The sequence below is a fragment of the Monodelphis domestica genome, chromosome 6, assembly GCF_027887165.1.
Source record: "Monodelphis domestica isolate mMonDom1 chromosome 6, mMonDom1.pri, whole genome shotgun sequence".
Classification (NCBI taxonomy): Eukaryota; Metazoa; Chordata; class Mammalia; order Didelphimorphia; family Didelphidae; genus Monodelphis; species Monodelphis domestica.
Window position 1 is genome coordinate 263,669,606 of NC_077232.1, and position 144,179 is coordinate 263,813,784.

General features: G+C 37.4%; 4 protein-coding genes across 11 annotated transcripts in view; 3 read left to right on the forward strand and 1 right to left on the reverse strand.

Annotated features, from left to right (window-relative positions):
- The first annotated feature begins 5,342 nt into the window (after positions 1 to 5,342).
- LOC100012785 (histone H2A.Z) lies at positions 5,343 to 8,617 on the forward strand. Of its 2 annotated transcripts, XM_056803155.1 has the most exons (6): positions 5,343 to 5,833; positions 6,116 to 6,413; positions 6,944 to 7,021; positions 7,265 to 7,378; positions 7,658 to 7,787; positions 8,173 to 8,617. In XM_056803155.1, the coding sequence occupies exons 2-6, from the start codon at positions 6,411 to 6,413 to the stop codon at positions 8,232 to 8,234; spliced, it is 387 nt and encodes a 128-aa protein (XP_056659133.1). In that variant the 5' UTR covers positions 5,343 to 5,833; positions 6,116 to 6,410; the 3' UTR covers positions 8,235 to 8,617. The 2 variants fall into 2 exon arrangements, with proteins under 2 accessions (XP_056659133.1, XP_001364046.2); XM_001364009.5 differs by lacking the exon at positions 5,343 to 5,833 and having other exon boundaries at positions 5,900 to 6,413.
- A 1,851-nt stretch (positions 8,618 to 10,468) lies between these two features.
- Positions 10,469 to 99,713, forward strand: DNAJB14 (DnaJ heat shock protein family (Hsp40) member B14). Of its 3 annotated transcripts, none has more exons than XM_001363932.5 (8): positions 10,469 to 11,469; positions 53,508 to 53,673; positions 69,767 to 69,912; positions 81,178 to 81,363; positions 83,846 to 83,940; positions 89,479 to 89,588; positions 90,348 to 90,520; positions 94,802 to 99,713. In XM_001363932.5, the coding sequence occupies exons 1-8, from the start codon at positions 11,337 to 11,339 to the stop codon at positions 94,924 to 94,926; spliced, it is 1,134 nt and encodes a 377-aa protein (XP_001363969.1). In that variant the 5' UTR covers positions 10,469 to 11,336; the 3' UTR covers positions 94,927 to 99,713. The 3 variants fall into 3 exon arrangements, with proteins under 3 accessions (XP_001363969.1, XP_007495949.1, XP_007495950.1); XM_007495887.3 differs by lacking the exon at positions 10,469 to 11,469 and adding an exon at positions 22,289 to 22,431; XM_007495888.3 differs by lacking the exon at positions 10,469 to 11,469 and adding an exon at positions 22,430 to 22,568.
- A 17,359-nt stretch (positions 99,714 to 117,072) lies between these two features.
- Positions 117,073 to 132,711, forward strand: LAMTOR3 (late endosomal/lysosomal adaptor, MAPK and MTOR activator 3). Of its 2 annotated transcripts, none has more exons than XM_056803159.1 (7): positions 117,073 to 117,235; positions 117,357 to 117,468; positions 119,721 to 119,755; positions 126,301 to 126,359; positions 127,101 to 127,234; positions 128,566 to 128,629; positions 130,426 to 132,711. In XM_056803159.1, the coding sequence occupies exons 2-7, from the start codon at positions 117,394 to 117,396 to the stop codon at positions 130,497 to 130,499; spliced, it is 441 nt and encodes a 146-aa protein (XP_056659137.1). In that variant the 5' UTR covers positions 117,073 to 117,235; positions 117,357 to 117,393; the 3' UTR covers positions 130,500 to 132,711. The 2 variants fall into 2 exon arrangements, with proteins under 2 accessions (XP_056659137.1, XP_001369466.2); XM_001369429.4 differs by having other exon boundaries at positions 117,076 to 117,235; positions 117,357 to 117,402.
- A 5,283-nt stretch (positions 132,712 to 137,994) lies between these two features.
- DAPP1 (dual adaptor of phosphotyrosine and 3-phosphoinositides 1) overlaps positions 137,995 to 144,179 on the reverse strand; it is a 111,159-nt gene continuing 104,974 nt past the window's right edge. For all 4 annotated transcript variants that reach the window (XM_056803158.1, XM_056803157.1, XM_056803156.1 and 1 more), the window contains 3 exons: positions 142,803 to 142,888; positions 141,380 to 141,467; positions 137,995 to 140,280 (listed from right to left, as the gene is read on the reverse strand). In XM_056803158.1, the coding sequence (XP_056659136.1) occupies positions 140,194 to 140,280; positions 141,380 to 141,467; positions 142,803 to 142,888 (261 nt within the window). In that variant the 3' untranslated portion in view covers positions 137,995 to 140,193. The remainder of the gene's footprint in view (positions 140,281 to 141,379; positions 141,468 to 142,802; positions 142,889 to 144,179) is intronic.

A 144,179-nucleotide genomic window follows, 5' to 3' on the forward strand; every position in this document is an offset into this window, starting at 1 on the left:
TGAGATAGCTGATGACAGATATCACCTCTGCTGCCCTGCTACCAAGACTTCTACAGTACAAACACTCTCCCTGACCTCAAGTTCCTTTGATTATTCATCATGTGGTCTGGTTTCCATATCCTTCATTATCTTGTTTTCTGTCTTCTAGTTTGCTGATGTTTCAAATGATTACTTTAAGTACATTAAGTATGTTAGGTTATAAAAAACTCAAGTATCCTAGTTACTATTTTCTCATGTAGGAATATGATTAGTTCAATTTAACCCCACTGATTCCATTCAGTTTTTCTTTTTATGCTTCTTTTGAGTGTTGAATTTGATTATTGGATTTTCTTTTTAGCCCTGGTTATTTTATCAGGGATGCTTGGAATTCCTCTATTTCATTAAATGTCTATTTCTTCCCCTGGAATATTAAACTCATTTTCACTGGGTAGGTGATTTTTGGTTGTAGGCCTAGATCCTTTGCCTGCCAGGATATCATATTCTATTGGATCCTTTAATATAGAAGCTGCAAGGTCCTATGTAATCCTGACCATGGTTCCACAATATTTGGATTGCATTTTTCTGACTATTTATAGTATTTTCTCCTTGGTTTGGGAGTTGGACCTTGGCTATAGTAGTCCTGGGATTTTGATATTTGGGATTTTTTTCAGGAGGTGATCATTTCATTGAATTCTTTCAATTCCTATTTTCCCTTTATGTTCAAGAATATCAGGGCAGTTTTCCCCAATAATTTCTCTCAATATAGTGTCCAGCTTCTTTTATTGATTATGGTTTTCAGGCAATCCAGTAATTCTTAGATGATCTCTCCTAGATCTCTTTTCCAAATCAATTGTTTTTCCAGTAAGAAATTTCAAAATTTCTTTTTTTTCTTCTTTTGAATTTGTTTTATCTTTTGTATTTGTTTTATTTATTTGTCTCATATAAAGTTGTTAGTTTTCATTCATTTCTCTAATTTTACTTTTTAGAAAGTCATTTTCTTCTTTAAGGTTGTGTACTTCCTTTCTTAGGAGTTATTTTCCTGTTTGAGATATTGTAATTTGTTTGTTAGGAAACTGTAAATTTTTCTTCTAAGCTCTTGATTTCTCCTGTCATTTTGTTTTCTAATTTTTCTTCTAAGTCTCCTATAATTTGTTTTTCTATCCTTTTTTGGAGCTCTTCCAGGGGTTCATTTTAGGCCAATAATATCCAACACAACGAAGAATTACTATGGATTGAGATGTCCAATAGCTAAAATTAAAAAAAAGAGAGTAACTTCAATTCAGGTTCTATGATTCCAAGTTGACATCTTTTTTAAAAAAGCACCCCCTTACCTCCTGAGATGCTTCAATAACCTAATTCACTTCATCCCTCTGCATATTCACTGATTTGATCTCTTTTGTAATTGTCTTTTTTTCTGATATTCTTTCAGAGTTCTCATCTAAAATTGTAGTTTCAGCCACTGTTTCCATATAGATGGCTCTCAAATATTTACCCCTAGCCCTGACCTGAGTCTGTAGTGACATGTCTCTACTTCATGAAAACGTCTGCTTTCCCTACTGTCACCTTAAATAGGCATATCTAAAATGGACTTTATCTCTTACTTGACCCTCAAATCACCTACTGAGAATGTATTTCTGTTGATAGCAGCACCATTTCCATCCTAGTCATTCCGCTTTGAGATCTGTGTCAACCTGGGGTCCCCTTCTATCCTTGCTTCCTTTCCTTTCCTATTATCTAATCAGATAATCTGATTATCTAATATAGATAATAATAAGATAAGATAATAATAATAAGATAACAATGATTATCTAATCAGTCCTATTGATTCTTCCTTTCACTTTCCTTATCTTCCCATTGTCACATAGTTCAGGATTATTGTTGAGACCTCAAATATTTTTGTACTTTTGTTTAGTCAGAAGTCTAAAATTGGATTAGACTTGAATAAACCATGTTTCGAATTCTTAACAATTTTCTTGATACTTGTATGAAGGCATAGATGTCATTCTTATCAAATATGTAGAGACTGTGCAACTGGGAGGAGAGATAGCACTCAATTGAGTTCTAAAAATAAAAGGAAAGCTTAGAATAATGAATCAAGGGGCATCTAGGTGGCTCAGTAGATAAAGAGTCAGGCCTGGAGATGGGAGGTCCTGGACTCAAATGTAACCTCAGATACTTCCCAACTGTGCGACCCTGGGCAAGTCACATGACTCTCATTGCCTAGTCCTTACCACTCTTCTGCCTTGGAACCAATACTCAGTATTGATCCTAAGATGTAAGGTAAGGGTTTTTTTAAAATTATGTTGCTTGGACTTTATAACAACTCTGGGAGGTAGATGATATTATTTCCATTTTATAGGTGAGGAAACTGAGGCAAACAACAATTAAGATTAGGTTACTGAATGCACTTTTCAAACCTTAAAACTCTTTAAAAACATTAGCTATACTTATAATAATTCATGTACTTAGCCCTGATCAGACTGAAGATTCTAGGCTACTAACTTATCTTTAGGAAGAATACAGAAAAGGTGGGGAATATCCAGATAAGATTTACTAAGGCAACAGTTGTTCAGTTGTTTCAGTAGTGTCGACTCTTCCTGACCCCCTTTGGGCTGTTTTTTGTTTGCTTGTTTTGTCTGGAGAAAAGAATGCTTTGGATGGAAAGGATAGCAGGATGAAAGTATTGAATTGCTGTTTAGAAGAGGGCTTAGATTTTTTACTACATCTTGGCTGAAAGAACCAGGAATCACAGAGAACATGAATTACTAAGCAGAACAAGCTTTGGAGACAGAGGAGCCTAGTTGAAATCCAAGTTCTACTACTTACTACCTAGGTAACTGAAATGGGGCTCCTCTATCGAATGAATGAGTTAAACAGCAAGCTGGGAACTGCCTTGGTTTTATATGGATAAAAGGGATGTTGGGGGAGAATGATTCTTCCCACCTCTAGTCTTCCCTTCTTTTTCCTTTTCTAAGGTCTCCTTCCAGAGCTATTACATACACAAACAACTCTAGCAGCTGGTAAAGTAGGTTGGCTCCTGAAGAAAGGGATGAGGAGGGTGGGGTTTCCGAACCTTGAAATATAAAGAAGCTTGGGTGAGCCCTCAATCCTGCAGTTGCTATGGGGAGGGGTAAATTGACACCTTCTTTTCTATGATTGTTTGTGGTAACTACCAAAGGTAACATTTTCTATCCCTTTTAACTTTGGAATTATGCCCTCTCTTAGTAAAGTTGGTTTTAATTTGTGTTTTAAATTCCACAGTTACAGTTTAAATCTTGACTCTGCTCAAGACTTGGCCTACAATAGACTAGATCATCTTTGAATTCTCTTTTAGCTTAAAATTATGTGATAATTTGTTTCAGAATGGTAAGCAGATTTCAGTTTGATGGAAGGAAAAGCTTTCTAACAATTAGAGCCATTCCAGAGTAGAATTGCCTGCTTGAGAAGTGGTGAGTTCTCAAAAAAAAAAAAAGCCAACATTTACTAAGTACTTAATATGTTCCCAAATACAAAAATCAAAACTGTTTCTGCCCTCAAAGAGTTTACATACTAATGGGAATAGACTTGCTTCAGGGGTGGCCTGGGAAGTCACAGGGATTGTGAGCCATCCTTTCCTGTTGATTTGATTACTGTTCCCAGAGCTGGAGATGGAAAGAGGAAGAGATTGAGGATGAGGTGGCTAGCAACCTGATGAGCTGTGAGAATATCAGGGGTGAGCTGGGCCTGAGTTTTGGGTTACAAACGGAGAGCTTTCAAAAATCAGGAGTCCAGAACTCCAGGGTACTAAGTTAGAGTGCCTGGTCCTAGTTATAGAGGCTGGAACCAAGATGCATTTAGATGTAAAGAGATATTCTTCAAGAAGAGGATGGGTAATCATATCAGGAATTCCCAGTCATTGACCTCTGTCGTCCTTTCCCATTCTGTATGATTGCAACTCAATAAATAGCTAAACAAATAACTCAATAAACAATAAATAACTCAATAAATAGCTAAACAAAATTAACAAGTCCCCCAACATTTCTTTAATGTATGCTACAGCATGCTATCTGCTCCCAGGGAAACAAAAGAAAAAAGAAGCCATGGTCCTTCAGGCAGTGTTTAATAATTTTTGACTGACAAGAGATTCAAAATATCAGTCTCATTGAGAGCAATAGATATAAAGAGAAGTGGAGGTTGGGGAGGATGAGATAGGTTTTTAATGGTTTTTAAATGCATGTCATGAACTTATTTCTGAGAAAGAAAAATTCTTCTAACTATGGATGAGGATTGGGCATGGGAAATATTCCAGTGTAGTACTTTTCATATATACAAAAATGATGCTAGTGACCTTGACAACTGAGCTCTGAGTTGTTTTTCCAGTAGTGATAATAGATTTGAGCTAAGCAAATTTTCTGATTTGATTTCCTTTGTAATTAAAGGCATGCATTTGTGAGCTATATGGTTGGCCAAGGTTGAATGAATTCTGTGCCCTTAAAATCGTGTTCTTCACTTTGTGCAAAGCTCACTGGCTTAATTCATTTAAACCTATGATCTTTCCTCAGCATCAGTGAAGCTCTTGCCTCTGAGCTAATTCATACTTTCTACTCTCTGCTCCCTACTTGGTGTTTTGGGTATAGGGAGGAGAAATTGACCCCTGCCAATCATTGCCAGTTTTCTCAATTCTGGATGATGGATGAGGTTGGAGATATGACCTGGGGAAAGTTGAGTGGGAAGATTTTCTGCAATATCTTCTTCAAAAATTGTTTTAGGCAAAATTACTTTATGTTTTAAATGCTACCTGTTCAAACTCATGTTTTTGTGTAAAAAGTCTCCTTTACTATCTTTCCTGGTTTGAATGTAGTAAAATTCTCTCCCTTTTTTTACTTTGGAAACGCAGTCATCAGGATATTTTTGGTACAAAATGATGCTCTTTGGCATCATCTTGGCCTTTACTTTCCCAAAGACCAGGATAGCTTTATATTAGCTACTATTGGTATCCTTGCTATGCCTTTGACTTTGTTTTGAAGTATTTGCAGGTGTGACGTCTGCCTGACAATGTATTGGATGGCAAAGAAGGTCAGGGGAAAAAAGTCCCTGTCCAGCACTTGAGGAAATGCCAGGTTTCCTATTCCGGGATTTTGCAAGCCCAGCAGCCATTGCTATAGAAACAAGAAGCTCATATTCCAAGTTTTGAGTCTTTAGGTTCAGCCGTGCCTTATTATAATTTACCCATCCCCAAGGATGAAAGGAATACGTTCTGTAACTTCTCAGACAAATCAGAAATGAACCCTAAAGGACTGGGCGTTGTGTTTGTTTTTGTTTTTTTATCTGGAGTCTTGTGTTTCTCAAATTTGCCCGGATGCTTAGTGAGAATAAATCCAGCTGCAACAGCACCTGGATAACGCAGAGGGTCACGCAGTGTAGTTGCTGAAACTAACCTGACTGATCGGTAATGGTCCAGGACCTACAGCACGCCTGCCAGAGAGAAACTCCGCGGGCAGCAGCTCCCACGGACCGTCGGGAACTGTCAGTGACTCACTGACATGCATTTGTCATGCAACCAAGCGTCGAGGGGAGAAAAGCCACACATTGACGGCTTGGCTCTATCCAGAGCCCCCAGAGTTTCGCCTCACACCACGCTTTGCTTTTTGTTTGAACTCCCTCCCCCTCCTTTGTGGCAGCTTCTACGGGGCTCAGTGGGGATCCCCTGCTGCGGCTCGTGCATGCCTACCCGCCTGCTATTGGCTGCAAATGAAGGGCAGTTTGCCGCGGAAACGCCAGCCTTGCCACGGTTAATCGGGACTTGGGGAGTCTCTTTTCCAGGCCTTGAACACAGAAAGGGTGAACCGGAGATGCTGGCCTGCGAGAGGCAAAGGTGAGGGAGCGGGAAGGCCACTAAAAAGAGGGCGGCGTCTGCGGGGCGGGAGCGTAGCATTACTACTCCGGGGTGGATCCCAGAGAGCAGGGCGCGCGGCGCCGCACGAGCGTCACGGCAGGGACCCTTCGCGCGCGCCCTTCCTCCGTGCCGCCCCAATCACGTGACGCCGGCTGGCTGGCTTCTACGCTTGAGCGCCTTAACTCGCTCCATTTCTCCTCCCCTCCCCTCCCCTTCCTTTTGCCTTCTCTTTCATTATCCCCACCCCCACCCTGACACCAGTTCTCGCTAGAGCGGCGAGAAGCCCGCCCCTACGTCCTCTTGCTTCTCACGCTCATTGGCTGAGGCGGCGAGGACGCGTCTCCAGGGCGAGTGGCAGCCATTGGTGCGGGAGGCGATCCGAGTTCCCGGATGAGGGAACATTCTGCAGTATAAAGGGAGCGGGGAAGGCGGGAGACAGCGCAGTTTGAATCGCGGTGCGCCAGAGCAGTAGCCGGCGGGATCTCTGCCCAGGTGTTTGCTTGGTCCATTCTCTGCCGTGAGCGTGTGTGCGAGAGGGCTTCACGCACAACTCAAAATGGTAAACTTTAGCAGAAGAGCTGAAGGATTCCGCGGGCTGGTTCCCGGCTGGGGAAGGGGGAGGGGAGAGGGGGAGGGTACCGTTACACACCGGGGATAAGGGGGAGAAGCGGCGGTTAAGGGCGCGCGCGCGCGCCTGGACAAGGCGAGGGAGGAGAAGGAAGCGGAGGCGAGGGGGACGGTTGGGGGAGGGATGGAGGGAGGGAGCCGCCTCCGGTCTCGTGGCGGCAGCGACGGTTGGTGTCGCGCGCGCGGCGCCGCGCGGGCCCGGGACAGGGCGCGCGCGCGCTCCTGGAGGCCTGCGCGCGGCTTGTCCAGCGCCACCGAAGCTGGCGGGCAGGGATCCACCGAGCCCCCGGGAGGCGGGGGCGACCTCCTTCCTTCCTCCCATCCCCCTCCCGCTCGCGCCTCGGGAAATGTTCCGCTGGGGCGTTGAAAGGCCCCTCGGAGGGGGAGGGGGCCAAGCGGCCGGACTAAGCTTCTCCACCCCCGTCCCCTTCTCCCGCCCGCATGGGTGTGTGTCCCCTCCAGGCTGGCGGGAAGGCTGGGAAGGACTCCGGAAAGGCGAAGACAAAGGCGGTTTCCCGCTCGCAGAGAGCTGGTTTGCAGGTCAGTGGGGCCCTCCGCCTCCCGCCTTGGTGGATCGCCCCTCCTGGAGGGCGGGCGGGTCCCCCCTTGCGCGTGGGCTGGAGCGGGAGGGGCGGTGGTAAAGTGGTCACGTGTGCCCGGAACTGGCAACACTCCCCCCCCCCCCCCCCCCGTGGAGATTTGGCGGGAGTGTTGATTGAGCCCGGTCTCTGGCTAGCCAGACCTTTTTTGTGCATTCTCGTTGGTCTGTGTTTTTGTTTTAAGTTCCCAGTGGGCCGTATTCATCGGCATCTGAAGTCCAGGACAACGAGCCATGGACGCGTGGGAGCCACTGCTGCTGTGTATAGTGCAGCCATCCTGGAATATCTAACTGCAGAGGTAAAGGGGCTCGTTCTGTCTCCATGGGGTGGGGAAGAGGGAGGAGAGGAGCCAAGCTGGAGAAAAGTGATGAAAAAAGCCCTGGGAACCCAAAGCTTCTGGACGCCAGAGGGAGCCCGAGGGTGCATTAGGGGTCACTGACACAGCCGCTTTCCAGCTGGCATAAACACCTAGCTTAAATGGGTAGTTTGTCTTGTCTGCCTTGTAAGACTTGCTTCCACATTCTCCTGGATCAGATAGTTATTGAAGGTCAGATTGATTTAAGGTTCTTCTCCCTAGGTTCTTGAGCTGGCAGGAAATGCATCAAAAGACTTGAAGGTGAAGCGCATCACTCCTCGCCACTTGCAGCTTGCCATTCGCGGGGATGAAGAATTGGACTCTCTTATTAAGGCAACAATTGCTGGTGGTGGTATGTAGCTGACATTACCTGCAGTTACTGGAGGGAAAACCATTATAAAGTTTTGTCAAGCTTGCCCTTGGTTTTTAAGAGTAGAGATAACTTAATGAAGTACAATTTGATAGATGAGTTTGTAGAAATACTATAATCCATATTTAAGCAATTTGTATTCTGTATGTAAACTTCCTGAAACATTAGATTAATGATAAGAAACAGCACCTAGTTTACTGTCACTGAAGTGGAAAGCTAATGTTCTTTATTTTTTAAGTTGGATAACAAATTACCTATAAAGTACTATAAGGAGGGGCAAATAATAGATAACATTTTAGTGCTTTTAAATAAATTAATTTGTTTCATGTTTTAAAATAAAGCTTCTAATCCCTTAATACTCTTATAGGTGTGATTCCACACATCCATAAATCTCTGATCGGAAAGAAAGGACAACAGAAGACTGTTTAAAGGATGCCTGGATTCCATGTTATCTCAGGACTCTAAATATTCTTAAACAACTGTCCAGTGTTGGTGATTTCCAGTGGACTGTATCTCTGTGAAAACCACAATTTTGCCTTTTTGTAATTCTATTTTGATTAAGTTGGAAGCTTACTTAAGCTTTCCAGCCAACCAAATTTCTGCATTGAAGTCTTAACCATATTTAAGTGTTACTGTGGCTTCAAAGAAGCTATTGATTCTGAAGTAGTGGGTTTTGATTGAGTTGACTGTTTTTAAAAATCTGTTTGGATTTTAATTGTGATGCAGAAGTTATAGTAACAAACATTTGGTTTTGTACAGACTTTTATTTCCACTCTGGTGGATAAGTTCAATAAAGGTCATATCCAAAACAAGTTTGCTTCTTGCATTTTCCTATTTTATAGCAGAGATTTGGGTACGTTTTGATCCTAATATTTAAACTCAAGTAGGGCATTTGAAAATTATATATATTTTCTGGTAATGGAAACTGGTTTCTTCTGATCAATTAGAATAGGAAATAACTCAAGGCCCAGGAGTAAACCAAATACATCTGTGACTAATAAAAATAATAGGTGATACATTAAATTATTAGAGGTTGTGACAGCTTTTCACAAAGGTTAAAGTTTAGAGGCTTCACAACAAGGTCTTTTCCTCAGTTTTTGTTACATACCTGCATGCCTCTCTAACCACCAATTAATATCAACTTTGCTGAAGATCAAATTGGGAAAAGATGTTACCTTTGGCCCACCACAAAAAAGATTGAGATATACAGGCAAGTCATTACTTTGAAATATACAATCTATATATCCAGAAAAAAATGGACTGAAACTATAAGTAGGGGCCTATGAATGAAAAAAGCATTTAAGCCTATGAAAGAAAGGTGATTTCTATGAATGGTGAATGGGTCTTTCATATCAGTATAGAATTTCCCCTCAAAAAAAATTTTAAACCTTTACTTTCCATCTTAGAATCAATACTGTGTATTGGTTCCAAGGCAGAAGAGTGGTAAGGGCTAGGCAATGGGGGTTAAAGTGACTTGCCCAGGGTCACACAGCTGGGCAGTGTCTGAGGCCAGATTTAAACCTAGGATTTCCCATCTCCATGCCTGGCTCTCAATTTACTGAGCTACCCAAATGCTCCCCTCAAGAATACCTTCTGAAAAGTAAAAACTTAGTTTTATTTTTGGTTATCAAAAAGTTAAATTCACCCCACCCCCCTTTTCCCCAGGTTCTTTAAACTTTGTGAATGTTTATTAGTCTTAGATTATTTAAATTTAGTCTTGAATTATTTAACTTTAGTCTTGGACTGGAGACATGCTAGTATACTTGTGTCTTTTAAGCCTTATTTCAACAGTTTTGTGAGTGCATATATGTAAATATATGTGTGTGAAATCAGGAAGTTAAGTGGTTCAGTGAATAGTGTCAACCTTGCAAGTCAGGAAAGATCTTCCTGAGTTTAAAGTTGAGACCCTGGCCAAATCACCAGTTTGCCTCAATTTCCTCATCTGTCAAATGAGCTAGAAAAGGAAATGGCAAGCCACTCCAGTACTTTTGCCAAAGAAATTCCAGGGCTGAACAACATTGGAAATAATGGATTTCACTGCAAAAACCAGCATTTTAATGGCCTGTGTTTCAATGGATCTCAAACTATAGTTGGTCATAATTCCAGGGGAGATCCGTTTCTTTACGAAATGGTCTTTGAAAATTGTCTTGAAGATTCACCCTGAAGCCAACTTAAATTTCCAAAATTTGATTAGTTTTATCAAGGCTTTTTAGGATCTGGCAGCTTTGTGCTTAATCAAACTTCAAAAAGTCAATGGACCTGGGATAAAGTTTGAGACTCACTAGTTTTTACTATTGACACCTCGGTAAAAAATGAGCATAAAAACGTGCTGAAATCTTTACTATGAAAACACTCCAATATGTGAATTTATGGACAGCGTCTCAATTTGCTACAGATGGCTAATAAAGCAATTTTTACCAAACATCTTGCTAATGAGTAATACATTTGCATTTTTAGGTTTGGGGGTTTACCAACTGTTAAAATTGAACAAATCGGTATATGTGGGGGTTAGGGTAGCCAAGTTGGAGAGCTGGAGGCTAGGAACCATGGTTAGCGGCTCACATACTTCGCACATGGGTAAGGATTTGTGCGCAGGGACTGCGGGCGGTCTAGCGGCGGAGGAGGCCGGCCTTGCATTGGCTCCGCCTCCTGCACGCCAGTCTTTGGTTACCATGGAGGCGGTAACTGGACTCCCTCCGCCGGGTGTTCGGCCTGCGAACTAGCGCCCCCTAAGGAAACTCCCGAACGCCCCGGCGAAGTGGCTTTCAGATGGGGAGTCGGGGAAACAGCTTACCCAAACCCCACTTCGTAGTCACCCCATCCCCGCCAGCTCCCCTAGGCCAGGGCCTTTTCGGCGTATGGGCGGGGCTGGACGTGGTATGGGGGACGGGCCTAGAGAGGGGCTGGGACTCCCACCCTGCCCCGGCACAGAATCGTCAGTGCCTTAGGCGCCGCAGTGGTAACGGTTCGCCTCCCCCTCTCCTGGGGTGCGGTGGTACCACCCGTCCCCCCTGCAGCCTGGCCCCGGTTGGTAGGCTCCTTGAGTCCTGCGCCCTCCCAGCCTCGCTCTGCGGATTCGGATCGGACGTTTTGACGCCCCGGCTGCGCTAGTCCCTGCACTACCAGACTGGGGCCCACCTGGGCGCTAGTCCCCATCTGGGATTGGGGTCCGGGATGCAGGTCGCTCTAGGCCTAGCCGCCGCAGCTGCCGGGTCGGGAGGCCGTCAGTGAGGAGGTGGACCTTCCCGCCCGCCGGCTCCGTAGCCCACCTGCCCCTCGGAGCCCTTACGGCCCGCCCGGCTTGCCCGGCCCAGCCCGCTTCAGCCCCTCCGCCGCCCGGTCCTGTCCCAGCCCCGGCCCCGGCCCCGGCCCCGGCCCGGCCCGGCCCAGCCTCCTCTTCCCCACCCCCGTGGGCGCTCCGCCCCGGCCCGCCCCCTCCTGCCGGCCCGCCCTCCTGCCTCCGCCTCCGCCGCTCTGGCTTCCGCCCCCTTTTCGCTGCGCTGCCGGAGGAAACGGAAGAAGGAGCGAGCCATGGAGGGGAACCGGGACGAGGCGGAGAAATGCATCGAGATCGCCAGGGAAGCGCTGGAGGCCGGCAATCGCGACCGGGCCCTGCGCTTCCTGCACAAAGCGGAGAAGCTCTATCCGTCCCCCACGGCCCGAGGTGAGTGATCTGCCGGGCTCCACCACCCGTCCCGGAGGGAAACCGAGGGGAGGCCCGGCCCAGGTCAGACACACCCCCACTGGGGCCTCTAACACCCCTACCCCCACCTCTCCCCGGGCGCAGCCAGAATGACCCAGGGTCTGGTTCGAAGTGAGCCAGGCCCCATCGGATTCCTGAGGCTCCTGGGCATGGCGGCCTCCTCCTGCTTCCCGGCATATTGATTACTGTCGAGTGCAGAGATGCCCCGGGAGGTCCCCGGTGAGGCGAGAGAACATGGAGGAGCCCTGTGAGATTCTCCACTGGGCTTTAGCCCATCGTCTCCTGGGGGGAATGAGCCTTTCCCAGAGCAAACAATCTCTGTACCATGGGGAAGGAGAGAGGAAGGGAGGGCAGTTCTTCTCCCCAGGAGGCGAGAATCCACAAATAACTGCCAAATTGGCAGAAGTGAGGAAGGGTCGGATTCGGATTGGTAAAACACTTGGGGGTAGCATGCGGCTATAGCAGGGAGAACCCAGGTTAGATTGTCTGAGTTAGATGTTTTTTTCTAAACCCCAGGACATAAATAGTTACTTCTTTGTGTAATCCAGTCACAGAAGTGATGCTACTTGTTTGTATCACTCTCTGAGTAGGCCTCAAAAGTGTAATGCTGTTTAACACGACACAGGAAACTTTAAGAATAGAAAGGAATATCAAGCCTGGTTAAATAAGTTCTACTGTATTAATGCCCTTTGCTTTCTCACCATTTGGTTGGTTGGGTTTTATGGCTACTTAATTGCAAGTTAATATTCTATACCAGGAAGATTAGGAAAGTTTATCTTATTTTAACTTTAGCTATTTACAGTCATATTATTATTGAGACATCTTCTAGCCCAAACCTCCTAATTTCATAGCTGAGGGCACTCAGGCCCAAGGAGCTTAAGCAATTTATAGTTTATATATATATATATATATAGTTACAAGGTTTGAAAAACTTTGTTTTATTTTCAGCAAATATTCAGTAAAGGTCTGTTTTGTAAGGGGCTGTAAGGTAATAGGAGAAAATCTAGAAAATTATCCCTGCCTAAATTCTAGTTAAGGAAAGAAAATATAAACAAATGAAAACAACTGTTATAGACTCACATAGTCATAGTTAGAGGGGGCCATCTAGATAACTCATACCTAGAAAAGAATTCCCTTTTACATCATTATGTATGAGTGACCATTCAGCCTTTGTTTAAAGGCTTCCTGTGAGAGGGTATCCACTACCTCCTGAAACCATTAGTTCCACTTTTAGGTAAATTCACCTCAGCAACTTTGACCTATTATTTTTAAATCTCTGTGGGGCCAAACAAAATTTATTCCTCTTTCATATTTTGAAATACTTGAAGAGAATAGTCATGTCACAGAGCTAAAAGGGACAAGTGGAAGCCATGTAGTCCAACCCTTTTCTTTTAGGAATGAGAAAACTGAGGCCTAAAAAGGGTGTCTTGCTCAAGAGATTGTCCTGGGATTCCAACTCAGGTTCACTGCCTTTCCTAAGACTTTTCTTCTACAGGCAAAAATCTTTCCATTTCCTTCAAGTCTTCTTAGGCCTTGCATTCAAGGTCTTTTACCAGCATTTAGCACAGCATTTGATGAATAATCTCTAAGAATACCTGTCCCTTGACTAGTTAGTTGCTTTCATCTGGACACTTTCTTGGTTATCAGTATTAATGCGCTTCCTAAGATATGGTATATAGAACTGAACAGTACCAAGATATTTCACAGTGGGATTGTCTCCCCTGTATTCTTGGAAGCTCAATATAGCCAAAGAATATTGTTTTTGGGGGCTGTCATAGCACACTATTAAGTCAAATCGAATTTACAGTTCACCAGAAAACCCAGGTGGTTTTCCCCCCTTCAAACTGTTGTCTAATTGTGCCTTCTCATAATTTGAACTCCCCTGTAAAACTATCTTAATGAGAAAGGCCTGTGATTGCAGAAGAAACCTATAAGTATACCCCCAGCAGATCTGACTTCTGGGTGATTTTAGTTGGAAGATTTAAGGAGTATTTTGAAACATCTAGAGCTTAAGTGGCTTAAGCTCTAGATGTGGTGGTGGGTCTCAACCCCAGAACTTTAATCCTCTGTTGTGCTGCCTCAGGAAGCCTTTATATTTTCCATGTCAGATTTCATCAGATTAGAGCCAGTCCAAAGTTGTAGTCTATCAAAGTCCCAGTTGTTCTCCTGACCTTGTGAGAGTGTTTCTATTTAACAACAAGCCATCAATACCTTTCTATATACCATTTATCGACATGTTAAAACAGCACAGAACCAAGTAAAGTTCCCTGTTGTATTCAAGGAGTTAGTCTTATTTCTATCTCTACATTTCTTAACATTTGTACTTTTCACTCACAACCTCCTCTTTGGTTCAGGCTCCCATCATCTCTAGTTTGGGCTATTATCTCTCCACACAGACACCAAAGTAATTTTCTTCAAATACATCAGTAAACTCTACTACCTGATCCCTTCTTGTCCTAGCATTCTTAGCCTTCACTCCCTTGTATACACTTGAAGGCCCAAATTACTGGTTAACTTGTTGTTCCTCATCTCCAAGTCTTTCTGCTGGGATCCCCCCTCTCCCCCCCAATCCCCATTGAAACATTCTCTCCTCACCTCTGCCTCATAGAGTCTTGAGTTTCCTTCAAGACTCAGCCCCAAGCACCACTTGCTTGCAGTAGGCCTTTCCTGGTTCTCTACCTGCTAGTGTTGCTCCTTCTACAATTACCTTATGTCTAAACTTGTATGTATCTATGTAAAGAAATCTGTATGTCTGCTGTTAGGATCTAAGTTCTTGAGAACAGTAACTTTAATTTTTTTTTTGGTCTTTTTATCTTCAGTGCTTAAAACAGTACCTCTGGTACTTAATAAATGCTTATTTATTGGTCCAAAATAACCCACTGACTTGTCATAAAGCAGTGATTGATCATTCAATATGATGAGTATAACAGGCAAGAAGGAGGAGAGAGCTCTTGGTGGGGTAGCTAAGGAAGACCAACTGACTTAACTGTTTTAATAAAAAATTGGGGAGCAGATAAATTTTCATTTTGTTTATTGAAATCAGAATTTTCTTTATCCAGGCAACATCTTGAACCCTTTGCAAAACCAGTTATATATATATTACTAAATACCTATTATTAAAGGACAGGCAGTGTGCTGTAGTGCAAATGTCAGTTCACCTGTGTGCCAGGAAGACCTGGGTTCTACACTTGCCCTGGTATTTGTCTTTGGGAAAGTTACTTAACCCCTCAGTGCCCTAGGCAGCTCTCCAAGACCAAGAAAGTGATGGATGATCTGCATGAATAGGAGGGAGGCATCTGGGAGCTACCTTTGCCAATGAAATTACAGGTCTAGCCCCTATACTTATTTCTGCTATTATGTAAAGCACTATGCTACATGGTGTAAATACAGAACTAGTACAATGAAAATTACTAGGACTAGACAGCTGATAAGGACCTTAGGTAATAGCTAAAGTCTCCAAACTTTCTTGATCATATACTCTTATCAGCAATTTTTTTTCTTGGTGGATATGTTAGGGATTTTCTTAGGTATTTGCACCTGTCCAAGTGTTGATATATGTGTTGGGGGCTAGTTAGGTTATTTGTGCTCTGAGGGAGGAGGGGCATGTGTGGAAAGTGTACCCTATGGGGAGAAGATGAAAGTGGGGCAAATGTATTGGACTATCCTGGTGTTGGAGACCATGTTTTTAGCCCATCTTTTTACCCTTGAATTGTTTGGTCACACATCCCTAATGCTCTCAGGATCATAGATTTAAAATGAGAAGGAACCTAGAATCCCAGCTTCTCATTTGATTGACTTTCTCAGAGTCACATAGCCAGACCCAAACAATCAGGATTAGTAGCCCCTTTGGAGACAAGTGATCCAGTTTTAAAAGCTTATAATGCTTAACCTCTCCCCCTGTCCCCCTCCCCCCCAATTTGTGATTTGTTTATATAGATAGCACTTGTCTGTTGAAGAACTTCTTTAATACATGTAAGCACTTTCCTTGCATCCTAGGCTTTAGGAAGTTGCCTAGGTTCACTGAAAGGTTTAGTGAATTGCCAGATCACATGACCAGGGATTGTAGTCCTGTATTCGAGTCTATTTTTTACATTGGACAGGACTTGAACTTTCCTTATCCACTACCCTAAATCTTTAAGAACCCTGTTCACATTTCTAATTAAATTATTCTAGCATCTTGGCATTAATTTAATTAGTACTGACCCATATCCAAATTAAGAATGTTCTTAAAAACTACATTTATTAGCATTATGGAATTAATAGATCACTGATAGCTAGAATCCTTGAGACATTCTTGTGTTAGTCTGGTGAGGTCTGTAGATCCCTTTTCAGAATTAGGTTTCAAATGCATAAAATAAAATACATAAGATTACAAAGGAAACCAATTACATTGAAATTAAATTATTAAAATACTTAAAAAAATAAGTTCATGGACTCCAGGTTCTAGATAGATAATGATTTAATTTAAAGCATTAGACCTTGTTTGACTTAAATTATTTTGGATGGAAATTTGTTTCTTAAGCTTAAAGTTATGTGGCCTTGGCAGAAATAAAGCTATAACATTATATTTGTTCACCATTATGACTGCTCTTTTATCAACACTTTGTATTTTTATTCCCTATATCTTCACATTCTTTTATAACCTATTAACAACTCAAGATTCCAACTTCCTTTCCTTCTACTTTTGTTTACCTTTTCTTATGGATCTTGCCTTTGCAACTAGTTTCTCCTCAAATTCTCAGCCTTTTTAATCTTTTTCTTCCTTTAAATTGATTCCTTCTTTCTTCTCCTTATTCATGAGTTGGACTCTCATTTTTTTCTCTCCGGTTTTTCCAAATTTCTCCTTTTCAAATTCTTTCTCTGGCCTTTTCCACTCCCAAACTCAGCATATTCTTCAGTTTCATGCTAAGGGGCATCATATTACAGAAGAAATACTGTCTCTGAAGTCTGAGGACCTCTCTGTTCAAATTCTGCCTCTGGAGCTTCCTACATAATGTGAACTTTGAATCTCTTTCTTAAATTATCTAGTTGAAGGTGTTGAACAAGATAACCACTGCAGTTGCTTCCTGCTCTACATTTTTTGACTTCACCTTCATTTCTAGTCCTGCTACCTAACCTCTTCTGGAAGTTGGGACTTGCTATTAGAAAATTTATAATATCTCAAATGATTTTGTTTTTCTCCAGATACCATAATGCCTAGGGGATAACATTTTTCAGTGTTGCTTACTAGTTTGGTTGAAATTCTTTTCAAAGAACCCTTAGTTTTCATAAATCCTAGGCGAAGTCAATATCATATTTGCTGGATAATTTGTCTCCATGTGTTTCCCATGCCTGAAATCAACCTCCTATCTCCTTTCCTACCCCTACTCACCTTATATCTGTCTAATAAGGCCCCTTCAAGTCCCAACTGAGATGCCTCCATAAAGCCTTTTCTCTTCAAGTAATATCTCTCTTCCCCTCAAATTTCCTAATCTTTACTTCAACATTTTCTTTCTATAATTTTTCCATTGTATCACAAGATTCTTCCACCCACTTCTACTGTGTACCCAGTCCCCATTAAATTAGAATTCCAATATAGAATTTGTGTGTTGTTTTGTTTTTAATCCTTACCTTCTGTCTTGGAATCTATACTAAGTATTGGTTCCAAGACAGAAGAACAATAAGAGCTAGGCACTGTTAAAAGACTTGCCCATGGTTACATAGCTAGGAAGTATCTGTCTGAAACCAGATTTGAACTAAGGACCTTCTGTCTCCATGCCTGTTTTTCTATCCACTGAGCTGCCTAGCCTGCCCTGTGTTTTTATTTTGATTATTGCATTTCTAGTTCCTTGCTGGCATTGATTATTGTTTTTGTTTTGCTCCCCCTGTCCTGTGATTTCATTGGTCTGAGGGCTTTTCAGTTTGGAAATTTCCTCGCTCATATCCACCAATAGATCAGTTAACTTGTAGTTTCAGACAAGGACCTTGGGCTGGTGGACACTGAGAAGGGGAGTAATTTGCCCATGATCATAAAGCTAACATAAGTCAGAAGGGGGGTTTGATTCCAAGTTATCCTGATTCCAGGACCAGTAGTTTGTCCACTATACTATCATTATGCCCAGTAGGATTTAATAACTGCTGTATCAGGATATAGTACAGAAACATTCTTTGAAAATACCTGAGTATTGAAAAAGAATCTTTGTGAGATGAGGTATAATTGTTATTTTTCAGTATTGGATCATAATAATGCTATGTATTATTCTAGAGAGAAAGTTTTTATTAAGTGGTGCTCTTTCATATTCATCTGAATTAAGGATAACATTTTTTTGGGGGGGGTCACCTTTAATTTGACTTGCATAAAGCCTGAGAGCAACCTGTAATCACTCTTAGTATCACAGATTCAACCTAACCTTTATAGTTCTTTCTTGCAGAAAAGCTATCAAAAGCTTCTCCATTAAATAAATGCTTTGCTGTTAGTACTAAAAAGTAAAGAAAGAAGAACCTATAAAATCTTGCATATATCTCCCAAATTCTTAAATTCTTAACTAGGCCCAGGACTTTTCCCTTTTCCCTGTTCTTCCTTCTTTTCCTATATCTGCATCCTCTCCTCTTTCCATGTGGGTGGGGCTAGTGGGCATATGCCCTAAGAATGTCAAAGGTGACGGTTCTCATATATAATAAAATATTTGTAGAAGTACTTCTTGTGGTAGCAAAAAATAGGAAACAAAGTAGTTGCCCCTTGAATGGGGAGAAGGCTGAACAAATTTTGGTATACAGATATAACATATTACTCACTATGAAGAATTCAGGGAAGCATGGCAAAATTTTATGAACTGATGCAAAATACAGAAAATAGAAACAGGTAAATTATAACTATAGCAGTGTAGTAAGTCTTTGTAATTACCAGTCTTGACTTGAGAGAATAAATGATGAAACATTCTTGGCAGAAGGAGGTTAAAGGGAGCAGATGGTTACATACAATAGCAGTTGTTTTACATGTTGCTTTTGCTTAACTGGTATTCTCTGATACACAGCAGTGTTCAGTTGAGGAATATGGGGACTGAGTATTTCTGGGGGAAAACTGGTTTAAAAAATGTAATAAACCTTTTTTAAGTAGATAGGAGGAGGAAGGCAGAGTTTGGAGATCTCTGTCCGTGGAGATGAATTGTCTGTAGGAAAGGTAAAAAAGTTAAGTGGTGACCTATCTTTGTTAGTCTTTGAAAAAGGAAAAAAAACAACAAAACAATAACTGTTGAATTTCTGATATTAGAATTTTTTTTTCTTTTTTAAAATAAGGTCGGGTTGTGAAAGGAATACCAGGCACATTTGACAAATATTTCCTTTAATCTGCACAGAAATCCTCTGAGATTAAAATCAACATTTTACAGATAAGTAAACTAAGGCCAATAGAAATAAGTGACTTACCCAGGGTCACACATCTAGGAAGTACTGAGGCTGAATTTGAGCTCAGCTCTTCTAAACCTAGCATCCTATCCCTCTGTAAAATGAATTTTCTTAACAAATAATTTTCTTTTCCACTACTTCTTTGTTTCCAATGACCAGATATATAAAGTGGTAATTCTGTTGTTACCTTCAATCAATTTCAGAGACATTTGGCAGGTAGTTTGCAGTTGCTGAAGTTCTGCTAGCCGAAGGTAGTTGGACAACTAATACAACTAGGTTTTTGTTTGATTTTCTTCCAACAGTAAGGTATTGTAACATTAGTTGGCCTCTTGTTTTCGTTAATTAAATTAAGCAGCTAAAAGGTACAGTGGCTGCTGTTGGGCTTCCTCTTAGGATGACCTGCTTTGGAATCCTTCATAAATTTACTAGTTGTGTGACACAGGGCAAGTCATCTCTCTCCATCTGCAAAATGGGAATAATAAATAGCACTTAACCCTACAGGGTTGTTGTGAGGATCAAATGAGAAAAGCATATATATTAAAATATATATGTGTGTGTGTGTCACATATATTTATGTATATATACTTACACATACATATATGTGTATCTAATACATATTATATATATAGTGTTTTGTAAACTTTAAAATATGAGCTATAAATACCTATCAATAGCTATTTGAAAATGGAGTTTGATGCTTTTAGAATCTAGAAGTAGTGAGTTTCACATCTCTGTTCTAAAGGGAGTGGCTGCTGACTGACTACTTGGAGTTGTTTTGTGCCTCAGGTTAGATTATATGACTTCTAAAATCCCTTCTTACTCTTAGCTGTGACCAGTTTCAATACAACACAAAAAAGATTTTCTTGAAAAATGAAATAGGCTTTGACTTGTCTTTATCCACTAATATATTTTGGCCTATTGTACTTGTTCAAAAGCAATAGTATAAATACTTGCCAGTTTGAATTCTAATTTTAGGATTTGGGGATGGTGAGTGTAAAGATTAAAATTTAGGGGGAAGCTGGGGCAAGTAGAAATTAGTTTCTCTCTGCAAGGAGTATTATATTTTAGAGGTTTATTTAAGATTAAGAACTTAAGAATATACAAGTGAGAAAAGCACGTGTCTAGGCCAGAGAGAGGCCTAGACAATCTCACCTACATCATGAAAGACCCGTCTGCTTGCAAGCGGAAACAGGAAAGAAAAGAGAGGCCCAGAAGCCTTTCCAATCAGGTTAAATACCCCATCTCAATCTCGATCTCAGCCCAGGTGAGAATTCAATGATATTACAAAGCATTCTGGGGAAGTGGAGCAAGGACTTCTGGGGATTGAAGTCCTGGATTCAAGTCTCCATTTTTACATGAGTGACTACTCCTAGTTTTCAGTTTTAGTCCATTTTCCTAGAGGCAACATCAGGTCATAAAAAGAGTAACAAAAACATTTATTCAGTGCATATTATGTGCCAGGCACTGTGCTGAGTGCTGGGGATACAAATATGGAAAAGAAAGATAATGCTTGCTCTCAAGGACCTAATAATCTAAAGGAAGTTGAGAGAATTGAGAAGGAACAAAAAGGTACTTAGCAAAGACTCAGAATATAGCTTATGTGGAAAATGAAGAGATGACTGGCCTGAGCCTCTACCTTACATGGCAGTTTTGGACAGGACCTCAGTGCTAATCTTTCAGGGCAGAGGTGGATGAGATTTGAGTACCTGGGCTGATTTGATCCTCCAGGTGATGCAATTTTCCTATGATAAGGTCCCTGGGGACATGACCTTCAAATCAGTCAGCATTTATTTAGTACCCAATGTGTTCTAAGCACTGTGCTAAGGTCTTGTTATGCAGAAAGAGGAAAAAGACAGTACCTGAACTCAAGTAAGGCATTACAATCTAATGAGGGAGACAACATCCAAACATATATTCAAAGTGAACAATATACAGAACAGATAAGAAATTATTAAAGAGAAGGGAGGTACTGGAATTCTAGGCCGGGGTGGGGGGGTGGGGGGAGGTGGAGGAGACAGTTGGAGACCATGACTGGAGCTGAGAGGTAGAGTTTTTTATATCATTATGGAGAAGTCAAAGGAAAATAGTGTACTTATGGGAAGTGAATAGGAAAGTGAATTATTAAAAGACTTGAATTCAAGTCCTGATTTCTGCCACTTATTAGTTTGTATAGCCATGAGTATGTCACACCTCTTAGTATATAGCTTCATCTATAAAATGGGGACATGTAATATTGCACTATGTAAATACACATGAAAATAGTTTCTATTTGAAACCATATATAAATGTAAACTAATAATACCCATATCAATTTTTTGATATTAAATAGACATGCTTCTCTGTTTTTGCCTTGCTGTGAATTCAGTAAAAGTACATGTTAACTTAAACAGAATAGTATTTGAGGGACAAACATGTGCATACATATAAAAAAATAGATGGTGTATTTCAGGAACCAGACAAAATTAATTTTGATTTGTACCTATCATTTCCTAGTTAGACTTTATAAAGTTAACAATGAAAAGTTTCTATTAGGATTTAGAATTTAGGATTTAGAGCAGTTAGGTGGTTCAATGGATAGACAGCTGGGCCTGGAGACAGGTCCTGGGTTCAGATGTGACCTCAGAAACTTCCTAGCTGTGTGACCCTGGGCAAGTCACTTAACCCCACTTGCCTAACTGGTCTTGCTTTTCTGCTTTGGAAACCAACTCTCAGTATAGATTCTAAGACAGAAGGTAAAGGAAAGAAAGAAGGGAGGGAGGAAGGAAGGAAGGAAAGAAGGAAGGAAGAAAGGAGGGAGGGAAGGAAGGAAGGAAGGAGGGAGGGAAGGAAGGAAGGAAGGAAGGAAGGAAGGAAGGAAGGAAGGAAGGAAGGAAGGAAGGAAGGAAGGAAGGAAGGACGGACGGACGGACTCGTAGGCAGGACAAGAATTTTTGTCTTGGAGAAATTAGCTCCTTTAATTTTGCCACTAAGCTAGTATAGTTGAGATTTCTCAGAAGTTGATTCATATTGCTTCTATGTTGTTATATAGTATTTAATTGTGGGAAGGTGAAGAAGGGAAAGACTACTATGTTTCTAGTATTTTAACAATTCTTCCCCTTCTTTTAGGTAAAATAGTACCCTTCTAATTAAGGTGGAGAAAAACCCTGGTTTAATAGTATTATTAAAACAAGGGAAATTGGGCACCCTTATAAGGCCTGGATTATATAATTAAATTATTCAGTGATCACGCTACATAGAAATATGCTATGTTTCTTAAACCTCTATCTCGGTAATAGGGAACCTTTTAGACCCCTTACTGTGCCTCGCCCTACTCCCCAGACTGTGTGACTGTGCCCCGCCCCCCCACTGTGTGCTGTGCTCCGCCCCCTGCGTTGGAGGGGGCGGGGCCAGGCTCCCAGCCCGCTGGAGTCTGGGGAAGCAGCCTCCTGTAGCCATGGGGACCCGCCCCTGCACCCAGCCACCCCCCTGGGGCTGGCCCTTCGAGGGGGCTGGGGCTGGTACCAGCTTCAATGGGCCAGCAAGGTGTGTCAAGGCTAGAGGGTAGGTGGCTCAGAGACCCGTCGCTCCCCACTCCATGTTTGAGGGCAGGGCCAACTCCTAACTGGCTGATGCCCCAGGAAACCACCTCTAGCAGCCAGTGGACCTGCCCCTCCATCCAGCCTGGCCTGTCTATTGAGGTGCGACTCACGTAGGGGTGGGAGCATGGGGCAGAGGGAGTGTAGTTAGCTTTTGGGAGATGGGGTCACCTCACTTCCAAACTGGGGACTAGCAGGGAAGGAAGGGAGAAAGCGGAGATCTTTTAGGGGGGGTGAACCTAACCCCAATGTTGGAAGGGGAGACTAGACCTCTTCCCCCATCCCCAGTCACCAGTCCCAAGTCCCAGGGACAGGAGAAAGGGAGGAGTATGGCCTGAGTGCTCTGCTCAGGGGAGGGAGTAAGTGCAGAGGGGTGGGGAAGTGAGGTAAAGAGGGGGAAGGAAGCAATTCCGCAGAGGACAGCCCAGTGCCCACAGAGAGGTTCTGTCTTTGGCACGCCTACCATAGGTTCTCACGACTCTTTTATCTCCTTACGATTTATAGTCATTTATCTTTCCTATTACTTAACACTTTGTATTTGTATTTGCCTTTTGAATAGGTGCTAAATTCTTTTTTCCAACTCGGGTTATTTTAAAATTATTAAAGTAATTTTGAGAGTCACTGTGACAGAATGGAGATCTGGGCTTCAGTAAGTTGGCCAATATCATGGGTTGTACACCCCAGGGGCATCACTTAGAATCTTAGACCCCAGCCACTGAAACTTAGATTCAAACAGTTGCTGACCTTTGTTAGTGAGGTAGTTTCCTCACTGGGTACCCCTATACCAATGAAATTACAGATCTTGGATAAAAAACAATTACCTTAGTAACCTCAAACAAAAACAATTAGACATCAAAAACAAGAGGCTAAAATCTTACCCAGATCCTGTAGCTTTTTAACACAACAGAACCAAAAGGATTAGGAAACAAGAACGAAACAAGTAAGATGCTTGTTTTTGTTTCTTGACCTTCTTGGTCTGTCTGAAGTGGTAATTGGCCCTGCTGTGCTTTTTTTTTTCTTTTTTAAATATAATTGGACTCAGTATTTATACCAGTCTGCTGATTATGTTCTGTATCAGCTCATAGAGGTCTTTTTGCATTTTCTTGTGTGCTTCATAGTTATTTTTTATAGCTCTGGAGTATTCTATCACATTAATATGACATTATTTATTCAGGTATTCTCTAATTGTTGGATATGTAGATTGTTTTCAGTTGTTTGTTGATAAGTTAGCTATGCATATTTTTGTATAGAGAGGATCCTTTTGATTTTTTTATATAATCAACAATAGAATTATGGAATCACATGGTAAAGGTTCTGTGATTCTTATTACATACTGTTTGTATCTGTATGCTGTCGTACCAATGATGAACTTGATGATTTTTTAGACATTTTCACATATTGATTCTCTTTTATACTTCAGTAAGGCCTCCTCTTAAGTGGCTTCTTACCTTATATTCTGCAACTCTTTCCCAAGGTCTTTCATAAAAACTTATGTATTGCTCCATCTAACATATTGGAGACTTTCCTCTAGGTATGAGTATGGTAGATGGGCTGTCATTCTTTTCTCCCTTTTCTTACCACATGAGTTGCCCTCTTCACTAATTAACATATCTCTTTGCTATAATGATGTTGAGTAGTTCCTGATTACTTATTTTAGGATTTCTCCACTGTCAACAAGTATTTCATTAAGGCACCTCCAGTGTGCTTAAACTGGAACTACAAAAACAAAAGAATGAAATAGGCTCTGACCTCTAGGAGCTTACATTCTGTCAGGAAAGCCAGCAGATACATATATAAACATATACAAAATAGAAGGTAACTCTTTGGGGTGGGTGGAGTCAAGGGGAGCACTAGCTGTGGGGAGGCAGGAGGGAGGGGGATCAGGGATAGCTTCACATAGAAAGGATGCTGGAGATGAGCCTTGAAGAAAACTAGACATATGGGCTTGGAACAGAACTCAACACTGCTGCCTTCTTCCCTGGGTCTTGGAGAACCAAAATGCAGAAACTTGCTCTGGTTGGAACAGTAGCATGACAGTGCTACTCAGGTATTCAAGTGAAAAGCAGAGCAAAGTGGGGCAGGATGTCAGTATCTGTGTGAATTCATGAGTTCTGACACAGAGGACTGGTATCCATCTGGAGTCAGTTGGGATAGAGATCAAGACCAGTGAAAAGTGAATTGCCCTTCTAGGAAGAGGTGAGGGTCCAGCCTTCCATAGGGAAACTGCCACTAAAGGGGGAGGAAGACAGAAGGTGAGTAGCATGAGAACATAAGGGAAAAGGAAAAATTGCTTCTAGTAATTACCAAAGATCTCAGGAAGAAGAAAACTCAGTTTCTTTTAGAAAAAGCAGATAAACTTTACAGGGAAGATATTATATTTGGCATCTAGACCATCTAAACAGATCCTGACAACTGTGAATTTCCTTTGTTAGATGAAGGAAAGTAAATCAACACTTGAGGAACCTGAGAATCCTGTGAATTCTCAAGAGAGCTTGGGACCAAAGCAGGGTATTCTTGGTTTAAGAAGGGTAAGTTCATGGCCTGCACAGTAGAAATAATGAACAGAATAGAAAACCTTGACTTCACAGTAGCAAACATTACCAAAAAAAAAAAACCCAAAAGGAGAGAACAACAGTCAAGAAATGGACAGGTGGAAGAAAGAGAAGCAAAAAGCTATAATGTTAAGAGAAAACATAAAACATGACTTCAGTTAAAGCCAAACATTGATCTGGAAAACAGGATCTCTAGACAACTTAAGGATTATGTATGTCCCAGAAGAACACAAGTCAAAAAACCTGACCACCATAAATAAAGAAAACTGCTTAGACCTCAACAAAAAAACAAAATAACAACAAAAGAATCCGTAGATCACTCTCAGAAGAAGAAAAAAAAATTATGCTGCAAACTTTCAACACACATCATAGCTAATAAATTTATTCATTTCTGTGACAACAAATTCTGTAAGCCAGTAGGAGAAAGGCCTTAAAATATAATGGAGAGGAAATTCAAATAACACAAGACTATTCTGGATCCACCATAACTGTAGGATAAAATGTAATGCCTTCTAAATAACAAAAAGTACTCATGATACAACCCAAAGTGACTTCAGCTGCTGATCTGAACCTAACCATTAACAAAAAATGATGACTGTTTAGGCAAAAGGAGGTATTTGATACATTCCTACAAATAAAACCATACTCAGACTAATTGTTTGATCTGCAAATATTCTAGACAACAGAAATACAAAAGAGCTAAGCAAAGATAGGAGCCAAGGAAGGCACATAATTATGATAATAAATATAATTAAATATAAAGTTATAAATTACCTTTATGGGGGCAGGAGAAACTATTATAGATTAAATTTCTGACTATTATAGTTTCAAAAAATATATTCCTCAAAGTTTTCATCAACCTACTAGCTTATTTTTTCCCCTTAAAACCGGAAGTTCTTTTATTGTACAGTGATACCTTGACACATGAGATTATTTTGTTCCAGGGCCAAGCTCGTAACTCAAATTTGCTCATGTGTCAAATAAAATTTCCCCATTTAAATGCATGGAAATGCAATTAATCTGTTCCGGCCCCCAAAAAACACATGAATTTTTTGTTTTATATGCTTTTAAATATGAAAACATACTTTATAAATAACAAATAAATATATTTATAGATAATAAGAAAGAATATAAAGAAACTTATGAAATATTTACCTTCAAGGTCAGGCAAAGATGCTGGCTGAGAAGGTTTTCATTTTGTGTGTTATCACTTAACATAACTTTTTCTCTACACATGGAATGCTACATTTAAGTGCAAAATTGACCTTACACGTTACTTATGATATATAGTTTTATTGCTGTTTTTTAATTTTACTTATCATTTTCTTCATTGCATTTTAGCTGTTTTGCCACACTTTCCTCAATTTCATTTAGCGACCATTTCAACAGAAAACTTTCTATGGAAGTTTGTTTCTTCCTCTCTTTCTGAACATTTTGGTAATGTGTGAAACAAGTGTCATCACACAATTCCAAAGCATAACTCGTAGCAACTTTTTCTGACTATGTCTTTTCAATAAACTGTTTAATTTTCCCCCAGATCCTCAACATTTCCTTAATCTTGTTCATACTGATTACCTCATTCACCTCGGGCTTCTTCCAAGTGCAGAGGCTCCTGATTCAAATACCTACTTGTTACTTAAAGCAAAAAAGCCCAACTCTGACTACTCATATTAAATTGTTTGTGTATCAAGGCACCACTGTAGTTATAACTTAATTATAATAACATAATGTAATATAATATAATATAACTTGAAACTTTAAAAAAATGTTTTATTGGTACCTTTTGTTTTTTAATATATTTTCCATGAACAAACATTTAGTTGCTCTCACACAGACACATTAAAAAGAAAAAGAAAAAAATTAGCAAATATGTATTTTTGTATGTATGTAGTATATGTATTTTATAAACAAAACAAATTACCACATGACCTATGTCCAAAAGTGTATATCTTATTTTTCATCTTCAGTTTATCATCTCTTTCAGGAGGTGAGTATCATTTTTATCAGTGATATTCTGGAATTGTGGTCTGTAGTTGTATCAATAAGAGAACTTACATCTTTCCAAATTGTTCCTTTTTATATTGTAGTTATTGTATAAATTGTTCTCCTGAGTATGCTTATTTTACTTCCAGTTCATATAGATCCTAAGTTTCTCAGAAACGATTCCATTATTTCTGTAGTATTCTATTCCATTCAGATACCATAACTTGTTCCTCTGCTAATTGATGAGCATTCTCTTAGTTTTCAATTCTTTGCCACCACAAAAAAGAGCTGCTATAATTATTTCTGTACATTTCCTCATTCTTTGAGCATTTGGAAACATATACCTAGTAGAGGTATTGTTGGGGAAAAGGGAATAAGTACTTATATAGTGATAATAATAGCTAACATTTATATAACATTATATGCCAAGCACTGTGCTAATATTTTTTGTAATTGTCCCATTTGATCCTTATAACAACCCTGTGGTATAGGTGCTGCTATTATCCCCATTTTACAGGTGAAGAAATTGAGGCAAACAAGCTAAGTGATTTGCCCAGGGTTGCACAACTAGTCAAGTGTTTGCTGGTGGGGTATGAATTCAGGTCTTCCTTGACTCTAGGCCTAGCACTATATCTATTGTACCACATCAGTGCATTAAGGCTCCTGTTTTTCCATAGCCCCTCCAACCTTTACCTTTTTCAGAAAACTTAACTTTTTTGTTATCTTTGCCAGTCTGGATACATATGAGGTAGAAGCTTAGACTTGCTCAAATTTGTATCTCTGATTATTAATAATGTGGAGGTTTTTTTTTTGATGTGGCTGTTGATAGCTAGGATTTCTTCTCTTGGGAACTAACTGCCTTTTGACCATGTAACCAATTGGGAAATGTGAACTTTTTTTTTTCTTTTTAACACTATGGTCATATTTGCTAATTGATATTTGATTATTGATCATTGATTATACCTGTGCCAGGCCACCTTTCTCCCACTCCCATCTGAGTCCTTGTAATAAAAAGTAAGTTAAGTAAAACTGGGATTCAAAGTGGCTGCATTTTGTTCCTCTTTGGAAAGGAGGAAGTATTTCATCCTCTGTTCCCTGTGTCTAAGATCTATCCTATTGCTTTTTTGGTTCATACTGCTATAGTCATTATGCCTACAATTCTTCAATTTTTTTTTCACTTTATTCATGTTTTCCCATATTTCTCTGAATTCCTTTTTTTTTTAACCTTACCTTCTGTCTTAGAATCAGTACTAAATTGATTCCAAGGCAGAAGAGTCCTAAGGGCTAGGCAAAGGGGGTTAAATGACTTTGCCCAGGATTACACAGCTAGGAAGTGTCTTGAGGCCAGATTTGAATCTAAGCCCTCTCATCTCCAGGCCTGACTCTTAATCCCCTGAGCCACCTCACTGCCCCCCCTATGAATTGCTTATGCCCAGTGTCCCAAAAGACTTAGTGCAGTTTAAACTATTAAAACTAAATACTGCCTTAAGAATTTTGGGATGCACCATATTGCCATTTCTCTTGCTATTATAATATTCCATTAAATACTAGTTTGCTAATAATTCTCCAATTATTATATATATATTATGTATATATATATAATAATTCTCCAATCCATTTTGATGGGGAGTTTTATAGTCCCACTAATTTGCCTTAGTTCTTTCATCTTTTCATACGATTTGGGGAACCTTTTGCATTTGACTCCATAATTATAACTTAATGAAATGGGATATCATTATATATACTTTCTTTTGTGATAAATAGCAAGTATATTAAACTAAATCTTTAGGATGATTGGCACCATTAGTTTTAGACAATTCTTGTTTGTGTAGACTTTCATCTTTGAATCTTGTTCTTTCTGTTTTTGGATAACTTTTTGCAAATTTTCTCCATGAATGAATGAAAAACATATATTAAAAGATTATTATATGCAAAAATGCATTGTGCCCTGAGGTACAATGGAGGGAACCACATTGTTGAGAGTTCAGCTGCAGGTCAGATGGTTATACCCATGCTCCTTAGGATCCAAAGGTAGTGGCAGATAAGTCATAATTTAGAAAGCTTATTAGACTTTGAAGTTATGACTTCTTGTGCTTTAACCTCACTTATAAGATGTGACCTGATACTTGTAGAGCAGACTACCAAAATGTCTGTGCCATACAAATGTTTTCATAGATAGTAGCTCAAGGAACCCTAAGATTTCCCAGAAAAACTTGGGGTAAAAAATGGCATTAGGTAATGTTTTGATAGATAACAGTCTTTACATCGTTTAGCCCAAACTTTGTCTTGCTCAGAGAAATTTTTTAGAGATATTTCACAAACTGTTTTCTGGGTCCTGGACCACCATCAGTATGATTGGACAATTTTATTTTGATAAGGGAGGGGGGGTGAGAGGGATGGGAAGAGAGAGTAGGGAAGAAGAGGAGTGTGATATTATTTTATCAATGTTTAGAATTCACAGTGAAGTGTACCAATACAGAAGGCAGAAGAGAGGTAAGGACTAGACAGTAGAGTTAAATGACTTGTGTAGGGTCACAGCTAGGAGGTGTTTGAGGCCAGATTTGAACCTAACACCTCCCATCTCCATGCCTGCCTCTCAATCCACTAAGCTACCTAGCTGCCCTTGCAGTTTATAATTTTGAAGAATTATAGGTACTATAACACTGAGAAATTTAGTGATGTAAAAGGGAGAAGAGTTTGGGGTTATAAAGGAATGTATTGTATTTGGCCAGTTTCAGAAGATTATCTATGGTTTGGGAAGGCCAACAAAACCCAGCCTTCTCAGTGAAATGGGAAAGTAGGTTTAATTAAAGAGAATACGGTATAAGGGTATGGGATAACCCTAAAGCTAAATTTCTAACTAATACCCAAAAGATCTAATGTCTCCAGAAGGAGAGTCATCATAGAGTGGTTTTCCCTCTCCAATCCTCTCCTAACTACCTTAAAACCTCAATCCCTGCTCTTGGCTAAGCTACAACTAAAACTCCCCTTAGATCAGCGGTTCTCAACCTCTCAATTTGTAGCAATGAGAATACATAATGCATATCAGGTATTTGCATTCCGAATCATAACTGTAGCAAAATTACAGTTTTGAAGTAGCCACCAAAATAATTTTTTGGTTTGGGGTCACTGCAACATGAGGAACTGTACTGCGGGGTGATGGCATTAGAAAGGTTGAGAACCACTGCAAGATGGTATAAGGAACTGGTCTGTATAAGTTAGTAGGGCTCCGGGAAGATCCTAGATCCAAAAGGACCTAGTTCTGGTCTCATAAGCTCTGCAGACAGATGATCAGGATCACCAGGTTCTGCTTCGATGAAGTACAATACACCAAACAGCAAGCAGGCAAGGATAGGATCAGCCACTAAGGAAAAGCAGCCACATACTCCCCAGATATCTCCAGAGAGACCACAAGAAGCAACTGTTTCTTAGTAACAGCTTAACCCTTCCTACAGAATTCCAGAATCTTTACTCTGCTGTCCCATGCCTCTGCCCTCTGCAAAACCTAACTCAACTTTTTCTTATAACAGTGACTTGCTCAGGGTTACCTTGTATGAGAGGCAGGACTTTGCAGATTGTGTATGCTAAGAACAGCCCTAAGTGGGTAATGCTATTCTCTGTTTCTGTATTTCTCTCTTTCTGTTTCATTTTTTTCTTAAAATTTTCTTTGCACAAGCTCACTTTATGCTTACTATGAATTAAGTTTTGAGGTCAAATGCTGTCATTGTTTTCCTAATTCTAGTCTTGGAATTGCTGCATCTTTCTAGATACAATCGATATAAATATCAATAACAATAATTTGGTATTTTATCTGTGGGAAGGAGGCAAGATATGAATTTCAAAGGTTCTATCCACCCTTATCCTTAACTATTACAATGGTTTTTTGCTACCTGTTTTGGTGTGTATGGAGCCTTTTGGTCAGTGATCTTCTTTGACTGTATCCATACAATTTTAACATATCTATTTAAGTCTAAGCCTATTGAGTAAACACCTTGTATAACTGGAGTATATGGATAAGAATCCTATAGGTCAAGAAATTATGGATTTATTACTATCTTTACCTTTGGTGGTAGCAACACACATTAGTGACATCATAGGATTAGGAAGTGTGATTCCTCAAAGTTCATGGGTTAGCCTTCATCGTCAAGACACCTTGTTCTATTAAAGTACCTTACTATTAGTTCTTACTAATAGTACTATAAAGGGACTAATTGTTCAATAAACTCAAAAATGATAGTAAAACATTTGTTTGTGTGTATATACGTTACACACACATAAGTATACATGCACACATTTGTATGTGTATATGCACATATGTATATATGAGTGTACATATAGCCTTTTTTTAAGGTAAAACAAAACTTTGTAATCAGTTGATCCAAGGGATAGATCACAGTGGATAAAATCAGGCATTTTAACCAGAGGGACAACCGTATTTATTTCTTAATTCAGAAGCAAAAAATAATTGAACTTAATGGAGACTATTTCTATTTCAGCAATTTGATGACTCCCTTATCTAATCAACGTAGAGATTTCCTCCAGTGATATAAATTATAGCCTGTGCATATCTTTGTCCATAAATGCTTCATAGAGGTTATAACCAGTACAAGATTTTACTTTAGTACTCTTAAAATTTCTCAAATACCAGTGCAATATGTAGATTGTCCATTTGTTGCTCTTTTTGCTACATTCTTAACCCATTTCTTTTTTTCACTTAAATATATGAATATACTTATTTTTTTATACATCATCATCATTGGTAATATACTTCAATATACTTAGATAGGTTACCTGTAATTTTGATTCTCTGGAAATTTTCTTAAAACTCTCACTATTTTCAACCAAATAGTGTTACAAAGAGAATCTGGATGATTAAAAAGATTAGGGTTTGTAGTATAAGCAGTTTAGTATAATTGAAAGTGTTATAGGGTGAGTTAAAAGAAGGGTTCAAACTAGCCATGTTTATAAAATAAAAGGTTCATTTAACTAAAGGGAAAAAGGAAGGGAAGGGATTCAGGGAATAACCCACACCAGAGATTAAAATCCTAAACTGTCTATAATTATTCTAAACTAACTAATTAATTAAAGTTAAGGAAGGATTGGTAGAGGCAAAGACAAAGGGCCCAAAGAAATCTCACAACACAGGAGTCCTTTCTTTGATCCAAACAACAATCCCAGTAAGATGTTACCAGCAACAGAACAAATCCACTTCTCTGTACCATCAACAGTAGAAACAGGCAGAATATCAAGACAGCCAAAGAAGGATGCAACCAATGGCTCTCTGGGTCCCCCCCCCCCCCCCCCCCCCCCGGAAAACCAGACAGCTTCCCTCTGGGTTATCCTGACAGCTAGAGGAAAAGTAGGCTCTCACTCCTCCAGAGTCCACTAACTGCCAGCAACTGCCTCTGTGTTCAGTTCCTTACCTCCTGAGAGCTTTGGACTGTTAGCCCTGTCATTGTCCTGTGGGATCTCTTTGCGTCTTGCTTTTTGAAAAGCTAATCCTTTAAAACAGTTACCCCCTTTGCACAAATGCCAAAATCGGGTTGAAAATATGATTTGGCATTTGTGCATTTAACATACTTAAATTTTCCTTGAACTAAAATTTCTACCCAAAATAATAAACAACCTACACTCAACTATCTTATCCTATCTAATACTATCCTATTCTAGGGATTTAATCAAGGAAAGGAAAAAGGGGAAATATACAATGAACAATTACAAAATTCTAAATACAGATCAAACACATACAAAAGCAAAGCAAGCAAATAACATCAAAATAAAAAAAATAAACACAAATACATTCAACACATTAAAATAAAAAAATACTCTGATCAACTAATACAGAAAATTCTTCTACTTTTGCAATGCATAAACAGACAACTTAGACAAAAACAATTTTGAAAATTAAAATAAACACAACATTGCATAAGTTAAAAAAATTAAACCAAGCCATCAAACTTGCTTATGCAAAATACATTTAACAATAGATAAAAATTAAACACAAGCGATCTAGTTATATAGCTCTTACATATGTGTAGAACACATGTATACAATACATACATGCATACCACACATATACTCCATATTTACACATGTTACATGTATACACATATACACTGTAATACAATTAATTTTATAATCCTAGCTATAATATACACTATTTACATACATTTACATATGTATTTACATGATATGTGATGTTATATCATGTGCTATGTAATGTATGTTGCAATGTATTTTGTAGTATAGTTCGGTATCTTACCTTATCTTATCAACCTTAAGCTAATCTAACTACAGCCCTATTTTAACAAAATCTCCTAAAACTAATCTTATCTACCTATATTATTCTAAACTAAGTAGCTTTTTTGTTAGTCAAACTTGAAGTGGGCTGGCATTACACCAAAGCAACTAGAACTCGCTTCCTCTGACAGAAGCAGCTGGCGAACCCACATTCACCAGGCCGCCACCACCTTTGAAGATGAACGACGTCGACGTCTTGCCGCTGCACGTGAACGCCAACACCAGGCCACAACTGCACCTCCCGTAACAACTGGCGTCCCAGGCCCCATGTGCCACAAACTGTGCGCCTCAGCCTTTGGACTCCAAAGCCACATGAGGGTACATCAATAGATGATAATGCACAAAGATAATTGTCATTCTCGGTCACTGAGAGACTACCACTATACTATACTTTATAACTAATTATAGCATTGTTAGCATCTAGCTATACATTGTTTCACTCATTCATCTAGTGATTGAATGTATCCTAAACATGTTTATGTTATTGTGTATATGTTTGTTATGTTGTTAAACATGCTATGCTAGTGTTGTGTCAGTATTACTGTTGTTTTAGTGTTGTGTTACTGTTGCATGCAATATACTTACCAAAACTTCAGATTATTCTTCTCATCTTGTTTGAAGAATTCTTCCTCTCCAAAATCCATGGTAGTAAAATGTATTTATGAATATGTTATGATATATTGTATTATATTACCCAAATTCCTTAGAACCATCAGTCCATTAATCGCTTGATCCTCTTCATTGAAAATTCCCTTCAAAGTCTTTATCTGCTTGATATTTATAATAAGTCTTTTAGTGTTTGTAAGATGTCCGTCAATTTTCTGAATCCTTCTCTTCACCTGCAATGTCCTCCACTGGAATGATCCTCTCCTTACTGATCTTTTTGACTGCAGACTCTATTTGACTGATGAATCTCAGTTTTCCATGCATTCTTCTTCATTTTCATCTCCAACAATTTGTACACTTTCATTATGTGAATTTTAGATTTATTCCACTCTGCTTAGTCTTTAGAATTCTAGCAACAAGGAATGTGTACACTCCCACTTAAGGATTAAGTGTGGGGGAAGAAGGTCTATGACCCACGTGTGCTAGCAAGTGACAGATCAGAAACAACTGACTGACCCCCTAGGCTGTCCAAAGCCAAATTTAAGCCACCATTGGTATATGTGAAACACAGGAAGTAACATAAAGAACTGCCTTTATATTTTGCATCACTTCCTGTGAGAGGGGCTTGGTGGTGGAACTTGACTGTGGAGGAGCTTGAGTGTGAGACCTCAGACTGTTTCCCTTAGATGATCATGTGGTGAGTGACAAGGCTGACTCCCCCTTCCTTGACTTTTCTGGAGGCAACAGCCTCTGGAAAGGCCCATCTCTTGGAACCCCCTTTCCTTGGCTTTTCTGGAGCAACAGTCTCTGGAAAGGCCTCTTGGTTGGGGCCTCTGAACTCCTGCTGGGTTCAGACCAGGCTGGGGCAGCTATCCTTCCCTTTTTCCTCTTTCTCTCTCTCATTCTTAATTTCTTCCTTCTATTGTAAATAAACCACCTTAAAATTCCATTCTGACTTGAGTATTTCATTGGGATTTAGAATTTAAATCCCTGGCGACCAACTAAAAATATATATTCAGTCCAACCATAAATTTACCCCTAACAATTATTAATTCCATGAGCTAATTTTATATGTGAGCAATGATACCATGAATCTCTTCCTAATACTTTCTCTGAAGATGGTAAAACTAATACAATTGTATAAGGGCCTACCCAACTCTGTTGAGTTGTTGATGTTTTTGTAAAATTTTTCACATATACTATATCACCTGGTTGAAAATTATTAAGAGAATAATCCAATGGACCAGATTGGATCAATACTCCCATATCATGCAGTTCTCTAAGCTATTGTTATAATGCACTTAAATATGAAGCAAGTTGACAATCTCTTCCTAAGAGAGATGTATAAAATGTCTTGCAAGTTTTTGCCTGCAATGGAGCATGTCCGAAGAGCATTTCATAATATGATATATGCAAATCTGCTCTTGATCTTGTACGTAGGTAAAACAAAGCTATGGGAAGAATATATGACCATTTTAAATGAGTTTCAGCACAAATTTTCCCCCCATAGTCTTGAGTTCCCTATTCACATGCTCCACATGGCCTGAATTTTGTGGATGATAAGGAACACAATATTTAGGCGTTATTCCTAGATTCTCATAGACTCTTTTCAGGATATCTTGTGTAAAATGAGATCCTTTATCAGAATCTATGGTAAGTGGTACACCAAACCTAGTGTTTAAATCTGGTGCTTTAGCTCCCTGACAGCAAGATTTTGGCAATTGTTAACATTATTTCTCCTTTGATAATAATAATTATTCCAATTATTATTATACTGTCTATTATATCCATTATTCTATTGAATTGTCTAGAAAATTGCCCTCTGAACCTACATTCTTATCAAAATGTCCAAGACGATTACATAAGAAACACCTCTCGGGTTCACATCTCCTTTCTCTTGGCTTGTATTGGTTGCTTGGTTGCAGAGATCTAAGTGCTGCCACTGCCTTTATTTCCTTTATTTTGCTGTCCCTTGCTTTATTTTCTGCATCCCTTAAATTCTTTATTAAATCCTCTATTATTGTATCCCTTTCTTCATTCTGTCCTCATTGTCCAATCACACATAAGTTACCTTTCTCCTTAATTCTTCCAATTCCATCTCTTCCCAATCAGGGCAATTATTTTTTTAAAATAGTTTTATCTTAGGCCATGCATTTTTTACAAATATCCTCTTAATGTGTTCAATTTTGTCATTTGCTAACACATCCAGGCCTAAGAATATTTCAGCTGCATCTGTTATTCTCTCAATAAAATTAGTTGGTGATTAATTTAATTTCTGTTTAATATTCTCAAATTTAGACCAAGCATTAGGGTGTTTAGTATGTCTCTTCATCACATCCATAATTGACCTTCTGGCTTGTTTTATCATTTCATAATCGGGATGAATTCATATTCAAACTTTCAAAATTATGTGGCCATGGGGTAAATAATGGATCATTCCTTGTTTCCTCTGTGAATTGGTTCCTTTTCCTCTCAGTTAATGACTCCTTCATTAATAAACATAAATATGCATAATCAGGGTCAAAAATCTCTATAGCCCTTTGAAATTCTTTTACTACCTTATTAGGTTTGTCTGAAAAGCAAGGAGTTCTATGTCTAATGGTTTCCAAATCCTCAGGTATAAATAATTTATGAGTTTTAACATTATGCATCTCATCTTGTGTAACCACAGCTATATCTCTTAGAGGGAACAGCAATGCTTGATTTTTATTGTATTCTGCATCTTTCCTTTCCATTTCCAATCTAGACAATTTCTTAATTTTTCAATCATTATTTTCCTTATTTATATCATTATATTTTAAATCATTCACAATATCATTGCTTAAAATTATCCTCTCTTTTTTACACAACTTCATTACCTCTATTTTATCTTTCATTATTATTATCATCTGTTTCATCTCAGAATCTTTTGTTATCCATAACACAGTTGCTCTTAAATCTATAGCCACAAAAAGAACTGCTAGAAATATTTTTGTATGTAAAGGTCCTTTTCCTTTGATCTGTTTGGGCTACATCAAATAGGCCCTTTGGCATAGTTCTAAATTGTTCACCAGACAACTCCATCAATAGTCCAATAGTGTTCCTATTTTTCCAAATCCCCTCTGACTTTTGTCATTTTACTTTTATGTCTTTAGCCAATCTGACAGGTATGAGGTGGTACACAGTTATTTTGATTTGCATTTCTAATCAATAATTATTTAGAACATTTTTAATATATTCAAAAATAGTTTTGATTTTTTCTTCTGAAAACTACCTGTTCATAGTCTGACCATTTATCAATTAGGGAATGATTCATATTCTTAAAAATTTGACTTAATTCTTTATGTATTTAAGAGATCTTTAATAGAGAAACTTCCTGTAAATTTTTTTTCCCAGTTTTTTTCTTCCCTTCTAATCTTGGCTATATTTGTTTTGGGTCATAAATTCTTCCCATATCTATAGATCTGACAGATAAAATATTCCATGCTTCCATAGTTTGATTATATTACCCTTTATGTCTAAATCATGTAACCATTTTGATCTGTATGCTCTGTGAGATTCAATAAGCATTTACTATATTACTGTCACAATGTCACTTTCAAATTAATGCATATAAGGAGATTATACATTAGATTTTTTTTTTTAAACCCTTACCTTCTGTCTTGGAGTCAATACTGTGTATTGGCTCCAAGGCAGAAGAGTGGTAAGGGCTAGGCAATGGGGGTCAAGTGACTTGCCCAGGGTCACACAGCTGGGAAGTGTCTGAGGTCAGATTTCAACCTAGGACCTCCACTCAATCCACTGAGCTACCCAGCTGCCCCCTATACATTAGATTTTATATGTAATTTGTATATAATTGCTGTCTTGTATATAAATCTGTATGTGTGTATAAATAATCTCTGGAGTGAGTTCCTAGATGAGCTGCCCATTTTAAATTCATGTAATACTTTAGGAAATTTGCTTAGAACATAAAATTCCCCCCTTTCCCCCCAAATCCTTACCTTCTGTCTTAACTTGGAAAAAACACAGAACCACTAAAGTAGTCATAAATCCAAATCTTTAATCAGGAAAAAAGACAAGTCCTTAATATTCAGCAACGACACAGAGTCAAAACACTGGGGCTCTGGGCACAAGGTCTCTGAATCACTGACAAAGAAGATTCTCCAAAGAATAATAGAACTTAGGGATCTTATATACCCTTTGGGGAACTAAGGATCAGGAAGTATGATTGATTGGCTTTACAATGGCTATGAGGAAATGAGGAGTTCTGGGCTGGATTACCCGGGAGAGACTGATGATGCTTTACAATGGATACAAAAGGAAGAGTCCAGCCAAGGACTGGGCTACCTGGGAGAGGACATTGATACAGGAAGAAACTTCTAAGACAAAAAGGGTACTTAAGATTTGATTATGTCTATTGGTTCCACCTAAACTGGGATCTTTAAGTACTTTAAGGTTTACTGTTGAGCTAAGGTCAGTCTGGGACATAGGAGCAAACCTGGGGTTTCCAGAAATCAAGTTGATACTACACATAACTTTTATATATAATGGGAAACAAAAAATTGTTTACACTCGCGTTGTTGTGATATTTGCCTTATTGTGGTGGTCTGGAACCAAACCCACAATATCTCAAAGAAATGCCTCTATATATAGGGAATTTTTATTGAACTTTAGCATAAGAATCTACCATGATTGCAGTGAACATTTTTCATGAGCATATGCCTTTCTGTTTTATGCTTTACTTGATATAAATGCTTGGAGAATTATTAAAATTATTTTTAGTTTTATCTTTTATGAATCTCGTGTGATTTTGACACGTCAGGTGTCAACATGGAATCTAGAAACCCCAAATTTGTAGCCTAGTGGGATCTGGAAAACCCCAGGTTTTGACTTTGTCACATGAGAGTTCCCTGAGGGAAAAGTCCTACTTCACTGCCTCTTAGACTAACAATTGACTTTAAGATGTCCAATGACTCTCCTGGTCTCCAGAAGCCTCAGTATATCACACCCTCCTTCTGAGGATCAAACTAGGGACCTTCAGCTTGCTGAAGGTGTGCTACCTACTGCGTCAATATATACCTACTGCGCAGTATATTGTTAGTTTAAGTGGCAGTGAAGTAGGACTTTCCCCCAGGGAGGAACTCTCATGTGACAGGGTCAAAACCTGGGGTTTTCAGATCCCTCTAGGCCACAAATTTGGGGTTTCTAGATTCCACGCTGACACAGGAAAAATTCCAATAGAAAAGATCCTGTAATTTGATTTATCATAATGTGCCTTTTGGTTTAGGGGAAGGAAAATCAGTAGTTAACAGAGAGGGATCTCTGTTACAAGGGAATCATTTATAAGTCTAAGGAATTTTAAGGTTTACATCTCATAATTTCTTACATCATATGTCAGTTGTGTGATTGTGAAGATATTGCCTGCTGTAGTGCAGTTTTTGAGAGTTTGCCTATTCCTTTTTATTATTGATCAAGGATGCCCTTGATACCTAATAACATTAATAATCGACATTTACATAATGTTTTAAAGAATACAAAGCGGTGTACATATAGGATCTCATTTAAGTCTCTTTTAAGTCTTCTAGCAACACTGTGAGTCAGGTGATGCAGAAGTTTTCCCCATTTACACACCATGAGTCAGGTGATGCAGAAATTTTCCCCATTTACATAAAGAAAATAAATTGGAGATTATGAGAGACTCATGGATGGTCATACTGTTGATCTGTGTCAGAGGTGTGTGAAGAGCCCAAGCTAAGTGACTCTTCTTGTTTCCAGAAGCCTCTCCCCCCTGTATCACACCCTCCTTTTGAGTATGGAACTCAGGACCTTCAGTTTACAAGACTGGCTGCTCAGCCTATTGCACTAAAGAGTCACTTGGCTTGGGCTTGGGCTTGGCCTTGGCCTTGGCCTTGGCCCCAGCCCCACCTGATGGTGATTTTCTTTTTCCTCAGGGTCCATTATTCTATCTGAAACTGTTAGCCTGAGATTCCCTTCAGGGTGAATTCTCAGGAGAACTGGGAACAAGTACCAGCTTTGGGGTCTTCAACTTACAAGCTAGTCCTAAAACTTGGGGTTCATCAGATCTTATGAGGCTACAAGTTTGGGGTTTTTAGATTCCATGTTGACAGGTAGAATTTGAACCCAAGTCTTCCTGGATCCACATTTTCTCTTCCTAATTCCTTCCATTCTAACACTTTTGTCCATCTTTAGATAATTTATGTAAGGACGTCAAAGAAATAGGAAAGTAAACATATGGGTTGCATTTTTTCCCCTGTTCAGTATCTTTCCCAGTTTTAGATAGCTTGAGAATTATTTTAAATGTTTTCAAAAATATGTCATTCCCAGAATGATTTTTTGGGGGTAGGGGTCAGTATATACTTCATCTGGTTCTGTTTCTCCTTGTTTTATTGATACTTTAAAAACAAATATATTGGAATTTCCTAATTGCAACCCCCCCATTTCCACAGCCCCTATAAATTTTCCCCCAGTTTTCTCCCTAATCTTGATTGTATTGGTTTTGTTTGTACAAAACCCTTTTAATTTAATATAATCAGAATATTCTATTTTACATCCTATAATGCCCTCTATCTCTTATTTGGTCATAAATTCTTCCCCTATCCATACCCACAAGTAAAACCTTCTGTGTTCCTCTTAATTTGATTTAGACCCTTTATATCTAAATTATGTCTATTTTGACTTTACCTTGGTTTTAAAATTTTGGTCTATACATAGTTTGTACCATACTGGTGTTCAGTTTTCCCAGCAGTTTTTGAAAAATACTGACTTTCTGTCCTAAAAAGCTTGGATCCTTGATTACTATGGTTATTTATATTTCCATGGTAATTGACTACTGGGTATTGTGTAACTAATCTATTCTATTCATCTACCCCTCTCTCTCTTAGCCACTACCAGATTGTTTGGTGATTATTCCTTTATAATGCAGTTTGAGATCTGGTACTGCCAGGCCACACAACTTCACTTTTTTTTTCATTCATTCCCTTGATATTCTTGATCTTTTTTGTTCTTCCAGATGAATTTTGTTATAAGTTAATTTAGGTACAATGATCATTTTTAATTATTTGGTTTGGCCTGCCTGTTTAGAACTGATTTTATTTGTGTGAAAAGTGTTTTATAATTGTATTCATGGAGTTTCTGGGTTTGTCTTGGCAGATAGACTCCCAAATATTTTATGTTGTCTGCAGTTATTTTAGATGTAATTTCTACTAGTTTTTTAGTTGATTCTCTAGGATTTTCTAAGTATATACCATCATATTATCAGCAAAGATTGGTAGTTAGCTTTCTCATTGCCTCCACTAATTTCTTTAATTTTTTTTCTTTTATTGCTATAACTAGCATTTCTAATAAAATATTGAATAATGGTGAGATAATTGAAATCCTTGCTTCACCCGGATCCTATTGGAAAGGCTTCTAGTTTGTCTCCATTATAGATAAATGCTTGCTGATTCTTTTAGATAGATACTACAGTAGAACCTTGTTTTAGAGACCAATATGCCTCCATAAAGTTGAATTATATGTCATAGTGAGCCCCATTATTTCGATAAGTATTTCTTATGCAAACATACGTAGGTACTTTAAAACTTTTCTTAGGCTTATCACAGCTACCAAAATCACTATTTTTGTACTTTGGAGGCATTATTAATAACTAAATAGCATTAGTGAAACAGAGAGAAGCTCTTCTCTAAAGGGACAACTCCAAATAAAGACTTATGGGTGACAGCTACTGTTTGATGTAAAACAATGTATTAACTCATACTAATGGGAATGAAAGAATGAATGTGACTGGGCAAACTGCAATACTTTACCTTACTTGGGGAAATGACACAGATTTAGAGAGTAACTAAAAATTTTAAAGTATTTTTCTGTTTTTATTTTTTCAAATGCCAATTGTGTATACCTGAATTTGCATGTGTTGAGTTCATGTAAAATGAGGTCCCACTGTATTTATCATTTTAAGGAAGGTTCCATTTATTCGTATGTTCTTTATTGTTTTTAAAAGGAATGGGGGAGCAGCTGGGTGGCTCAGTGGATTGAGAGACAGGCCTAGAGACAGGAGGTCCTGGGTTCAAATGTGACCTCAGACATTTCCCAGCTGTGTGACCCTGGGCGAGTCACTTAACCCCCATTGCCTAGCCCTTACTAATCTTCTGCCTTGGCGCCAATACTGTCTCCAAGACAGAAGATATGGTTTAAAAAAAAAAAAGGGGAATGGGAATTCTATTTTTTTCAAAAGCTTTTTCTACAGCTATCAGAATAATCAAAATGACTTTTCAGGTAGTCCATTTATTTATTTATTCAAACATGCATACATACATACCCTTTATCTTAGAAGCAATACTGTGTATTGGTGGTTCTAGGCAGAAGTGCAGTAAGGACCCCCGCCCCCAATATTCTTTGTTTCTTAACGGAAGAAATTTTTTTAATTACACACTGACATCACAACTTTTCAGCCAAATACCTGAAAATGAGTACCTACTTTGTTTTCATTTTTTTGTTACTATAAAGATTTCTAGCTCCTTTTTTTTGTTTTTAGTACTTTTCCCACTTCATTATTTAGCACTTTTTTGAAATGAGATGTTATACTATTGTTGATGAAAAAAAGTAATCATACAAATGCTAAAATATCTGTTTGTCTTTTATCCCTTTATATCTTCAGTATCATCTTTAAATGGTTAACCTTGGTTTCAGGCCACAGTCTTTACTAACTTATTTTTCTGTCTTCCTTTTTATGAAATGATAGTAACTATCTTATGCTACCTACATTACTTATGATCTAGCTAACATCTAGTTATGAAAAATTAAAAGTTAACTTTGTATTCTAAACTGTTACTGCCTTTTGCTACTTTGCTTCAACACCTGTGAAGAAGATTGATTGTCTATTGGGTGTAGTTTTTGAGCTTTTTGAAGGGGAGGGCTTTTTCCTTTTGGTATAATTGCTTTAAGCAGATTAATCTCTATTGGTATATTTTCTTTTCCTTTTCCATTTTTCAGCATTAGTAGCTTATTTGAGATGTCACATTGAAACTTTTGTCATTACATTCTGTCTTTTCATCTCTTTAGGATTAGATATGAATTTGATATCTGGCCCAACTGCATAGACAGCTGATTCAGAAATGATTCTTATCAGTTGTTTCCTGTCTCTCAAGTCAATTCCATTTATTGCTATTTAATTTCCTACTTATGTATCAAGACATTTCTTTATAGTCTACAAACTTTTTATGCTTTTCATTTCTTAATCATAAAACATATTTAAAATGTTATTTTTAATCTTTTCATTAGTCAGAGTATTGAATTATAGAAAACTAAGTTTGAAAGATCTTATGTTTTAGGTAGAATTTCTTTGCCTCATTTACCATTTAAATATTTGGCATATAAGTGGCCTTTCTTTTTATAGGTGGTTTTTTTGTTTTTGTTTTTGTTTTTTGCTTATGTTACTCAAACACTGCAAGGTAAAGAAGAAAGATCTTTCCATTTGGTTTCATTTTTAGGGAGAATAATATGGATATTGTTATGGTTCAGTTCTTCCTATAACATTCTGACTTGATCATTGGACAAAGATCTCACATTTAGAATGAATATTTCTAAGCTTTTTCAGTTATGTGTTAGGAGATCAAAGATCTGTGATTTGGGCTTATTTTGGAGAGGGAATATACTATAACAACCACAAAATCACAAATTCTTGAAAAAGCCCATGCTATGCCAATCTCATTTTGCACTGATTTTTTAGGAAGTTTTACTTGAAGCTTAAATCTATTTCTTTGTAATTACCTTATTTATTGCTGTAAGTCATCTCCCAGAGGTCAATGAGAGTAAGTCTGGTAGTTCTATTTCATCTTAAGGGTCATTCAGATACTTGATTATACCTAGGACAGCCTCCTTTAGTCTTGTCTTCTCCAAACTAAGCCTCCCTGGTTCCTTTAAGCAGAACCCGGATGGTGCACTCTCTAGTCTTCTCAATCTTATAGTTTACTTCTGAACATTTTAGGCAGTGCATGTCTGTGAATTCATCCTGGTGTTGTCAACTTGTTCGGTTGCTCATATTGAGCAGGCAGTCAGTCCCCTGAAACAGAATTCCTTTATAGCCTGAGCCCTCCTGTTCCGGTGAAGTGAACAAGTTAGCATAGGACTGAGGATAGATTCTAGAGGCATTCCATTAGAGACTTCCCCTCAAGTTGTGAATCTGTTAATGACTAAGTCTGATCATTCATAGGATAGCTAGAATAAGAGATTTTTATAGACCAGAAGCTCCATTTTCATTGTTGTCTTTGTATCCCTAGAACATTGCAAGTAACTGATACTTAGTAAATATTTATTCAGTACAATAAAATTTTACTCAGTTCTCTCTTTTGGCTAAAGGGATTGGGGGTGGACAGGTTGGATTACAAGATTTCATTTCAGGTTGGAAGAGGAAGCATTGGCAGTTGATGGGATCAGGCAAAAAGGTATAGGAGATGGCACCTGTGTTGAGCTTTGCAGGGAACCCGAAATTCCAAAAGTCCAAGTAGACTTATTTGGCTAGATTGAGTGCATAAGGAGTAATGTAATGGGTGTAAAAAGATATAGACTGGAGCGAGATTGTATTTTCCCTAGAGACTATAGGAAATCATTATCAAATATACATGGCCTATCAGATTTTCTTTGTGTCATTCTAGTTAGTGCCCCTGTAAACAAAGGAAATAATCTTAGTCTGTCATGGACTGTGTATCTTTAAAAGCCATACTGAGATCATTTTTGTTCTAACTGGTCATTAACAATCTTTTAATCTAATAATTTCCAGATAGTGCAGGCCAAACACCAACTAAATTCTTTATTTTAATTTTTGTTTTTTGGTTTTTTGGTGACAGCAATTTGAACAGCAATTGTTTTTTGATTTGTACTTTTTCTTTAATAAACACATTTTTGGGGGGAAATTTTATTTAATTAGTTATTTTAGAGTATTTTTCCATGGTTATAAGAATCATGTTCTTTCCCTTCCTTTCCCTCACCCCCCTCCTGTAGCCTACGCGCAATTCCACTGGGTTTTACATATGTCATTGATCAAGACCTATTTCTATATTATTGATATTTGCACTAGGGTGATCATTCTTATAAACATTTTAATAGCATTAATCTGCCAATCTTTTTCCCTTTTTTCTTTTCCCAACCTTTACCTCCTGACCCAAAACCTAGGTAATGGGGATTAAGTGACGTGCCCAGGGTCATATAGCTAGGAATTATCTGAGATCAGATTTGAACCCAGGACCTCTCATCTCCAGGCCTGGATCTCTAACCACTGAGCCATCTAGCTGCCCCATTTCCTTGCTATTTCAAGATACTTTCATTTGAAAAAAAATCTTTTTTAATTCTAAAATATTTTGTCTTCACATGTTCCAAGAAGGTTTTGTTGACTTGACACTTTTGTTAGTTTAAACAAAGCATCTTAACAAGCAACACTACAGTGAACTCTCTCCTCTGATACAGAACAAATAAGGGTCCTAATTCTAAAATTATCCAGAGGATGTCTTGAGACAAAACCCTATATTTCAGATGTACAAATCAAAGCCATCTTCACTTAAACAAATTTTATGTATTGTGTTTGCAGGGCTTTTTTCTAGCAAAATCAAGCAGTGCCTCTTGTTTATTCCTTCTTTTTATCTTTATTTATTTTAAAACCCTTACTTTCCGTTATGGAATCAATATGATTCCAAGGCAGAAGAGAGTAGTAAGAGCTAGGCAATGAGGGTTAAGTGACTTTCCCAGGGTCACACAGCTGGGAAGTGTTTGAGGTCAGATTTGAATTTAGGACCTCTTGTCTCTAGCCCTGGCTCTTAATCCACTGAGCTACCCAGTTGCCCCCTTTTCCTTCTTTTTAAGATACCTTATGTGTATAATATTTATATTGATAAAAAATATAGTGACTAAAACTTTAAACATAAGACTGAAATATTAAGATCACCATATGACATTATTAAAAGAATGAACATCTTTCACCACCTGTTGACTGATGACTCACTATAAGCCAATGTTAAGTGAGGACTTTGGTGCTTTGTGTAAATATGGCAAATGACTTTTTTCATCCCAGTTTGAAAAGTGGGGCCTTTAAAATTTTTTAAGGTTTACTGATCCTTTGTTATAAATGTGTTTTAAAAAATATCACTGATATTCTGGTATCCCATGAATAAATGAATGAAAAAAAGCACAAATCAAGCTCCTAGCACCAACTGGCACCTAGCCCTGTCCACAGGAAGTGAGCGAATTCCCGAGGCTGTTCCCTACTTCATTTTCTGTGCCTTACAAGTGCCAATGGTGGCTCAAGCTTGGCTTAGGACAGCCCAGGTGGGCAGTTAGTTATTTCTGATTTGTCATTGACTAGCACATGCCCGTGTAGTGTAGGTGTGCACAAATTTGGGTGCTGGACCAAGCAAGATGGAGATTTTAAAATTCGTACCTGGGCCCTACCCTTCAACCCCACACAGGGGAGGAAGAAAGTGCTCCCACTGGCCTGCTGGGTGGAGAGGGGCAGGTGAAGTGGGTATTGTCCTCAGCCTCTAATTGAAGCAAATGACAACTGAGAAGTACTGAAGTTTAACTCTTCCTAGGTAATATTTTTATACTCAGAGGAGATTCTAAGCCAGTAAGTAAATTATGGGTTTATAGTTTATGGGAAAATTATGATGGACTTATGACAAAGAATGCCATCCATCTCCAGAGAAAGAACTGTTGGACTTAGAATGTGGATCAAAGCATACTATTTTTCACTTTACTTTATTTCTCTGAGCATTTGTATATTAAAAGGTTGAACTCCTTTGTGGACAGGATCTAATAGGGCCATATTTTCTACATCAAGAGCAGAGTGCTGGCTCCAGGTAGAGAAGAAAGCAATCTCCCTCCCTTTCTTATAGAAAATGTTACTAAGTTGTAAAATAGATAACTGACTACATTAAATTCCGTGGGTTTTGCCCAAACAAAACCAATGCAGCCTAATTTCAAAGGGAAACAAAAAACCGGGGGAAAGAAGTTTATACAGCAAGAATCTCTGACACAGATCTCATTTCTCAAATATATAGAGAACTGAGTTAAATTTATAAGACTACAAGTCGTTCCCCAATTGATAATCTACATGAAATTATAAAGAGCAAAATGAATAGAACCAAGAGAACATTACATATAGCTACAGAATTAATGTTCACCTACAGAGAATGAACTCCTCAGAAGTGAAAACATGTTTGCCAGATTTTATTTGGGGGTTTAGGTTTTATGAGACTATTCTCTAACAACAGTGATTAGTATGGAAATATGTTTTGTATAATCATACATGTATAACCCAGATCAAATTGCCATCTCTAGAGTGAGGAGGGAAGAGAAGGAAGGTAGGGAGACAATTTGGATCTTATAATTTCAGAAAATGTATTTTCAAATTATTACATGTAATTGGGAAAATAAAATATCTTTTTAGAAAATAGCATATGGCAAAATACCCTTCCTTACATTTACATTTATCCTTGACTCTCCCAGGGAGGAATGTATTGGGCCAAAGGGGTTGTGTTTAGCACATATTTGAACCTCTATGTGAAATACCTGGTTGTTAAAGAATTTTCATCTAGTAAAACTTTCAGAACTTACTAGTTTACTACATTGTACTGTTTGGTCTATATCACACCTCAGTATGGACTGCATCTCTAAAATAAATCTTAAAAATTGTTGTTCATTCACTTTCAACTCTTCTTGATCCTATTTGGGGTTTTCTTGGTAAAGATACCAAAGTGGTTTTTGCCATTTCCTTCTCTAGCTCTTTTACAGACAAGGAAACTGAGACAAACAGGATTAAGTGATTTGCCAGGGTCACACAGCTGCCTGAAGGCAGATTTGAACATTACATTCTACCACTGTATCACCTAACTGCCCCAAAGTATGGGCTGTTATGCTAAAACAATACATTAAATTAATGTAAAATATGCTATTACCATGAAAGCTTTTAAAAAAATGCTGACCTCTTTTCTCTGTTTATTCTCTTGCTAAGTGTGGTTTTTTAAAAGTTTACATTTTTACTTTATGTGTGCAAAACAAGTTTGCTTAGCAAATCAAAGAAAAGCAGATTATAGTAGAAATTTAAAAATTACTTTAAACAGGAGCCCATTTATAGTTTAAAATTATATATTAACTATAGCTGATGTTTAACTTTGATTCATGTAATAGAACCATATTTTAATTTTTTTAAATTTATATTTTAGAGATTCTCTTAATTTGTAATAGTTTTATGATATTATAATGAGATAAGCATGAGTTCTAGGAACAAGGACCAAAATTAAGACCTTCTGGATCACTGTACTAGCCCCACAAATGAGCTTCTAGTCTTCCCCTCCATCAATTCATCTTCCATTCAGCTGCCAAAATCATAGTTACATAAGAGCCAGAGGTTGATCATGTCACACACCTGATTAAGAACTTTTACTGGCCTTAAGATAAAATTAATTCTTTAGCTTGACCCTTAAAGCCTGTCACAGTCTGATCCCATTCATTTACCTTACATGATATCTCTGTGTATCTTGTGTTCCATTCAAACATGCTTACTGGGTATTTCTCTGATTTGGTATTTCATCATCTACATTTGCCTTTTTGCACAGGTTGTCCCACATGTCTAGAATTTACTCTTTCTTTTTTTTTTTTATTTTTAAATATATTTTATTTGATCATTTCCAAGCATTATTCGTTAAAGACATAGATCATTTTCTTTTCCTCCCCCCACCCCCCATAGCCGACGCGTAAGTCCACTGGGCATTAGATGTTTTCTTGATTTGAACCCATTGCTTTGTTGTTAGTATTTGCATTAGAGTGTTCATTTAAAGTCTATCCTCTGTCATGTCCCCTCAACCTCTGTATTCAGGCAGTTGCTTTTTCTCGGTGTTTCCACTCCCATAGTTTATCCTTTGCTTATGAATGGTGTTTTTTTTTTCTCCTGGATCCCTGAAAGTTGTTCAGGGACATTACACCGCCCCTAATGTAGAAGTCCATTACGTTCGATTATACCACAGTGTATTAGTCTCTGTGTACAATGTTCTCCTGGTTCTGCTCCTCTCGCTCTGCATCACTTCCTGGAGGTTGTTCCAGTCTCCATGGAACTTCTCCACTTTATTATTCCTTTGAGCACAATAGTATTCCATCACCAACATATACCACAGTTTGTTCAGCCATTCCCCAATTGATGGGCATCCCCTCGTTTTCCAGTTTTGGGCCACCACAAAGAGCGCAGCTATGAATATTTTTGTACAAGTCTTTGTGTCCATTATCTCTTTGGGGTACAGACCCAGCAGTGCTATGGCTGGGTCAAAGGGTAGATATTCTTTTGTCGACCTTTGGGCATAGTTCCAAATTGCCCTCCAGAATGGTTGGATCAGTTCACAGCTCCACCAGCAATGAATTAATGTCCCTACTTTGCCACATCCCCTCCAGCATTCATTACTTTCCTTTGCTGTTATGTTAGCCAATCTGCTAGGTGTGAGGTGATACCTCAGAGTTGTTTTGATTTGCATCTCTCTGATTATAAGAGATGTAGAACACTTCTTCATGTGCTTGTTAATAGTTTTGATTTCTTTATCTGAGAACTGCCTATCCATTTCCCTTGCCCATTTATCAATTGGAGAATGGCTTGATTTTTTGTACAATTGATTTAGCTCATTATAAATATGAGTAATTAAACCTTTGTCAGAGGTTTCTATGAAGATTTTTTCCCAATTTGTTGTTTTCCTTCTGATTTTAGTTATATTGGTTTTGTTTGTACAAAAGCTTTTTAGTTTGATGTAGTCAAAATTATTTATTTTACATTTTGTGATTCTTTCTATATCTTGCTTGGTTTTAAAGCCTTTCCCCTCCCAAAGGTCTGACATGTATACTATTCTGTGTTTACCCAATTTACTTATGGTTTCCTTCTTTATGTTTAAGTCACTCACCCATTTTGAATTTATCTTGGTGTAGGGTGTGAGGTGTTGATCTATTCCTAGTCTCTCCCACACTGTCTTCCAATTTTCCCAGCAGTTTTTATCGAATAGTGGATTTTTGTCCCAAAAGCTGGGATCTTTGGGTTTATCGTATACTGTCTTGCTGAGGTCGTTTTCCCCCAGTCTATTCCACTGATCTTCCTTTCTGTTTCTTAGCCAGTACCAAATTGTTTTGATGACTGCTGCTTTGTAATATAGCTTGAGGTCTGGGACTGCAAGGCCCCCATCATATGTGTTTTTTTTTCATTATTTCCCTGGATATCCTTGATCTTTTGTTCTTCCAAATGAACTTTGTTATGGTTTTTTCTAAATCAGTGAAGAAGTATTTTGGTAGTTCAATGGGTATGGCACTAAATAGATAAATAAGTTTGGGTAGGATGGTCATTTTTATTATATTGGCTCGTCCTATCCATGAGCAGTTAATGTTTTTCCAATTGTTCAAGTCTAGTTTTAGTTGTGTGGCGAGTGTTTTGTAGTTGTGTTCATATAGTTCCTGTGTTTGTCTTGGGAGATAGATTCCTAGGTATTTTATTTTGTCTAAGGTGATTTTGAATGGGATTTCTCTTTCTAGTTCTTGCTGCTGAGCTGTGTTGGAGATATATAGAAAAGCTGATGATTTATGTGGGTTTATTTTGTATCCTGCAACTTTGCTAAAGTTGTTGATTATTTCAATTAGCTTTTTGGTTGAATCTCTAGGATTCTTTAAGTAGACCATCATGTCATCCGCAAAGAGTGATAACTTGGTCTCCTCCTTGCCTATTCTGATGCCTTCAATTTCTTTATCTTCTCTAATTGCTACTGCTAGTGTTTCTAGTACAATGTCAAATAGTAGAGGTGATAATGGGCATCCTTGTTTCACTCCTGATCTTATTGGGAATGCATCTAGTTTATCCCCATTGCAGATGATATTAGCTGTTGGTTTTAGATATATACTGTTTATTATTTTTAGGAATGACCCTTCTATTCCTATGCTTTCTAGTGTTTTTAATAGGAATGGGTGTTGTATTTTATCAAAGGCTTTTTCTGCATCTATTGAGATAATCATGTGGTTCTTAGAATTTACTCTTTCTTTATCTCTGTTTCTTATGTTCCTGTTCATCTGCTAAGTCTAAGTAAGACTTTTCTGGATTCCCCCTACCTGATAGTGTTCTTTCTTCCCTCAAATGAGCATGTATATCTTCTTTTCTGTTTAAATGTAGAATATAAACTCTCTAAGGGTAGGGACTCCATTTTTGTTTTGTCTTTATGTCCCCAGAGCCAATTACAGTGCTTGCACACAATGTCTTCCTCCTCCTATCCTGCCATCTGCTGCTTCTCCATTACTATCAGGGGCACTGTCCACCAGTAACCTATGCTCTTCTGGCTCGGTTTTATCTTTGATTCTTCTCATCTTTCCTCTTTGATCTATTTCTTCCTCAGCAACCTCAACAATTCCATCAAGTTGCCAATTCTTGTTCTTTCTCCCTTTCAGGCTCTTGCAGCTATCTATCCCCTTTTCTACTCACATGGCCACCACTCTTATTCAGGCCTGCCAGAACACCCACCTGGACTAATGCCTCCTAGCTGGTCTTCCTGCCTCATACAACTCCCCTCCTTATCCATCCTTTCTCTACATAACTCCCAAGGTGATTTCTTCCTCTTACAAATAAATGCCAGAGGATTAATTTTTTTACTCTAAGATCAAACATTATTCCATCTTTATACATATATATGTACAGTTATTAATACAATAATATACGTAGATATTTATAAGAACATGCTCAAAATGTTTTTGCTGATGGGGGTCACAGTCAAATTTGGAGACCAGTGACATAAACACTTAATAAGATACTTGTTTTTTGATGTGATACCATCTTTGGAAACCCTTAAGCAGCCAAGAATTCACTTGCCCCTTGAGGTACTTTTGTTTGTAGATTTGTGGTTATGTTGTTGCTGCTGCTGTTGCTGGTCATTGTCCTCATCATTTTTCAGCAACTTCAAAATTATCACTAAGAACAAGAAATTATGGGGAGGAAACTTGTTCATCAGTTAAATTAGATATTATGAAGTCAAATAATGCTTATGACCTTTACTTATAGGAGGATTTTTGAGGCCTTCACTTAGCCTATATTTATGTTTAATATACAATAATAATTATAATAAATTTGTATGGTTTTCAAGTCTCAGAACAAATTAAAAGTGTCACGTTAGAGTAGAAGGGGAGATCTTTTTTAGTGGTTAATAATCTAACTAGAAAGAATAACTGATGTTTTGTCTAAACAGTACTAAAGAAAACAGTAACACAAGATTTTTTCTAAAGTAACAACAATCTGGGATTACTTAATGTAGTTATAATATTCTTATGCTCCTCAATAGCCTGCCACAAAATATTCCCATAATGATATCTGTTATATTCTTTAGGCTTAAGATGATAGAGGGAGTATTAATGTTTTTTTAAATTTGCCTTAAAATTATTAAAAGTGAGTACTTATTGAGATGATAAGTTTAATTTGGAAGGCTCATTCGACATGGAACACCTACCATGTACTGAAAAACTGTAATTTGATTAGGTTTTTTTTTAAAACCCTTACCTTCCACCTTAGAATCAATATGTATTGGTTCTAAGGCAGAAGAGAGTGGTAAGAGTTAGGCAGTCGGGGTTAAGTGACTTGCCCAGGGTCACACAGCTGGGAAGTGTCTGAGGTCAGATTTGAACCTAGGACCTCCCATCTCTAGGTCTTGCTCTTGATCCACTGAGCCGCTCAGCTGCCCTTTTGATTAGTTTTACTAACAATCCTCCTCTACTTTTAGAAAGTTATCAGCAGTTAAGGTGAAAATTTTAAATTGGCAGGAATTATGAAATTTATGAAATTAGGAAAGGAGCCTCCAAGGGCATAAAAAGCTGAAGGGCTGGAGGGTATAGATAAGAGGACATTGTTGCTAAGTAGTTTCTAAGATTATCTTGGAGATGAGAATGGGGCTATATTGCTGATTACAGCAATTGTAGGATTGTCAGGCCTGTTCTAGCACCAGCACATAGCACATTACTTAACTTTACTGACAGCCATGATCCTGAATCATTTTTCATCTGTAGTCCCCTGGTACCTAGAAGATTTACATAACATTGGGGGAAAAATGATAAATTTCTGAAGTAATGGAAATAGCCATGGGGGAGATTGAAATTATAGGAGATTCTGTTGGGAATATAGCACAGAAATTTTCAAGATTGAAGAAAGGTAGAAATTATGGGAAAATATAACTTATTCTATTATAAATGCTATGTTTTACTGGCTTTACAAGTTCCTTTCAAATAGGTAAAATAAGATGAACTATTTCAGATACTGATTTATCTCCAATTGCCAGTAATTTTTAAATATTTTGATTTAAAATTTCTGGTCCCTGATATGATTGTGGGGAGGGGAAGGAGGGCCTGAATCACTTATAAATAAATTCGATTAATAGAAATAATGAAAAAAAATAAAATTTCTTCTTTCTTGAAACTAGGGAAGCTTACTTTAAGGAGGTTATGTGCTATCTTTTTATTTAAAAACAATGATATCTTAACTGATTAGGCTTACAGATTTCTTAAAAGTATATTGTATTATTTCTTTGATGAAATTACTGTATGCACTTTCTTTGTCATTGTACAGTACTTCTGGAAGCAATTATGAAAAATGGAAGCACAGCTGCGAATGGACCACATTGCCGGAAACCGTCAAGTGGTGGTGATCATAACAGACCCAATAATACAAAGGACAGTGCTGGTGGTGAAAGTGGAAAAGCCTATACCAAAGATCAAGTAGATGGAGTCCTCAGGTATAGATTCTAGAAAACATTTTTTATATTTTAATTGTGATAACCACTTAAAAAGTTTAATATTAGCCTTAAAAGATTCTTCAACCTCTTTGTAGTAAAGTGCACATATTGACAAAGCTGAACTGCTTACTTGTATGCTCTGTGATTGATACTCCTTATAAATGCAAATTGTGGGCATAACATTAGAATGTGGTAGCTGCCTTTGGTACTTACAGGGTGGTTAGAAAGTTCAAATAAGATAAAGTATGGAAAGCATTTTACAGACTTCAAGGACCTATGTTTAAATATCACTTACTTAAGGGAGCATGATGAATTATGTAAGTTGACTTTGGAGTTAAGAAGAAAGTCTTTAAGTTCAAGAGGGGTTCAAGTTACATCTCTGATGCGTGTTCTTTTTTTTCTTCTTCTTTTTCTGTTAACCCATACCTTCTATCTTAGAAACAATAGTAAATATGGGTTTTGAGGCAGTGAGGGTAAGTGATTTACCCAGAATCACACAGGTAGGAAGTGATTGATGCCAGATTTGAACCCATAATCTCCCAACTCCAGGCTTATGCTCTCTCCACTGAGCTACCTAGCTGCTCCTGTGACACATTCTTTATTTGACGCTAGGCACATCACCTAACCTGTTAGTGTCCCTACAGGCAATTCCTTAAGATTGTACACTGTGTAATAGTTACACTGATAGAGGACATTTTCTTCATTGGACATTCCTTCCATCATAGATCTCACAGGTCTAGACCCTCCCTGAAAAGATTAGTTCCCGTAGCATATATATAACAGGAAAAGTCAGATGTGTACCCATGCAATTATGTGATGAAAACCTCTGAGAACAAGGATTCAAAGATTGTACAATATTTAGAAAGCAACAGAGAGGGAGAAGTGTGTGTAGCAGAGCCATACCTGTTGGGAGAGGATGATCGTAGGTTCTGTTACATTTTCGTAGCAATGCAAACTTGACTTTTTTCTGTTAGGAGTTGTTTGTGCCTGATGTGACACTTTTTCCTACCTCATTCCTCCATGAGGGAATTGAGGAGGTTAGGAAAGCAAAGGGTTAATCGTGAGACAGGAGTGAACCACACTGACTATGTTGTGACTCAATTCTGGAGCTAGCTCAGTTCTCTTTCTTTTCAGTTATGGGTTTAATCCAAATTCTATCCTATGAGAAAAATGTATTCAATAGTAGCAACTCAGAGAAAACTTGATTTCATTGTTTGAACCTATCCTTACATGGCTGGAAAACTGAACCACCCGTACCTACTGTTTAGAGACCCTTAATCAAGGAGGTGTGTTATGTTGACCAGAAACACGATCAGATCCTAAGATTGACGTAAGGAGTTTTTTCATAATTGTATATGCCATATGACTTTTTTTTTTTACCCTTCTGTCTTAGTTGTAATTCTAAGACAGAAGAGTGGCAAGGACTAGAGATTCAGGGTTAAGTGACTTGTCCTGGGTCACACAGCTAGGAAGTTTCTGTGACTGGATTTGAACCCAGATCCTCTTCTGACTCCAGGCCTGGTATTCTATCTACACTGTTACCTACTTCATACAGACTATATATCTTATGTGAAAACTGGCCTCATACTGATCAAATAGTTATTGTTTCCATGTTCCTTGATTTATTATATAGACTCCAAGTTAATATCTTCATTCTTGACTTCTTTTGTGAACACATCCTCATATCTCCAAATGCCTGTAGGGATTTCTGCCCATATGTGTCCCACCAGCATCTCAGACTCAACTGATAAATTGAGAGCTCATTATCTTTTACCCTCAACTTGGGCTTCCTCCCAGAAGAGGACCTCATATTTCACATTCAGGGGATTTTCTGATGTTTTCTTTTCTGTCTTCTTTCATGTTTAGTCACTTACCAGTCCTGCCAACAGGCTTCCCTCCACTGTCTCCATGTGCTAGTCTACCCAGTGTATATTGCTGCCAAAAACATCTCCCTCACAGTAGGTCAGTGGCTCACACTGGTTGCTTCTTGCCTCCTGAACAAAACTCGGATTCCCTTACCTGGTATTCAATACTTTGTACCATATGTCTTCCACTCTGCTTTTCTAACTTTTTAAAAATCCTCACCTTCTGTCTCAGAATCAATACTGTGTATTAGTTCCAAGGCAGAAGAGTGGTACGGACTGGGTAGTGAGAATTAAGTGCCTTACCCAGGATCACACAACTTGGAAGTATCTGTGGTCAAATTCGAACCCAGGACCTCCCATCTCTAGGTCTGGCTACCCATTGAGCCACCCAGTTGCTCCCTTTTCTAGGTTTTCCACCCCCCCCCCCCCTCAATATTCTCCTTCCATATATTCTATGTTCACCCAATCAGGGCTACTTTTGCTCTCTCCTCAGGCCGCCATGCTTTTGAAACTACTGTTTCTCATGGTGTGAATGCCCTTTCTGCTTTTTGTTTTGCATCGGATTTCTACTTTTCTTCAAAGAAAAACTCAGCTGCTATTTCCTCCATGAACCTTTGATGATCCTTTTGCCTATAAGCTCCTGTTCCCTGATTTTCCAGGATCCCATTGCTTGTCTCATGTCATTAGCCATTTAGTAAGTTGATTCCCAGGGTTTCCTTGATTTTATTTTAAACTCTTTGTCGTATAGACTTAAATATATAAGATATATTATAAGATAATAAAAAATATAGAAAATTGTATAGACTTAAAATAAACAAACACTTTAGCGATGGGTTTTTTGGTGGTTGTTTTTCATTTCATATGTTCACAAGGGATTTTTCTGAAGAATTGTTGTCCTATTGGTTAGCATACTGTTGCATGATTATGCAAGCCAATTGCTCAGGGAACAGCAATGCAATACTTTTCCATTAGTTGCATAAGTAATACATCATAAACAGTACAGCTATAAGAAAACTCAGATTCTCTGAAGTGAAGTACTTTTCATTACCTTTGAGTTGAAATGCATCTGAAATGAAATTTCAAAACTTCTACAGAGAGTTTCCTTACTTTCCTAGTTAAAAACACACCACACAGGAACATAACTTAAGTGGCTAAAATAAAATCTTTTAACTAGGGCACCATCATATTTACCCATCATGTTCAGAAATGCTGATTGGTGTGTTATTTGATCAGTTAAGAATTTAGATTTAAAGTGTTATTTTAAGATTTTAAAGACACAATGAACTTTATCTTAGAATTGCACTAAGACTTTTGAGACACTTTGTTAACTATGCCATTATAATCAATCAGTTAATTCTTGCTCATTGTCCAGGTTTTTTCCTACATTTTTTCTTCTTTGTGCTAAGATTTTCTGTTTATAGCTAGCTATATAGCACTAAAGTTTTACAGAGTACAATTATTTTCCTTATTTTGCAAATAAGAACAGTGGGACTCTAAAATATGGTTATAAAGCTAGTATATATTTGGAATTAGAATCAAACAAAGGTCTCCTGGATCCAAATCTAGTATTGGAAAATAACATAATCTTTGTTATTATTAAATAGGAAAATTAGTATATTTGAATAAGATCCAGAATTTAGCATGAAATCTCTATTTTTTAATTTATGGAAAGTGAAAAATTTTTTATTGGCATATTTTGTTTTTACGTCTTCATCATCATCATTATAACTTGCATTTATTTCTTTTTAAAACCCATACCTTCTGTCTTGGAAATTGGTTCCAAGCAAAGGGGGTTAAGTGACTTGTCCACACAGTAGGCAGTGATTTGAATCCAGGACTATCAGACTCCAAGCCTGGCTCTCTATTCACTAAGTCTGCTAGGTGCTCTATAATTAGCTTTTATATAGCACTGAGCCATTTTATGTAGTGCCAGGCACTGTGCACTTTACAAAAAGTCTCATTTGATCCTCACAACAACCCCTGGAGGTAGATGGTTTATTAACGTTATTTTACACTGAGGCAGACAAAGGTTAATTAACTTGCTCAGGGTCACACAGCTAGTAAATGTTCCCAGGCATTCAGATCTTCCTGCTTTGAGACCTAGCACTCTATCCACTGCTCCACCTAGCTGCCAAATGTCTTACTTACAGTTCCCAAAGTATCCCCCAGAGGGGTCTTTGTAAGAAATAATAAAAAAAAGCCGGGGGGGGGGGGGGGAGGGGGAGAGTTTAGCTAAAATAACAAGCACATTTTTAAAAAGTGTATGATTAGTCTTAGGTTCTCCTCCCATTGCCCTCCAAAATTCCCAACCTCTGCAAAAGAGGGAGGGTAGCCCCTTCTCATATCTCTTCTTTACAGGTAAACTTGGTTATAATTTTAGAGCATTTAGTTTCATTTCTAGTTTGTTCTATATCATTGTAATTCTTGTCTATGTTGTTTTCCTGATTCTGTTTACTTCATGTTATATCCATTCATACTTTCTTCTCATGTTTCTCTGCATTGATGGATGTAGAGATCCATCCATCATATTCACTGTTTCTTATAGCATTGTAATATTCTGTTACATTCATATACCACAATTTGTTTAGCCATTGCCCAACTAGCAGGTATCTAAAAAGTGCCAATATAAATATTTGGCATATGGGAAGTCTCTTCATTGAGGTATATGCCTAGCATGGACTCTGGGTTAAAGGATATGACATCTTAGTCCACATAATTCCAAATTGCTTTTCCGGAATGATCAGACCAGTTCATAACTTCATTAGCAATGTGCTAGTATTTCTATATTTCTGCCATCCTAACAACATTGAATATTTCAAGTTTTTCAAATCTTTGCCAATTTTCTGACTTAGGACATCCTATGTTTTTAGTAGTTTGCAATACTTTTAAGAACTGTTTCTTTGCTTGTTTATCTATTGAGGAATGGCTTTTGATCCAGACATTTGATAAAAATATTCTCTCTCTCTCTCCTGAACTGTTTGTCCCTTCCCATGATGTATGAATTTTATTCAGCCTTTGTAACTCACTGTAGTCAATCAAAATTGTCAGTTTTTCTTTTTTTTTTATCCTTTCTATACTTTTTTCTTTTTCTTTCTTTGACTCAGAATTTTCCTTTAACCAGAGATGTGAAAGAAACCACCTTCATTCTTCTCTGGATTTTAAATTATATGACATTTTCTCTTTCTGCCAGGTATCCATTTGGAACTTTTTCTTGTTTCTGATATATGAAGCTCTTCCAAACTTGTTTTCTCCTGAAATGATTTCAGGTTTTCATAGCAATACTTTATCAAATAAGGAACTCTTTCTCCAGGAGTTATTATATTTTTCAAAATACTCAATTTTGGTTTTGATTTTTGCTTATTTTGTCTATTCCCCATGAACAACCTTCTTTTCCTCTACACTATATCTAAAATTCTTTGCCATAATTTTCCTTTCCCTTCTTTCTACCTCTTCTCCCCTCCAAATTACCTCACTCTCTGAGATAGAGATAATCCTTTTCTTTGCTAAATCCATCTCCTCTCCATGAACCCTTGCTTGATCTCATCCCTTCTTGTCTTGCCTCTCAAATTGTCCTTGTAGGGCAATCATCATCATCATCAGAAGAAGAAGAAGCTTATCTCTTGGCTTATTCCTTGTTGGCTACAAATTTAGTTTACCCATATGTTTAAAAAAAGTTCAACAAATTCTGCCATTGCTTATACCAAATTCCTAGAAAATGCTGTCCACCTGTGTGAGTTGAACTTATTCTCCTTTCCCACATTTCTAAGCCTACACAATCTGGTATCTGTCCATCATTCATTTGTAACAAATCTGTCCAAAATTATCATTGATCTTTTAACTGCTAGATCTTGGCCTTGCCTTTCAATCTTTATCTTTCATACCCTCTTGTCAGCCTTTGACCCTGCTGACCATCTTATCCCCCCCTAAATAGTTTCTTTTTTGGTTTTTATGGTGTGACTCTTTCTTGGTTCTTCTGCTTGATCTATTGCTACTTTTCGCTCTCCTTGAGGATCTTCCTTCATATCCTGTCCTCAAACTATGGTTGGACCCTCAACCCTCTGTCCTGAGCCTTCATGCAACAAGGTGGCACAGTGGATAGAGTTGTGTCAGAAGTCTGGAAGACCAATGTCCCTAAGTTCAAATGAGGCTTCAGACATTTACTAGCTGTGGACTCTGGGCACGCCACTTAGGCTATAATTTGGAGTAATCCTTGACTCCTCACATATTCCCTCAGGGGCCAGCTTTAGCAATTCTTCCTTTAAATCTCTTTCAACTGTTTCCTTTCCACTCTCATGGTCACTACCTCCTTCAGTCTTTCTTCACTTCCCTTCAGTGCAGTAGGTCCATAAATGCTCTCCCTGTCTCAAGTCTGGCCTCCCTTTCCAAACTCCTGTACTACTTACTGCTCAGTAAGCACAGATCAGACCACTTCACTTCTCGTGGCTCTCTACTATTTCTAGGATCAAATTGAACCTTTTAAGTTGGTATTTAGAACCCTTCACAGTGTGGCCTTGATCTTATAATTTTTTGTTTATATTTCACATTTTTATCTCGTTTGCTCCTGGTTTCTTTTGATGATTTTGTAGGATTTATTTTTGTCTTACCATTAACTGGAGCTATTAACCATTTTAGTTAAGTTCCTTTGAATTTTTTTCTATAAATAGGGATAATTTTGCCTGCTTTCTCCTTTTTTGTCTCCTTTCTTTTCTTTTTTTTTCCAAGCCTTGAAATCTGGTTTCTGACTCTACCATGACACTAAAAGTGCTCTTCTCAGAATATGAATAATTTCCTAATTGCTTGATCCACTGTTCTTTTCTTCTCTGATCTCTGTAGCATTTGATGTACTAGATCACTCTCTCCTGCATTCTCTCATTTATTGGTTTCTGTGATTCTCTGTCTTGGTCCTATCTATTACAGGATCATCATTTAGAGCAGGCATTTATCAAATTCTCTTTTGTGTGCCAGCAGAAGGGCAGTTTGATACAGTGAAGATAAGAACAGAAGAGCTAATATTAATCACTTCTCATGTGCAAAGCATTGCCCTGAGCATGGGGACACTTACAGAAATATGGAGATGGTACCAGGGTTTGAAGAGCCTGCATTCTAATGGCAGAGAGAACACAGCACTGTTTGGGAAAGTCCCATGGTTTTAGCATGTAGTACCAGAGTTCATGATCACATCTTTCCTTTTAGGTTATTTCCAAGAATCAAGCCATATTCTTGGGGCTTTGGCACCTGACTCTTGGGGGCATTTGGTCAGTAGTTGGAAGTTGGTGGTCAAGGTGGTACATACTTCTTCCTGCCTGTCCTTCAACATGTCTCCCTGATTTAGCTAAGTGGGCTTGCTGGACTTATGGATACAGTACAGGCAGCTAGCCCCTTCTCCACTGGGGTTGATTAGCCTTTTTGATGTTGTCTGCAGGAGCAGTGGTCTGGGATGCATAACTATAATGAATTGAGAGCTATCCTTGAAGCCACGAAGACCTGGACTCTGATTCAATCTCTGACACTTATTGGCCATGTAATCCTGGGCATATCCTTGGAGGATCCCTACAGAGATCAAATTCTCAAAAAACATATGCCAGGCACTGTGTTGTCTGGGCAAAACAAAAAAAAAATAATTCCTGCTCTCAAGGAGACTAATTTTCTGATAGGAAGCTTGTGTATTAACTACTGAGAGAGAATAGGGAAAGACCTATTACAAGAGATGGCACTTGAACCAAGCCTTGAAAGTTCAAGAGACAGGCAAGGAGACACAGAAGACGCCTTGTCCAAAGACACAAATGGGAAGTGTGAAATCAGGCCTCAGGATCAACAAGAAGGTCAGTCTGGCCTTATAGTAAATGTATAATCAATCTGGGTTTTAAAAATGCCCAAGAGAGGAGTTTGTATTCAGCTTTAGATTCCATGGAAATTTCTTAAGCAATGAATGGTGTGGCATGCATAAAACTGCTTTAGGAACACCTGTTTGGTGGATGTGTGGGAAATGGATTAGAGAGAGTAAAGATTAGATATAGGAAAACCAGGGAAGGCATTATTACAGTAATTCAAGTAAGATGATGCCAGGGCTTGAACTGAGGATGTAGCAGTAGAAGCCAAAAGAAGGGATAGATGCAAAAGTTATTGTTGGGGGAAAAGCAGCAAGACTTGGCAATCAGTTGTGCCTGTGGAATGAGAGCAAGGGAAGGAGGCATGAATAAAGTCACAGTTGTTTGAAAGAATCAGAGATGTTAGAAGGAGGGTGGAGTGTTGTTTTGGGCACGCTGATATTGAGAGGCCTGTGGGGCCTCTTGTTGAAGGCATCTAGCAGTCATTTAGAGGTGAAGCACTGAAGTCCAGAAGATCCTGGGCCGCATGAGAGTCCTCTAGGTAGGAGGTGGTAGATGGATATTGAGAGGTCAAGTAGGTCATTTAATAGTCCTCTGGACTGGACTAGGGGGATACCTTGCTGGATGACCCTTGCAAGTGTGTGCCATAGCTTCCCCTGTTAGCTCCAAATCTGTGATCCTGCGGTCCCTGGAATCCATGGGGAAGGAGAAGAGAAGGCTGACCCAGGAGCTTGAGGCACACCCACAGTGAATGGATGGGATTATGGGAGAGAAGTGACAGGACAGTTTGAGAAGGGTTGATCAGATGTGGGAAGAGAGCTGTGGCCAAGCATTGTCACAGGTTCAGGTCCTCAGTGAGTATAGCCTCCAGAAGGAAGGGCAACCAGAAAGAGCACTGGGAAAAGGCCTTTAGATTCAACAGTGAAGAGGAGTTGGGGGACCTTGGAGAGAACTGTTTCAGGCAGTAATGGGGTAATGAAGTCATGTGAAGGTTTTCAGTGGATCTTGTTTTCAGTTTGGTAATGATCTTATCTTCAGCCAGTTTTTCCAAAGGGATCCTCTTAAACACAGCTCTGCATGATGCTAAACAGTCCACTTTTGGAGCTTTCATTGGCTCACTGAAGGAGCTACAGGCCACTGGAGGGAATTCTTAGGAGCTAAAACAGAAGGAAGTGTTCAAGGCACATACTTATTTCCAGGCAGCATATTCAGAGATTCGGCCAGACCTTCAAGGCTGAAGGGGACAACTTTGGATCTTCTGGATGAAAACAATAAGCTGCTCCCCATAGCTAGACTAGTCTTCATTGTCTCAGTTGCTGCTCTTTTTGGAAGAAAGAGAAATCTGCTAGAGAACTGACAGTTTTAATGATTGCTTTTATTTATCCAACAATATTAAAGCAGTTGTTGGAAAAAGCTTATGGTTCATTTCCCTGAGCTTAAATTGTTGTGCTTTCTAGCAAATTCTTCTCCCCTCCCTCACAAAGTCTGCTTTAGCAAATGTAATGGCCATCTTACCCAAAATAATATTTTCTGAATGATTGTTTTAGTTTTGTGGACTTGGTGAAATATGGTTAAAGATTACTGTTTTCCAAAGTAGACTGGAAGCTAAGGTTGAGTGTGTTTCTAAATTGGCATTGGCAACATTATCATTTAAATTTTTAAGACTGGTGTTCATTTATTTTATTCTGTACTTGAGGTTTAAGTCCCAGAAAGGAAAAAAACTTCAGTGTTTATTAAAAATTGCTCTAAAAACTGATGTAATTTAGTAACTTGTTATGCTGATACATTTAAGAATGTAACAACCAAAAATCAGAAACAACATTTTAAAATACTATAGGACACACTTTAAATTAAGCTTTAGAGAAGGTACATGGAGAGTTCAATCAAAAATTAATTGGAAATTAAACAATACAATTCTCCAAAACCTGTTAAAGAACAAATCAGAAACAATTAATAACTTCATTAAAGGAAATTACAATGATGAGACATCCTTTCAAAACCTATGGGATGTAGCCAAAGCAGTACTCAGGGGGAAATTTATATCCTTGAGTTCATATATTAACAAATTAGGGAGGGCAAAGGTCAATGAATTAGGCATACAAATTAAACTAGAAAGTGAACAAATTAAAAATCCTCAGATGAAGACTAAATTAGAGATCCTAAAAATCAAAGGAGAAATTAATAAAATTGAAAGTCAAAGAACTATTGATTTAATAAATAAGACTAGAAGCTGGTACTTTGAAAAAACAAATAAAATGGACAAAGTACTGGTCAGTCTAATTAAAAAAAGGAAAGAAGAAAACCAAATTGACAGTATCCAAGATAAAAAGGGAGACCTCACCTCTAGTGAAGAGGAAATTAAGGCAATCATTAAAAACTATTATCCTCAATTATATGGCAACAAATATGGCAATCTAGGTCATATGGACGAATACTTACAAAAATATAAATTGCCTAGACTAACAGAGGAAGAAATAGATTACCTAAACAACTCCACATCAGAAAAAGAAATTGAACAAGCCATCAAAGAACTCCCTAAGAAAAAATCCCCAGGTCCTGATGGATTCACAAATGAATTCTATCAAACATTCAAAGAACAACTAATCCCAATATTATGCAAACTATTTGACAGAATAAGCAAAGAAGGAGTTCTACCAAATTCATTTCATGACACAAATATGGTCCTGATCCCAAAGCCAGACAGGTCAAAAACAGAAAGAAAACTACCGACCAATCTCCTTAATGAATATAGATGCAAAAATCTTAAATAGGATACTAGCAAAAAGACTCCAGCAAGTCATCACAAGGGTTATTCTCTATGACCATGTAGGATTCATACCAGGAATGCAAGGATGGTTCAATATTAGGAAAATCATCCACATAATTGACCATATTAACAAGAAAACCAACAAAAATGACATGATTATTTCAATAGATACAGAAAAAGCCTTTGATAAAATATAACACCCATTCCTATTGAAAACACTACAAAGTATATGAATATAGAAGGGCCTTTCCTAAAAATAATAAACAGTATATATCTAAAACCATCAGCAAACATCCTCTTCAATGGTGATAAACTAGAAGCCTTCCCAATAAGTTCAGGAGTGAAATAAGGATGCCCATTATCACCTCTATTATTTAACATTGAATTAGAAACACTAGCAGTAGCAATTGGAGAAGAAAAAGAAATTGGAGTATTAAAATTGACAATGAGGAGACCAAGCTATCACTCTTGGTGGATGCTATGATGGTCTACTTAAAGAATCCTAGAGAATCAACCAAAAAGCTAGTTGAAATAATCAACAACTTTAGCAAAGTTGCAGGATACAAAATAAACCCACATAAGTCATCAACATTTCTATATATCTCCAACCCATTTCAGCAGCAAGAATTAGAAAGAGAAATTCCATTTAAAATCACCCTAGACAATATAAAATACTTGGGAATCTATCTGCCGAGACAAACACAGCAACTATATGAACACAACTACAAAACACTCTCCACACAATTAAAACTAGATCTAAAAAATTGGTAAAACATTGATTGCTCATGGGTGGGATGAGCTAACAATAAAAATGACAATCCTACCCAAATTAATTTACTTATTTAGTGCCATACCCATTGAACTACCAAGAAACTTTTTTACTGAATTGGATAAAACCATAACCAAGTTCATTTGGAAGAACAAAAGATCAAGGATATCTAGGGAAATCATGAAAAAAAAATGCAAAGAAAGGACTTGCAGACACAGATCTCAAACTATACTATAAAGCAGTGGTCATCAAAACAATTTGGTACTGGCTAAGAGACAGAAAGGAGGATCAATGGAATAGACTTGGGGTGAATGACCTCAGCAAGACAGTTTATGATTAGCCCAAAGATCCCAGTTTTGGTGACCAAAACCCACTTTTTAATAAAAAAAAAAACTGCTGGGAAAATTGGAAGACAGTCTGGGAGAGATTAGGTTTGGATCAATATCTCACACCCTACACCAAGATAAACTCCGAATGGGTAAATGACCTGAATATAAAGAAGGAAACTATAAGCAAATTAGGTGAACACAGAATAGTATACATGTCAGATCTATGGAAAAGAAAAGACTTTAAGACCAAGCAGGAGCTAGAAAAAAATCACAAAATGTAAAAATCAATAATTTGGATTACATCAAATTAAAAAGGTTTTGTACAAACAAAACTAATGCATCCAAAATTAGAAGGGATGCAACAAATTGGGAAACAATCTTCATTACAAAAACCTCTGACAAAGGTCTAATTGCTCAGATTTATAAAGAGCTAAACCAGTTATACCAAAAAATCAAGCTATTTTCCAATCGAAAAATGGGCAAGGGACATGAATAGGCAATTTTCAGTTAAAGAAATCAAAACTATTAACAAGCACATGAAGAAGTGTTCTAAATCTCTTATAATCAGAGAGATGCAAATCAAAACAACTCTGAGGTATCACCTCACACCTAGCAGATTGGCTAACATGACAGCAAAGGAAAGTAATGAATGCTGGAGGGGATGTGGCAAAGTCGGGACATTAATGCACTGCTGGTGGAGTTGTGAATTGATCCAACCATTCTGGAGAGCAATTTGGAACTATGCCCAAAGGGCGCTAAAGGACTGTCTGCCCTTTGATCCAGCCATAGTACTGCTGGGTTTGTACCCCCAAAGAGATAATAAGGAAAACGACCTGTACAAGAATATTCATAGCTGTGCTCTTTGTGGTGGCAAAAATTGGAAAACGAGGGGATGCCCTTCAATTGGGGAATGGCTGAACAAACTGTGGTATATGTTGGTGATGGAATACTATTGTGCTCAAAGGAATAATAAAGTGGAGGAATTCCATGGGGACTGGAACAACCTCCAAGATTTGATGCAGAGTGAGAGGAGCAGAACCAGGAAAACATTGTACACAGAGACTGACACACTGTGGTACAATCAAATGTAATGGACTTCTCCATTAGTGGCAATGCAGTGATCCTGAACAACTCGGAGGGATTTGCAATAAAAACCACTATCCACATTCAGAGGAAACACTGTGGGAGTAAAAACACTGAAGGCAAACTACTGCTTGAATACATGGATCCAAAGGATATGGTTGGAGATGTAGACTAAATGAACATCCTAGTTCTAACATCAACAACATGGAAATAGGTTCTGATGAAGGTCACAAGTAATACCCAATGAAATTGTGTGTTGGCTGCGGGAAGAGTGGGTGAAGGGGAGGGAGGGAAATAATATGATTATTGAAACTAAGAAATAATGTTCTAAATTGATTAAATAAACTAATTCAAATGGGAAAAAATGAGAAAATGCCTGGTTTATGCAGAGAGTGAACAATGCAGTATTCAGACCTCATAGAAATTTAGCTGAACAAAATATTTCTTTGGTATTTTTAATGCTTTGCCACTTAAAGAAATGGCATTCTTCACTCAGAATTCTTTAGTAGCTCCCTGTTGCCTCAAGGGGCAAATATAATCTCTTCAGACTTGTATTTGAAATCCTCTTCAGTCTTGTTTCTGGCCTCTCCAGATGCATTACATAATATGCCTCCTCTAAGACTCTTCCATACAGCCAAGCTGTTCTCACAAAGTTCTATGGCCTTGTCTCTGTACATTTGCACAGCCTATCCCCACAGCACAGAAATCCATTCTTTTCTCGTTGCCACTGCTTAGTTGAATTGCCACCTCATATATCTAGCCTTCTGAGCTTCCCCTTGTCTCCCAGTTTTCAATTCCTTCTTCTGTGATTTATGTTTACTTGTGGACATGTATTCCCCTCTGGCAAAATATATAGTTCCTCGAAGGCAATAGAAGGGCCATTTTTTTTTGCCTTTTTTATCCTCACTGTTTGACATAGTTGTATTTAATAAATGTTTGGTGGATTGAAATAATTTGTTTTCATTTCCATGTATTATATAATGCAAATGTAGCTTTGGCTATATGCTTGTCAGAAAAGCAAATTGGTATGACTGATTGAAACCATGCAGGTTCTGCTTCTTACTTCATAAACTGAGCCTTTGATGATTTTCCTAGAAATTTTACATTAGACTCTTGAATCTACAGTTTGAAGTACTTTAATAATTTAAAGGATTGATGTCATCAGTCCTCTTTTCCCAAATTTAGAACACAGCCTATCAGTGCCTTTTCACCCTGAGTGATTCTTTGCCCTTATTCTTCCCATAAAGGCAATGGTTAGAATGTTGGCCATGGAGTCAAGAATACCCAAATTCAAATCCAGCCTTAGACACTTATTTTGTGACTGTAGGAAAGTTACTTAACCCTGTTTGCTTCAGTTTCCTCATCTGTAAAATGAACCAGACAAGAAAATGGCAAACCACTCCAGTCTCTTTGCCATGAAAACCCCCAGAAAGGGATCATGAAGAGTCAGACGTGACTAAAAGAACTAAACATCTTCCCATAAATTCTCAATAAAACATCCACTCAGCACATTGGACATTCTACTCTAGCACTTTATTTGGACTATTTTTGCTCCTACTATAAGAACAGTCTTCCTCCTGAACATACTGAACCTCCTAAAAGGATTTATTGTGTTGGTTACTTAGTCATCTGTATATTTTTTTTAACCTTTACCTTCTTTACCTGTCTTAGAATCACTACTGTGTATATGTTCTAAGGCAGAAGAGAGGTAAGGGCTAGGCAATGGGAGTAAAGTGACTTGCCCAGGGTCACACAGTTGGGAAGTGTCTGGGACCAGATTTGAACCTAGGACTTTCTGTCACTAGGCCTACCTCTCAGTTCACTGAGCCATCCTGCCCTCCCATCTATAATTTTTGAAGAGATTTAATGATGATTAAAAGATAGGAAATACCCATTTTGCAGAAAGGAGAGAGGGGGGAAGGGAATCTTTTAGCCAACCTTTTCTCTTATCCTTTTCTGATTTCATTTGAATCATCCATCATTCTTCCTTTCTGAACATACATTTCTTTGAACATTTGAACATTTTACATTTCTTTTTCTCCAGTCCCTTAAAGTGCCTCTCACCTCTCGTGTTCTTCCAGAGATCATCAATAGCAATTGAGAAATCAAATCTGCAACTTTTAAAATTGTGTTTGTCCATGACAAATGACTTGAATTACCGTTACCATATCCTAACCTAAGTTTTCATTCTTATTTAACCATTCTTACCACCTTTTCCAGGCAGAAGATTCCATTTATTTCAGTGGATCTCTGCTTTTCTTGGTATAAGCAGTCTCTCTAACATTGTATCAGTTCTGTGCCACTCATTCCACTGCCAATTTATAAATCTTCAGTAGAAAATTTACCTCGTTGGGGGACAGCGAAGGTTTGAGAGATTCCTCCAGGTCTTTTAATGTTTTTGTTTTCTTTTGTTCTTTTTTTGGTAGTACTAAGGATGTTCTTTCATCACATACTTTCACCATAAAGTTGAGACCTTTTTAAAGTTGAGACCACCTCTTTTTTTTAAAAAAATCTGCCATAACAAATCTGGAAATACTCTAATTTCATTATAATTCTTTCTGTCATATCTTCTCCCTTGACTTGGTGTTAAGCCAAATGAAGATTTACATTTCTTATATTTATCTATTTATGTCAAATCTTGAATTTTTGTTATATTGATCATTCTTAGCTAAAAATCTTAAGTGAACAAAAGTTGCAAAGTGGTTTGGAAATTTTCCTCATGTAATTTATTCTAGTTTCAAATGACAGGTATCCCTTCCACATCATGACTTTCCCCATCACGTTTTTGCTATATTGTGGGTCTGTATATCATGAATATTACATAACATTAACATATTTTATCTTTTAATGCCATAAAAATACACAATTTTTCTCTTTTTAAAGTTAAAATAAGTAAAAAGTTAGTTCACAGAAATAACCCAAAAGCCAGCAAGTGATGGACACATAAAGGTTACAAATATAGTGATATCTCAATATTGACCTACATATTGCTGATGATGAAATACATAACTCAAGTTTTACAATAAGGTATTATAGACATCCCATATTCAGATAACTTCTTTGGTACAATGGGAAGGCCAACATTTTCTTCAGATTATGGGGGCACTGTGCTCTGTATTCTTATTCCCTAGTATATGCTATCTTTCATGTACAAATGTGATAAGCTTTGAGTTGTTTTTCTTAAAAGTTCCCCTAGTACTGTATGTTTTATTCTTGCTTAGTTGTCCTGACTACATTTCCAAAATAAGTGACCAGAATTTCGTGTATATTGTGTAATCCTGGTACACGGTAGATAGAACAAACTGAAAAGTATGGTCATCTAATTCATAACCTAAGTCTCAATGTATATGGTAAGCAAATGAACAGAAATAAAATGCTATTTTATACTTTTCTAATGAATTAAATGCATATAGTTTTCTTAAATGTTTTATTTAACATTCTCTTATCCACAGCATAAACAAGTGTAAAAATTACTATGAAGTACTGGGAGTCACAAAAGATGCCAGTGATGAGGATTTGAAGAAAGCTTACAGAAAGCTTGCTTTGAAGTTTCATCCAGATAAAAACCATGCACCTGGAGCAACAGATGCTTTTAAAAGTAAAGTAAACCTTTTAAAGTATTATACATAGTTTATAAGTATACTGATAATAGTGAGTAAGTAGCTGGTTCAGTTAATTCATTTCTTAAGGCTTCTGAATATCAGAATTGTTTTTAGAAAAATTCATTAAAGTGTATCAAGTTCTTTAGAGAAGCATAGACACCAAACAGAAACATAACTTGGGGTTTCACAAAGGCATTGTGTTCGTTTTGACATAGATCAAAGTGAATTGGCTAGGATAAACACATAAGTATATTTTCTAGGTCAATCAAGCCTACTACACTAAATAATTAAATAAATGATTCTATACAAACTGCTGGCAGGCTGCCATCTGGGTCTGTGTTACTAAAAAGCAAGACAAGCAATTTGACATGTAAAAATAATGTAATGATTTATGTATTATGGCATTGAATCACCTATTTACATTCACTTGTCTTTTTCCCCCAAATAATTTTTTACTTGACATGTAAAAATTTTAGTTTTAACTAAACTTTTTTTTTTAACTTTTGTTGGCTGCCTTTTTTCATTCATGTTTCACACAGTTTCCTTTTCCTTTTTTTTTCTTACTACTTTGGTCTTTCAGTTAGTAATGAATTAAGGTGTTATAAGACTTCATTTGCAGTTTCATACTTCTTTGTAACACAGTTTAGTTCTGATAGGTTCCACTTTACAAGATAGTAGTTGGGTTATGATTGGGGACTAGACAAGTTCTAAGCATTATTTGGTATTTACTATTACATTTTGGTTTCTTAGAGCCACCTTGAATTGGCCTACAATACTGTAAAATGTTCTAAAGATGCTCAAGGAGTTAGTCCTACAGAATGACTCTATCTGATTTTGAAAATATTCTCCCCAAAGAGTTTTATTTTGCAAAAATGCTATATTAAAGGTTTTGGGGGGATACAAATACACATAGATAATATTTGGTTCTTTAAGCAGTGTTAGTGACATAAATATATATCAACATAAGCTTTTTGGTTCCAATTTCTTTTCTCAAGTTAAAAAAAATGATAATTAATTTTAAGGAGAAAAACTTTGGTTTAACAGCAACCAAATTTTAGCTGACATTTCAGTTGGTTAGTTGCCAGGCTACCAATAACTGCCTTGAATCACACACACACAAAAAGCAGAAAGCAGATCAATTAAGTTTATTTATTAATAATTACTAATAACATTCAGCTATTGAAACATTTTAAAAGTGTGATTTCTGATTCAATATAGTCATAACGTTTTTAAAAGTTTGTTTACTTCTTGAAGGACACCCAGCTCACATGAGAAAATTGCCTTTTATTTTCCCATAAGTATAAAATATTTTCAAATAATTGGTTGTTCATAATGGTACTTCAAGTTAGGTCTTAAAATTTTTTAGAATTTTTATTCTTTTTTCTATTTGAGAATTTCCCAAATGTGAGAATGTTATCTAAAGCATTTAACTTTCTAGTTTTTCAATAACTGTCTTTTTTAATTGTTTGAAAATAAGTATTGTTGTTAGCAGGTTTTTTTCTCATATATATATATATGGAAAGTTAATGTTAAAATAAGCTGCTTTTTTCCGTCAGCTTTTTCATTGAAGTAATACTAGCAAAGCATTGGCTAGTTCTTTCTAAATAACTAATGTAAATGTCCGTGTAACTATTATAGTTTATTGTCATCTAAAATTTTAATACAGTATTAGGCTTCTCTATTATGGATGTAATTTTTGTTCTAAAGGTTCATTTTCCCTAATCATGAGTGTTTTCCCTATATGAAGTGACTTCTTGATGTTTTATTAAACCTATTTACTTTCAATGAATCAAATTTAATAAATATCTTCATAGAGGTGGATGAGACCATATAGATAATCTAATCCAGCCCTCTCATATGATAGATAAAGAAACCATAACTAGACAAAATAAGACCAAAGTCACTTAAACCTGGTCTTTTGACCAGCAGTCCAGGGCTTGTTTACACTCTACTGAGAAAATATGAACTAAATAACTTCTCTAGGTTTTTGGTAACTTTGATTGTGAATATAAGTGTACCTTGCTTTAGGCAATACATATGTTCCTTAAGAGTTATGTATAAATAATTTTTTATAAACCAAATAATTTAAAATCATGAGTTTTCCTTCTGCATTTAGAGGAATTAAATGGTGAATTCTTTTGTAAAGAAAATGATCACCCTCCCCCTAATTTCTTTCTTTTTGAAAATCCAGATTTTCTTATAATGGGTTTGCCTAAATCGAGTTGCACCTATAAACAGGGATGTTGTTCTACACAAGGCATTGGCAGCCTACGACAGGTGACAGAGGAGATGATTTTCAGTGGCATCTGAGGCAATTGTTGCCATCAGGGGCCTAGGCAAAATTACAAAGTAGGTGAAGTTTCTTTTCCCTGCCCTCCCTTCTCCCTTTCCACAACCTTTTCTCACCACCTTTTTTCATCCTGTCTCCCTCCCTCCCCAAGCTGCTTAGAGTTCTCTTCTTGTTAATTTTTTTATCTATATTTTCACTTTTATATCCAACCTAGGCCCACATCCCTCCAGAGTTCCCTGTGCTCCAGAATGATTAACTTTCTTGAATCTTCCTCCCCTTCCCTAAACAAATTGAAATTTCCTTAAAGTAGCTGATCTCAGCTCTGTATTGGGAGGAAGACACTTTGATTATATACTTGAAATGATTTTCAAGGAGTAAATGGTTAATAGATTTAATTCTTCATAAAATATATTCTGATACATATGTGAATTTTTTTAAGCTTAAGACAAATTTGGGACCAAATTAATGTCCATTTGGCGGAATTTGGAGGAATGAGGGAATGGGAAATGTGTTTCCCAAGGAGGCTTTGCTCTGGTGCTCTTTACCTACTCTGGGCCATTTTCACAGAATGGTTAGTGTAAAGAGTCCTAGTTTTAGAATAAGAGGATATAGGTTCAAATCCTTGCTCTATGTTTACTGTCTGTGTGACCTTGGAGAAGTAATTTTGCCCTGTTGGACCTCTGTATCCTTAGCTGAAAAATGAGATGGTTGGACAAAATGATCTCTAAAGTCCTTTCTAGCTCTAAATCTAGTGACATTCAAGGCTTTTCATGATTTAACTCTAAACTGATACTTGCAAAAGCTAATTATTACTTATTTTACTTTAGTGGTTTCCCCCCCCCCCCCAGGAATGAAAAATTATTAAGATGAAATGTAGGCAAATGTGATGTAATGGATAACAAGCCTTGGAACCAGGAAGAGCTAGTGTCAAATAACACTTCTGATGCATACTAGTTTTTCTTTGCCTTTTTTTTTTTAAACTCTTACCTTCTGTCTTAGAGTCAGTACTAGGTATCAGTTCCAAGGCAGAAGAGTGGTAAGGGCTAGGGAATTGAGGTTAAGTAACTTGCCCAGGATCACACAGAAAGGAAGTGTCTGAGGCTAGATTTGAACCAGGGCCTCCTCTCTCCAGGTTTGGCTCTCTATCCACTGAGCTCTGACTATAGAGTCTCAGGCAAATCATTTACCTTCTCAGTGCTTTAGATGGCTTTAGATCTAGATCAGAGAGGCTCTAATCTTCACTGGTAGAATTCCTCAGTGAGTTTCTAATAACAGTGAAATCCTAGGGCCAGACCAAATTTAAAAAAAAAAATTAAAAAACTTTTCCCATGCAGAAGAAAAAGATTTCTCTCTCGATCTCTTGTTTCTGACTAAATTACTTTTTAATTTTCTTACATCATAAATGGAAAAAACTTCACACGACTCCATTCACAAGTAAGGATTAGCTTCCCAAGCCTTGTTATTTTTTTCAGTCTACCACAGTATTTTTTTTTTGTTAACCCAGGATTTATAACTAATTAGCTACAGTTGGGGAAATTAGGGGAAAAAGCAATTGTTTACAGTGGAAAGAACACACTGGCTCTAGAGCCAGAGAAGAACTTGGTTCCAGATTCTACTTGGGATGTTTACTGCATGTACAACTCTGGGAAGGCCACTTAACTTCTCTGGGCTTGTTTTCTCCTCCATAGATAGCCTTGGATATCCCTTCTAACTCTAGATCTGTGATCTGGTGATGAATACTTACTTGTTTGTTCCCTGATCCCATGTTCAGGCTGGAAGTAATCTTTCCTTAGTTGAGCCCTTACATAGTTCTGTGCACATAGCAGGCGCTCATTAAGTGATTGATTATTTGATGAATGAATCGAGTATTCCAGTTTTACCATGCCTGTATGTAAAATCTCTACTGCCTTATTTTTTATTCTTATTTTCCAGTGGGTCAGACACATTCCTCTTTCCAAGCCAAGTCCTCTCTTTAATTGCCCTCCCTTTGTTGTTCTCTCTTTCCAAAAACTGCTCACCCTCATGACCCAAATTGGGTCTTCCTTCATGAAGCAGTTCCTGATTATTCAGGCCTAAACATGTCTGTCTCCTTTGTTTGACTTCTTAAAACACTTATAATCGTCAGGGGGAACTTAATTGTGTACTTTTTCTATACCACCTTTTATATTATCTTAAATAGTTATCCAGATCTTTGGTTATTTCACTTTTCATCTCTTTATGCCATGTCTCTCCAGTTAACGAGGAATGCACTGAAATTCTATGCCCAGAATAGTTATTCAGATGTTTATTTAATGATACAGATTCTTCTGTCTCCTGGTCTTTGGTTATTGTCCTCAGAAATGCACCTGGACTGGCCTCAGACACTTCCCAGTTGTGTGACCCTGGGCAAGTCACTTGACCCCCATTGCCTAGCCCTTACCACTCTTCTGCCTTGGAGCCAATACACAGTATTGACTCCAAGACGGAAGGTAAGGGTTAAAAAAAAAAAGAAATGCACTTGGAATAGAGGAAATTTTCATTGTAAAGGCCTCTAAAGCACTTTTTAGTGCTGCTTGAAAAATAACTGGACTTGGTGGGAGTGCAGAAATATAATGACAATACAGTGTCAATGAATTCTTTGATTGTTTACTGTGACTGTTGACTAGAGCAGAGGCTTGCTAATGAGAGTACTCTAGCATCTGAAGATAGCTTCCAGTTAGTGTATCTTTAGGGTGCCGTTGTGTACTCATATGCTGGGTGCCTTTGGGGAAGAAAAGAGAAATGGGAGATTTGTCCTTGCCCTCCAGGAGTTTTTGGCCTACTTGGAGAAATGAGCATGATTTACATGAAATAGAGAATAATTTAAGAATACATTTACTAAAATGTGTTCCACAGACAAGCCTGGTGGGAAATTAAGAAGAGGAAATCATTGTTTTCAAAGTACTTGAGGAAGATTCCATAGAGTTGGGGAAAATTCACATTATCTTGTAAGGGTAACTGGGTAGAAAGGAGTCAGAGAGAGTGGGTAGTCAGAGGAAGACAGCATGAGAGAAGACTTGGAGAGGTGATGTAAAGATTGAATAAGTAAAGGGAAGCAGTATCAAAGTATTGACTCTAGACAGTAGGTAAGGAGAGTAAGAGAGATGCATGGGAACTTTAATGTAACAAATAATTTAAGAATCCCAACAACAATTAAAGAAGAAAATAGCACCTATGATTCAGTGATTTAAATGCATAAGAATCAAGTTACATTGAAGTCTTAATTTGGAGTTTAGTTTTACCTAAAATGAATACATTTCCATCATAGGAGATCTCAAAATAGATTTTGGTTCTTGGAAAAGATAGCATAGTCTGGAACATACCAAAAATTCATTTGGAAGTTTAGAAAGTAGTGATGCTTAGTAGTATAAAGTAGAACAGTGATTTGACAAGTCAATTCAAAAATGCTTATTTGACTCGTATCCAGAGAAACCATTATTTTCTTGGAAAAACTAATTTTGTCACTTATGCCAGAGCTTTGCTACTGCATTGCTCCAAATATAGTAGATTTGCATGAGGAATATCATCTTCCTAGGCCAGTTATTTTAACAGTTATCCTGAATTGGAAGTGGGAGAGAGAAGTCAGTTGCCAGATGATTCCATGGAGAGGGTACAGGGGAAGGCAGCCCTGTTACCACTGCCAGTCAGGGATTGTCTTTATTTCATGAAATATTTAAAATGCAAATTTCATAATGCTTATAGATATAACCTCTTTTTTTATCTGGAAAACTCTGCTACCTAGAATATGACTAGTAATTGACCCTGAAGTTTTTACTGTAATTTATCTTCCATTCACCCATACAGACATTAAATAAGACAAAATAGTGCCACTTAAAGAACTGAAACTAAAATTGAACTTCATCTTAAGATGATTCTACTAAGAACACATGCTAAAAGGAGAGTTGGCTGCCCAGGGTTAGAATGCTGCTAATAAATCTAAACCCAGGGTTTATCTTAATGCTGTTTGAAATCTTGAGTAAAAGACTTTCTCAATAGCTGGAAAATGTTAACATTCTAATCATTAATGATGAAAATATCAATCCCCTAAAATTTATTTATTTATGTATTGAGTCAATTCAGAACATTATTCCTTGGTTACAAGAATCATATTCTATCCCTCCCTCCCCTCCCCCCCTACACTTCCCATATTTAGTGGGTACTACATGTGTCCTTGATCAAAACCTATTTCCATGCTGTTGGTGTTTGCATTAGGATGTTCATTTAGAGTCTACATCTCCAGCCATGTCCCCTTGACCCATGTAATTAAGCAGTTTTTTTTTTCTTCTGTGTTTCTGCTCCCATAGTTTTTCCTCTGAATATGGATAGTGTTCTTTCTTGTAGATCCCTCCAAGTTGTTCAGGATCACTGCATTACCACTAATGAGAGAAGTCCATTACTTACATTCAATTGTACCACAGTGTAATCAGTCTCTGTGTACAGTGTTCACCTGGTTCTGCTCCTTTCGCTCTGCATCAATTCCTGGAGGTCATTCCAGTTCCCATGGAATTCTTCCACTTTATTATTCCTTTGAGCACAATAGTATTTAATGAAAATATTTCTAAAATATTTTACATTCTTTCTAGTCTCTTTCTGGAAGAAATGCTGAATACAGTATAGCCTTTTCTCTGACTCGGGTTTATCAGTTGAAATACTGTGGTGCCCTCAGGGAGAAGGTTTATTGAGATGTATAATTATTTCACTTTTTTTTAACCCTTTCCTTTTGTCTAGTATCAATTCTAAGATGAAAGAGCTACAGGGGCAAGGCAATCAGGGTTGTTATTTGTCCAGGGTCACACATCAGGGAAGTGTCTGAGGTCACATTTGAACCCAGGTCCCTGTCCCACCTACTTCCTCACTCTTAAAAGAAATGCCCAGGTGCTCCTTTTTGAATTCTTGATCCTCTTTTTCCTAACCTTTTTATGTTTACTTCTTTGCCGTTCACTTTCATTTCTTGTTAGTTGTATCTGTCTGGTGGGCCTATTATGCCCTTTTAATTTGTTGTTCTTCCTAAAAAGAGACATAATGTAATGCTTAGAATTGCATTTAAATAAGACCTTTCATTAGAGCATGAGTAGCACATCTGTGAATAAAGTATATATTTTGTAGCATGAACTGTTTGCTCAGATTCCTTTTTTTCCTCCCCTTCCTATTTCTTGACTGTTTAAGATAGGAAGAATTTTGGAAAATGAGTTCTAGATAGTGAGATTATATATTTTAAGAATAAAAATGAGGCAGGTAGGTACTGTAAAGGATAGAGTACAGGACTTGGAGTCAGTAGGACTGTTCAGATCTTGCCTAGATGCTTCCTAGTTGTGTGCCCCTTGGAAAATCACTTAACTTCTCATCCTATTTCCTCCTCTATAAAATGGCAATACTTTTTGCACCTCCTACCTCACAGGGTTGTTACGTAATCAAAAGAGATTACATATTTAAAGATTTTTATGACTACTAAAAATGCTGAGGAAATTTAAAAAAGAATAAGAGCAAATTTCTAGATATTTTTTAACTTTGACATTTTTGGGGTTAGGGGGTTTCACAAAATAAATATATTAGAGAGTATGTTCACTAGAAAGTATCTTAGAGAATTCTATACCACAAATTTTTTCACCTAAATTTTTATTCTCACCCTCTCTTTATTCCTTCAGAAGAGGAGGAAGAATTTTAGTAGCTAAGTATTGTGTCCTGAAGGATGATACGCCCCTCCCCCCATTCCCCTAACAATTGTCCATTTTCCTAATTAGATAACTCAGCCATAAGATGAGTTGTATAAATCCAGTTAAAAACTGTTTTCCAATGGTGAAATTGCAATGTGAGAATAGAGTTCACACCTTTAATTGTGAATTTTATAGTCATGCATTTGTAGATGGGAATGTTGTATAGACAAAGTCTAAAGATTGGAGAGTTCACAAAGTTGAATTTGTCAAAGCAAATTAATTGTGTTCTTTAAGAATTTTCTTGGTTGAGTTAGTTAGGTGGCTCATTGGACCGAACGGTCATGGGTTCAAATATGGTCTTAGAAACTTCCTAGCTGTGTGACCCTGGGCAAGTCACTTAAACCCAGTTGTTCAACCCTTACCACTCTTCTGCCTTGCAACCAATACTTAGTACTGATTCTAAGATAAGGTAAGCATTTAAAAAAGAATCTTCTTGGTTAAGTTTTTGTCTTCTTACATGCTGATAAGACATCAGGGAGGCAATTGGGGTAGCATTTAAAATCTTAACAAATTACTTTTATCTTAAATTTCAGTGACAACACCAATGCTTAAAGATGGAAATGAATATAATGGTGGTAGAGCTGAACTTCTGTCAGACTAACTGTCAAACAGTTAAATCCATCAAGAAAGTATCCTGCAATGTGCTAGGGCTGGATGGCAGTGACAGTTGTCTAGGAGTCACCAAACTAGCTAGTATTATATACTTAGCTTTGTGAGCATTTAGAGAGAAAATGGTAATCCAAAGGCATAGACTTGTGGCCACGTTATTTGGGTGGTTCTCCAACCTCATAACTTAATATGTTTTCCTTATATCTGTTGGGCATTCACTTTTTAATGTTAGTGTTCTTAATATTTCCATCATTCTTTATGATTTCTGGCCATTGACATCAAGACACCAAATAATGTCGATCAGCAACATACTCTGGTCTGTCAGATTCTTAAAGCTTTTGTACCCACAATCTTGGGTTAGCATTTCTCAAAGTAATTAAATGTTAAACAGTTTGGAGCTTTAAATATGTTGATGGAACCCATAATTACTAGACTATGGGTTTGTAATACTGTTTTGAGGGGAAATAGAATTAAGCCTAATTTAATAATAAAATATTGCCACATGCAGTATTTTTCATGAAATAGTTTCATATTTTATAGCTTCGAGGGCAGATCCACTAGCATTAGTTTTTATATCATGCAGGAACAACAATGCAAAAGGCAGTTTGTGAAATGCCATCTTGGGTTTTAACAAGATGCCATTGTCCTATAGCTCTCTTAGCATTATAGTTATTTCTTTTACAAAATCTATATTAATATTTTAAAATAAAAATCATTTAAAATAAATTTGAGTTTAAGTAAAATAATTTAATTTAAAAAGAAAAATTTCTTAATCTCTAGCTGGTTGTTCACTTATTTTATATTTTTGTTTTATTATTGTTGCTTTTTGTTTTTTACACTATTGCCACTTCCTAGTCCTTTTCCACCTTTGACCTCCAAAAGAATCTTCTTATAACAAGAAAAAAGATAAACAAAGTAAACAGTGTGTGTGACAATTTGCGCCCAGTCTTTCATTTCTTTGCTGAAAGGAAAAACATTTGCTTCATCATCAGGTCTTTAGAACCAAAGTTTGATGTTGTTTTGGGTGTTGTTTTATTTACTTTTTTTTTTTACAATGCAGTACAATTATTGTAGTTATTTTGTATTTTATTCCATAAGTAGTTCTGGCTTTGCCTTTCTCAGTTCATATGTCTTCCCATATTTATCTGAATTCCTTATATTCATCACTCCTTACAGTGTAACAATGCTCTAGTTTCTGTTTCTCTGAGTAATGAATTTCTACTTTGCTATGGGTCTCTTATTTTAAGCAATATTCAACAAAAATTTCAATACCACAAAAGAATTTAAGTAATTCATGGAATTTATTTTGAGGTGGAATGAATGTATATTTCTTTCCTGATTGAAAATTTATTGACTTACTACTTGTGTGACAATGGGCAAGTTGTTTAACTCTTCTGAGCCTTAGCTTCCTAATTTGCAAAAAAATAAGGGGAGAAAGAACAAATTATTTTTAAGGTCCTTTCTAGCTCTAAAAATTGTTATTTTTAATTAGCTTATCAACACATTAAATCAGATTAATTTTATATTCTCTTTTGAACAGACTTTCCAGCTGAATGGAAAATTCTAATAACACATTCCATTTGTTTTTAGGTCTTACAAACAATATAGTTTCAAAAATTCATTTTAGATGACAGTTTCTGAACAGATGTATGTCAGAGGACATGTTTTGCTCATTCATTAAAAGCAAGAATTTATTGAGTATTGCTGTATGTCTAGTGACAATCGGAGATACAGATGAACTTTTTAAGTCTACAAGAAGCAGCATTTACTTATTGGTGTTCAAAAAGCATAGAATTTAGTTAGGAAAATTAGGAATACCTTACTTCAATGGATTCGTGACTTTATTGATTTGGATTTTTCCCTAAAGGTATAGATTTCAATCTATACAAACCTTATTCTTTGCAACCCTTCTTTGTGGTCTGATGAGTCCTTCGTTGAGGAACTACCTAAAGTTTTAGAAGACTTCCTTTAGGTCTTTTAACATTAGGAAATCATTAAAGAATAGTCACTTATCTAAAAGTACCACAGTTGAGATGTAAACAGAATTCTCCTTCTGGAGAATGTGGGTTGCCACCAAATGGGATCATAACTCAATATGTCCTGTTAACTTTGTCCAGACATTGGCCAAAACTGGTGGATAAGCATTTAAGTCAATGAAAAGTGCAACACAGGTCCTTTAGGCAGCATTAAGTGAGCAGAGAAATGAAATAGGACTTTTCAGAAATTCAGGATTGCCCATCTAGAAAAGAACTACTTTTCAGACATGAAGGAGGAGAGCTATCATGTTCATTCAAAGTAAGGGGAAAGGTCCTTGGAAGAGAGGAGACTGAGCTATTCTTTGATGAGAGTCCCAGAGGAAGAAGGGATAGTGTGGATAAGAAAGTAGCATGAGCTAGGCCAGAAAGGCAGGTCAGTATTTCATGTTTAGACAATTTGGAATAGTGGGTTAATGTTGTGGCATACTTGGAGACTATTATCTATAGAATTGAAGAAATAAGTAAACATGTCTTTGAAGGGTATTCATTTTTACTGTTTTAATGATTGCTCTCCAGTATTTTCTTGATTAAGTTAGATACATACATATTGTTATGATGTGATGTTTGCTTACTTCTATTCACTAAATATTTCAGAGATTGGAAATGCCTATGCAGTTTTAAGCAATCCTGAAAAAAGAAAACAGTATGACCTCACAGGCAATGAAGACCAAGCATGTAATCACCAAAACAATGGTAGATTTAATTTCCACAGAGGCTGTGAAGCTGATATAACACCAGAAGATTTGTTTAATATATTCTTTGGTGGTGGATTTCCATCAGGTACTGTAATAGTCATTCATGTACAGCTTATTTAATGAAGTTAGAGATTTGCACTTAAGTCTTTTGAAAGGTTTACCTTATAACTCCCATCTTTGCTAAAGAGGGAAGAATTGTGAGCAAGTTTGGGGAGGAAATGAGGGTCTATTACTGCCTTTAATGTCATCTTGTCTTAAGAGGGCAATGAAGCTCATTGTTCATCTCTACGAGAAAAACTGTAAGAAAGGAAGTGACAGGAAATTGGCTAATAAATAATACCTTAAGGACACACGAATAGAGCTCTCAGTACTACTAGGTGACATCTAGCGAGCACATTGAAGACTTTCAAGCACTGTGCAGAGATGAGCTACTCTTATTACTAGATGACAAAAATACATCCGATTACCATCTTCTCTTTGACTCTACAAGAATTATTTTTATTTCTACAAGTTTCCCATTCTTATAGTAATACCTTATAGTAACCTCTTGGTGAAAAGTTTGGAACATAAATTTCTCTAAACACAGTTTTATTGTATTCAAGTACTTAGAGTAAAGAATGAAGCTGTTAAATGGATACTAAGAGAGGTTATATAATAACATAAATATAATTCACATACTGAGAGGCATTGTGGTGTAAGGAGAAGAGAGCTAAACTCAGAGTCAGGAAAACCCATCTGGTTTCTAGTTCTGCCTCTGACTCACTCTAGTTTTATGATCTGAGACAAGTCACTGTACCTCTTAGTGTCCTAGACAATTCTTAAAGACTTTATGTTGCAGAATAAATGCTGATTAGTATTGGTAAAGGAAGTGTCATTGGGAGTTTGCTTTTACCAATGAAATTCCTTAGAGATTTGTTTATTTGCTAACTGATCAACCTTATTACTTAATGAATGATATTGCCATAGCATCAATTTAGCAGAAGAAATCTAAAAGACCTTGCCTGTTCAGCAAAAAATTTAACAGACATATAGTAAATGTCCATGACATGTGTTTGATACCAGAGACACAGGCTCAAGGATAGGTGCACAAATAACTAGGATACAAGAATAAATGAGAAATACATAGATGAAATCCAAAGTGCTAAGAAAAATGGAAATGATCAGTTTCACTGGGGGAAGTCACTGAAGATTTCATGAAGGAATTGACATCCAAAATGGACCTCGAAGGGAGGATTTTTTTTTTTCTGGTAACATGATTAGAGGGTCTATTTCAGATGTGAGGAACAAAGACACAGGAAAGGATAAAATGATGGGTACTGGAGAATAATTCTGTTTTGGCTGCTTCATAGGCTGCTTAAAGGGGAGTTTTATGAAACAAGGCCAGAAAACTAGGGTGGGGCTAGATTTAAGGAGGTGCTAAGTATTTAAGTCAGGCGATGATATACCTAATACCACGCAGAGGAGAGGAATGACAGAACATTGCAGCACATTAGAAAGGTGACTCCAGGTTTGGTGTGGAGTAGGGTACATTAAAGATGTGGTACTTAAGGAAAAAGGTAATTTATTTCAGAAGTATGAATTTTAAAAAACAAACAAGAGGGTTTCAACCATGGGAGTTTTAATAAATAGAGAAGAGCAACTTCACTCAATCGAAAGATATTTTAGGGACAGTTTGAACTGCTGAAAAATTAACTTAAAATTAGTAGATTCCTAATTAATGAGGTAAAAGTCTTGTCCTTTTCTGAGTGATACTTATAATGATTTTGGTCAGTTATCTGACTTTTTAAAAATGCTATATTTCGCCTTTTAGAGTAAAGGTACTGTGAATAAAAATAATAACTAAATATGTTATCTAAATTGTGAAGTATTAAAATAATACTTTTTTTAATTGAACCAAGTACCAGAGTTTTAGCTTAGGTGATGGGAAATATCAATTGTGCCATTAATGAGGAGAATTACCTTTTGGGCCAAAGAGAATGAATTTGTGTTGGGGAATACTAAGTCTGACACAGTAGTGAGTCACTATTTCTTATGAAAGGGAGAGCCTGGCAGAGTGAGATCTAGGTATATCCGTGGTCTCCATTAAATCCTTGTGCAAGCTGTTAAGCTTTTAAACTTGAATAAACAGATGATCTTTAGGATGATGACTAAGAAATTTTCTTTTCATAGCCAATTTGGACCTTAGTTCTGCAAGCCATAGTTTACCTTCTTATTTACAGTAGCCATTTTTTCTTTGTTACACAATCTGAACCAATGCATTTCAATCAGTTCTCTAATATAGTTCTCTTAAATTTTGCTGCTAAATACCATATACTGATTGTTTCTGTCTCACTTAAAATCTACATTATTTACACTTTAAAATACCCTGAAATTTTAAAAAATATCCTTTATAATTGTTACATATGGCTTGCTTTAAGAAAAACTAAAACTTTATATTTGACCTGCAAATGTCATTGGGACAGCGTGAATATTCTGAAAGATAAATCCTTAGTTTGGATCTGACTTTGTTTTCCCCCAGCTTTGTCATCACTGTTATTTTTGGCTTAACATTGCTTTTAACTCTTCAGGTAGTGTACATTCATTTTCTAATGGAAGAGCTGGATATAGCCATCACCACCAACACCGGCATAGTGGACATGAGAGAGAAGAAGAAAGAGGCGATGTATGTTTTGAGACATAAGTGCTTGTATTTAATCTAGTTCTCAGAAATTAGCTTCAGTGGTATGAAGGTGAACTTAAATTTATGTTTTATAAGAGGGCTGTATAAAAAACAAATTTATAAATAGAATTTATAATGGAAATGGTGCAGAGCATCTACAAATAAGAAGGCAAATCTATATTTGCTTCTGATTATGGTTTCACCATCAAAAGGAATCATAGCCTACCATACCTCTCTACTCTTGTTCCCAATCTTTCCTATGTAGACCAGAAACACCTTTCAGATCCATTTAGTATTCAGTGTTACTTTAGGATATTGTGAGGAAATCTTGGAAGTACAATGTTCCTGTGTATAAAATAATAAAGTTAATTATAAGTATAAGAATTCATTACTTAATAAACTTAACATGAATAGTCTTGTTTTTACAAATTCAATGTATTTCCAAAGTTGTGCAGCTATTTTAATTCCTGATCTTTGGGAAAACTCATTCTTTCCTTGCTCTGGACTTCAGGCTCAAGCCCCTTAGTTTCAGGTCAGGGCTTCTAGAACTGCCTGAACTAGTAATCTTGGATGCCATCCAGCCCTGCCTTACATAAGTCTCTCTTCTCAGGTGCTTTTCTAACTGGGGGCATTATGATTAAAAGGTTTCTCCAAAACTGTTCCCCTCTAGGAAGCTTTTTTCTTACTTGCTTCTATCTGGATAGTTGTTACCTTTTTAATAACAGTGTTGCTTATTACAACACTCAAAAGAGATATCAGACCTTTTTTTTCTTCTTCTCATTTTCCTTTCTCTCAAAGATCTTTATTTTACTCTTACTCTTACCCTGAGGGGAGTATTTTATTATTTCTTCTTTCATTCTTCTCCAGGAGGAAGAATAACCTTTTTGCATTTGATATTTGTCCCCACAGAGTTAAATTCGTTAGCTATTTAAAATGACTTAATTTCCTAATTTTTTTTCCTATCAGTAAGTTTGCTGAAAAGATTTCTATATTTTCTGGCCCATAATTCTTTTGTTGTTAGTGAATGGATAGATTTTTATACTAATACACATTACTCTGAGAGTGGTTGTATTCATGTTAGTTGTTTTTATAGTCACTTACCATGACTGATTACCACTAGTGTTCATGGATTTTCCATAAATCATGTTCCAAAAATGTTGATATTTTCTATATTATTGACTTATTAAAAATATGGCCTTCATTTCTCATTTTCTTGTAGTCCTACTTTTTTCTTATAATGAAACTATTTCCCCTTTGGCATAAAAATGTAATTAATTTACTACTCTATATGCCTCCAGATCTCAGACCTGTATGTTAAATGTGCCTTAACTATAACTATTCCATACTTAGAACTCCCCTGAAGTCTTTCTGAATACAAAATCCATGGTAAACCTGCTGTGACTCAGACCCATCCACATGACTGAAAGCACTTTGCCATTTGGCTTCTACACCCTGGACTCTGAATCAACAAGTTAGAAAGGGGAGTCAGTGTGCACCTCAACAACCTTGGCTGCCAGTGCTTTGACCTCTCCATCTGTGGGTATCAGAAACAGCAGTTTCCTTTTTGGTATTATGAGTGCAGGATTTTTATTATAGTTCTGTGTTAATCATTTGGTAATCATTAGTGGTTTTTTGTTTACTCTTCATACCCACACATTTACAAGTTACTGTAAGTTGTAGGTCAAATATCACCTGTTAGAAGCAGGTCATTAAACTTCCTGGCCTTTACAGCTTGATGCTGTCCCAGATCACTAGGCCACTAAAATGGTTTCAGTACCTGGAGATGGGCAAAGACAGGAAGAAAGAGGGAGATAGATACCCTGAATTTGGACGTCAGCAGTTGGCACACTTCTCTCTCTCTTCCCATCTTTGACGTCTGAAGAAAAAACTCCCTGCCCAACCCCAGTTGTTCCCAACATCATTCTCACCTACCTCAGTACTATCCCACTAATGTCCCACTATTGACTGCCTCCTCTCCCTCCATCCTCTTCCTTTTCACTGTGTCTTCCGGAACATTTTCTTTCACTATATATATCTTCCTCTCTCTTCATCTCCTTTTGCTCACTGTGTCCTCCCCTCCTGATGACACTGCATCACTGGCCACCCTTTCCCTCACTAGTTGAAACTTCTTTCATATTCCACAACTCTCTGTTCCCCCATGAGTCTGAATTTGTCTTGTTCTCCATTGCCACTTTCAGACTTTCCTTCTACCACCTTCATTCAACAGCCTCTTCTTTGAGTTTCCTTCCAACCATATTTATCCCCCAGATCCTGATGAGTGTTACAAACAGACTTTCAGGATATTCTTTCTCTTTTCTCAATGTGCTTAGACTTGAACTAGCAATCATCCTTTTACTAGGGGACCTGCGGGGGGATGGGGGGGGTTGGGGGGGAGTTTGTGTGTGTGTGTGTGTGTGTGTGTGTGTGTGTAAAAACATGCATAAATTGCCAAGCCCAACTTCAGATTATTCTCACTGGTCATCTTTTTTTTTTTTTGCTCCTACTCAAGTACTACTGAATGAAACTAATGGAAGTCATGAACTTAGGCCAACTTCAGTACAAGTTTGTTCTTTCATTTCAACTGGGTCCTTACCACAGCAAGGCCTTCCTTCTCCCTTAATTAGATTTCTATCCCACTCACCACCAAAGCTGTTTGATTCTCATCTCTCCTTGTCTTCTAGAGCAAGTGCTCTAAACCTCTTATTCACAGGTGAAGATTTCATGTCAATACTTTACCAAAAAGAAAAATTTGAGGCATTCATCATGACTTTCTCTTATTATGCCTCCCTGACATCATGCTCCAATATTATCACCTTCATTCTGGTCTTTGATGAACAAGTGACTTTTTAATGTCAAGACCAGTTTCTCTTCTTGTATCTTTGATTCTAGCCTCTCCTGTCTTCTCCAGAAGATTGCCCTCTATCTGCTCCTTCCTTCCTTCCTTCCTTTCTGCCTACAAACATTCTCAAGTCTCCCTGATCCTTAAAAATCTGTCAGGAGAGCTTGCTGGCAATTGTCCTATGTCTCTCCTCTGCTTCTTGGCCCAACTCAAAAATTCTTTCTACACTCAGGGCCTCACTCTCTTTCCTCTCACTGCCTTCCAAATCTTCTGTAGTCTGGCTTCCAACCTCGTCATTCAGCTGAAACTGCATTCTGCAGGTACCAGTGATCTCAAAATTGCCAAAGCTAAAAGCCTTTTCTCCTTGTCTAGCATTTGACACTCTTGACTACTTCCTCCTAGAATCTCTAGATTTCTTGAATTCTAATTTCTCCTCCTCCCTGGCTTACTGGATTTTTACCCATGTACTTTAAGGCTCTGTCATGGGTCCTGTCACTGAACTCATTGAATGATGATCTCTGTAGTTCCCATGGATTCAGTTATCACCTCTAAACAACAGCAGTTACTACTAGCATATATATAGTGCTTATCTCACCTTACACATTATCTCCCAACTCTTGATATATCCAGCGCCTAGTCCATCTCCTGAGTTTTAGTCCCTTATCACTAATTTCCTATTGAATGAACATTTTAAACCAGATATCCAATTGACATCTCAAACTCAGTAAGTAAATAGAATGCCTCACTTCAGAACCTCCTTAATCCTGTTGTGAGCATTGTTATCCTTCTTACCACTCAGGTTTGCACTCTTTGTCTTACCTCAACTACACACCATCACTTACCCCACATGTCCATTCAGTTGTCAATTTTGTTGTTTCTCTTTCTCCAGCATCTCTCTTGTATACATCCCTTTTTCTCATCACCACCCTGGTTCAAGCCTTTATCAACTCAGCTAAACTGCAGCAATAGCCCATTAATTAGTCTCCTTGTCTCATCTTTTTCCTAATTCTAATCCATTCTTCATGTAAATGCCAAATTGATTTTCATAAAACCCTTCTCTGATCTTAATACCTTTCTACCCAATGAACTTCCTATCAGCTTTAGAATCAAAAATAGACTCCTTTGGTATTTGAAACTTCTTGCAGATCTTTCCATTTCTATCTTCTTACACATTATTCCCCTTGATATCCTGTCTTCTAGCTGTATCTTCCATCATGGTGTCTTTCTGTTGGTTGTCCTTCTGTATAGAACATTCTCCCTTCTCAATTCTACCTCTTAGAATCCCTGGCTCCCTTCTAGACTGTGAACAACTAGCATCTTCTTTCAGAGGCCTTTAATCCCTCTCCCTACTTTGTAGCTACTTTCTTTGTATTTTGAATGTGCCTATTTATGTTTATGTTGTCTCCCTATTAGCTTATAAGCTCATTCAGGGTTCAGGCCTGGTACTGCCTTTTTCTTTGCCTCTCTAGCTGTTAGTGGAGTGTCTGGCACATAATAAGCTTAATAAATGTTTGTTAATTGATTGATTGAATACCATTATGTTTCTTGTCTACTATTTTGTGAGGATCAAATTAGATGGTATGTGAAGGTGCTTTGAAAATCTAAAAAACATACAAATGTGTTAAGGCAAAGGTATTTCTATTCATTATAACATTCAGTTGGATATTTAAGCCCTACTGAATTTGGTTTTACCATTTTTTGTTTTAGAGACACTTCTTTTTCTTCATAGTAAATTCCTTACTTCCAGATCTGTTTTTCATTCAACTATATTTTTGTGTAGTAAGATGAGATATCATCTCCCACTTAATTTTAAGATGGTATGATTTCTCAAGGATTTACAAGTAAAGTTTCCTAGAGAAATGGGGCTCAGTTTTATTCAGCTTCTCCTGTACCCTCCCACCCACGATTTGTTTTCTTCCTTATGATTTTATTATAACCTGTATCTTTTGACTCTGACTTAGTTGGTTCCTCATTATAAAGAAAAATCTTTTTATAAGGTTTTAATTCATAGGTTATCTTTCAAGCAAACTTAATATGCATAGAAATCAACCCACATTTTTCTACAAATAAAAGAGAGGGATAATTGTTCACATTTTTAAAAAATTACCTTAACACATATACTCACCAGAATTTATTAAATGACTTTTTATTAGTTGATAGGCTGAGTGGGAGGAGGAGTAGAAAACCACTTTGTTACAAGATGTTAGAAACCATGGCCAATTAATCAGAAGGGAACATAAATTTAAGACAATAAGAAGATAATCAATTTTCAGAAATTGGGCACGAAAGTTTTCAAAAATTCAAAGCTCTTGGCAAATACGAGAGAGTATGAAACATGGCCTTAGTCTTAAACAACCCAGAATTGCTATCAATTTATTTAATATTAAGAATGACCCTGGGTTTTAACTTTTAGTTATAATTTAATTTTCCTTCAGAATTTAGATTATATGGAACAGCATGGTATCTCCAAGAAAGTGCATTGGACTAGGATTCTGAAGGTTTCAGCCCTAGTTCTCCCACTAAGTAGCTCTCTATGAACTTAGACCAATCACTTCCCTCTGAGTCTCTCTGTAAAGGGAAGGAATTGGATTATGTAGTTTCTAAAGACCTTTCCTGCACCCATATTCTCTGATTCTGTGTAAATGTTCACTTAAAAGGACATTTATGTTCTAATTTGCTTTATTTTTCTTTATATTTCATAGGGAGGGTTCTCTGTGTTTATACAGCTGATGCCCATTGTAGTCTTGATTCTTGTGTCCTTGTTAAGCCAGTTGATGGTCTCTAATCCTCCTTATTCCTTATATCCCAGATCGTAAGTAATTATTTTATAATGAATTGGTTTCCTTAACTGTCTTACTACCTCTTCAGTTTTTAATTTTTACCTGGATTTTATCAAATTAATAACTGAAGTATATTTTTACTGATTTTTATTTTTCCTTTTCCAATATAGTTTATTTAGTTGGATGAAATACATAAGAAAAGAAGTGCTGTGATTGAACTTCATATCTATTTAATAGGAAAAGATGACGTGTTGACATAATATTTTCCTACTTTCAAGACAAAATAAAATTATTCTTTTTCTTCATTTTAAATATGTGGAGAATAAAGAAACGATGTCATTTTTCTGTATATGTTAGTATATGTAACTATTTATAGAGAATGGAACAAAAATGTTTTTATCACTTCTTATTTATATGAAGCCTGCTTTCTAACAGTATCTGAAATGTTTCTTGGATTGTACTATTAAATTATCTTCAAAGCAACTTAATCTAGTATTCCAGAAAAATATATTAACATCAATATTACTGAATAGGAAAAATAGAAATTCAGACAATAATAAAGTTTAATTTGCTTTTTAAATACAAAATAAAACTTGTATTAAAAATATTGATCCTGAAGATCAGAATGACTTTTTGAAAATTCCAATTAATAGAAATTTTAAGTGAAGGGGAATTATTATCAATTTCATATTTTTAATGTTGCTTTGGTAACTTTTTTTTCTAATTTAGTTCATAAAATTTTAGTTTTATTTTAATTGATAAAAACTAATAAGGATCTATTTGTTTTATAGTGGTTCTGGACAAACTTTTAAAATGCAGACAGAAAACTTGGGTGTTGTTTATTATGTCAACAAGGAGTTTAAGAATGACTACAAAGGAACGTTATTACAAAAGGTAGAAAAAAGTGTGGAAGAAGATTATGTAACTAATATTCGAAATAATTGCTGGAAAGAAAGACAACAAAGTAAGTTACATTTTAAGATTTTTAAAAAGCCTTTAAATCTTAGATTTACTAGTTTTCCTAGATTACTTAGATTTACTAGAATTACTCTGTTCCATACTTTTTCCCTTGTGGTCTTCATTCATTTTCTCTGCTTTCTCCCTTCTCAGCCCTACCTCTTTGTCTCTGTCTCTGTCCTTCCTTCCCTACCTTCTCCTTTCCTCCCTTTCTCTCTCTCTCTCTCTCTCTCTCTCTCTCTCTCTTTCTCTCTCTCTCTCTCTCTCTCTCTCTCTCTCTCTCTCTCTCTCTCTCTCTCTCTCTCTCTCTCTCTCTCTTTCTCTCTCTCACTCACTTTCTCACCTTTTTTTCCCCAATCATTGCATATTTGTGTAACTTCACATAAACTTAAGATATTAAACCAGATGCCAAAGAAATGTATCCTGATGTAGTCTCTAAGAAAAGTCCTACATTGTAGATCATCAGCTTGCTATTCTAGATGGGTAGCTGCATCATTCCTTCTTATCTGTTGCTCCTCATTGGTTATTTCTAGTTAGCATTGAATGAGGAAATGTGACCTAATGGAATCAAGAGCCCTGGGCTGAGAGATCAACCACACTGACTACTTAGAATCATGAACTTCTTAATAGTTTGGCCTCAGCTTCCTCATCTATAAAATGAAGAAATTTCAGGCTTAAATGAATAGTCTAGTTGAACTTATTCAGGTCACAGAGTATTGTGATCAAAGTATTTTGTAAATATCAAACCACTACATAAAACTTAACTGTGCTTTTTTTCAGTCATTTCACCTTATTTTTTCACTTACAAAGTAAGGGGATTCTGTATCCTGTAGTGTGCCCTGCACGGATTTTTTTTATATAAAAGTTATTTTTATAAAATTATCTGATGTAGAAGGAAGAACATAGAGGGAAATTCAGATCTCATATGACTTCAACCATTGTTGCTTAATGAAATAGGACAGGGGTCCCCAAACTTTTTACACAGGGGGCCAATTCACTGTTCCTCAGACCACTGGCGGGCAAGATCACCGCTATCCGATGCCTGTGTACAGTACTGGAGGCGGTGCTGGGCCTGTGACACTGTATACCGCTGCCTGGGATAGCGGAGATTGTAGCGCTGGCTGTGATGGGCTTGTCACACCTTGCACAGGCCCATCACTGCCACCACTGTACACAGTGCTGAATCCCCTCCCCCAGATCACTGCTCACCATGCTGACATCTTCCATTGTGCAGGTACATAATCCTTTGTGCGGTGCCTTGTTCTTGTTCAGCTTCTCTCAGAACAAGGCGCCACTCAAAGGATTATATCACCGGAAGTAGTATTGTACTACTGTAGTACTGTACGTGAGCGATGCCACGCTTTGCATCACTGCCACATACAGTGCTCCTCTCACTGACCACCACCAGTGAAAGAGGTGCCCCTTCCAGAAGTGCATTGGGGGCTGGATAAATGATCTCTAGGAGCTGCATGTGGCCCGCGGGCCGTAACTTGGGGACCCCTGAAATAGGATCATAGATTTCAGGCTAGGATTTTATAAATGTCTGACTTTGGTTAGGCTTCATTTTCTCTCTCTCAAGAGGTTCTGATAAACAGTGAAACATCCAGGAGATAGATTAGCATGCAGAGTGAGATAAATGAGTGGTTAAATAAATAACATTTTGTTTTTAGTTGTTATTTTATTAATAACCATTTTAAGGAAGCCTCAAAAGTAATATGTTCATTTTTCAATAAAAAAGGCAATAACCTTCACAAATTTTTGCCACCTTTTGTAAATGAGAAAATATGTTCACAATATGATTTAATATTTAGTAGCTGACATTAAACTTTTCCTAAGGTGACAATCAGCTCCTACAATGTCAGTTGCTGTTAACTTTAAATGTATACCTGAAAATAGAAGGTAGAAGGTTGATGTGGTATTTCTTTAAATGATTGTGGGGTGGGGGGGCCATCACTAATTCTGACAAAAGGCTTTTTTTTTTTAACCCTTACCTTCTGTCTTAGAATGATACTAAGTATTGGTTTTAAGGCAGAAGAGCAATAAGAGCCAGGCAGTAGAGATTATTTGTCCAGGATCACACAGCCAGGAACTGTCTGCTGTCCAATTTGAACCTAGGACCTCCCATCTGCAGGCTTGGCTCTCTAGCCACTGAGTCACCTAACTGCCCCAAAAGAGATTACTAATAAAAATAATGTGGTCATAACATTTTGAGCCAGTTAAAATCTTAGAGATCATCATCTCAAATTCCCTCATTCTATAGATGAGAAAACTAAGGCCCAGAGAGCATTGTAGAGCCCTGAGTGTGTCTCACAGTCATCATGGTAAAATCTTGAAATAAGGTACACCCCTCTCTTTTTATGTCCCTTGAGCACAGACTTAAGCATTTATTATGTTTTTTTAATATGAATGTACATTTTGGCTGTAATGATAGTTTTCTCTCCCTCTGTCCTATATTATGGGGAAAATGAAATTTTTGATTTTTTTGTAGGTTTTCCTTTTTTAAAGACTAACTAATGTATTTTCAACATTTTAATTTGCTAGACATCAGTGGCATTGCATCAAATTGTAGTCCTTCATATTACAAAAGTCTAATTCTCTGATAGATGTCAATGAAATGTGTCAGGAAATTTAATAAGCATTAAGCTCTATAATAGTTAAAATTAAATTATGAGGCTGCTAGTAGCTTTAATAACTTTATTACATCAAAGTAGTGGTAGTAAAGGGAGGGAAATGTAGGAAAGAGGTAGAGTTGCTTAACTTACTACTCTATTTGCCACCATGGTGTATTGAAGCTCACCACTGACATAGGTTCCTTCAGGTTCCCAGCTCCAGCTGCAAGACTCTTTACTTCCTGTTGGGTCTGACCTTATAAGCATTTTTCTCTATCTATTAGCTCTCCCATGTCACATCTCAGGAACCAACCATAGTTTCTTAATTTTCTTGGCACTACCCAGAGGGGCAGAGCCTATGAGATCAGCTTCCTGTCTCATTGGTTTCAACTTCTTTTCTCTAAGGATCTGTCTATACCTGCATATCTCAGTGGTAAATGATCTTCACGTCAATAAGAGGTGATGTGTATCACAAAGTGACATTAATAGAGAGAGAGAATTTCTATTCCAGCATTATTCTGAATGTAAACTAATGCCAAAGGGTAATTCCCCCTAATTGGCTTTTTGTCAATGCATCTATCAATCATTTTTATTTTCTTACTCTTTTATTTCTCTTATCCCCAAATTGTTGTAATTTCCCCTTTTTAAAGTGCAATTTTTTTTACACCTCTAGTAAGAGAATATTTAGAGGTATAAGTTGGTTATTTGAAATGGTTCATTGGGGAGTCTAGGCATGTTAATCTCCCAAAACCCTCAACTGGCACTGAGATGTGACCTGACAATAAAGCAACATTAATAGAAAGAGAAGTCCTCGTCCAACAGCTCCTACTGCTTAACTTTCTTGTTTGTAAGGATAGAGAATTATTTTAAGGAGTAATAGAACTATCTTAAAGTATTTAAAAGATTATTACATGAAAAATTATTCTACATGGAGCTTGAGAACAAAATTAGGAAAAATGAGTATAAGTTGCAGAGAGAAAGATTTAGGCATCATATCAGAACATGCTTCATAACAGGCAGAACTGGCTGTCAAAATGGGGAATGAGGTTCCTGGAGAAGAAGTGTAGGGTTTCTTAGGGTCTCCCTATTGTGTGTGGGTGAAAAGTGAGGGGAGAAGTACAATTTTAGGAAAAGAAGGGTGATGTGGAGAGGAACTTCCTACTGAAAATTAGAGTAACTCATCCCTGAGATCCTTTAATTTGCTCAAGATGACTCAGGTAGGATTATATAATAGAACTAGGATCCAAGTCTGACTCAAATCCAGTGCTTGGTATTTTAGAGGAAAAAACATTAAAAATTGCTTGTTACAGGGGGAAGGTAGGTGGCTCAATAGATTGAGAGGTAGGCCTAGAGACAGGAGGTCTTGAGTTCAAATATGGCCTCAGATACTTCCTAGCTGTGTGACCCTGGACAAGTCACTTAACCCCCATTGCCTAGCCCTTTACCACTCTTCTACCTTAGAACCAATATACAGTATTGATTCTAGGGGGGAGATAAGGTTTTTTTTTTTTTTAATCGCTTGTTACTGGTTGATTTTCCTGAGTAAAAGTATGGGGGGGGGGGGGGAGGGAGGAATCAGTGTTGAGTCAACAAATTTTTATTGATTGAATGTGAAATGACATTGTACTTTTAAAAATTAATTATTTCTTAAATTCTTAAAAATGTTTTTGTGTTTAAAGAAACAGATATGCAGTATGCAGCAAAAGTATACCGGGATGACCGACTACGAAAAAAGGCAGAATCACTTAACATGGACAACTGTAAAGAATTAGAGCGGCTGACTAGTCTCTATAGAGGAGGATGAACTGGGATTTTCATTTGCATCTTTTAGCACACTTTTTTTTTCTGTACAAAAAGACATTTAGTTTCATTGTTAAATCTCAAAAAAGAGTTGGATGTTAAAAACTAAACTGGATAGTTGCTCCCCGAACTCTCATGCTATAGGACTCAAAACAGTTAATGGCTTCTTTACATAGTAAGAAACTGAAAACTAAAATTCATGATTTAGTATGCATCACTTAATTGATATTTTACTTTTTCTTCCAATGCTTACATAATGCTTTAACTACAAATTATTCAAAAAAGGATTATCTTGCCTATAGCAGTTTTGCAGTTATAGTGATTCTCCTCTTCTCCCCTGGTCATGTAAATATTTATGGAAAAAGAAACATTTTGTGTATATAGAAGTTATTGACTTTATATTTTAAAATCTCAGAAGTTTAGCTCCATGAAACACTTTTGCTCCCTGATGAATAAATGTAAGACAATGTTACTTTTTCCTTGTCAGGTGTCCAGTGTGTGGAGTTTAAACAATGACACTTTTTTTTTAAGGCAATTTAACTTTGTGTAATAATCTTCTAGCTTTATCTGCTTAGAAGAATTTAATATTTTTAAATGTATATTCCTGAATATATGTTGAGATGAATTGAACTGGTGTACATTATCAGTTTGCCATTTAGTTTTATGAATTGCTAAGCAATGTGAGGAAATGAAAAGCTATTCTGATTAATTTAAAAATAAATATAATAAAAATGCTATACAGATACTTAATGTTGACATTTCTTGAGAAGTAAATGTCAATTTTGAAATTATGAAAGTAAATATATCCCCTCGCTCCCTCTATCGCAACCACAGCCAATTTATGTCCATTTAAAAGCTTCTAAAATTAATGAAGGAAAGACTCTTTCTCCCACACACACAGAAAAATTGCAGTTTCTTAGTGCTCATTTCATGCTTGTTCTTGAAAATAAAGTAATCCTTTTGTAAGCAAGTTGTAAGAAAAGTTATTACTAAAATTAAGCCTTATGCCTTTAACACTATTGCCAACTACTAAACTTTTAGATAGATAACTTGCAAAAATTATTTGACCTGTTTGACTACATGCAAAGATGAGCAGAAATACAGTGGCAGGGAGAATAATCCTTTACAGGAAGTCTCTATAAATGTCTCTGCAGTGCCACTCAGAGCTTCAAATCGACTCGCCATTTAAAGTAGTTGAATTTAGTTATAATAGAAAATATACAGTTTTGTAATGAAATCCACTAGTATAAATTAGAAACATACATAAACAGTTGGATATTGGTTTTTGTGCCTGTAAATTGAGTATGAGAGTATTTCATTTGAAATTTTCTATGTTGAACTGTTGTCATATTTTAATCATTTTGCTTCATACTCATTTAATGGAACAAGAACAAGACTTTGATAGTTTTTCTACTTGATGAGAATGCTGGAAATTCTGTGATAGTGGCAATGCTTATTGTGTTTAGAAATTATTTCTGAATTTAGCTAATTTATTCACAGTCTAATAAATTCCTGCCTAACTGATCATTCTCCTTAAAATTGTCCTGTTGTATCTCTTTTTTTCCAAGTAACTCACTGGAATTGCTTGGTTGCATCATAAATTATATAACAGTGTAGTAATTAGGGAATAGTAGAAAGCCCAACCAAGTTTCACTCAATTTGTAGAGAAGTGGCCTTTAGAATAAATAGCATACTTAAAAGGGAATTACAATTTACAACATTACAAATTACAATAGCCTGCAGAATGGGCTGTTAGCAGATAAAGGACATAAATTATTATAATAGATCATTGTTACTTATTTTGAAAGTATTATGGTCATAAGACAATGTACAGTTTTGGAGTAGAATTCCAATATTTTCTAACAGATTTTTTTTCCAGTTTTCACAGGAATGATGGGCATAAATGGGGGTAGTTTCTTTTAATTCAACCCTCCTGTTTAAAATAATTCTTTTTCTTTTAATTTGGAGTTTGAGGATGTTGATAACATTAGCAAAGTTAGTCATATAATGCTAATTTATCCATGGTTTCAGGCAGTGTTATGCTTTTAGTATATTGGTGTGTTCCATTGAATTTCATAAAATATTTAGGCAAAATGTCTTTGGAAAAAGAACATTCTAAAATTGATTGTAATCACTAGTAATGGCTGAGCAAATTTTAGGGTGTCCTACGGACCAAACCTCAGAAATTTCTGCTGCTTTTAACCTTGGGGGTGAGAAAAAGTTCGGTTTTCCATATGACCTGATTTATGGAAACAAACAAAAACCTTTAATGTATGTGAAGCAAGATTTGGTCATCTTGAAGTGGGAAATTTTCACATTTGACATCTTATTTCAAAGAAAAATTCTATTTTTTTGCCTATGAAATCATCATACTTTAAAAAGGTGTGTTCATAACAGATTCTAAACTAAAATTTTTCATCGTTGTTCAAAAGTTCATGGAGAAGGCTATTCTATGCACATAGATAATTTACAGTTTTCTTCTTTAGCATCAAAGGAATTTTTCACAGCATGTCAATAAACTCCTCATATTGGTAAAGGATTCTACAGTCATACAAAATTAAGTATTTTAATGTCTTTGTGAATAAATTGAGATAAAATGGAATCACATCATTTATTCCATCACTTTTATTCTCATTTGCCCTATAGTTTACAGATGGATTGGTGCTAATCTTTACCACACTGGCGAAGTTTTAGAATTGATGAGGATTTTATTCTCAGTACTGAGTAGTAGTAGTTTCAGGTTAGTTCTGTCTAAGTGAAACTGATTTCATTTCAAATCTAATGGGATTTGGATGCCTCTGTAATCATGTTTCATACTTTTCACATATGAAAATATGGACAGTGTTATGGGAATACTATGTGGAGGAAGTAGTTAAGTCTTCATATGTGACTGTCATTGCACTCATTCATTAGACCCCTCTGCTTGAACCACCTCTACTTAGATTAAGATTGTAGGTTTCTCTGCTCTTTTCTCCTCAACACACCCTACCCCAAATCCTAAAACCAACAAAATCTTCATCTCCAACAATACATCTAACAACAAAAAGGCATAGTTACTACATTTAGATTAATTTAAAATAATCTCCTCTTGGTCTTCAAAAGTTTAAGCTACAGATGTCATCTGGCAACACAACTACACTAACGGATAAAACGTTTTAATTTTTTGCAAAATTCTATTATTAATTGATTTTCTCTCTGGTGTTAAAAGCAGTAATAAAAAGTTCTCAATTGTTTGCTTGAGTTCTAATCAAAGCAGCTTTCCTTTAAGCAAGTATTATATGAAAGAATTAAAAGGTTCATAGAAAAACTTTTGTGTCCCTGGGGGAGACTTGGATTCAGTAGTAATCTTACAACTACTCAGCCTCACCCTGAATAAGGTAAAAGGAGAGCTATGTGAAATCTTCCCATCCTATATGGACAGGAAAACAACAATGAACAGGCTTATTTGCTGCTTTATAAAATATGTCATTAAGTGGATGAGTACAAAAACAGTAGTCTGGCAGATATGTTTATCATTTAGAATTTCTGTGCTAGCAGATCCCTTTATATATTTTTAAAAGAAAATAAAATGAGGAGTCCTTTAAAGAATTTATATATCAGTGATCTGATGGGAAACATGGTAATAGAATTCAGGCTTCCTTTTTTAGTTTAATTACTGTTAAAATATATATTTTGTGTGAATGGAAGCAACTTTCTTTTAAATATATTTTAAAACACTCCTTATATTAAGGATTGTGTAGCCTTTAAAAAAAATAAATTCCCTTTGCATGTATAACTTTTCCCTGATCAAGATAAGATTTTTTTTTTTCACTTAATGCCAACATCTGCTGGTCTTGGGGCCATTAGATTTATGAATACTCTGGGTGTGTGTGTGTGTGTGTGTGTGTGTGTGTGTGTGTATTTTTTTCAGCTAATACCTCAAACTTGTAATTGTTTAATTAATACCATAATATGTTTGCACAGATTAGGGCTTCCATTAGCAAAAGGATTAATCTTTACTTCGAATTCTAGGAATTCAGTTCAGAGTCTTATTAAAATATGAGTTGTAAACCTTTTTCTCCTAAGGGTATAGCCATTCATCTTATAAGTTCTGTTCAAAATAGCGTATACATGTTTGTCTTCAAAGCTGTATGAAAATAAGAAGCATTTCTTAAAAATGTCTTCACCAGTTCATTACAGTTGGTATTTAAGACTACAACTCACCAAGACTACTACACTAAGAAGATAATTAACATCTAACACCAGTGTGGCATAAATAATTCCATTTCACAGAAGTTCATCTGCCTTTTTAAAATATTTCAAGTTGACAAGCACTTTTTCCACTTAAGAAACTGTAGCAGTGGAACTTTCAAATGGGTTAACATTCATCTGTATATGGCATGATGGTCCGTAATGAACAGTTTCAGTTATTGTTCTAGCTAGTTAACGTGACAAGAACAACAAACCAATCAATAAAAGGATAACTCATTTGATCATTTACTGATAATTGAGAAATGCTTCTTGCCCGTTTTCACCTTCTGTCATTCAGTACAATTTCTGCTAGTCCAAAATATAGTTTGTATGCATTTGAAAGCCACAGATAATTTTCCCAGTATGTATAGAAATTTACATGGAAGCCCTGTAAAGAAAATGTAATGAAATGAAGCTGGCATCTTATATAGGAGATCTTATTTTGTCTATATAGTGCATTTGAGATTACAAAATGAACTGTCTGATTTGTAATATATTTACTGTAATACCAGGCTTATATCAAAATAAAATTATTTTCAGTGTGAACTGTGTTAAAGAAAATGGCATTTGATTTTTACTTCTGTCAACTTGTAAATTCTGTTGGAATGCTTTGTGATAAATTTGTTTTTCAGTCCCTTTAGTTTTCATGTCTGTACAAGGTGGGAACAAGATTGAAGTATATTCTCCCAGCAAAAGATTACAATATAAGTTTGCTTAAAAGACTTGTTGAGTTTTATGATTCCTAGCACACTCTTTTTGTTTCATGGTTTATCATGGATGGAAAATTGATCACTCACTGCCTCCCTTACAAATAGCTGTGAGAAAAATGCTGTGCAGCCTTTTGAAGTACTGTATAAATTACCACTACTTAATAATAATTTCATCCTCCTGGCTGGTGATAGCCTTCTCTGGACTTAATTAGGCTGGTCTGGGAAAGCTGGTCGTCGGAAATGTGGCCATTTTGGAAAGGACCACACTTGAAGCCTTTCCAAACTACCTGAAGTATTTCTAAGCTCACTTCCACAAAAAATGAGTCATTGTAGTACAACTTTTTGGGGAAAGGGTGCTAAAAACATATATCATGTGCCATTTCTGATAGTATAGTGATAGGTCAAATTCCAAACTGCACTTAGACAAAAGTGCAATGCTTCCTACAATAAGAATACATTGATTTTTCAGCCGAATTTTTCTCATTGGCCGTGCTGACTGTTAAAAGACTACACATATTCTAATTATATCTGCATAATCAGGAATAAACTCCATCATCTCGAAATGTGAGTCTGAGCACCAGCTAGGTTCTATAGTCAGTGAGGCCTCAGTTATATTTCTCAGTCTCTACATGTTTTAGGTCCAGAAGTTAGCCTCATTTTTGCTTTTTATATTTTGCTTTCAGAAGGCCATTTCTGAAAACACCTTAAGTTTCAGCATTGACCTGGAGAGCCAATGCATTTTTATTAGGTATCCAAAGTGGAAAAGTTTTCATTTGGACAACTGACAGGTTAACCAGTGCTGAAAATGCCAGGTGTATATCAAGTCTGACTGTGACTGTGCCACATGCATATGTCTGTATATATGTACACACACATACACAAATAAATGGGTATCTGATTCCAACATTTATGAGCCATCATCATTTATTGTTCTTTTAGTTTCTCTTACAATCCGTTACACTGCTGCCAAAATTACTATCCTCAGACACAGGTCTGATCATGTCTGCTCATGCTCAGAACCCTCTACTGACTTCCTTTTGTTTTTTGATGAATTACAGAATACTCAGTGTCACCCTGAGCTCTAGATGGTTACTTTATTTTTTTTTTCTTGAGAAAATTTTATTAGTTTATTTAGAATATTTTTCCATAGTTACAAGATTCATGTTCTGTCCTTCCCCTCCCTCGAACCCCTCTGGTAGTTGATGGGCAATTCCACTGGGTTTTACACATGCCATTGATCAAGACCTATTTCCATATTATTGCTATTTGCACTAGGGTGATCGTTTAGAGTCTACATCCCCAATTAGATCCCCATCAACCCTTATGATCAAGCAGTTGTTGACTCCCATAGTTCTTCCTCTGAATGTGGATAGCATTCTTTGAAAGAGGGGTCTTCTTAACTCTAAGCCAGGCACTCTATCCATTGAGCCATCTAGCTGCCCCCATCTTAGCAAATGCTTTTATTAAAATTTATATTTTAGTTAATTATTAATAGGAAGCACACCAATGGGACACAGCATTAAAGGAGTCTCCCATCGGGTTACCTTTAGAACCCTGAGAAAGAATAGCCAATTGTACCTCTGGAGATTAACCTACAAGTGGGAATGCAGCCCAAAGGAATTGCTCAGTAGAATTAGTTGGTAATATGTATAGTTACCCTAGCTAACATATTCTCCTCAAAGGTCACTAGATGGTTACTTTAGAATTGTTTCATGCAAAGTAGACCTACTTGTGGTCATAGGATCAGATCTAATGATGGAAGAGACCTCAAAGCATGTCTAGTTAAAGGAAATTGTGTTGTGCTTAAAGTATATCAGGCAGGTTTGAACCCAGAGCCTCAGATTTTTCTGAAAAGAGCCAGTGTCCGTCCCGCCCCCCCCCCAAGCCATATTGCCTCCCCAATTTTACTGGGAGTAGAATGAGCTCCCTTATCACCATATCTTAGAATCCCTAACATCGTATAAGACTTAGCTTATGTATTACCTCCTAAAGGGATCATTTCCTGATCCTCTTTGTTGCTAGTATTTTCCCCTTCTCATTAACTTGTATTGACTATTTAAGGAGTGAGCTCCTTGATTTGGGGGGTGGGGCTTTGTATCCCCAACACTGGACCCAATTGGGCTTGGTAGATAGGAGGCATTTAAAAGCCTGGTGTCCCAATTTGTATATGTGTTTCTTTCACCAGTATAAGTCAGTCCTTAAGCATTTATTAAGTACCTGTTGTGTATTTGTCACAGGGTATACAAAGATGAGGAAACAGTACCAACCTCAGGGAATTCAAGATCTTTTATAGAGGCATCATTTGCATATATGTGTATAAAATAAGTATCTGGAGGGAGGGGAGACCTAGCACTTGAGCTGAGCTTGGAAGAAAACTAGGATCATGGTGGTGAACCTATGGCACATGTGCCAGAGGGGGCACTCAGTCCTCTCTGTAGTCATGTACACTGTCACCCCAGCATAGAGTTCACTACTGGAAAGCCAAAGGGACCTGGGCTGGGCGAGCATGCTCCTCTCCCCATCTCCACAGGTGCCTAAAGACATTTTTCACATCACCCACCCCTCTAAAAGGTTCACCATCACTTAGGGCTAGGGTGCTTAAGATGTATGGGTGAGGAGGATGGGCTATTTTATGCAAAGGCATAGGGACTGGAGGTGGAATATCACCAATGAAGAAGAGCAACTAAGCCCATTTGACTGCATTAAAGAATGCAAGAATTAAAGAATCCTAGAAAGGTAGGCTAAAACCTGGGTGCATTCAATGCCAGCCACTAATGCATTTGACCCTAGAGGTATCAGAGTCAGTGCAGCTTTATGGTCATTCCTGTGTTTTAGGAATATCTGTTCCTAATGCTGTTGGTTATATGTTCAAAACCTTTTTAATTTGATAAAATCATTTTATATTTTGCAATGTTCTCTATCTCTTGCTTGGTCTTAAATTCCTTTCCCACAGATCTAACAGGTATGTGGTTCTATGTTCATCTAATTTACTTATGATTTCACTCTATATTTAAGTCATACCCGTTTTGAATTGATCTTGGTATGGGGTGTACATCTGTTCATCTAAACTAATTTTTTCCATGCTGTTTTCCAATTTTCCCAGCAGTTTTTGTCAAGTAGTGAGTTCTTGTCCCAAAAGCTTGGGCCTTTGGGTTTATTAAACACTAGCTTGCTGAGGTCATTTACCCCTAGTCTATTCCATTGATCCACCCTTCTGTCTCTTAGCCAGTACCATATTGTTTTGATGACCATTGCTTTATAGTACAGTTTAAGATCTGGTAACTGCTAGTACCCCATTTTTAACATTTTTTCATTATTTCCCTTGATATTTTTGGTCTTTTGTTCTTCCAGATGAACTTTATTATAATTTTTTCTAATTCTATGAAAAAAGTTTCTGGTAGTTTGATAGATATGGCCCTGAATAAGTAGATTAATTTGGGTAGGATTGTAATTTTTATTATATTAACTTGTCCTCCATAGGAGTAATTAATGTTTTTCCAATTGTTTAGCTCTACTTTTATTTGTGTGAAAAGTGTTTTGTAGTTGTGTTCATACTATTCCTATGTTTGTCTTGGCAGATAGATTCCTAAATATTTTATATTGTCTAGAGTGATTTTAAATGGAGTTTCATTTTTTTTTCTTTTTTATAACCCTTACCTTCTGTCTTGGAATCAGTACTGTGTATTGGCTCCAAGGCAGAAGAGTGGTTAAGGGCTAGGCAATGGGGGTTAAGTGACTTGCCCAGGGTCACACAGCTGGGAAGGAAGTGTCTGAGGTCATATTTGAACCTAGGACCTCCTGTCTCTAGGCCTGGCTCTCAATCCACTGAGCTACCCAGCTGCCCCTGGGAGTTTCATTTTCTAACTCCTGCTGCTGAGTTTTGTTGGAAATATATAGAAATGCTGATGATTTATGTGGATTTATCTTGTACTCTGCAACTTTGCTAAAGCTGTTAATTATTTCCACTAGTCTTTTAGTTGATCTTCTGGAGTTCTTTAAGTATACCACCATATCATCAGCAAAGAGTGATAATTTAGTTTTCTCATTGCCTACTTTAATACCTTCAATTTCTTTTTCTTCTCTAATTGCTACAGCTTGTGTTTCTAGTGCAATGTTAAATAATAGAGGTGATAATGGGCATCCTTGCTTCACTCCTGGTTTTATTGGGAGAACTTCTAGTTTGTCCCCATTGTAGATGATACTTGCTGATGGTTTTAAATATATATTATTATTTTGAGGAAGGGCCCAGCTATTCCTATACTTTATAGTTTTTTTGATAGGAACGGGTGTTGTATTTTTTCAAAGGCATTTTCTGCATCTATTGAGTTAATCATGTGATTTCTGTTGGTTTGATTATTGATGTGGTCAGTTATGTGGATGGTTTTCCTAATATTAAACCATTCTTGCATTCCTGGTATAAATCCCACCTGATCATACTGGGTTGTTGTTATTGGTTGTATGGAGGCTGACTTGGAAAGCGGAGAAACTGAAACAGACCAATATTGCAACTGTGATAGTTCAAGCAGATTGGTGCTAAGGTTTTGAATTAGAGTGCTAAGCCTTGAGCAGAAGACTGATGCGACTTGACAAGGAGGTAGAACCAACAACAATGGAAAACACTATGTGGAGCTGATGGAATGGGAGAGAGAGAAGAATCAAGGATGACTCAAAGGTTATGACCTGGGTGACTAGAAGGATGCCAGTGTGCCTGAAAGAAATCGGATTGGAATGAACAACAGTGGCAATTTATATTCCTAATTTAAGCAGATCATAGCCTACTTGAGAACCTCATTTCTCATATGGTCAAAAGAAAATCCTTCTCTCCCAAATATAATGGGTTATCAAATGAGAAAGCATCCTGATTCTTGATGCATACTAACAGCTGGGGATAGAAAGATAAAAAAAAAAATCTGTTTCTGCTCTCAAGAAGCTTTTTCTGTTTTGTTTTGTTTTTAAATAATCCAGACCATAAAAGGAAACTTCATTTTTGTCTGCTCAACAGCCATCTAGCCTCTGCCTGAAGACTTCCAATGACAGGAACCTTCCTTCAATCCAATACCCCTTGTACAAAAGACATCTAGTCCCACTTCCAGATAAGTAGATACAAAATAAATAAAATACATTTATAGGTAAGTAGGTACAAAATAAAATCAAAGTAATGACCTTCATGGAAAACACTAAGGAGGTGGCATTTCAGCTCAGCAGAGAAACACTTAAAAACAGTAAATTCAAAATTGGCTGTTGCAGAATTTACCTTTGAAGTTAGAATTATGGGTATTAGCCCAAATATAGTACAACTTTTTTTTTCCCCAATATATACCTTTGAAAGTTGCATTCGCATTATATTTGAGCACTTTCAGCTTTGAAACCATAAGTTGCGTATTGTGCACCTCAGCATACATAAAAAGCATGGCTGTCTCCTGGGGAATATGGGAAATGCTGACCACATGCCTTTTTGTTTTTCTATTCCGTCAAATGTCATCATTAATACTAAAGGTGCCAAATCAGTATTGATTAAAACTATTTGAAATGAGAAAACTAGAATGACCGTGATGCTTGTAGTCACAGCTAATGGGTGAAAACTGATTCTTTACATCATTTTATGGCGTAAAACATTACCTAAGGAAAAGTTACCATCAGGAGTGAACTTTCATGTGCAGGAAAAGGGATGGATGAATGAAGAACTTGTGTTTGATGGGTTGGATGTGGTCTGGGATAGGTGGCTGGGTGCATCAGAGGAAGCTCATACTCTAAGCGTTCAAGAGTCACCTGACTGAAAATGTGAAGAGGAGAATTGCTGAAACGCGCTTGGGCCTAGGTAGTTGTTATTCCACAACTATTCCACAACTAAAAAAGGTGTGATGTCACAATCACAAGGGTTAGATGTTGTAATTAATAAGCCATTCAAAGATCGTTTGAGGGAAGAATAAAACAAGTGGATGTTGGCCATGAATTTACTCCATTGGGAAAAATAAAGAAGCTGTTGGTCACTGTGTTAAGGAACTGGATTAAAACAGCTTGGGACAAAATCTCCACCGAGTCCATTGTGCTTGAATGTAAAAAATGTATATCAAACAGTATGGATGGTTTTGAGAAGAAGAGGGTGATGGCAATGACTTGAATGATCTTTCCACTTCAGGAGATGAGGAAACAGAAGAGGAAGGAGAATGTAAGGATAGAGGGATACGGGATAAGGGAAAATGCAAAAGTTGTCTCTAAAAAGAAGAGAGGAGAATTTAGCCATGAATCCTGGGAAAAGATTCTAGAAGGAGAAGGCATTGCAAAGGAGGGTTTTGGGAATTAACTGAGTTAACTGTCACTACACAACTGTCCTTTCTCTGAGCTGGAAGGGTAAATACCTGCTCCATCAGCTCCTGTAACCTGACTAGTTTTGTGGAGAAACTTGGAGGATTTGAGCTTAGAAGATATCTAGAAGGAGTTCTGGGTTTCCCTGCAGTGCTGTGGATAGATAATTTGACTGTGGCAGTTTGGCTAAGGTAAATCAAAGGGTTTAACATCTGGGACTTAGGGTTTTTTACCTAAGAAGCCAATCCCAGGCTTGGGGAGAGACTCAGTCCACTTGTGAGTTCATTCTTTTAGAGATAAATAAGTTAGTTGATTAACAATCTAAGATACTTAGTATAGTTAGTTAGATGGTTTTGGGGGGTTAGATAAGATCAGGGAGCTGAACGGTTCAAGGAGTGTAGGAAGTGGGTGGAGATAAAGGTTTTTAGAGTCAGGGACTTACTGGATCTTAACTATCAGTAACCTAGCCTTAATAAGCAAAATAAACTTGTGTTTTTATATAGTCTCAAGGGATTTGTGCTTCACTGGCCTGGGAAGGTCCCTAGGTGTGTTTTTCATCACCAATCCTTCTGGGTCCTTCTCCACATCGTCTTGGAGATATATTTATTTTTCAGTTGGCGGGTTGGACGGGCTAGAACCTAGAGATATGTGAGACAGGTAGCCATTTTTTTTTTAGAATGTTGTCACAATAGATCCGGGAACATTCTAATGGGAACTGCCAATCTATAGTTCTGATGGGAGGGGTAGCAGAACATTTCTATCTCACTCTTTCACTCAGCTTTCATTCTAATAGCTGCTGATTAGCCACAGTGTTTAGAACAGTAGCAGGGAACAGAAGTTTTTTTTTCTATTAGAAAAGCCACTTAAAGAGCCAGTTGTATACTTAATAGAGCCTGTCAATAATACCAACGTGGGATTCTGGTATTATATCTCTTTAATCCCACAAATTATTCTGGTAACTATGCCAGATTATCTTCATAATTTGGTTCAGTTTGAAATTTTGTTGCCTATCACAGAAACTACTATAAGAAGGGCTTTTTTCTTTTATACCATCAATATTATTGATCTGGGGTATTCTCTCTTTATTTGTAAAAGGGTTGAAACTGATTTTAAGGAAATACAATGTACATGGTTGGCTGACTTTTGGAAATGAAAAACTGAAACAATTAGCCATTGCTTTGCAGTATAAATTGGACCAAATAGAAACAAATTATATGGAATTAATGAAAGCAAATGGGATGGTAAAGGGGGTAATAAACAACAACAAGCACCTACAAAGCTACAACTAGAAGCTGAGGCTTTAGAGCGTACTCCAGCAGATGTGCCCTCTAAGGGGGATGTTCCATATATCTCAGCTTACCATGGCATTGTGCATATTAAACAACATAAGAATTTCACACAAAATGAATTAGATTCCTAAAATTTGAGGAAGAACCAGTGCAGGTGGTGAAGGAATTTGAAAGCATAAATCGAATATTTGACCCAAGTTTTCAAGATTTTGATCTTCTCATGGACAAGGTTCTAACAAAAAAAGGAGATGCAACAAATAATAGAACAAACTCCTGATAACATAGCTTTTATTCCCTGGTTACCTGAATACAATGATTTAGAAATAAACTCGGTAGAAAATTACAGACAACTTGTCATGGCAAGGGAATCTATCCTGGAAACTATGAGGGCAAGTTCCAAATGCCCTGGGACATGATCTAAATTCGAGAAATTAAGGCAGGACACAGGGGAAACACCGGCCAGTTTCCTAGATAGAATAAATAATTGTGGGGAATGTTGGCTTGGATTAAATTTGTCTGAAGAAAATGTGAGTCACATAAGGAGGCAATTTGTGAAGAATGCCTGCCCACTGGTGAAGAATTTTTTTAGGAGTAATTATCCTAACTGGTTCACCATGGGCTTAGATGAATTGAAGAGAATGGCTACATATATTTACCAGGATGAATTAGACAGGCAATCAGAGGATAAAAGTAATGCAATTGACAAATTAAGAATACAATTAAAGGAAGCCAATCGGAAAATAAAAAAGAATGGGATCCAACAGGTAAAGGCTGTGGCAGCTTTACAATCTTACAAGCCACCTAGGTATGATTTTAATTCCAGGCAGAACAGGCAAAATTCTCCCTTGTAATTGGGTTGGTCATATGATGAGGGAATGCAGGTTCAGGGGTTAATTGTCTGGACAACATAACGGGAAACTGAGGCAGTACATTCGATAATTATAATGGTTACAAACAAAATTCCAATGGTTCCAACAATAGGTTTAATAATGGTTTTAATGGGAATAATAATGTGTGTCAGACAAGAAAATAGTTGTTGTAATCGTATGTTGTCATAGTTCCCAGCAATCCTCGGATTTACAGAAGATGTAAGACTACATCAGATCAGGAGCATGTCCCACATTGTCACAAGTGACTGGTGGGAATACTCAGAAGGGGGACTTGTAGAAGGGAGCATGTTCAGCATAAAGATGTAATTAGGATGGTATAGTTACAATAAATTTCAATGAGGATTGTGGGAAAGAAAATATAGATGTTAAAGGACTAAAAGAATGTTAATTATGAAATAATGTGGGCAATGATATAAAGACTAATGGAAGGTATAGTGAGTCAAATAAATCCTGGCAGAATGATAGCAGTGTGGAACCATGGGAAAACAGGGATGCAGAAGTAAATGGAGAAGTGGAATGTGATGGACAGGAACTAGGGATGCAGTTTCCTGATCCTTCTATGTTAACTCCTATTATAGAAATACATTCTCCACTGAATAGCACAGAGCCTCATGTTACTCTGAAAGTGGGAGAACAGATTTATGATTGTTTGGTTGACATGGGGGCTTCTAAATCTGTTTTGCAAACATCCCCAGAAGATTGTAAGGCTATGGGAACTATGGAGGTGGTAAAAGTAATGGGGAAACCACAAAGGGTAAAGAAGTTACAACCCAAAATGGTATCGCTGGTTCCTTTATCTGTAGAGCATTCCTTTCTCCTAATGCCCAACTCACCTATGAATTTACTTTGGAGAGATATTTTATGCAAATTAAGATCAACTATTCAATGCACACCAATAAGGAGCATATCTTTAGAACTTCCAGAAAGATCTCTGGATCTTTTCCCAATGTTATTTTTAGATACAGTTGAGGCAGAAAGGAAAAGAAGGAGAGTTTATCCTATACCAGATGATATACCAGAACAGGTATGAGCTTCCCTCTCTACAGATGTTGGTCTATTAAAATCTGCAACTCCAGTTATAGTAAAAACCAAAGTGCACCTTGCATTGCACAATATCTCCTAAGTAAAGAGGCAGTAGCTGGTTATCATCCCTATTATAGAATCATTATTACAACAAGGCATTATAGTCCCATGTATTTCAGAGTTCAATATCCCTATAGTCCCAATTAAAAAACCAAAACTAGATGGAAATGGAAGACTGTTACAGATTTGTCCAAGATTTAAGGGCCATCAGTGATTATGTTGTGAAATCCCACCCCGTTTGTAGCATACCAGGCATGTTAGCATTTTGGAAGTAGGATTGATATATTGATATTGTATCCTGTATATTCATTTACCAGACATATGGTCAGATCACTTAATGTACCATACAATTATGGTAAGTGACAGTCCAATGGACTAGCACAAAGGACTAGCAAATTCCTGGGTTGGGCGTTGACAGCCACAGTGTCCTGGCTTGGACTACATTCATTTACAAAGCACAGATTGGATTAATCTCCTTCTCTTTGATTCCGTCATTGTCAATTTTACCAATGTAAAAACCTATATCATGTCACGTATTCATTAATCACCTCCCACTTGACATTCCTAAGGTCCCCAATAAAGGCTAGGGAACATGTGCAAGCCTCCTCTTCTCTTAAATCTCTTGCTCTCACAGCCCTTGTTCTTGCTCTTGCTCCTTGCACCTATTAATCTTGCTATGGCCTATAATGGCCTCCTCATGTCCGATTGATTTACGTAGCACAGCTGCCCCTCATATCTCCCATGAATCTCCTGACCACCTGGTCCATGAGGGATATCCCAGAGTTCTCAGCTCCACACATGTTCTCTTGTTTCTCATACTTATAATTTCTCCGCTTGCTTTCTTTTTCTAGAGAGGTAATTATGGAGTTCGCACTCCCCACGTGTTTTAATGTGTGGTCTCTGAGTCTTTATTCCTGCGTCTCTTCCTCTGATTGCCTTATCTATCTTACATCCATATTCCTCTAGCCTCCAATTTCCTTCTCACATCTCCACCCACAGGTTCATTATATAGGAACAGCTGGCGGATCCTATACCGTTGTTCTAAGTCTAGCCACAATTATCTCTTCCATACCTAGCAATGCCAGATGTTTCTAGGTGGTAGACTTATGTTTTCAATACTGATACACAAAGACTCATCAAAAAATATTTGCTTTTACTTGGCAGGTAAGAAGTTTCTGTTGGAGTCATTTGCCTCCAGGGTTTTGCAAATGCCCATCTCTCTTTTCATGAATACTGAATAAAGATCTAGAGACTATTTGATTTAAAGACAGCAAAGTTGTCCATTTTGTAGATGACATACTTTTAGCTTCCCGAAATGTAAAAGTATGTTTGAGGGATAGCAAAATTTTTTTGTGTGAGCTTAAAAGGGGACATAAGCTATCTAAAGCAAAACTTCAGTGGTGCTTACTGAGAGTTGAGTATTTGGGATTTGTTTTATCTGGGGGTTCTAAAAGCATTTCCCCAAAACGGATACCTGACATCCAAAAGCTTAGTGCCCCAAAGACTAAAAGATAGCTAAGAACCAACTGGGTACGACAGGCTTCTGTAGACAATGGATCCCTGGGTATAGTGAAGTGACCAAATCACTCAGAGATTTAACTAAAGATGAAGAACTTGAACCTCTCAAATTAAAGCCAGAACATCTACTGCCAATAACAAAGCTTAAGGAAACGATTCTTTCTGCTCCAGCCCTTGGGATCCCAGATTATGGAAAACCTTTTGTGCTATTCATGAGTGAAAAAGAATAGCTTCAGGCATTCTTGGACAGACTTTAGGGCCAAATTATCACCCAATTGCATATTACAGTGCACACTTAGACCCCATTGCAACTGGGATAGCTCCATACTTGCGTGGAGTGGCTGCAGCTGTATTGTTAGTGTAGCAGTCCAGCCCATAGGCATTATGGGGAGATAAGGATTGTGAGTGAGCACATGGCCATCCTGCGCATGGCAATGAGTTTTATTGCCAGCGTGGCTAAAGTTTAGGCGCAAAACCTTGCTTTCCTTTGTCTCACTCTCCCGGGGATAATAACCCCACCTTCACCTTGTCATAAGTTGCATTATCCAATGGGAATAGCCCAGGTAACTCATCCATATGCATTGAGGTATCATGTTCAATATGTATTGAGCTCATTTGTATACCAAAGATAATAAATAAACGAGCCACAGCCAGCCCGCCCACTTGGAGGACACCCACAGGTTTGCAAAGGAGCATCTTCTCCCCTGTCTCTCTCCTCTCTATCTTTCTCACTAAGGCCTGGTCTTTAGGCCAGGCCTGCCTTTTTCCTCTCTCCCTCTCTCTCTCCTAATGCTACCTAGCATTATCTACCTCCTTTAGTTTCTGATCTCCTTTCCATCTGAGCTAGCATTATCCTCTGACCAGTGTAGTGTTAAATTGAGACCGTTGGGTGGGTCAGCCTGGATAGCAACACCCAGTGGTCGGAGCACCTGTGGCTCCTATAAATAATAATTGCTTACTGACTCAATTATTTACATCTCTAAAGTCGGCTCGTTCACGCCCTTCGCGGGATCTAAAACTTCTTCCCTATCTCTATCTTCTCTCCTTGCAACCTTTCGCAGGCCGGGAGGCTGTAGTTAGTGCAGAAGTCTAGAGACCTAGTTCTTGGGTGCCCATTAACAGTCTTTTGCCCACACCAAATAGAAGCTCTTTTGTTGAAATATTGCACTCAGGCTTTCTCTGACCAACATATAGCCAAATATGACATAATTCTTCTTTGGAATGAAAACATACAAATCAAAAGGTGTAGTGTTTTAAATCCAGCAACATGATTACCTGACTTACCAACAAATGGGGAACCATTGCATAACTGCAGAAGCGGTCCAATTAGCAAAACAACTGAGGCAGGATTTGAAAGACATATCACTAGACAATCCTGACCTTGTGCTTTTTATAGACAGTTCATCTTTAATGCAAAATGGTATCTTGTTACAGGGGCAGCAGTAGTCACTGAGTTTGAGACCTTGTTGTATGGTTAATTACCCAAGAACATGAGTGCTCAAGGGGCAGAGTTGATAGCTTTGAAACACGCTTGTATGTTAGCTGAAAGCAAAAGGGCTAATATCCATACAGATTCTCATTATGCATTCTTGATCTGCCATTTCACTGGTTTTATATGGAAACAGAGAGGTTTTATTACATCAGGGGGAAAACAGATAGCTCATGCAGGGATTATAATGGAGTTACTAGCAGCATTCAAAAACCAAAGAAATTGGCCATGATACACTGCAGAGGCCATTCTTTTGGTAGCGATCCAGTTTCTCGAGGTAATCACTGTGCTGATGTTACTGCCCATTATGCTACATAAAATGCCCCAGCTTAAATAATGAATTTCTCAGTCATAGAATATGAAGATCTTGAAAAGGCATATCTAGACTCAGAGATTCAAACATGGAAGCACAGTTTTGGAGCTAGAAAAGAGAATGGCCTTTGCGTATCATCAACAGGAAAACCAACACTCCCAAAGGCATTTTTCAATCATTTGTGATGCAGGCTTTGGTTGATATTGTAAAAAGCGTGTGGCTAGCCCCAGGAATTACCATTGTGGTAAACAAAATTTGTTTTAGCTGTTCTATTTGTCAGAAATTCAGTCAGGGTGTTTTTTAAGAAAAGAGTTGGGGGGGGGGACCATTAACTTACACCCTTTAAAAAAATCTGCAAATAGATTATATTAGTTTGCCCAAAGCAGGGAAATACAAGTTTTGCTTAGTACTGGTGGATAAATTGACAAGATGGCCAGAAGCATTTCCATCTGCTAGGAACAATTCAGCATTTGTAGTTAAGATCTCGCTCAGGGAGACTGTGCCAAGATTTGGAGTACCTGTTAGGACTGATTCAGACAAAGGGGCCCATTTCACAAATGGCATTCTAAAACAAGTATATGAGAACTTGGGGATATCAGTAAAATATCATGCCCCATACCATCCACAAAGTTCAGACCAAGTAGAAAGAGTAAATAAAGAAAACAAAACTATGAGGGAAACTTTGTACTGAGACACGTCTGAAATGGCCAGATATCTTACCCCTAGTGTTATTTTATATCTGTACAAGACCACAGCCTGACATCCATGTTTCACCATTTGAAATGCTGTATGGTTATCCACCTTTACAAGCCAAAAGTGTAAAACTGTCTATGCTTCAATGTTAGAGGGTGACATCCAGATAGCATCCTATTTAAGTGCCTTACAAGATAAAGAGAACTTCAAGATATGGGACTTCTAGTTCAGAGGGGTCCTCTGGACTATTCACTACATAACATCAAGCCAGGTGACACAATTTACATAAAGAACTTAACAAAACCTCAGCATTAAGGAGGAGGAGGAGGAAAGAAGAGAAGGAGGAGGAGAAGATGATGGAGAGATAGCTGAGAGATTATCATCAGGCAACATGTCTGCAGTCAGAAAGATCAGGGAAGAGGACAATGGATCAGAGGAGAGGACTGAAGATAGAAGACATCGTAGCAGAATCACAGAGGGAGTACTTACCTATATGATAATAGATGTTTCACACCATGGTATATTGGAAAAAGTGATGTATTTTAAGTCAGAGAAGCAGGCTTGGAATCTCAGTACTGCCCCATAATGCTTATGTGGAACAAAACAGCATAAAATCAAAACGAGGAGAAAAATTAATGGGGTATTAATAAGACTTTTTGTAGGGAGCTATTTTCTAGTAGGGTGTTAAAAAATATGAACAGGAAATTAGTAGTGACAGATCATAGGAGAAGTCAAAGATTTGGTATGAGGGATTCAAGGAGGGAGAGAGGCCTTCAGAATGACACCAAGAAAGGGATAAGACTGGTAGAGAATCACTACTAGAAAGTGATGGTACAGAGAGAACATGGTAACCTCTCTGTTTCTCAGATTCTAGCACTAAAATGAGATTGGATCAAATGGCCTATAAGGAAGGTCTCTTCCAGCTCTTAAGCCTTAAGTCATTATGATCTCTGCCAAAACTGTGTATAATCTACTGCATGATGTAGTGTAACCAAACTGGACTGCCCCAGAACACACTTTTTGTCTTACTGCTAGTGTCTGTTCCCTGTTCCCAAGATACCTTTATTCTGTCTGTTGATTTCCTATTCATCCTTTAACACCCTCCTCCAAGACTACAAAAAGTCTTATTACCAATTATTCGCCCACCTTGGATTTCACACAGTGATGTGCTTTGCTCCACCTTTTCCCAGTGTCATCATCTATTTAATGGAAGGGCTAGACTAGCTCTAAGGTCATTCTCACCTCCAGATGGGCATAGACAGGCAAAAGAGAATGGGAAAGGTAATATTTTATTCCAGGATACATATGTAGAGGAACACCTGTCTTTGGATATCACTGTGGGGAAGATGTTTGAGAAGAGTGACATGGTCAGATTTATGGCTTAGGAAAATTAGTTGGGCATCTGTATGACAGTGTAGAGCTGGGAGGGAATGGAGGCGGAGAAATTAATTAGGAGGCTGAAGGATTTGGAAAGTCAAAACTTACATTATGCTCTGTGGTATGGCAGAAAGAAATGCTGTTGTTATTACTCCCCCACCCCTCCTACTTACTGATCCCCTATCCCTGAGTAAATTATATCATGGGTTCCATAGGTTCAAGGTCTTTTCCTTTTCAGAAAAGGCATTTGTGAACCATAAAATGCAATGCAAATTTAATAACTGAAGAGAAAAGCACATAATGTATGAATAAGAAAAGATATAAAAGACAACTTTCCTTCTGAAGTTGCTAAATCAGGAAATGAAGAAAGCCATCAAAAGGTAACCTACAGAAACATGTTGATGTCAACTTTCCCTTCTTTCTCCTCCTACTAGCCCAATCCTTTTATAGTTCATGCTACCAGATGTGGAAAAAAAAATAGGGTAGGTGGGGATGGGGAGGAAGATTAGCTGTGGCAACAACAGCTGCAACAGCCTCAGGAACCCACCCAAGCTCTCATTACATACTTTCAAAATATAGTTTTAAATCTCTTTTTATATGTGTACATTTTCTTTCCTCCATAGAATAGAAGATCCTCTAGGTGGGGCAGTTTCCTTTTCCCCTCTCTTTTAAAAATAAGTGAATCCCAAGTACCCATTTAAAAGTACCTGATGCAGTAGTATAGTGAATGACTGCTTGAGCATGTGACCATAGAAATGTCACTGAATCTCATTTTTGCCAGCTATAAAATCAGAGGTCTGATCTCCATACAAGTTTCTTTTAGCTCTAGTCTAGGATTTTTTGGTTTTGTTTTTTAACTCTTGCCTTCTGTTTTGGAATTGATACTAAGAAAATTGGTTACATGGTAAAAGAGTAAGGGGTGGGCAATGAGGGTTAAGTGACTTGCCCAGGGTCACACAACTAGGAAATGTCTGAGGTCAAATTTGAACCCCAAAACTTCCATCTCTATGCCTGGCTTTGAATCTAATGATCCATCTTGATGCCCCTAAAGAAGGGGTTCTTAACCTAAGATTCACTTAATCATGATCCTGAAGATCTAAGGATAGACTTCAGGAGACTTGGATGGAGATAAAAATTACATCTTTATTTCAAGTGCCTTCCTTTGTAATTGTATATATTTTATTTTATGCATTAAAAATTTTTTTCAGAATAAGGATTCATAGCTTAGGGCATGCTGTCAAAGGGCACTATGACTAAAAAAAAGTAAAAAACCTCTGATCTGTATAATTATTTTTTTCTCTCTCCCTTACCTCCCAAATATATATTGATTCTAAGATGGTCATACATATATATATATATGAATGTGTGCATGTATAAATATGGATTCCTGGTCTTTAGTTATCTCTTGCCCAGGGTCCCATTTATGTACAGTAAAACCCTGAGTATATAGTATTTCTCTTTTTAACCCCTTACCTTTTTGTCTTAGAATTGATACCAAATATTCAAGGTATAAGAATGGTAAGGTTTAGCAAATTGGGGTTAAGTGATTTGCCCAGGGTCACACAGCTAGGAAATGTTTGAGGTCAAATTTGAACCCAGATCTGTCCACTAGATGTTCCTAGTCTAGGATTCTTAACTTGAAGTACATGAATTAAAAAAAAAAATTTTATAACTATCTTTCAGCATTTAAGTAAAGCTATTTCCAGACACTGTAAGCCCTAGAGATAGAAAAAAGAGGCAAAAGAGTTCCTGCCCTCAAGCAGTTTACAATCTGATAGCGAAAACAACATGTAAACAAATATATACATAAAGCAAGCTCTGTACAGGATTAACAGTAAATAATTAAAAGAGGGAAAGGACTCTTTTATCCTCCTATATTATTTTATGCATTAAAAAAACATGACTGCTGCCCAAAGCTTCCCCAGACCGACAATAGCAACTAAAAAAGTGAAGAAGATTCAGGATACTTCCAATTCTACATCTGAGGCGTGGTTTTTCCGTACAGTTCTTTGCATCCAGTTAGGGAGACGATAAGATCCTAGCAAATCCCCTAATTATCCTCTTGGGATGAGAAGGAACAAAGCGGATACTTGCGCGGCATCCCACTTCAGAGTAGGTCTCTGCAAGTGGGTTAGGGTGAGGGGGAAGGCAAAGACTTGGCGCTTGCGCAGAACTCCGATGACGGGGTGGGAGAGTGGGAGGAGAAAGGGGCGGGTCCTTTCTCGTAAGTCTCTTCCGTTGTACTTACCCCTTTCTTCCGGAAGGCGGGTGTCACGGGGCCGGGGCTCTGACCAAGCTTCCTGAGGGAGCGGGAGGGGTCGGCAATCATGTGACAGCGGGTTCCAGAGGAAGCGGCTGGAGCAGTCGGAGCTACCTGTGGTAGAGTTCAGCGGCGGCCTCGGCAGCCGGAGCCCGGTAAGACTCGGACTTGATGGTGGGGCGGACTGGCCCAAGGCACCTACCCTGGGAGATGTGGACGGGGAGGCGACCTGGCCCCGCCCTAGGACCCTGGGTTTACCGGGTGTTTCTCTTGCAGGTGTGGGGATCGTCCCCGCTGGAGGAAGGGGCTCATCATGGCGGATGTGAGTGAGACACCCCTCTCCCCCGGCGGGGCAGGGGCCACGAGGAGCGTAGGGAGGGAAAGAAGGGTGAGAGGGGTGGGGGACGGAGCCTAGAGTCGCCCCCACTCAGGGCTATGTGGCAGGACTTTGGGAACCCTCCTATTCCACCCCCCCCCCCCCGTGGTCTTTCCAGAGTTACAACTAGGAAGGAGCGAGCAGCTTCTGAGGCTGCCTCGATTCCTAATGGTCAGCCAGTGTCTTTTTTTCCCCAGTGCCTTTTGACTTTTTCCTTTTTTGAGAGGGCGGGGGGTAGGAAAGAGAACATGACCTGCTTGTGATTAGGGACTGTTTCCTTGCTGTCCTAAGGCCTTTTGCCCTCACCGCCCCCTGTCCAGTTCAGTGACAATTGTTCCAAAGTCACATATAACACCTGGGTTCTAACTGTCTTTCCAGCTCTTACTCCCCTCCCCCCCCCCTTTTTTTAAACTCTTTAACTTTCCATCATAGAATCAATACTGTGTATTGGTTCCAAGGCAGAAGAGTGGTGATTTTGCCCAAGGACACACAGCCAGGAAGTGTCTGAGGCCAGATTTGAACCCAAGTCCTCCTATCTCTAGGCCTGACTCTCTGCCTACTGAGCCACTAGGCTAATCTCCAGCACTCTTACTCATTACTCCAACCCTATCCCCTGTCCTATGTTCCATCCCAACCCAACCCTGGGCATTTTTATTGACTAATTCCTCCCTTCTTTGCTATCCTCCTCAGTCTACCTCTTAGCTTTCTTCCTTAACATCCCACCTTCTAAAACTGACCTCAGACACTTCCTACCTGTATGACCCTGGACAAGTCACTTAACTCCTATGTCTAGCCTTTATCACTCTCCTGCCTTGGAACCAGTACTTTTTGATTCTAAGACAGAAGATAAAGGTTTTTTAAAACCCCCACCTTCTACAAGAAGACATCCCCAATGCCTTTAATACTTTTCTTCTGCGATTATTTCCCTAGTTTATCCTCCCTGTTTGTATGTTGTGTCCCTCATTAGATTGTAAGTTCCAGGAGACCATCTATGGATTTTCTGTCTCCAACACTTAGCTGACTGCCTGGCATATAGTAGGTGCTTAATAAATGCTTGTTAATGTTCTTTGTGGTGTCTGTTTATCCCTGACATCTAGCACAGTGCCATATGCATAGTGAGTATTTAAAAATACTTATTGGTTGATTAACCTCAGAAAACTGCCTCTTAACCCAATGTTCTTTGCACGACAGTACCATCTTTCTTTCCATTCTTTCTAGCCTGCATTGCCCACCTCTGGGTCTTGTCATAAAGGCGATTAGCCTATGTTTATTAAACAGAAGAAGAAACAGGAACTTACAAAAAAGCCACAACTCCTTTAAAAAAGTCATTCAACAAGCATTTATTTGGCACCTGGTTATTTGTCAGGAAGACATTGGAGATATGAAAACAAGAAGCAAGCAGTCCCTGGCAGCAAGGAGGCCAAACTAGAACTTGAGTTTCTACCATATGATTCATTAGAGCACCACCTGGGAATTAGTCAAATTTAAATTGGTCATTGGACAGGTATATTGGATTTGGCTAGTTGTGTGATTCAGCAACTTATTTGTATTTTAGTTTCATTTTTAAAATGGCAATAAGAATAACTTCCACAAATAGCTTAGTTGTAAGGAGAGCTTTCTTGATATTTGACCTGAAAGGTCTGAACACCTCAAATCTCTGAGTGGTTTGTAAAATGTAAACTATTATTAATGGAGCTTATTATTAATGGTCTTTAACTCTAGAAGGAGAGGATTATAAACTTGAAGGTAGGGACCTTGTCTCTCTTGCAGGACTGTGCATTTATGAGATGTTTAGTGATGATGGAAAGTTGCTTTAACACAAAGCTTTGATGAACAGGACCCAGAAACTGTTCAAGTCTGTGGGAAAGATAAGATTGGTGTTTGTACCGAAACTAGCTTTGGAACTCTAGTGAGGGAAGCTTGTGAATCTTCAGTTACTTTCTGATGCTATTCACTCAATTTTGAGTAACTTCCTAAAGTATTTGATTTTTTTTTAAACCCTTACCTTCTGGCTTAGAATCACTTCTGTGTATTGGTTCAAAGACAGAAGAGCAGTAAGGGCTAGGCAGTGAGGGTTAAGTGACTTGCTCAGGGTCACATAGCTAGGAAGTGTCTAAGGCCAGATTTAAACCTAGGACCTCCCATCTCTAGGCCTTGCTCTCAGGCCACTGAGCCACCCACCTGCCCATCTTCCTAAGTGTTTGAAATCCACTCTTCCCTTTTTGACATCTTGTAACAGCATGACTTTATATCTCCTTTTCTAGGATTTGAAGAGATTCCTCTATAAAAAATTACCAAGGTAAAGAATTAGTATTAATTGTACTCTGAATTCTGAATCTTAAAAATGTTAACTTTGTTGCCAACTTGAAAAACACCACAACATTTGTTTTGCTTTTAGATTCACTCTAATTGTGCTTGGAAAGGAAATTAAGTTGATACACAGAAAAGATAGGAAAAGTAGCTTCTATTTAAAGCTGATACACAGAAAAGATAGGAAAAGTAGCTTCTATTTACAAGTGTGCATGTTTTTCACTTGCATCATGGATTATGTTTTTATTAATTATGGCATTTCTTGTGCTTATTTCATTTGTATTGTTAGATGTACCGTTTATCAGCTGACCTTTTCTTCTGTTGCTGGAACAGTTCATTGGAGGGCTTCTTTTATGAAGAGGATTTGAATTTCTAACTTTCAAGGATTATACTTTCTATCAAATACCATTTACCTAGGCACACATTTTTTAAAACTAGGAAATTAAAAACTGTACTTGTTATGTGAAATAAGAAATTCCCAGGTGAGGAAACTCCCTTTACTACCACATGTTGGCACTTTCTCTATAACTTACTTGACTAACTGTCCAGAGTCACATAGCTGGTACATCTGATCAGTGATATTTGAAACCAATTTTTCAGAGCTTTGAAACCAGTTCAGTACACAAAGCTACCTCTCCTTAATTAAAATAACTTCCAAAAGTTCCTGAGAGTTAGGGCCAATCTATCTGCTACTTAGATCTATCAGTCTGTCACATCTGGTTCCTGAGAGACAGGGAGAAAATACCACTGGATATAACTTATCCCATTATGTGAAAAAAGAAATATGCAACATCTATGGCAGAATGCATAATGAAATCCTAACTTCATTCTCATACTACCCATTTTAGGAAAATTCTCTTAAGTTGAGAAAGTTTATTTAGATGACCTAAACTGTATCTACATCCTTGATAGTATAAAAAACTTCTTTTAGAATGTTAGTGTGTTCTTAATGATATTTCCTTTTATGTCCTCTGCATTTTCTTTTCTTATCTTTCTCTTTTTTTGTATACATTGTATCTTTTGTGTTTTTATTTTTCAGTTCATTCTCTGGATATAGATATTCTCAAGTTATTCTTCAAATATTCACTAGTTGTATATAATCTCTTGGTTCTACTTGTTTCACACTTCATTACTTCATTTCTTATGGTGAAGTAGTATTCCATCACAATCACATACCACAGTTGTCCAATCATTCCCTAATTGATGGGCATCTCTTCAATTGCCAGTTCTTTGCCACCACAAAGAGAACACTTATGAATATCTTGGAACATATAGCTTCTTTTTTTTTCTCTAATCTCTTTGGGAAATAGACCCAGTAGAGATATTGCTAGGTCCAAGAGTATAGTCATAAAAGACTCTTTGGACATGATTCTAAATTGCTTTCAGAAATGGTTCCAACAACAGTGTGTTAGTGTCTCCATTTTTCCATATTCCCATCAACATGTCATTTTGCTCTTTTATCATTTTAGCCAATTTGGTAAAGTTTGAAATATTTCAGAATTGTTTTTATTTGCATTTCTCTAAACAGTACTGATTTAGAGCATTTTTTTGTATATTTATATATAGCTTTGATTTCTTAATCCAAAAACTGTTCATATATTTTGCCCATTTATCAATTGGGAGATAGCTCTTATTCCTGTAAATTTGACAAAGTTCTATAGATATTTTAGAGATGGAACCTCTGAGAAACTGTCAAAGAGATTTTCCCCAATTTTCTGCTTTTCTTCTAATCTTGGGCACATTAATTTTATTTATACAGACATTTTAATGTAATCAAAACAACATCTCCCCCCTCCCCCTGAGTAGCCTAACTGGCCCATCAACATTTTTCAAATACTAAAGTTACATCTGTGAACATGCTGTATGTTAATATAAGAGAGGGGGCAGGTCTTGTCTGGGTCTTCTTGGACGGACATAGTGCTGGAGAGACAGGTAAAGGGAGAGAAAGGTTAATGGAGACTAGGGAAAGCATGGTCTGAGAACTTAGAGTAAGGAAAGATATTTAAATCTGTGCTGATCTACCTATTCTATTAACAAACTTTATGACACAATGCTCTCTATCTTATTTATCCATAAATTCCTCTCCTATACAAAAATCTGATAGGTAATATGTTCTAATTTGCTTATCTCCCTTTATGCCTAGATCATATATCCATTTTGATTTTATCTTGATGAATATTGTAAGATATTGATCTGTACCTTAGTTTCTGCCAAACTACTTTCCAGTTGTCTCAGCAATTTTTACTAGATCATGAATTTTTATCCCCAAAACTTGGATCTATACTTGCGTCAAATTAGGTTACAATAAGCTTTTTTTTTTTAAACTGTTCATTATGTATCTCCTCTGTTCTACCCTCTGCATTTTCAAGGGGAAAATATTAGATCGGAAGTGTAAAAAGAGATTTCATAGAAATAAATTAATTTTTGAGCTGGAAAGGGACCTTTCCTTTTATGTTTATATTTGTGTGCTCTTACTTTTTTTTTTTAAACCCTTACCTTCCATCTTGGAGTCAATACTGTGTATTGGCTCCAAGGCAGAAGAGTGGTAAGGACTAGGCAATGGGGGTCAAGTGACTTGCCCAGGATCACACAGCTGGGAAGTGTCTAAGGCCAGATTTGAACCCAGGACTTTCCATTTCTGGGCCTGACTCTCAATCTACTGAGCTGCCCCCTTGTACTCTTACTTTTTTTTTTTTAACTAATCTTAAGATATTCCTCTTCCTGTGAATTCAAGGAAAGTGTTTTGCAAACTTTAAAATGCTATATAAATGAAAACTCTTTGTTATTAAGAGCAGCTAAGTAGCATGGTGGATAGTGTGCTGGATCTGGAGTCAGAAAGACTCTTCCTAAGTTCATATATTGCCTTACTAGCTCTGTGACTCTGGGCAAGTCACTTAACCCTGTTTGCCTCAGTTTCCTCACCTGAAAAGTGAGCTGGAGAAGGAAATGGCAAACCATTCCAGTATCTTTGTCAAAAAAAAAACAACAAAAAAACAAATTGGATCATGAAGAGTTAGATACAACTGAAATGACTGAATAGTAACAATTGTTATTAAAACTTTTTGAGAAACCAAGTTGGATTTCCTGCTAGTTGTGAATCAAATGTGATATCTATGGTATAGGTACTAACTCCAGGGATGAAAATCAAAACTTATATTTGCCCTTTCATCCTCTGCATCTCTTGTTTTTGGTCTTCTAGAAATCCTTTGGAATTCTTAACATTCTAGAGCAGAGTTGTCACTTCCAACTAAGCACACACACACATATGTGGTTTTCTAAGCCACTGTAGATCCACAGGTATCCTGATGTATATAGCTTATGGGCCCTTTTTAATCAACATGACTTTCTCCTAGACTTCTTTGTAACTGGTCCAATGTAAGACTGTATTTTAGTGCAGTAGAACATAGTTACACTCACATGCTCATTTGAAAGCTAAATCTAGGACATAATTATTAACCTTAATTAAACATTGAATTAACTAGTCACAAACATCACTAGGATGATGAATTTTGAATTGATTATTCAGTTTCAAAATATAAATAATGAATATTTTCTATGTTTAAAAATTCTCCTAAATAGTTGATCACCAACTTGGGCTTAAGAGTTCAGTTTCACCTTGAAAAAACACACACACACACTCAAAGTGAAGAACAAGGGCTTCTTAAGAACTCTCTTAAGTATCCACATCTAACTAAGTCAATCTAACTGGAATGTATCATTTTGTGAAGTCTTAAGTTCTCACTGCTTTCTAAAAATCTTGTATTCCTATCTATAGAACAAATAATTTTAGGCATTAGTGAAATCTGTTTCTTTTTCCTGTGACAGCCCGCAGTAGGGGGCTTTATCTTGAATGTCAACACTAGGCCTATTATATTTGTCAACTGATTTCCTTCAGACTCTACTTACAATATACTAAGAAGCTTTTGTCTCCATCCTCTAGAACTTTGTTTTATTTGCTATCCATTAAGTAGAAAAAGCTTTTATTCTTACTTCCTGTCTGGGTTATTAGTTGGCCCTCTAATTTAAATATTTCAGAGGAGTTAAAAGGAAAACTCTTAACTGAATCTGTTTTTTTGATAATTTAAAAATACCTTAGTAGCATACATTCACTTCAAATTTCAAATATAATGTGCATATAATTTTTAGTGACAGATCATTTTAGGATTAAAGGCTATTCAGTAGGAAGTAACATCACAGTTTTAAAATACAATGATTTCATGTGTTTTATAAGAGCAATGGAAGAGATTCCTAACATGGTAGATTATAGTTTTTCTTGCAGGGTGAGGCTCTCAAATGTTTTTAGCAAGGGCAATCCTAAAGATATATAATTTTTATTTTTCCTATCCTTTTAACAGATAAAAATAGTCAAAATTCAAGCTACTGCTGCCTACATAAATAAATATGTAAGAATGGAGTGGAAATTCTTATTTCTAATGTAATTAATTCTAACAGGTTCTAGTATACTGATTTTATATAATTAAGGAGTTGTAGAGGTTATATGTAAATGTTGCATGTTAGCAAACTTCTTCATTGTAATGTTTAATACTAAATAAATTTGCAAAGGTTTTTTTCCTGATAGTTTTTCAGGATTTCTCTCTGCCTAATGTGTAATACATCCTTAAATTGTTTGTCAGTATTGCTTATTATTCTTGTTCTTTCATAACATGACCAATGGGTTTGAAAACCACAGGAATATATAGGTGCAAAGTTTCATGTTTGACAAGCATCCTTCTTCCATAACTATGAAAACTGGTCTTTTGCTTGTGGACATTTTCATTGTTTTTAAGAAGAATTTTTGCGCTACATGTTGGAGAGTTTGGGGTTCATCTTTGGATCATACTTGTGAGTTTGTTTAGGGAATTTATGCTCTAGAAATTCCTGGGCTGGCCATGCAGGAAGGAAATGAAGGAGGTGTCTGTCACCCTTTCTTCTTTTCTGTTCCCCAATCTGATCCTCCCAATGCACCCTCTGAACTGCAAGCCCCTTCCTTTCTGCTGCATCATTAGGATTTTCAGACCTTTCTATCCTCATGTTACATGACATAACATGAACTCATATTATCTTCCCAATTACAACATGAGCTCCTTCAGAGCAGATTAGCTTTTTTTTTTTTTAATATCTCCAACATATCACACAGTGCTTGACACATATTAAGCACTGAATCAATGCTTTTTCATTCTTTTAGCAAGTCAAATTGGCATCTCATCTCTTAATTTATTATTGTAGCGAATTGCCTGGGACATTGAAAGGTAAAGTGACTTCCCCAGGGTCATATGGTTTGTATCACAGGCAGGACCTAAATACAACTATTCTTGACTTCAGAGCTTTCAACCCTGTCTACTGTGCTGCCTTTCATACCACATAGTTTATTTAAAAAAAGGTTCATAGACCAGCAGTTAAGAAACATGGGCCTAGTGAGAGCATCTCTAAGGCATTGTCTAGATGACATCTTTGATTATGTGGTTTTTTTTGTGTATTGGAGGCATGGAGGTCCTGGGTTCCTAGAAAAGGAGGTACTACCAGAACAGATCAAGGGGGAAGAGATTTGAAGACAGCTTTTGTCTGTATAACGTACACATGTGTGTGTGTATATTTGTGTGTTGTTAGTTCTGTTGACCCAGAGAGGTGATATGTAGCACAAAGAAACCTTTTAAGTATAGTGTCACAAAAAAAAAGAGTGATGGATTTGGATATTGAGGATCTAGGTGTCACAGCTTAGTACTTGTGTTGTCCATCTCTGTGCCTTCACTTTATTGATTTTGTTCATCTAGTACCTGAGTATATTATGCTGACATGGTATTGATTCTTTACACATGTCCTGTCTCCTATAATTTTGTAACAAATTATAGTCATGACACTTTATGGTATCCAGTGAAATGAAATACGTAATTGGAGTTTTAGGACTTAACTGATCAATGTATTTCCTTATTTAAAATTAGGTATTAGCTCATAGATAACACTTGGATCTGGCTGATTTTTTAAAGAGATTAGTTGTATTTACTATAATTATTAGATGAAGGTGCTCAGGGTTTTGTTAGATATTGTGTGTATCTAGAATACAGTGGTATCATGGCTGGACATCATGAAATACTATAATTTCTGAAGTATTACAAATGATTATCAAGCAGTCAGGCACTGAAATGCTATAAGGTGAGTGTGAGAAGGCTGCAGCAGAGAATAGGGAAGTAGGAGAGAACATGAGACTGAAGGATGTCATCAGAGAAATGCATGCTCAGAAGTGAAGATGGACTAGTCATTTGTGAGAACAAGAATTAGCAAGGGGACAGGAAGCCCATAGGCTCCACTGGTAACTCTGTGGTAAGATGAGGAAGTAGGGAAAGCCATTCCCAGCCAAAATGAACTTGAGGGAGGCTTGGGACAGGAATGTCTGGGCTGACATCTAAATGGTTGAAAGCAGTGTCTGCATCCATAAAATTGTAAATCTGGGTTCTATAAGAAAGAGAGAATGAAAAGGTATGTATGTGTAGTGCTACCTATTACTGTGTTATAACTAAACTTATTTTATCTCTCCAGTGTTGAAGGTCTTCATGCCATTGTAGTATCAGACAGGGATGGAGTGCCTGTTATCAAAGGTAACAATGAGCATTTATGTGGACATTTAGTGTACTACTTTGACTAAAAAATTAACAAGTTTTACCTAATGTGAGTAATGAAGAGAAAACCAAGAAGCTATTTCAATTGATGGAAGAAACTTATTCTTGGGCTTTGGTGTAAGGCAATCAGAGGTCAAGATCCCCACTAAAGGCATTTATTGGTATATGATATGCCATCAATAAATCTAAATTCTAAGAGTCAGGTACAACTCAATACTTAAGACGATTACTAAGTTGGAAAAAAAAATAGTTTTCGAAGGCACAAAGTACGCTTATTTAATAATCCCTTTAGTGCAGTGGGCATTAACAATTGTTTGTTGAATTGAAAATAGGGTACTTATATTCGCATTTTATTTCTTGAAGGAAAAAGAACAAAATCTTAAACACAAGTTCTTCTTTTATACAACATGGAAGTAATCCTTTTGTACCTTCTTCTGAACTAGAACATATTCCTTGAGCACTTTAATTTAAATCTTACTGCAAATACTTAGAATATACAGACACTCATGAATACTGTATTGTGATGAAGACAGCAAGGGAAAATTCCTCAGTTGTTTATGGGCTTTGATCATATTTTTGAACCCAATAGAACCCCTGGCATCCTTTTAACTATATGAAGGATTCTCTTTGCACTTAAGACAAAGCATGAGAGGAGTGTCTATAGGGTTGTGAGGTATAAGACATTTGTGTCTTATTAAAAGCTCACTTGTCTTTTTCCAGTGGCAAATGATAACGCTCCAGAGCATGCTTTGAGGCCAGCTTTCCTCTCCACCTTTGCACTTGCAACAGACCAGGGCAGCAAGCTGGGACTTTCAAAAAACAAAAGTATCATTTGCTACTACAACACATACCAAGTAAGTGCCTAACTATTGAAACATACTATCATAGTATAGCCTTTCTTTTTCCCCCCCTTTTTTTTTTAAAACCCTTGCTTTCTTTCTTAGAATCAATACTAAATATTGATTCCAAGGCAGAAGAGTGGTAAGGACTAGGCAGTTGGGATTAAATGATTTCCTGAGGTTATGTACCTAAGGAAGAGTCTGAGGTCAAATTTGAATCCAGAACCTCCCATCTTTTGGCCTGGCTCTCTATTCACTGAGCCATCTAGCTACCCTACGTAGCCTTCCTTCTGAATTAAATGGATCAGCTTATTACAGTGAGTAATAATTCTTTATATAGCTACATATAACTTTAGCCTAAGTTACTTTTTTTTTTAAACCCTTACCTTCCGTCTTGGAGTCAATACTGTGTATTGGCTCCAAGGCAGAAGAGTGGTATGGGCTAGGCAATGGGGGTCAAGTGACTTGCCCAGGGTCACACAGCTAGGAAGTGGCTGAGGCCAGATTTGAACCTAGGACCTCCTGTCTCTAGGCCTGGTTCTCAATCCACTGAGTGACCCAGCTGCCCCCCCTAAGTTACTTTTAAGTCATTTTATACTGAAAATCAATATGGTAAGGAAATGCACTTAAAAGATTTGATAATCTACCTAGTAAGAAATGTAAGGTCAGTTCAGGTCACTAACTTCCAGCAGTGCCCTTAATTAACCAACCGTGAGTCACTGAAGTAATATTGTCACATATGTCTTTATTGTTCACAGCTAAAAACTTTATCTTGAAAACCTAATAGTAACCTATATAAATTTTAATAGGCAGTTATTGAATTATTTTAATTTTACAATAAAATAAAAATCTAGGGACTTTAAACTGTCTAATACTAGCTTCTCTGAACAGACAATAACATGCTGTTTCTGTCAAATTTTAGAAGCGTTTTAATATATCAATCATTAACTTTGTTTTTTAAGCCTGATATGGATTCATATTTCTTGATGTGGGATAAAGCTCAGCATCATCAGTTTTTCTAACTCCATCTCATAGAGCATTGAAAAGGAAGTTGTTTATACAAGAGGGGGTGAATATTCAAAATACAAACAGGAGTGTGCTTACAAAGAGTAACCAATTTTCAATCTATTAACTTTTGTCTTGTTATTAAGGAAACAAATTAGCATCAACTACAGTTATTCAAGATATTCATGGAATCATTTTATGTTAGACTTGTTGCTCATTTTCAAACTAATGTATAACATATATCAAGGCATTTCATTTTCATTTTGGAATATAAGATGCTATACTCTTATTTCTTTAAAGCAATGTATCTTTTACCTCTTCCCACCCCTTTCTTTTTAAAGGTAGTCCAATTCAATCGATTACCTTTGGTGGTGAGTTTCATAGCAAGCAGCAGTGCTAATACTGGTATGTTTTTTATTATTTTAAACGTAGTTTTAAATTATTGATATATTGTACTTGATATTCCATTTCTACCCAGAATATTAAATAATCTTATGTATCGGATGTGCAAATTTTGGTGTTTATGTTTTGCTTATCTCTTATTAAATGAAATAAAACAATTTTTTTAAACCCTTACCTTCCGTCTTGGAATCAATACTGTGTATTGGTTCCAAGGCAGAAGAGCGGAAAGGGCTAGGCAATGGGGGTCAAGTGACTTGCCCAGGGTCACACAGCTAGGACGTGTCTGAGGTCAGATTTGGACCTAGGACCTCCCATCTCTAGGCCTGGCTCTCAATCCACTGAGCTACTCAGCTGTCCCCAAATGAAATAAATTTTGAACTGGCCACTTTGATATTCTTCTCTGAGGAAGAAAAAGGAGTTTAATTCCAGTTTTACTTGTGATATACTTAGAAACAGAGGTACTTTCCAAAGCACTTGGTAGCCTCAAAACATAATTTAGATCTTCCAACTTCCAATCTGGTGCTTTGTCTGCTTTTTTTGGTGATCAGCAGTTATTGAGTACATGTTAAAGATAAATTTTTATAATTTATTTACATTTATAGCTTGTTTTGGTTCCATTATTGTCTAGATTCCAGCCTAGCCAAGTTTGGAGAAGCTTGGCCACAATGGCCACAGGTGATACATTTTTCAACCATGTATTTTTCAGTCACAATAGCTCTTTAGTCACAATCATCCATTTATTAAATTATAGAGGGGCTGTGATTATAATTGTAGATATCATAAGTCAACATTCATATAATGCCTTAAAGTTTTCAAAATGCTTTAACTCATTTTATACTCAGAACAACTAGGTAAGGTTGGTATTACTATTATCCACATTTCACAGATAAGGAAACTAAGACTGAGACATGATCCACAACTTGCTTGGGTTCACACAACTAGTAGATAGAGAAAATTTTGAGATCCTTATATATCCATATATGTTATATGAAGCAAAACATAGGAATGCTCATAGCCAGTGTACTTTGAGAACATGTTACCTTAAGTTAAAATGACAAAAGCATGACAACAGTTTTTTCAGATAATTAAAAAATTAAACTTTTATCATCAAACAAAATGTATATGAATAAACTACAAGCAGATATTAATAAAATGAGGTCACTTAATGAAAAAATTACAATTAAGAGAGTTCATTACTAAAAAAGATCCTCAATTTCATTGGTATTATGTATTCTCTTTACTGATTAATCTATCCTTCCGCATCATAGATAATTATCCTGAATTGCTATAATCACTCCCTCCTCCATTCCCTTGTTAAAAGTTGACCTGACTCTTCTAAGGTTAGCTTCTTTGAATTTACAGAATTGATCACCACGTTTCTCCCTGAATCTTTTAACAGTTAACTATAATGGCTGTGACTCACTGGCGTGAGTTTGGGGAACCCAGAATCATCTAGGAACAATGGCTACAATGAGGAGTACATTAGTCTCAAATGATAAAAGTATCAATAAATTCTGATTCTTTTTATCCAAGAAATGTTATTGATATCACCCCCACGCCCACCCCCCACCCCCATCTTTCAGCTGTAACAGTATAAAATGAAAATTGATTTCAGCATGGGTAGGATTATTGCAATTCATGTTATTAAGTAAGAGATAATTGTTCCTCTCAGCAGTGAAAAGTCTAAAATATTTAAATTCATATTTTGGAAGATATTCCAGGCAATTTGGGTTCGTTTTTATCATCTAAACGACATTGAAACTTTCTGAAAATTATCTTTTTTTTTCCCTTTGATGTAGGACTCATTGTCAGCCTAGAAAAAGAACTTGCCCCATTGTTTGAAGAATTGAGACAGGTCGTGGAAGGTTCTTAACCTGACTGTGGCCTGCCCTTGGCCATGTTGTTGTGATCCCAATGTGTTCAGTCCAGCGACTTCGACATCATCAAGTAATGTGACTCCACACACTCAGAAAAGACAACTTCCCCAACTTACACTGAAGAAGAAGATTGTATTTATTATTTCCAAATTGAAGGACTGTTATGTTGGGTTTTAGTTTCAATTCTTCTATTGTATGATTTCTGGGGAGACCACTAAAATGGTTCAGTCTATATCACAGCTCCCATGGAGTTTAGCTCAGCCACCAATTGGGGATGAGATTCTTTTCCAGTGGATCAGAATCAAAATGGTCCCATGATCCACATGAGCCACCCAAAGCTCCCCTGTTGTGTACAGTCTGTACAGGCCTGCAGGCCTTGCTCTGTATATGCTACTGCTTTATTGTGAATAATAGAGAACTTATTTTTGTGTGTGCCATGTTGTAGGTCTGCACTGAGTGAGAGGAAGACAGCCTCTAACAGCAGTAATAAACCAGTACAATCACTAACTACCCCTGTTTATGTCATTGTAAGAGAGAGATGTAAGAGAGTGTTACTAATTGGTATTTCTTTTTAAAGCACTGTATTTCTAAAACCAATCCATTCCTTTAGATTGACTTTTACACCCAGCTATCCATAACCAATCAGTATTTCGATGTTTTCTCTTTGTACAATTTAAGTGTGAAAATCAGTAGCAAACTTTGGTTTGTTACATTTCTATGAATCCCATAACATAGCAGTTCTTTTTCCTTTTCCTAAAATAAGGGTTTAAATAAAATAGTATTTTGTAAAAGTATAGCTTGACTACTTAGTTGGGGGGAAGGGCCAGGAGAAGAATGAGGCCCCCATCTAGGGATAAGAAGATCATAAAAAGATTTTCTCCTTGTGGGACAGTGGCTGAGCCATGAATCTGACTGGTCTTAAGGCAAGAGGTGATGAGGACCCAAACTAGGTTGGTTATGGGGTTACTGGGAAGAAGGAGGCACCTGATGGAGCTATGACATCATGGATGGAAAGTTTAGAGAAAGGAGGGCTATGACTAGAACCTGGGCGGGGGGGGGGGGGGGCAGGACACAGAGAGGGTCAGCATAGAGAGCAGGGGCAAAAAACTAAGGTAGGCCAAGTGTCCAAAAGACACTGAGCCTGAGGGAGGCAGTTAATCACTCGTGCCTTCAGTGGTGTGATGAGCTTTTGATAGCCAGCACCTGATCCCCACAGACCTTCCCAGATGCAATGTGATGATGTAAAGGAACTATTGCATCGTAGAGGACCAGTGTACTCTTAGGTCACTGAGCTGAAGAAAGGGAAGGAAATCCAAAAAATAGACCAAGAGTCTGAAGAAGGGGAGTCTGTTCCAAACGTGGGACAGGAGAAGAAAGAGACGGGACATTGTAGTGAATGCGCCTCTGTCATAACTTGGCAGAAGCTGGGATTACCTCATTCTGCAGTATTGTCAGCACTGAGCTTTATGAGCTGGTGAATCAGTCACCCATTTTTTCAGGGGAGACCCTGAATTCCTTTCTTCCTTTCTTTTTAAAACCCTTATTTTCTGACTTAGTAACAACTCTAAGATGAGGGCAAGGGCTAGGCAAGTGGAATTAAGTGACTTGCCCAGGGTCACACAGCTAGGAAATGTCTGGAGACCAGATTTGGACTCAGGACTTCCATCTCGAGGCCTGACTCTGTGCTACTTAGCTGTCTCATGCTACCTGAATTTCCCTAATGATGTTTTGTGCCATGATAGGGTTTTGTCTTTTGGATACATGTAGGAAAGTGTATATATAATGTTTGATCAATGGGAAAATGCTCCCTTTCATATTTCAAACAATGCATGTCATTTTATATTTGTAGATACACATACATTCATATACCCTTACATAATTGATATAATGTATATGTGTGTATCTGATTTTAATGTAAAAGCTTTAGTAAGCTTCACTTGCTCTTAAGATTTTTCAAACATCGTGCAAATAGATATACATACATATATAGCATTTAATGAATGCCAATTTAGTTGAAATCAGGAAGACCTGGTTTCAAATCCTGCCTGTGACACTGAGCTGTTTGATCCTAGGCAAACCACTTATCTAAGACTCAGTTTCCAGTAAAATAGGACTCCCAGGTTGTCATGACAATCAAATAGATAATGTCTGTAAAGTGCTTTGCAAACTCTCAAGCACTAAATAAATACCAGTTAATTGTTTTTATTATATGGCGTAGTTTGAGTGCTTCTGCATATTGCTAGGGGTAATATTTATGGTTGCACTGAATATATTTTTAGTTGGTCGCCAGGGATTTAAATTCTAAATCCCAATGAAATACTCAAGTCAGAATGGAATTTTATGGTGGTTTATTTATAATAGGGTGAAGATATTAAGGAAGAAAGAAAGAGAAGAAAAGGAGATACCAGGCAGGAGTTCAGAGGCTCCAACCAAGGTGGGGGGAGGCAAAGATTTAAATCTAGCATGGCATCCAGCAAGACCTTCTCCAAGATGAGGGGCCTCCTCAGAGGTTGGCACCTCCAAAAAAGCCAAGGAGAGGGGAGTAAGCCTTGCACTCATCACATGATAGTCTAAGGGAAGCTGTCTGAGGTCTCACGCTGGAGCTCCTCCACAGTCAAGTTCCACTGCCCAATCCCTCTCACAGGAAGTGATGTGAAATATAAAGGCAGTTCTTTACATCACTTCCTGTGTCTCACATGTACCAATGGTGGCTTAAACTTGGCTTTGGGTGGCCCAGGGGGTCAGTTAGTTGTTTCTGATTTGTCACTTGCTAGCACACACGGGCCATAGACCTTCCTCCCCCACTTATCCTTAAGTGGGGGTATATACATTCCTGGTTGCTAAAATTCTAGAGTAAGCAGGGTGGAGTAAATCTAAAATTCACAATCCTCCCTGATGATAATTGGGGGATTAGTTTCTCCAATTGATCACTTAACATAATCATCTTGTACCTCTTAAGTCTTCAAACTACAGGTGCATACAAAATTTCACCTAAGAGGAAACTACAGTAGTTAAGAGATAAGAGAGGAATAGAAGAAAGCAAAACCGATGTTTTGCTGGGTGCATTGACAAAAACCAATTAGGGGGCAGTGCCCTTTTGGCATAAGAGTATACATTCAAAATAAATGTTCAATCAACCTTCAGTGCAATCAACCACTCCCAAAGTTCATTCTGTATCTTCTTGATGTAGCATAAGTTTTTCAGGTATCTTTCTGCAAACAGTTCATTCTCTGGATTTTAGGAGTTAGCAAACTTCTTTACTTGGAGATCTTTCTCATACAAAAATTTTAAATCTTGGATTTTTATGAAAATACAATCCCTCCTGAAGAGGGTATTGAGAAACACCCAGTTTAGCTCAGGATACATAATTGAGTTATGAGGTATATGAATCAATTATCAAAAGAAGAGAAAAAAACCCCAAAACATAAAAAAATGGAAGAAAGTTAAACTTTTAGGAGAAAGAAAAAAAATTAAAAATCAAAATATCAGAAATCTTTGTACATAAAATTTCTGAGTAAACAAGAATAATAATAGGCCCTTGTATTAGGGACCAATTAAAGTAATTTTTATTCCACAAGTCTGTAGGACAAAATGCAGTAATACTTCACTTACCCATTTGCAGCCAAGACTACAGGAAGTTGCCATACTATAAGAGAGAAAAAAGGAGTAGGTTTTTGTGTGGGATAGGGAAATGTCATTCCCTGGTCTGATTTTTTTGTCATTCTCAGGGATAGTGGGAGCCAGGATGATAGCCAAACTAAGGCACTTATCTGTGAGTATTTCTCAAAGTGTGGGTATAAAGAGTCCTACATCTTAACATATGTCAAGTGTCACAACCTTGAGTCTCACACTAGGTTGAAGTCCTTTTGTATTGACTTAGAAGTTCATCAATCCCACCTGGATTGGTTTGTTGACCTTGTGCTCCTTGGCACTGTATACTGTGGTTCTTTGTTCCCTTCTAGAATCAGACACAATCATTAATCACATTCCCATAACATTTATCAATAAATGGAAAGTTTCCATAGTCTAAAGCTTTTGGGTATGCATTAACATCATAGCAAGTATATGTATTTTAAGTTATATTACTGTGGAATAAAAAATAATATTGATTGGATGTACCTTACGTACAAGAAATGAGAAAAGGGAAAAAAATCAAATATTCTAATCAAAATAAAAGAAAAGCAATAATAAAATAAAATTCAAGAATTTAATGTGCTCCCCAAAATAGTAGCCACTTGTCTATGGATTTTTATCTCCAATACATGTGATGGGATACAGTCAATCAATCTCAATAGATGATGCTCTATTTACATGTGAGCAATGAATCCAAGAGTTCTTCCTCTCCAGTTTTTATAGATGTTGGAGTGGTTGGCAATATTTGGAATAGCCCTTCCTAGGAAGGATGAGTTGCTCCAGTGCGCTGGAAGTTTTTTTATATACACCTTGTCTCCTGGGTTCAGGTCATGAAGTTAAAAGTCTAGTGGTCCTGCTTGTACTCTAGCTCTGGATTCATGGAGTTCACGCAGTTTATGCTGTAATTCCTGTATATATAGGAAATAATAGAAGTATCTCTACCTAATAGTAATGTATATGCAGGGGGGGAAAGGCTTAGCCTGTATAGGTGGATGTCCAAAAAGCATCTCAAATGGTGAGATGTGTAGGTCTCCTCTAGGCCTGCTTCTAAGATAAAATAGGGCCAGAGGGAGAATTTCAGGCCATTTTTTTTTTTAGTTTTTAAAACATTTTATTTGGTCATTTTCATACATTGTTCATTGGAAACATATTTTCTTTTCCTCCCCCCCAACCGCGCGATTCTTCTGGGTATCATGTGTGTCCTTGCTCTGAACCCATTTCCTTGTTGTTGGTATTTGCATTAGGGCGCTCATTTAGCGTCTCTCCTTGATCATGTCCCCTCAACCTCAAGCAGTTGCTTTTCCTCGGTGTTTTTACTACCTCAGTTTGTCCTCTGCTTGAGGATAGTTTTGTTTTTTTTTTTCTCTCCTAGATCGCTGCAGGTTGTTCAGGGACATTGTAAAGATTTCAGGCCATTTTAAATGTGTCTCAGTGTGTAATTTGCCAATCATAGTTTTAAGTTCTCTGTTCATTCTTTCAACTTGGCCTGAGCTCTGAGGATGATATGGTACAGGAAATTTGTGTGTTATCCCCAAAGAAGAATATATCTGAGTTAGAACAGAATCAGTAAAATGACTTCCCTTGTCTGAATCAATACGTGCTGGCAGGCCAAAGCTAGGAATAATCTCTTTTAAAAGCATCTTAGCAACAATAACCTCCATGGCTCAGGCTGTAGGAAATGCTTCCGGCCATCTGGTCAGTTGATCTACTATGACTAGACAAAATTTATATTGTCCAGGCTTTGGCATTGTTACGAAATCTATCTGCAGGTGCTCAAAAGGTGTGTAAGCCAGAGGACACCCACCAAAAGCTTTGCCATGAAAAATGTGTTGGTTATATGCTTGGCAGGTAGAGCAGGCTGTACACACTCTAGAGGCTACAGTAGTTATACCAGGGGCTATCCATACTCTTTTAACAGAGTTCACAATACCCTAGGTACCAAAGTGACCATTTTTATGAACAGATTGGCAAATTTGGTAATAGAAACTTCTAGGGAGCATGGGTTTTCCTTCAGTTGACACCCATACTCCATTAATCTGTTTTACTTTAAATTTTTGTTTCCATTTTTCCACTTTCTTTCCATTATAGGAAAGTGATAAATTTAAGTCATCAGTGGTTGTTAATGTTAAAATTAATTCAGGCCCTTCTATGGCCGCTAGCTTTGCAGTGGTATCTGCCTGGTTATTTCCCCTAGAGACAGCGTCAGTGCCACCTGTATGGGCAGAGCAATGAACTATAGCTAGGGCTTTGGGCTGCTGGAGAGCACAAATAACTTCATTAATAATTTCTGCATTAGCTATAGATTTTCCAGCTGAGGTTAAAAATCCTCTCTGGAGCCATAGCATGCTCACTGAATGACAAATGCCAAAAGCATATCTAGAATCGGTATAAATTATTGCCTTTTTATCCTTGGTAATTATACAGGTGTGTTTCAGGGCTATGAGTTCTACACCTTGAGCACTAATATTTGAGGGCAGTGAAGCTGACCACTAAGTAGCAAATTCTGTGACTACAGCAACTCCAGTGTAGTATATGCCATCCCTCATTAAAAGAAGAACCATCAGTAAATAAGACTAGATCTGGGTTGTCTAAGAGAGTGTCCAAGAGATTATCTTGGGGCTTTTCTGCCATGGACACTAGTGTTTCACAACTGTGTAATGGTTCTTCTGAAGGTGGTAAATCTGGAAGCAAAGTGGATTAAGAGTTGTACAGCATTTTAAAGTGATATTTGCATTGTTTAACAGGGTTATTTCATACTTTGTAATTCGCTAATCAGAAAATGCCTGTGTTCTATGCTTTAGCAGCAATGATTCTACCTCATGTGGGCACATAATTGTTAATGTGCTTCCCAATACTAGATCAACAATTTTTGTCACTAGTAAAGCTGTGGCAGCTACACCTCTAAGACATGGTGGTGCTCCTGAAGCTACTGGGTCCAATTGGGCCAAATAATAAGCAACTAGGCGCTGAAAAGGTCCCAAAGTTTGAGTTAAAATACCTGAAAGCTGTCCCTCTCCCCTCATATACATACAAAGTAAATGGCTTGTTGTAATCTGGGATGCCTAGAGCAGGGGCAGACAGATAGCCTGTTTTACATCTGACAGAGCTGACAGGTATTCTGGCTCTAATTTAAGTGGTTCAGGGACTGATTCCCTTACTAGTGCTACAAGGAGCTTAATAATTTCCCCATAGCAAGGGATCCATTGTCTACAAAACGCTGTTGCTCCTAAAACTGTTCTTAATTGTTTCTTAGTTGTAGGAATGCTCAATTTTTGAATATTTTTCAATTCACTTGGGAGAAATAGAATGGGCACCAGCAGTCAGAATGAACCCCAAATATTCTACTTTGGGGAGACCCACTGAACCATATCCTTCGAGATCTTATGCCCTCTTTTATGCAGTTTCAAAAGAAGATGTTTGAAATAGGCAAGGTGTTGCTTTTTCATACCTGGGAATTGCTGTCTGTGTAAATTTGTAGACTTTTACAAAAATTTAAAGTGTCTTAATTAAAATGTGACATAAAAAATGTCATGAGAAGGCAATCCACAAAAATTAAGGTTATATTTAACTTGATTTCTGATATTGTAAGGAGTGCTCTGAATTTGGAGTGCCAAAATTTGGGCTCAAATGCTAGCTTGGAGACCTATTAGCCTTGTGAATTTAAGTGAATCATTCAACCTCTGAGACATTAGTTTCTTCATCTGTAAAATGAAGAGAATAGCACTAGGACTCCCTGCCTTAAAAAGCTGTTCTTAGAAAATTGATTTATAACCTTAAAGACCTGTAGGATGTGAATTGTTATCAGTTTTTTAAAAATAAGTAAATATTAAAAACAAAGACAAATGATGCATACACATGTTGGAAAATAATGCTGTTTTAATAAGCAGAGCAAAAGTATATAAATAAATACATAATGTCCTATAAAAATAGCAATTCACAATTAATTCTAAAACATTATTGCCCACATAAAAACCTTTCCTTTTTCACCTGATCACCTAGATGTTTTTTTTTTTTAAAAGCTAATAACTTTTCTGGGTCTATATCCATGCTTACTCAATTTCTTGTATTTTAAGCCTTCCCCAACTGAGTACTGCTTGACTTTTGCTTTATCTCAGCATTTCCTGTAATCCAAACAAAACAAAACAAAACAAAAAACCCATTGAAGCTTTGCTTTAATGTGCAGAATCCCATATTCCCTAAAACCCGTGTGAGTCCCTCTCTCAGGCAGTTAATAATAGGAGGGAACAGCCTGAAAATAAAGCCTGGCCTCACCCACAGCAAGGTTCCTTTGTCCAGGCTGAGCCAAACTCCAATGGATTAAAATCTTTTCATTCCAAAATTCACCTTGTGATTTGCTCCCTAGCTAAAGAAAAGTGCCAAAGTTAATGGAAAGGACTAGATTGTTTCTTAACCTACAAGCTTTGTGTCAGCAGTGCTCTTAGAATCAGAGAATACTGGATTTAGAGCCAGAAGGGGCCTTTGAGATCTATCTAGGCCAATGTCTTCCCTTTAGAGGGAAAGACAGTGAGGCACCTCCTTTGTGGACATCCTAGACTAAATCCAACATTTCCTCTCCACCCTGTTCAAAGTGTTCTGTAAGCCAATTTTTATTGTAAATCTCTTAAAATTCTCTGTGACAGCAAGCCTGGTTTGAGCTCCTTATTGGTGGCTGCATTAGAGACAAGTTCTTGTTGTACCAGGTCATGAGTGCTTACGAATCCTTTTCTAACATTTTGGGGTTAATACCAAAACTATAGGGTCATTAGAGCTCAAAAGGACTTTTCATCTGGCCCAACCACAGTTTATAGAGAAAGAAACTGAAGCCCAGAGAGGTCATGCAGGCAATCAATGGCAGGATTGGAACTAAAGCCATCTGACTTCCGAACCACTTTCCACCAGGTCCACACTGAAGGAGGAAATTCTAAATAATAAAAAAAAGTTTAGCTTACTGTAGATCTCAGACAAGGAGTGGCTGCATGCTTGTGATGGGACTCTTCTTTTTTGATATAGTCAAATTCAAGTAATATGCTACTTAATTTGTTGATTTCTGATTCTTTTTACTTTCCAACTACATACAACAACCCACAGAAAACCATAATTTTTGCTTTTTTTATTTTACCGTCCTCACAAAAGAATGGCCCAGAAGAACTCAAAGCTATAAACTAATGTGATAGCTTTCAGTTTTTAATTTTTGAAAATGTTTTTGCTTTTTTATCCAAAGAATATTTTTTACATATACTAATTCTCATTCCCATGACAATATACTCTGAACTCTGTAGGCACTCAATAAATGTTTATTCTATTGTCCTAAAAGGAATTGTGAAATCACTCTAGTATTTTTGCCAAGAAAATTCCAAATGGGGTCATGAAGAGTCAGACATGAGCAAAATGCCTAAATGACAACAATAACATTGAGAGGAAAAGAGCTGTGTTCCCCAAAGTACCGTGCCCCAAAGCGTCCATCATACTCCCAGAGAATAGGTAGTTGATGAACTGTTGGCAGAAATAAGCCAACTGTCATTCTGCTGAGCTTGGTAGTCACAACTAGAAAGAAAAGAACATTTGACTTGAGAAGTTTCTGTCTTTTTTTTGTTGTAGGTATCCAAAGTTTTAAGGCAATGTTCCATAGCAGATTGGCCATGACACAGTCCAGGCCCTCCCTTGGACAATTAATCTGGGCAAGTGATAATTTCTTGGAGCCTCTATTTTTCTCCTCTGAAAAAGGGAATATTGGCAGCACCTATTTCACAGGAGTGTTACGATGATAAAATGAGAGAATGTGGTGAGTGCTTTGCAAAACTTAAAAGCACTGTATAAAAGTGAGCTATTTTTATTATTGTCAAATGCATGTTTCCACCAAAACGATGATTGGGTATGCCAACTCCAGGAGATAGCAGTATCTGGACAGGGCAGCCATTTCCGTGGCTCGGCCAAAGTGTCATATCGTCAAAGAACCCAACCAAGCATCTGTTCTTTGTCCGTGGAGTCAGATTTCCTGGTAAGTCCACCAGCATTTACAACATCATGGAACAACCCGCCTCTGGGGAAGAGCAAGCATCACTTGCCAGAAAGGGGCTGCTTAAAAAAGAAGGACTGAGACCTCATGGTGCCCCCATCCTGTCCCAGCTGCTTCTTTATTTGTGACTGAAAAACAAAATCAGAAACAAGAAAGCGCAGACACACTTGTGAAATTCATTCCTCCTCGCGTAACTCCAGTTATAATTCTGACATACATTCAGAAGTTTTTAAAATGTGAAATAACATGATAAATACTAAACACAGTTAATTATAGATTTATATCTATGTATACACACCAATCCTATTTATCTAGTTACACGCATAACCAGGAAAACGTTTGTTTTTAAATCCTTCCTTTTCATTTTAGAACCAGTACTGTTTATTGATTCCAGGACAGAAAAGCAGTAAGGGCTAAGCAAAGAGGATTAAGTGACTCGCCTAGGCTCACTCAGCTAGGAAGTCTCTTAAAGGCAGATTTAAACCCAGGACCTCCTCATTTCTAGGCATAGCTTTCAATCTACTTAGCTGTCCCTGCATCAAGGAATTCTTGATAAGGATGATAGCTATTTGAACCAAATATATCTTATTTGTATGGCTCCAGGAACTATTATTGTATGAAATATATTATTAGCTACAGACCTAGATAATAACTTGCAAACAAAACACAATGTAAAAGCAGCACTTACACTTGCAAATTTTTCTTTTACAAATCATTCCACCTTCCTGGGAAGTAGTCACAAAAGAATAGTATATGAAGTAAGCTTTCCTTCCCAATCAACACAACTGGTTGTTAATTATGGGCAACCAGTGATTTTTCAGGCTGCCCCCAAGGGTCTTTAGAAATTGGCATCCCCATTTGGAGGAATGAGCCAAATTCTCATCATTGGATTCCCCAATTCCCAATGTTCTCTGCCTGCAGACTGGGCTGGTTTCTAGAGAGAGCAGAATGGCATCTAGCATTCCCTCAGAAAAGTAAATAAACCACAAAATTATTCCACAGACCTATCCACATTGGAAGAGGAAGTGCCATCCCAGAGTTATCCCAGAGTTCCTCAAATTAAATGAGTTAAAATCACCTGCCAGGTCCTTCTCCCCTACCCCACAGGCCAGTCTGCAGGTGATCTGTTTTCTTCTAAGTTTGAAAAAATTGCAAATGGGATTTGAAAGAAAGACAGCATTTTAGAAGGGTTAGTACAGCAGGCAGGGATGGGTCTTGAAAAATTACCATTTTCCATCGTAGTATCTTAATCCATTCATCTGCTTCCACTCCTGTTTTTGCACATAAATAAAAAGTTCTGTATGGAAATACTAAGCTGTTGGGGAAGATAAAAAGGAACAGTTTAGATACAGGAAGAGCATCTCTTCTCCCCTTTCTCCCATCTCCTACCCACATTTTTCTTGGAGGAAAGGAACTTGGTCAAAGGTTCATTGTATTTTTGAAAGGACTTGGGTCTAGGAAGCAATGGCTTGAGGCTTACTAGAAGAATTAGGACAGGCCACGTTTTCCTCTTCTAATGAGAATTCAAAGACAAGAAAGCCCAGGTCTAGGCTGCTTCCAAAACCTTTCTGTTAATGCTCTCACAAGTTCTTCCATGGGATGGGCATAAGGTAATACCATTGTCCCCTTCGTCCATGTCATCTCTCAGAGGATTCCTAGTCAGAGCTGTCATTGGATTTGAAGAGTAGACCAAGACAGAGAAAGACACTGCCTGTTGCTTGCCAAGACTACCAAGGCCAATGTTTCCCCACAGAAGCCTATAGACTATTTGTGTTCATCTGGTATGATGAAATGTTGTCCTACAGATATGCAGGCAGCCAATCTCAACATTAATTTCAGCTCAGGGAGAAAATCAGCCAGCTCTCTCTAGATCTATTTAAAGAACAGGCAGGTCACTTATCTATCTCCTTGGTTACAAAGTCAAAATAACTTGATTACAAATGTGGCTCTGGATTTCATCTCCTCCCTTGCTACTGTCTCAGGAACTATTGAGAGCAAGCTAACAAGCAACAAGTATTTACTAAATGCCTACTACGTGTGAGGCACAAAGGGATGCAAAGCCAAAAAACAAGGGAATACAAAGTAACTGGGGGAATGGGGATAGTACCTGTGGAGGGCCAAAAAAGACTTCATGATGGAGCTAAACTTTGAAGAGAGCTAAGGATTCTAAGGGATAGAGATGAGGAAGTTATACGTCCCAGGCACAAAAAGAGATAGTATTGGTATTCAAAGCATGGAGATGGGATCATTATGTTCCAGAAAGAGAAAGAAAGCCACTGTTACTATATGATTGAATGAATGATGTTGAATGAATGATGCCTGGACAGGTAGGCTGGAGCTTGAATGGAAAAGGCTTCAAATGCCCACCAAAGGATGTTAAATGTGTCTTAGAGGCAATGGGATGCCAATAGAGGTTGGTTCAGCATATTATGAGGGGAAATGATGAATGTGTAATTAAAATGAGAAAATTGGAACACCCTTCCTGGTTGCTTTCAGATGGTATCTTGGGAGCTCTTCGTATGGTTGCCGAGTCTGAGACTTTCATGTCACAAACCTTTCAGCACATTAGGAATATCTACACATCTATGATCTTTTATTCTTTTGCTAGGAAAGGGATGGGTAAGAATTTTCTCTTTCTATCACTACTTACCAGAAACAGTTGACTTTTTCCTGTGTGTAGTCAAACTGCACAGCCGAGCATTCTGTTAGATCTAGTGTCCGAATTGGCTCTGGTGTCTGGAAAATAAGACAGAGTATCATGTTTGAATGGGAAGACTCTTGGAGCCTGTCCATCACTCATAGTCCCCAGTACACCCTCCCCAAGATGACTATGGTAGCTCCCACCAAAGAGCACTGAAAAAAGGAAGAATCACCTGCTAAGAGTTTTTTAACGGATGCATCAAAGAGAGATGGATTTGGATTTCCCACTTCAGTTTCATGTGGAAGGATTTTTACATATTAGAGACAGAAACATTCTTTTTCCAGAGTTTCTGACTCACTCACCATGTGTCAAATGGAAGGAGAGTAGGAATCAGGAGACCTGGGTGCTAGGGTTCTACCTGCTATTAAATATTATGGAGCTTTAACTGATATTTAAATGATTATAACTCTGGCCAGTTCACTTTTTTTTTTTTAACAATGTTAACTGTGTAACTTGGAGTGTCTGTGAATATCTTTGGGTCTCAATTTCCTTATCCAATTGAACCCAATCCAAGTCTATAAATCCATCTGGGTCTCTCCTCAACCAACTCAATCCAAGTCTGTAAATCCATTTGGACTCAATTACCTTATCCAACCCAGGACAATCCAATCTAATAAATATTTTTAATTAAATTTTTTTTATTTTAAACTTTTTCCCATGATTCATGTTTTTTCCCTCCCCTCATCTCTTCCCACTTTCCATAGTTGACAAGCAAGTCCACTGTGACATACATATGTAAATGAGTTTGAGTAATCCTTTAAAACCAAAACTCCAAATCATGTACCCATATAAGCATATTTTCTTTGGGATTTCTACTCTCACGATTCTATCTCTAGATGTGGATAGCATTCTTTCTCATAAGTTCCACAAAGCTGTCCTGGGTCATTGCATTGCTTTAATAAATATTTTTAAAAATTTATTTATTTATTCAACCCAATAACTATTAATTAAGGACCTGAATATTCACATTAAATAATGTCTGAATATATGGAGGCAGTGGGAAATCAACATGGAATCAGATAACTATCTACATGATAATTTGAGGAGGGAGATTAAAAACAAAACAGGGGTTTCAGAAAATGGTTGCTGTAGGAAATATCTCTTCAGTAAAGTGAGTAAGCTGGATTCTGAGATTTTTTTCCAGCTGTAACATTCTAGGTTCCTATCCTGGAAGAGGAAGAGAGAAATGAAGTTGCTGTACGAGCTGGACAAATAAAAATGCAATGTTTTACATGTGCTTAATGCTTTACGACCTATCACTTTACATTTTTTATTGACTTGTGTTCTTCCCAACAATCTTATGAAGTAGGTAGAGGAGCTGTTGTT

Coding starts and splice junctions, on each gene's coding strand:
- LOC100012785 (XM_056803155.1), top strand. Junction 7,022..7,264: donor CGCAGAGAGCTGGTTTGCAG/GTCAGTGGGGCC, acceptor TTTTGTTTTAAG/TTCCCAGTGGGCCGTATTCA. Junction 7,788..8,172: donor GGCAACAATTGCTGGTGGTG/GTATGTAGCTGA, acceptor ATACTCTTATAG/GTGTGATTCCACACATCCAT.
- DNAJB14 (XM_001363932.5), top strand. CDS start 11,337: ATGGAGGGGAACCGGGACGAGGCGGAGAAATGCATCGAGATCGCCAGG. Junction 11,470..53,507: donor TCCGTCCCCCACGGCCCGAG/GTGAGTGATCTG, acceptor GTCATTGTACAG/TACTTCTGGAAGCAATTATG. Junction 81,364..83,845: donor TGGTGGTGGATTTCCATCAG/GTACTGTAATAG, acceptor TTAACTCTTCAG/GTAGTGTACATTCATTTTCT.
- LAMTOR3 (XM_056803159.1), top strand. CDS start 117,394: ATGGCGGATGTGAGTGAGACACCCCTCTCCCCCGGCGGGGCAGGGGCC. Junction 117,469..119,720: donor GCGTAGGGAGGGAAAGAAGG/GTGAGAGGGGTG, acceptor CTCCTTTTCTAG/GATTTGAAGAGATTCCTCTA. Junction 127,235..128,565: donor GCTACTACAACACATACCAA/GTAAGTGCCTAA, acceptor TTCTTTTTAAAG/GTAGTCCAATTCAATCGATT.